This window comes from Strongylocentrotus purpuratus, unplaced genomic scaffold (genome assembly GCF_000002235.5).
Source record: "Strongylocentrotus purpuratus isolate Spur 01 unplaced genomic scaffold, Spur_5.0 spur5_scaffold_1, whole genome shotgun sequence".
Classification (NCBI taxonomy): Eukaryota; Metazoa; Echinodermata; class Echinoidea; order Camarodonta; family Strongylocentrotidae; genus Strongylocentrotus; species Strongylocentrotus purpuratus.
In genome coordinates this window covers 36374593-36510070 of record NW_022145594.1, presented here as the reverse complement: position 1 = coordinate 36510070, position 135478 = coordinate 36374593, and the positions used below count along the sequence as shown (strand labels likewise).

The following is a 135478-nucleotide window of genomic DNA, read 5'->3' as shown; positions in this document are numbered from 1 at the left end:
CAGAACTAACCAAAACCACGTATATCTTCATTTTAGTATATGAAGAGCATATATATTTATAATCCTTGTTGTACTTTTCCTTCAAGTCTATTACCAAACAAAAACAAAGGAGCGATGGAAATAGAGCCTATGGAAAATTTAGAATTGAAGGGGGTCCTGGATTGAAAATGTTAATGTCTGGTGGGAGGGCGGGGGAGGCAAATGCTAACAAAATCAGTGGCGTCAAATGCAAAAATGAAAAGAACAAGGCAACATTGAAAATTCATTGAAGAGGGGCACAATATGAAAGATCATTGGAGACGAGGCGAAAATTATTAATAATTTGAGCACTAAAAATATGAAAATATCACTTGTTAAGTGGGTTAAATGATCTCTGCAATTTGATTAATAACCATTGATAAACGAAAAAATATAACATGCACAAAACAAGAGGTCAAAATAGATTAAGATAGACGGTGAAATGGGGGTCACTATTTTTTCCTTCATATACTGAACTGAAATTTGTTAATGTATTTTCCATCCTGGTGACAGTTTCTATCCCCCAAGTTTACCCTTTTAAAGTTTATTTACCCCCCCCCCCCAGAATACATGACCAGTCATGTATTCAGAAAACTCATGAATATTCATTGAAGGGATATAATTCCTGTTATGTTGATCTCTCATGATCTTTCTTTCCTCATCCGGAAGAGGTCACCTCAGATGATTTAGAGGTTAACAGAGTCTACACAAGTTCCAGAGAACTATTAAAAAGGTATATGACAACCAAAGAGAGAGAGAGAGAGAGATTGAGAGAGGGGGGGTGGAGAGAGAAAGTGAGGGTGAGAGAGTGGGATATAGAGAGAGGGTCAGAGAGAGAAAGAGAGAGAGAGAGAGAAAGAATAAGGAAATATGGCCTGACAATGTCTACGTAATCATAACAAATTAATTATAGATTGGAATAAGAAAGAGAAGAAATGGTAGAGGTAACATAATTTTCATATATATGTTAATGTATACTGCTGTTGTTTGCTTTGTGAAGAGATATTTTGTAATACTTGGTGCTTTTAAATGTAAATGAAAAGGATAATTTTCTGTCTCTTAAAACCACCTTATCTTTCACTATACCCTCTCTTATTCATCACTATAGTCTGTTGAGAGCCAGAAGTGTGTTAACTCTGTGTTGAATAATTACGAGTTAACGTCCTTCTGGCTCCAAACAGAATTACCGTACGTACTCTTTCTCTAGTTATTTACCTTTGTTGTTCTCTCTCTCTCTCTCTCTCTCTCAGTCTCTGCTCTATATTACCCATCCCGTCACTCGCTCTCTCTCTCTCTCTCTGCTCTATACCCTTCCTGTCACTCACTCTCACGCTCTCTGCTCTATATTACCCATTTCCGTCACTCTCTCTCTCTCTCTGCTCTATAGAGCCCTTCTTGTCACTCACTCGCTCACTTTTTCTCACTCTCTCTCCCACTCCTCCACTCTCTCAGTCTCTGCTCTATATTACCCATCCCGTCACTCGCTCTCTCTCTCTCTATCTCTCTCCTCTATACCCTTCCCGTCACTCTCTCTCTCTCTCTCTGCTCTATAGAGCCCTTCTTGTCACTCACTCACTCACTTTTTCTCACTCTCTCTCCCACTCTTCCACTCTCTCAGTCTCTGCTCTATATTACCCATCCCGTCACTCGCTCTCTCTCTCTCTCTCTATCTCTCTCCTCTATACCCTTCCCGTCACTCTCACTCTCGCTCTGCTCTATATTATACCTTTCCTGTCATTCACTCACTCTCTCTCTCTCTTTCTCTGCTCTATACCCTTCCCGTCACTCTCTCTCTTTCTTGCTAGTCTCTAACCTCTCTCTCTCTCTCTCCCTTTCTCTGCTCTCTATTACCCTTCCTGTCACTCACTCATTCTCACTCTCTCTTTCTCTGCTTTATACCCTTCCCGTCACTCTCTCTTACTCTCTCTCTCTCTATCCCGCCCCTCTCTCTGATACCTTAATTAGGGACGATAAGAAATGCACCAGCTACACGTTGTCTCCTGGGTATCGACTGCACAGTTTTTCATGTGGTTTATTACTAAAGCAGTCACAAGGTGGCGCTAGAACAACGCATCCCTTCATAATGAAAGAGCCATCAATTGTTTGGACGTCTGTGATCACATTAATGTTTGCTTTTACCACAATTTCTGGAATCAAGATCCAGATTGATCAGTTGCCACAACCTGATAACTCAATGTTTATATATCTTATTGTACAGATATCATACATACATGTAAGTTTTAACTGTCGTAGACTTGTAATAAAACCAATGATTACTATATGCATTGTATCTTTATGTTTTTGCTATGTTTGTTTTCTATTTCCCTTTTTTTAAAACACATACACATTTGTATTCATAACAATTTTTCCTTTAAACCACCACTATTAGAGAAACATTAGTTTCCAGCCTCACCTTATTGTATTCCTTTTTGTTGTATTTTTGTTACGCCGCAGAAAAATAAACTACTCATCATATTTAAATCATTAAATGAGTAAGATGTGTACTGTATCTGTGTGAATAACAAAAGAAGCATTCTACTTCATCTATAGGGCAATACCCATACATGATACAAGTGCCATCATAAATATATTATAGAAACAACTCGTATACACTCCTAAATCATATCAATAAAGAATGAAATAATGAAAAGTAATAATGTTACTTGAGTTTCGTATGCAGCTGTAAAGATTCACATACTGGAATTATCACTTACAAAATCAATCACTATTATACACAATTCCTTAATCTTCCAACACATATATGCATCTTTTGTATGAACTTCGTGAATTCTTTCGTCACACAAACCTATTTACAATAAATAGTGCTATTCTAGTAGCAATCCAAGGTGAAGTTGTCGAAATAATGAATGATATAATGTGTGTATGTATATACATATAATACATATGAAGTACATATAATACAAAGTTGGTTCATAATAAAGATATGTACATTTTTACAACAAGTACATTAATTAGATACATGCATTCCATGGGACTCATTGGGTATAATGTCTCAAATTTAAATGGTGATGTGAAGTACTGACATAAATTGCATTATTTTGTTATAAATGCTCCGAAAATATAATGAACTAGATTTGTAATACTTGTTTGGAACAAGTATAGGTGGGCTGGTCCAACTAAATTTTAGACAGAATGAAGGGCACATTTGAGATAGCTAATTGTCTCAGCTACATCATACTCAAAGTTCAGCGTAAACGAAGCTAAAACGACGGAGATATTGCTCGCGAAAGACGGGAAGGTAGAATCCAGTTTTGAGAAAAAGTCATGTCCCATAGAGAATACACGCAAAAAGTGAAAAATTGACATGCCTCCTTTAATCGCAAAAATACGCCATAATTCCTTTGTCAAAATGAAAAATGTTGTTAATTTTATTTGTAATGAATTGTCTCAGCTAGAACATATCGAAATTTGTAAGAAAATCGATCAATATTTACAGAGATACAATCAATTTTCCAAAAATATGCTGACGTCAAAATATGCAAATTGAAATTTTGAGTTCAGAGGCCATTATGATGTCGTTATGAGTTAATTGAGGGTCAAATGAGACATGAAATCATATCTTCGATTCATACTCTATCAACATATGAAAAAAATAGGGGTCACCTTACATCCTAAAGAGCTACAATGGATTTTGTATGGGCATGTTTTTTCTTATATATGCTATGCATTACAAGAGCTCGCACGCACGGACATGTATTTTAAACGGACGCTCACTCCGTTATTGATGGTCAGAAAAAAGTGAACAAGGTATCAAAAGGCTTGGAAAAATGTGAAAAATATGATGACAAAGAAAATTTGGCGATTCTATGTTGAAAAATGTCAGAAGGCGCGAAAACGCGCGCGCATGCGCGTGTGCGAAATTTTTGTAATAAAATGCTTTAAATGGCCTTAAACGTATGGAAAATAAATTTGAGACGTTTTTGAGCATTTTGAAATTTTGCGCGCGTACTGACGCGCGGACGTACGCGTACGTGCGCATTTTTGGATCTCAAATTTACCAGACAGATATTGACCTTAATCATGATAAATATGAATGAGAAAAAACCTTTGGTTATGAAGATATGATCATGAGTTGATTTTCCAAAAATTTTACAAAATGGCGCCTAGATGACGTCATCAGTAAAGGTCAATGTTGAAAACCCTTTTGTGCTTTGTACATATGCCTATACATATGTGTGTCAAATTTAAAGGCATTTGATTGAGCCATTTTCAAGTAATCGTGCTTACAAAATAGTGGTTCGAAATAAGTAAAATAAACTAGATTTTTAATACTTGTTTGGAACAAGTATAGGTGGGCTGATCCAACAAAAAATCGAGACAAAATAAAAGGCACATTTGAGATTTCTTATTGTCTCAGCTACAACATACTTAAAGTTCAGCGTAAACGAAGCTAAAACGACGTAGATATTGCTCGCGAAAGACGGGAATGTAGAATCGAGTTTTGAGAAAAAATCATGTCCATTGAGAATACACGCAAAAAGTGAAAAATTGACATGCCTCCTTTAATCGCAAAAATACGCCATGATTCCTTTGTCAAAATGAAAAATGTTGTCATTGAAAATTTTGAGTTCGCAGGCCATTATGATGACGTCATAAGTTAATTGAGGGTCAAAAGAGACATGAAACAATATTTCCGAATCACACTCTATTAAAATATGAAAACAAATTGGGGTCACCTTGCATCCTAAAGAGCTACAATGGATTTTGTATGGGCATGTTTTTGCCCATATATGCTATGTATTACAAGAGCTCGCGCGCACTGAAATTTATGCTAAACGGTCGATCATTCCGTTATTAATAGTCATAAAGAGACAAACATGGTATCCATTTGTTTGTAAAAATAGTGGAAAATAAATGGCGATTCTATGTTGTGTAATAGTTTAACGCGCTAAAACGCGCGCGCATGCGCGTGTGCGCGATTTTTTATAAAATGCTTAGAATGGCCTAAAACGTATGTAAAATGATTTTGAGACGATTTTGAGCATTTAAAAAAATTGCGCGCGCATTGACGCGCGGATGTACGCGCACGCGCGCCTTATTTGACCTGAAATTGACCGGACGGATATTGACCTTAATAATGATAAATATGAATGAGAAATAACCTTTGGTTATGAAGATATGATCATGAGTTGATTTTCGTAAAATTTTACAAAATGGCGCCTAGATGACGTCATCAGTAAAGGTCAATGTTGAAAACGTTATTGTGCTTTGTAAATATGCCTATACATATGTGTGCCAAATTTGAAGGCATTTGATTGAGCCATTTTTAAGTCTTCGTGCTTACAAAAAAGTGGTTAGAAATAAGCAAAATAAATAAATAAATAATAAAGGTAATTCTAACGAAATTATAAGGTGGTCTGTACGTTATACAGCCCACCTGATTATCTGGAGTGTTATGTACCGGGCACGGACGAATCTAATCTGATCATTTGAAGTGTCACCAACTGAAGTATTGAAATACGGACCCGTGTGTTTATCACCAGCGAGGAATGTTTGTATCAAAACGAAACGAAGTAATACCCAAATTTGGACATGCTTACACTTCAAATAGTTTTTTTTATTGTAGTTTTACTCAAAAGGATCTATTTGACAAACATGTTTTTGAGCTTCTAAGCACCCAAGTTCCTAAGGTCACAATCAGTGATCATAAATTTTTTTTCACTATAAAACCTACTAGCGTGAACACAATTACAAAGGATTTGAATCACGGTACGTTTCCTTTCAGAACGTTCCTTTATTTGTTATTTTTTATTTTACCGTTGTTACAAGCCCTGCCGTATAAAATAATGTATTCACCTACGATACTGTGATATGCAGAGTGTGCCAGTCCGTATATCATGGTATGACTAATGGGGATCGGATATAGATTTGTGTGGTTTCAATGCAAGGTCACTCTTTTGTCTCTCTCTTTCTCTCTTTGTGTTAAAAAAGTCAGGGTCTATGAGTAAACCCATATCGTTTACATACTATAAACTAAGAAGAGGAATACAAATACACTACATACACAACCAGTAACACAATGTTTTTGATTTAGAGAAGTAAATTCGTTAGGCTGCGAGCATGTTACTTGTAGAAGTAGAATCATCAAATGCATGTCATGGGGTATGTTGAATCGTGTTATTTTGTGGCATTCTGGCATCTGAAATGAAATTATTGGAATAACACCAAATACTTATAATATACTTATTACATGTACATCGAGACATGTATTGCTGTCAACCATCATTTCTTCCTTTTTAACTTTAATGTTTTAAAAAGTACACAATTATTCACACAGGGGTAAGATGAGCCACACACTAAAGCCAGGGCTCAACTTACCCCAACGGAAAGTCCCATCTAAAATTGAGTGACGGGCCGGGGGTGGGGTACCCATTCCATCCAATACGTTGCCGACCCGTTACTCAGGGTAGCGATTAAAAAAAAATGTATTTATTTCTCTCTCTTTCTTTTTTTCTTTCTTTCTCTCTTTTACGTTCTTTTCTCTTTCTTTTTCCGTTTTTTCTTCCGCCGCTCTCTCTCCCTCTTCCCCTAATTTTAGGCCGCCAAAAAGGGTTGGCCAATGCCGATTCGCCCCCACACCCTGAATCCGCCACCACTGACATGACAACAATTTATTATTGGAGACCCTGAAAACTTTCTTACTACTAATGTCAATCTATGTAGTACTAAATTCGTTCACCAGCCGCGCGCAGAGAATATCTTTCTGAAACGGCTAGGCTGTTGTGTAAAAAATTGTATTGTATCAACCAAAAATTCAACCTATACATTTGAATCCAACCTGCATTATAGTAAAAGGGACGAAAGCATAATTATTCACCGACTGATAGTCGGTAGATGAATGCGTTTTGAACAAAACTCTTTTCAAAAGCAAACATCAAAACGGTTTTCTTTATATTGTAACATAATAGAAAATGTACAGCATTATATTATTGACTGTCAACCGTTAGACATTTTTTTTTTTGCTCCCGAAAATTTGAAAATCGCGCAGGCCGAAAAGTCGCTCAGTTGGGGGGGGGGGGGGGCGACAATTTGAAAACCGCGCCGGCTGAAAAGTCTCTCAGGGGGGGGGGGAGGAGGGGGGTGGTAATGAGCAATTTTTTTTGGGCCCTCCAAAATTTGAAAATTTGCACCCCCCCCCCCTTGATCGCCAGGGGAGGGGGCCATTCCCCGAAAAAGCTAAAAATCAGGGTTTTTTTCCAGGGGGGGGGGGGGGGGCGGGCCCCCGGCTCCCCCTTGGGTCCGCCACTGATGTACGTATTACGTTTAATGTTACTATAAGGAATTCGTAACGTTAGTCACTGTCTATCCGTCTATATGTTCAGTGCATGCTTCTGTCCAATATAATTTGTTCAGTGTTAATTGTGTAAAACAGTTTCTTTGGATCATCTACATGTCATGTAATATATGTCGATGTGGTCACTTTCCTTCATCCAGACTGCTGCATTTATCTTTGACCCTACCCCAAAGGGTTCATGATATGAGTAATACAAATACCAAAATGAAATTAATGCATGACATAGAATCTGCAAGTCCCACTGGCAAGAAATTATTTCATAAACTGATCAAAGAACACAAGTTTTCATCAGGCTCTCTATCTTCAGTTTAATCAATTACTTTAGGGTCAATCTTACAGTGGTCATCTTGATCACAAAGGATGGGAAACCTACTGCTGGGAACTTTCAACGTCTAAAATTGGTCCTTCAGATTCAGTTAGGATGGACAGAGAGGTGGCTGACAATGACAATTCTACAGAGCACTCAAACATCACTTTGTCTTCAAAAGATATGACCCAATCCTTATCACATCTGAAACCAGGGAAAGCAAGCGGCGATGATAATATGTGCGTTAATAACTTAAAAGCATAATTAATGTACAAAAAGACAGCCTGATAGAGTACAGGAGAGTAGAGGAGCACCATATCATCCTTATTAGTCTACAAGTGTGTAGTTAAATATGTTACATAGCTTGAATGTCGTTGGTATCTTTTTTTAGAGTATGCAAAAGCCTAAATAAATTTCATAGAATTTATTAATAAGTACACATATCTGGAATGTTATGTATCGGGGACGGACGAATCTAATCTGATCATTTGAAGTGTCAACAACTGAAGTATTGAAATACGGACCCGTGTGTTATTCACCAGCGAGGAATGTTTGTATCAAAGCGAAACGAAGTAATACCCAAATTTGGACATGCTTACACTTCAAATAGTTTTCCATTGTAGTTTTACTCTAAAGAATCTATTCGATATTCATGTTTTTGAGCTTCTAAGCACCCACGCTCCTAACGTCACAATCAGTCATCATAATTTTTTTTTCTCAATATAAAATCTACCAGCGTGAACACCATTACAAAGGATTTGAATCACGGTACGTTGACTTTCAGAACGTTCCTTTTATTTGTTTTCTTTTACCATGGTTACAAGCCCTGCCGTATAAAATATTTTATTCACCTACGATACTGTGATATGCAGAGTGTGCCAGTCCGTATATTATGGTATAACTAATGGCAGTGGCGTAATGAGCAAAAACGTTTGGGGGGGCTGACAAAAAAATCCGCAGCACCCCACTCTAACATGCAGGCCCCGCTCAACGTTTCACAAAGTGGGGTCTGGGTCTGCCCATACCCCAAAGCTCAAGGGGTATGGGCATCAGTGGCGGATCCAGGATTTTCTTACCGGGGGGGGGGGGGGGCACAAAATGGCATGGGGTTTATTATATGTAAAACAATGAAGCGACAGAACGAGGCTTTAGCGGCGAGGGAGTGGAGCGACCAAGCGGGGGTGGGCCAGAGTAAGAAGCATTTGCAATTTTAGAACCAAATTAGACGCATTTTCAGGCACTTCCTGGAGTAATATGACGTAAATTTGCTTTCTCCTACCCCTTCCAAGAGTAGGGATCTTTTGCATTTTGAGAACCACATTTGGCGCATTAATGTCCATCGGCACTTCCTGGAAAAAAAACGAGGTGTTCTGATTGGTTAGAAGTTAGAGAAAAGTGATCTGTCACGTCTTGAGACGTTGCATATGCTTTGATGCCGCACAATGCACAAAAATGGTGGTCCGGTACTCGAGTGTATAAACTGTGTCGTTATCTTTGTCATTGGGGGAGTGGGGAGGATGTAGAGGCCACCGATAACCGACAAAACGAGCAACAAATATATTAATGCCAATGTCCAAATGTCTACAAATTTAACCCTATAAACCCGGGGCCAGGACCTAAGTTATTTTTCAGTCTCCCCCCTCCCGCGCAAAGCGCGGAAACTTTGAAACTTCATTGAATTATTATAGAAAGAAGACGCTCCGTTGAAACTCTGACGTTTCATTAAACTATTACTCTTAATCATTGTCTGAATTCATATTCGCCCATCCCACGCGAAACGCGGAAGCTTTCATTTATCATTTTATTATCAGAGAAAGAAGACGATTCGTTGTATCGTGTTCTTGTCTGAATTCAGTTCCCCCTCCCGCGCAAAGCGCGCAAGCTTTGACACTTCATTAAATTATTAAAGAAGGAAGACGATACGTTGTACCGTTCTCGACTCATAATCCTAGTCTGAATTCAGTTGCCCCCCCCCCCGAAGCCTTGCCGTTTCAATGAATAATAGAGAAAGAAGACGATTCGTTGTACCGTTCACTACTCTTAATCTTGTCTGAATTCAATTTCCCTACTAGGCCCCTTAACGGTACATGTGCAGTAATACATGATGTAAGTATGAAACGCCCGGCAGTGCTTGTCACCAGGGGCGTACGCAGGATTTTTTCAAGGGGGGGGGGGGGGTTTAAAATCTGGCCCCAAAATATTTTGCTCCCGAAAATTTGAAAATCGCGCCGACCGAAAAGTCGCTCAGTGGGGGAGGGGGGGGGGGGGGAGGCTAAGCGGACACTTTTTTTTTTTTTGGTCTCGAAATTTGAAAATTTGACATTTTTTTTCTTGGGGGGGGGGGGTAAGGTCACTTTATGTTAGCCGTGGGCATAATTTAGGGGCAATAACAAAGGGGGGGGGTTTAGTTTTTTTTAGGGGGGTTTACACACATAAAAATACCAAAGGGGGGGGGTTGAACCCCCCAAACCCCCCCCCCCCCTGCGTACGCCCCTGCTTGGCACAGTTGCTTCTGGAAAGGATTTTTTTTACTAGTGTTACTGTTAGTGGCCATGGCCTCTTAGTGACTACAAAAAAAAAACATATGCTCTTCCTGGCCATATGGGAATGGGTCAGTTTTCATCAGAAATGGAGAAACGCACATTTTGTTGAAAATCATGTGATATCACGAACATTTATACATCACTTGTATATAAAATTGAAAATAAGTCATGATTCAATTTTATTTGGGGGGGGGGAAGGGGGGCTGGCGCCCCCCCTCCCCCCAAGCCCCCCCCCCCCACCAGTACGCCAGTGACTAATGGGGATCGGACCTAGATTTGTGTTTTTTTCCATGCAAAGTCACTCTTTTGTCTCTCTCTTTCTCTCTTTGTGTTAAAACAGTCAGGGTCTATGAGTAACCCCATATCGTTTACATACTATAAACTAAGAAGAAGAATACAAATACACTACATACACAACCAGAAACACAATGTTTTTGATTTAGAGAAGTAAATTCGTTAGGCTGTGAGCAAGGTTACTTGTAGAATCATCAAATGCATGTCATTGGATATGTTGATCCGTGTTATTTCGTGGCATTCTGGCATCTGAAATGAAATTATTGGAATAACACCAAATACTTATACTTATACTTATTACATGTACATCGAGACATGTATTGCTGTCAACCATCATTTCTTCCTTTTTAACTTTAATGTTTTAAAAAGTACACAATTATTCCCACAGGGGTAAGATGAGCAACACACTGGTTAAGCCAGGCCTCAACTTGCCCCAACGGAAAGTCCCATCTTACCCCACACACGCCATTTTGCTAACTTGACAAAGCATTTTTTGTTTACAGTTCAATGAGACTCCAAGGTTTTTACACAAAAATCCGCTTTAATCTAAGCATATATTTACAACAAGCAATTTAGATAGATCGTATTGGGTAAATTGTGTAAACCCCCCAAATAACGACAAATTTCTTATCATTCTGCCCCCATGTGACAAAGGTAGTTCCAGCGATGTAAATTGATGTCCTTAATGTCCCGAGGGCGCAAACCAGTTTTCACTTCGTACAGTTTCCTAGTAACAAGGGGTGGCTCAACTTAACCAGAATGGCTCATCTTACCTGCGTGCAGAGAATATCTTTCTGAAACGGCTAGGCTGTTGTGTAAAAATTGTATTATATCAACCAAAAATTCAACCTATACATTTGAATCCAACCTGCATTATAGTAAAAGGGACGAAAGCATAATTATTCACCGACTGATAGTCGGTAGATGAATGCGTTTTGAACAAAACTCTTTTCAAAAGCAAACATCAAAAACGGTTTTCTTTATATTGTAACATAATAGAAAATGTACAGCATTATATTATTAACTGTCAACAGACAGTTTTTTTTTTGCTCCCGAAAGTTTGAAAATCGCGCCGGCCGAAAAGTCGCTCAGTGGGGGGGGGGGGGGGGGGGTGGGGGGGGGGTCGACAATTTGAAAGCCGCGCCGGCCGAAAAGTCTCTCGGGGGGGGGGGGGAGGAGGGGGGTGGTAATGACCAAAAATGTTTGGGCCCCCCCCCCTTGATCGCTAGGGGAGGGGGCCATTCCCCGAAAAAGCTAAAAATCAGGGTTTTTTTCCAGGGGGGGGGGCGGGCCCCCCGGCTCCCCTTGGGTCCGCCACTGATGTACGTATTACGTTTAATGTTACTATAAGGAATTCGTAACGTTAGTCACTGTCTATCCGTTTATATGTTCAGTGCATGCTTCTGTCCAATATGATTTGTTCAGTGTAAATTGTGTAAACAGTTTCTTTTGATCATCTCCATGTCATGTAATATATGTCGATGTGGTCACTTTCCTTCATCCAGACTGCTGCATTTATCTTTGACCCTACCCCCAAAGGGTTCATGATATGAGTAATACAAATACCAAAATGAAATTAATGCATGACATAGAATCTGCAAGTCCCACTGACAAGAAATTATTTCATAAACTCATCCAAGAACAAAAGTTTTCATCAGGCTCTCTATCTTCAGTTTAATCAATTACTTTAGGGTCAATCTTACAGTGGTCATCTTGATCACAAAGGATGGGAAACCTACTGCTGGGAACTTTCAACGTCTAAAATTGGTCCTTCAGATTCAGTTAGGATGGACAGAGAGGTGGCTGACAATGACAATTCTACAGAGCACTCAAACATCACTTTGTCTTCAAAAGATATGACCCAAGCCTTATCACATCTGAAACCAGGGAAAGCAAGCGGCGAAGATAATATGTGCGTTAATAACTTAAAAGCATAATTAATGTACAAAAGACAGCCTGACAGAGTACAGTAGAGTAGAGGAGCACGCATCCTTATTTGTCTACATGTGTTGTATAATGTTTTGCTTGAAATATTTCAATCAATAATCCCTGAATTCCCCAGGTACGCAAACTTGAACCAAGCCTTTACTCATTTATTTATTTATCTAGTCATCTTGGTATAATTTGATTTGTCAAAATAAACACATTTTCTTGATTTCTACACCAACCTATACCAAATTCGTAACATCATCGGCTTAGCAGTACAAAATCGGCCTATATGTTAGGGTATAAATATGTTACATAGCTTGAATGTCGTTGATATCTTATTTTAAAGTATGCAAAAGCCTAAATGAATTTCATAGAATGTATTAATAAGTACACATATCTGGAATGTTATGTATCGGGGACGGACGAATCTAATCTGATCATTTGAAGTGTCAACAACTGAAGTATTGAAATACGGACCCGTGTGTTATTCACCAGCGAGGAATGTTTGTATCAAAGCGAAACTAAGTAATACCCAAATTTGGACATGTTTACACTTTAAATAGTTTTCCATTGTATTTTTACTATAAAGAATCTATTCGACAAACATGTTTTTGAGCTTCTAAGCACCCACGCTCCTAACGTCACAATCAGTGATCATAATTTTTTTTCTCAATATAAAATCTACCAGCGTGAACACCATTACAAAGGATTTGAATCACGGTACGTTGACTTTCAGAACGTTCCTTTTATTTTTTTTTATTTTACCATGGTTACAAGCCCTGCCGTATAAAATATTGTATTCACCTACGATACTGTGATATGCAGAGTGTGCCAGTCCGTATATTATGGTATGACTAATGGCAGTGGCGTAATGAGCAAAAACGTTTGGGGGGGGGGGCTGACAAAAAAATCCGCAGCACCCCACTATAACATGCAGGCCCCGCTGAACGTTTCGCAAAGTGGGGTCTGGGGCAAAGCCCCGGCGGGGATCAAGGGGCGGAGCCCCGAAGCTCAGGGGGTATGGGCATCAGTGGCGGATCCAGGAATTTCTTACCGGGGGGGGGGGCACAAAATGGCATGGGGTTTATTATATGTAAAACAATGAAGCGACAGAACGAGGCTCTAGCGGCGAGGGCGCGGAGCGCCCAAGCGGGGGTGGGTCTGGGAGGGGGTTGTGGCCCCCTACCAGAGTAAAAAGCATTTGTAATTTTAGAACCAAATTAGACGCATTTTCAGGCACTTCCTGGAGTAATATCACGTAAATTTGCTTTCTCCTACCATTTCCAAGAGTAGGGATCTTTTGCATTTTGAGAACCATATTTGGCGCATTAATGTCCATCGGCACTTCCTGGAAAAAAAAACGAGGTCTTCTGATTGTTTTCTACACCAACCTATACCAAATTCGTAACATCATCGGCTTAGCAGTACAAAATCGGCCTATAGGTTAGGGTATAAATATGTTACATAGCTTGAATGTCGTTGATATCTAATTACATTTCATAGAATTTATTAATAAGTACACAGATCGGGAATGTTATGTACCGGGGACGGACGAATCTAATCTGATCATTTGAAGTGTCAACAACTGAAGTATTGAAATACGGACCCGTGTGTTTTTCACCAGCGAGGAATGTTTGTATCAAAGCGAAACGAAGTAATACCCAAATTTGGACATGCTTACACTTCAAATAGTTTTCCATTGTAGTTTTACTCTAAAGAATCTATTCGACAAACATGTTTTTGAGCTTCTAAGCACTCACGCTCCTCAGGTCACAATCAGTGATCATAAAAGGATTTCAATCAAGGTACGTTTCCATTCAGAACGTTCCTTTCAAATGTGTTTTTCATTTTTTTTCTTTTACCCTTGTTACAAGGCCAGCCGTATGAAATATCTTATTCACTATAATATGGTATGACTAATGGGGATCGGACCTAGATTTTTGTGGTTTCCAGACAAAGTCACTCTTTTGTCTCTCTCTCTCTCTCTCTCTCTCTTTGTGTTAAAGGTAAAGACCAGTTATGGTCATGCGATTGCATTACATACATACATACATATTGGTATTTATTGAGCGCCTTTACATGAACATGCTCAAGGCGCTTTACATTTTAAAATACAAACATAATAGTTATATACTCTCCAAATGCATTACACTCTAAAAAAATGACAATTACAAAGAAAACAAATGAGTTTTTAAATGTTTCTTAAATAATGCGACTGAGGTGCAAGAACGAATGCTTAAAGGGAGACTATTCCAAATAGTGGGACCAGAAAAAAAATTATATTTTGTTGACCCTTCTTCGAATTGATGCGGGGGATTTGCAGAAGAAGGGGGTCTGACCTTGAACGTAATGGATATCTTGATTGCTGGATGGGACAAAACAGACTAGAAATATAGGATGGGATAAGGTTATACATGGATTTATAAACAAATAGTGAAACTTTATACATTATTGCATTGTGAAAGAAACGTTGTGGAATCGATCAGAAAAGGTTGATCATCTATCATCTAGCATCTGCAAGGTTCTGGAATTATCAAAATGATAAGAAATTTGGCCCATTCTTCGTAAAGTTACAAGCACTATACACAGAAAGATCTATATGGGACTACCCTATATCTCTCACAGTTCATGAGAGAAAAAAATTTACCAAATATATGAATTAGTAGGCGGTTTCCCGGCAAATTTTGTATCATCATGTATTAATCAAAACATATTCTTTAACATGATTGGTAATGAGAGTTTCCATTTCATTTTTTGAAATTGGGGCGTTTCCAATACTGGTCTTTACCTTTAAAAATCCCGGGTCCTTTACATGTGTAAACCCATATCGTTTACATAATATAAACAAAAAAGAACAACAAAACCCTACACACACATATAAGTTTCATAACACAATCTTTTGAATCAAGAGAACTTTTAGAGAAGAACATTTGTTAGGTTGCGATCAAGTTTACTTGTAGAATTGTCCAATGTCGGGTGATGATTTTGTCTTCAACTTAAACGGAGTGTAGCATGACGAGACTATGTTTCTTTCCGTAGCCCTACTCGGGGCCAATCGGGTATATTACGACTGCGGACGACGCGACCACAGCAATCACGTTCGTGCAACATACGCGAAACCGAAGCGTGAGGAGAACTTCGGTCTGTTTCGCGAACGCTAGCGCGCGTTGACCAAGTAGAGATTACGTCGCTGACTACCGTTAGTCAAGTCCATTCGTTTACGTGCAGTTGCTAAAAAGAAGACGTAGATGGCGTTAACCAGTATTTGCCATGCTACACTCCCTTTAACATAGAGAGCCTCCTCCCTACATGATGTAATAATGACATAACCGCTATCGTTACAGAAAATCCTTTGTACCGAATGTTATTCAAATGTTTAATGCTAATGTTAGACGATAAACTTGACCCTGTTGATGACGAATCGACCCTTTGACAGTCTCTTAATTGCCAGCTGTTTTATATAATTGCCTTGTAATCCATCCTGCTGAATCTTGCCTTTGTTCTGTTACGCATAATCAGGATCATAAAGCCGTTTTTTTTTTAATGTGGCACATAATGGACAAGTTTCGTAATGTGTTCGGGTTGGGTGTGTGGGTCTTGTCGGGGTGCCTGGATGCGGGTGGCTCCATTCACCTGTTGTTGGGAGTGGTTGTGTTTCGGTGGGTGGGGTGTGGGTTGCGTGAATTAGTTGTTGCTAGGTTGGGCATGCTCTTATGTATTGCCAGCCTGGTAGCGGCTTTCATGTGCAATTCGCATTCTGTTTGTTGGGATACAATTGTTCTAGCTGGCGGGTGGATGGAGTCAGTCGTGTCCGGGCGTTTCTCGGAGACCTGTGCATCCGACGTGAACACGTTGCGAGACTGGTCTATCACTTTTCTAATACACAGTAAACATTTTATCTACATGTGTCGTTTACAACTTGTCTCCCTTCCTTTTCCTATTATTTCCCCTTCCCTCCATTTCCATCCTCTCCTCTCCTTTCCTTCCTCCACCGTGTCCACCTTTCGTTCCTTTCTCTCTCTCTCTCTCTCCCTTTCTCTCTCTCTTTCTCTCCTTACTATTTTGCTCTTCAATCTAGTCTCCTTTCGACCCCTTTCTCTCTTCTCTATCTTTAAATGTCGACTCTTTTCTTAAGTTGTTCATATTATTACGTAATACATGTACTGTATATTTTATGCTTTTGTTTTCAAATATCATGACTCGTGTGAATTTATGTACATTTATGTGACGTATACACCTATGTGTTTATCAATTATCTTGTAACTACATTGGATTTTTTTTATGTGCTGCCAGTGGATGCCAATTTTCTATGTTTTGAATAAGGATCAATGAAGAATCTATCTATCTATCTAATAATTTAATACAATGTATAACTACTATGATGAAACGAAACTCGAATGTAAAAAAATCAAATCATAATTAAATAGTGACTGGGAAACCAAAGCCTGGCATACCCTTAAACACCCCCCCCCCCCCCAAAAAAAAAAAAAAAAAAAAAAAGAAAATCGTCATTTCTGTTTGGGATCAGACTAAAGTTTCCACTTCCCAGGCCACTTTATCACATGGTATTATTTGCATCACAATGCCCATCAGTACCCGCTCACTGAGCGAGAGATAAATGTATTTTTTTGTTCGATTGGCTACCCATAGGAAAGTGAAAAGTATGCCGCAGACCTGCCGCAGAAAGAAATTTAGCTGCAGACTTGCCGCATACCAGTATGCCACAGGAACAGTCTGCGGCAGATGTGCGACGTGATGAAACTTTGCTCCAGACTTGCCGCATACTAGTATGCCACAGGAATAGTCTGTGGCAGGTCTGCGACGTGATGAAACTTTGCTCCAGACTTGCCGCATACTAGTATGCCACAGGAATAGTCTGTGGCAGGTCTGCGGTAGGGTGAAACTTTGCTCCAGACTTGCAGCATATCAGTATGCCGCAGGAACAGTCTGCGGCAGATCTGCGGCAGGATGAAACTTTGCTCCAGATTTGCTGCATATCAGTATGCCGCAGGAACAGTCTGCGGCAGATCTGCGGCAGTATGAAACTTTGCTCCAGACTTGCCGCATACCAGTATGCCACAGGAAAAGTCTGCGGCAGGTCTGCCACAGAAAAGTGGGAAATTATACAGTCTACAGCAAGGCTATAGGCGGCCATTTTGGAGGACCATGCAGGGCCATGAGGTTGCAGGCTGAGCCCATGATCTTGTAAATTCCTGTGTTAGAACTGTTAATTGTCTTTTTAGCTTCTGTCAAACCAAACAATTTGCTTCAAGTTCTAACTGGTACCATAAGAGGAATAAGTTACATAAGAGGAGACTGAGGAATTAACGGGCTGTTTCAAACTTTTTTGTTGTGCCATATGTGGGTCAACCACACTATCGCGATTAAGAAGCTTATTGATCTTGGTGCCCGCCATTCGATTCTTCCTTGGATCTGCAATTTTCTGACCGACCGCCAAGCTTTGTTCGTTACCATGGTTCACTTTCGCCCTGGAAGAAGATTCATGCTGGCGTCCCACAAGGCACACGCCTAGGTCCTGTTGTATTCTTGGCCCTTATTGATGATGTAATGCGTGATTCTTCATCAGCGAGTCATTGGAAGTACGTCGACGACATGTCCATTGCCGCCTCGCACGATGCACGCTACAAGCCACGTGATATCTCCCGTTCACTATCCACTCTAGAAGATTGGTGCCAGAACAATTACGTTATAAAACTCAACACCAAGAAGTGTTCAATCATGCGATTGTCCTTCAGTAAAGTCCAACTACCCCCACTAGGAGTACTTATTGATAATGTCCCCCTGAACGAGGTTAGCAGTGTGAAAATCATTGGAGTAACCATTGAAGACACCTTGAAGTGGAATGTACAGGTTTCGGATACGGTTTCTCGTGCTAACCGTCGCATTTTCATGTTAAGATCCCTGAAAGCCTTCTATCCCCCCACCAATGACCTTGTTACAGTTTACATAGGATTTGTAAGACCACTCCTCGAATATGCCTGCCCTGCCTGGAACGTAGCATTGACTATCGCCCAGTCCAACAAGATCGAAAATGTTCAAAAACTAGGTAGATATTACATATCCTATTCAAATGCCCTATCAATGACCAAGCTTCAAACTCTCCATGCTCGCCGAGAAGAGCTATGTCTCAAGTTTGCCCTGAAAACACTAAAATCCGACCAATCAGACTGGTTTAAACTAAACGCCAGCACAAGAAACACTGTAAGAAATATCTGTATAGAGCCTAAGTCCAAAACAGAACGTTACAGGAAAAGCCCAGTCCCATATCTCACCAGGTTACTCAACAACGCAAAAATTCCCCTGATTCCTGCCCGATTCCACACCTCTTATTTAAATAGTTTGCCTTTTGTTGCTTTTAATACAGCTCAACTTTATACCCATCAACTCATAAAGATTAGTGCATGTAATCCACATTGTAATGAATGGATACACTTGTGTTTTTAACTGTCAAACTGATTAATTAGTGAATATCTCTCTTATAGGTACGCACGTTCCCATGTACATTCTATGTCTTTACATATTTAAAGTTTTTACGCATATATTCTGCTATTATCTTAGTAATGCATATTTGGTAAATTGTACTGTTTTTCTCTGTAAGGGAAACTTTGTAATTTACTTTGTAATTTCTTTCTAATCGCCTTTTCCTTGTCGTCTTACTTTCATCATCATTCCGCTTTTCCATGTCTTCACAGTTCCAACTGTGCCATTCTTCTCATTCCACTCCCTCCCTATCTCTCTCTCCCTCTCCCATCTTCCGCATGTCTTCCTGTTTTTCTTTCTAACTTAACTCTCTCTCTCTACATCGTTCTCTCTCTAACCTTTTCTCTCCCTTTCGGTAATTCTTTAATCATGTTTCTATGATAAATCCTTATATATTGTGTAGCTTTATAGACATTCAATGTGCATTACGGTTCGAAATTAAACAAATCTTTAGTACTTACTTGTTTTAACTCCATTAATCAGCCTCAATTTATATTTAAAATATGAATATTCCTCACTTAACAATGATTACAGAAAAGAAAAAAAACGCCGAATCTATTTTATTTGTTTCATCAATTTGTTTGCAAGTAGGGAATATGTAATTAGTTATGATCTATCCGACTGTGTATTATGTGTACTTGTCCATATCTAAGTTTGTTGAAATGATTTTTAATACATGTAAAACTTGCAATGTAATTTAGCTTTCGGGCTACCATTTTGAAGTTGTCTAATAAAAAAAACCATTCTACTACTCTACTACTACTTATCTTCAGCCCCACTAACTCACTTTTTTTGTTGTAACTAGCACATGGATCTGTGACTCTACTCTGGACTATGTGTATTCAGTTATTGTATTCCTATTCCTCTACCTCTACTTCTGCTTTGTGTTAAACCAATATTTGTAGAATTGTTGAAGCAATTACGCCTGTTTTAGCTGTTTCTACTAATTCAAGGTGCTAGAATGTAATGATCGCAATGCATGCTCTCCAGCATAGCCTTCCTGGAAGACTGCATACTTAATTGCCACGTATATGGATATGAAAGAGTATGCGGCAGGTCTGCAGCAGGTCTATATGAGATATGAATATTCATGATGAAGAGTCTGCGGCAGGTCTGCAGCAGACTCTTTGTTATAGCCTTTTCTATGAATATCCATGATAAAGAGTATGCGGCAGACCTGCCGCAGACTCTTCATCATACTGAAAGAGTATGCGGCAAGTCTGCGGCAAGTCTGCGGCAAAACTAATTTGCATGTGAAAAAGATGACTGTCTGCGGCAGGTCTGCTGCAGATCTGCGGCAAGTCTGCCGCAGGAGTATGCGGCAGGCTCTAGTTATTCGTATTTTCCTCTGACTGGTTTCTTTTTTAGACCTCGTGATCAAACCGACTTGCATTGGGTACCTGCTCTATATGCCACGTCGACAGACAGTGAAATACAGACTCGCGCGTCCTATATCTTTCATTTCATACGGGTTATATGTCACTATTACATGACAATCTGATGGAACGAAGCACATTTGTGCGAAGGGAATCTGCATTAGATTGATTTCTAGATCATTTTCTTCGATACACTGCATGTTTTGGCATCTGTCAACCAGATTCATGACCCAGAGACAAACTCTATCTCCTCTTATCTTGCGAAAGAGACATTGTAAACGCCTTTATGATAAACACGTTCTAGAAAAGACCTCTCATGTCAATTGTTGCCAGTTACTTTTATTTGAACTGTGTAAGATTGTGTGTTAATCCTTTTAGCTCGGCTGTAATTGGATAAATATTTCTAAGGAGAGGACTCGACGCCTCATTCCACGATTCATTTTGCATTTAACAGGATCTAGACAAACAGTGAGTATAATATCATTTTTAACTTTAAATTGTGTTGATCCAAGCCCTAGCCACTATATAAGCTTATCGGAATAGAATCACATACAATCCATGTTTATATTGCATAAACCCTAATCCTTAGTAAATATCATAAACAATTTGACTAAATGTTATTAGTATACCCACATTAGCATGTCTTAAAGGTATAGACCAGTTTTGGAAACGCCCCCTCTCAAAAATGAAATGGAAGCTCTTATTACCAATCATGTGAAAGAAAATGTTTTGACTAATACGTGATGATACAAATTTTGCCGGGAAACCGCCTACTAATTGATATATTTGGTAAATTATCATATCGATCCGGACTTGATAGATATCGCGATTGCGTATATAGTCCCATATATACATCTTTCTGTGTACAGTGCTTGTAACTTTACCAAGACTGGGCCAAATTTCTGATCATTTTGATGATTCCAAAACCTTGCAGTACACACCAATACTTATATGCTAGATGATCAACCTTTTCTGATCGATTCCACGTTTCTTTCAAAATGCTATCGCATGATCAGAACTGGTCTATATTAAGTTTAAGTTTAAGTCTATACCTGAGCAAGGATAAGGCATTGTGGCTCTGGTAACGTATGGAACATCATCTTGTTCGAAGCGGTTCCCCCCCCCCCCCCGAAATCTCCGGTAGGATAAAATTTGTTGTTGCTGTTGTTGATGATCATGGTGATCTCTCGACGTTAGAGAACAGTTTCAACATCCGGGCAATGTTGGGCAATTTGCATAAGTTGCATAAACTTTTGAGCCAAATGTTCCATGATGATGCATGATAGCTGTATTTCCAGCCTCTGAAGGGAGTAGGATTCACTTCTGATGTTTATCTGGTTCTTTAATGTCATGTCTATAAGTTCTATAGGTCAAGTAAAGATTGGAATAGTTATCTTGGAATATTGACAATGGATACTATATTAGGCCTAAATAGAAATCTTTATTCGTTAATTCGTTTATTTATCATGTGTTCCATATAGAGGGTGGTCTCTTCAGTACATACAAACTGTTCTGCAAGAGAGCCCTGTATAACTTAATACAATTACAATGCAATGTAAAACAAGAAAAAATCAACAAAAAACAAATTGTTTGAATAGTACGTAACAAAACAAAACAAGAACAAAATAAAGATTAACATTTGAAACTCTTTTTGAATTTTTTTTAAATCAAATTTAAAATAAATAATTCTGTAGGAATGTACATTTATTGAAAGCAATAAAACACCACAGAGAGTTAAAGTGAAAAATCAGAATCTTGAATTGTTCCCCAAAAGTGTGAAAATCACTTATCAAGATAAAAAAAAAAGTGTGAAAATAACGACCATTAGTTGTCAAATCGATTTATTGCAATCACCTACTAATAGTCTGATTTTCAGACACTTTTACCGAATAGTCATATGTTTTGTGCTGCACTAAGATTTGATCAGTTTCATTTTTGCCATTACAAGTAGTGGGTTATTGATGTAAACTAATGCGCATGTACCTGTAACACAGCTCATTTTATGTATGTTATTACCAAAGAAAAAAAGATGTCAGTCAGTCACTCAATAGTGTCTGACAGTGAAGTCTTTAAGTTTAATGGGTTTCCTTGCAAAATTTGAATACTAGGACACTTCTAATGTTTCAATTTCACAGATAGGATATACATGACATATTCGTAATTCCTGCAAAGTTCTACAGAATTTGATGTTGGCTGCAAAAGGGACATAGTATCTTTAACAGTGGTTAACTTCTTCAAATTACCGTTTTAAATCAACTGTCCGGATGTAATGTGCACATTGCTTCTATGTTAATTATTGTTTTGTCTTTCTTTTTCTAAGAAAGATAGTGTAATATTTCAACAGTTTCTTGCACTTAATGTAAAGATGAGTTATTTTTCCCCCTTCGTATAAAATTTGATTATAATATTCAATACGGAATAAGGTATGGCAACACCCCAGGCATTAAGCTTATAAATATTGCCATACATCTGTGTATTCAGTGGCGGATCCAGGGGGCCCGTGCCCCCCCCCCCCCCCTGGCAAAAAAAGAGAAGGGAAACAAAAGAAGGGGAAAAAAAAAGGGGGGAAAGATATTAAAGCAGGCGCGTAGCCAGGGGTGGTGGGGGAGGTCACCCCCCCCCCCCACCCCCCAAAAACGCCGGCCAAAAAAAAAAGAGAGAAAGAAGAAAGGGAGAGGACGTAGGAAGAAAAAGGATTAAGAGCATATGGAAACGTTTGTTTGTATTTGTCTCATAAAAGAAATTGATCACAAACTGACTCCCACACGATGTTGAGTGCTTCGGGGTCACAGGCCACTGGCTTCATCGGGCAGGTAGTTCCATTATGTGAATGGGTAATTTAACTATTACAAAATGAGGGGACACATTACATTGTACAATAGGGACACACAGTGTTTTTATTGTGCAGAACATACTCTTTTATTGACTTACTTATTGCATGAAACTATAAAACCAAAATGCATTTTGTATTCTAACAATTGGAGTACAAAGAATAATAACAGGTGAATGAAATGCATAAACACCACAAACACCTGGGGAGGAAGCATTCATAAATTTGAATACATATAGTTGATAAACGACTCCGATGAAACTATAAAACCAAAATGAAAATAGCGTTCTGGCAGTTGGAGTACAAAGAATGATAGCAGTTGAATGAAATGCTTCAACAGCAACACAAACACCTGGGAAGCTAGGAACCATCCATAAATTTGAATAGTTTAGTAACTGCATGTGGACGTTTGTTGGAGCAGAAAGCAGTGGATTCTTAACAACACGAACCCATTTAACAGAATGTCGGAACGTAAATTAAATTTGGCGCGGTTGGAAAATGCATCTTTCTACCCCACGACTTGAATGGTACAATCCAGTAAATTAAAACAGTGAAATGGCTCTTATTTCAAAATTACTCATAAAATAACACCCAAAACTTCAGTGATATCAGAAAAAATATGTTAAATCTTACTAATAGTTTAAAAAAAGATGTATAAAGATGTATAAACGATAAAAGACGCCGATTTTAGCGAAGATGACGTCATTAGTGCGCTTGCATCAGGGAATTCAAGGTCGAAAGGTCAATTCAGACACTAATAAGTTTTTGGTCGAGCCATTTTGTTTCCTTTATTCCGACAAAATTATACAATCAATCAAAACAAGTTTAATACCAGAAGAAAGCTGACGATTAGAATTTTCATTAACCGCTTGCCCCAAAGTCGCTTGACCACAGTGAAACGAGTGAGAGCTTGCGAGAGCGGCCAAAGTGTGATTGAAACTCGCTATTTGCTCTTCTCCAACACAAAAAGAGACGACATTGTGCTGGATAAATGTATTTTTTCCGACAAAAGTACAAAAAAAATTGCATATGGTCTTTTTATATTATACTTTATGAAATAGTACCCGAGTGACTTCCGGGCGCCCCAATGCTGGAAAGAAACGCACATTTGAGAAAACTTCACTTTTTCATGGAAAAATACTTATTTGTTTCATGCACGCAAGTCAGATTGAGCGGATGATACAACGTTTCCATATGCGAGAACGGTACAACGAATCGTTTTCTTTCTCTAATGATTTAATGAAACGCCAAAGCTTCCGCGCGGGAGGGGGGGGGGACCTGCCCCCCCCCCCCCACTTTGGGGTCGGAATGACCGCATGCGTGTTACCAAAATGTCCGGTAAAGGGGTACTTTTCACGCACCAAAGTCCGGCTCGTAGTACACAAAAGTGACTTTACACACCGGACTTAGGGGGTGTTTTCAAAAGGAGAGAACACGCATATGCGTACCCTTAATTACACTGAGTGGGGGGGGGGGGGGCGGGGAGGGGAAAAACCAAATTCAAACACGGATTAAGAGTCTAGAATGGTACAACAAATCGGCTTCTTTCTTCAATAATCTAATGAAGCGTCAGAGCTTCCGCGCTACTCCCGTAGGAAGAGGAACTTGATTCACACAAGGATAAAAGGAAAAAGGATTAAGAGTCGAGAACGGTACAACGAATCGTTTTCTTTCTCTAATGATTTAATGAAACGCCAAAGCTTCCGCGCGGGAGGGGGGGGGGGACCTGCCCCCCTCCCCCCCCCCCCCCCACACTTTGGGGTCGGAATGACCGCATGCGTGTTACCAAAATGTCCGGTAAAGGGGTACTATTCACGCACCAAAGTCCGGCTCGTAGTACACAAAAGTGACTTTACACACCGGACTTAGGGGGTGTTTTTAAAAGGAGAGAACACGCATATGCGTACCCTTAATTACACTGAGTGGGGGGGGGGGGGCGGGGAGGGGGGAAACCGAATTCAAACACGGATTAAGAGTCTAGAATGGTACAACAAATCGGCTTCTTTCTTCAATAATCTAATGAAGCGTCAGAGCTTCCGCGCTACGCCCGCAGGAAGAGGAACTTGATTCACACAAGGATAAAGAGTCGAGAACGGTACAACGAATCGTCTTCTTTCTCTAATTATTTAATGAAACGTCAAAAGAAACTGAATTTAGACAAGGATTAAGAGTCTAAAATTCCTACGAATCGTCTTCTTTCTCTAATAATTTAATGAAACGTCAAAGCTTCCGCGCTAAGCAAATAGAGGGGGAAAATCCCCCTCCCTGCACCCACTCCCTAGGGAGCGCGCTTCGCCCCCCCCCCCCCCTACTCCGGGGTCGGAATGACCGCATGCGTGTTACCAAAATGTCCGGTAAAGGGGTACTTTTCAAGCACCAAAGTCCGGCTCGTAGTACACAAAATTTACTTTACACACCGGACTTAGGGGGTGTTTTCGAAAAGAGGGAACACGCATATGCGTACCCTCAATAACACTGAGGGGGGGGGGGGTGGCGGGGAGGGGGGAAACCGAATTCAGACACGGATTAAGAGTCTAGAATGGTACAACGAATCAGCTTCTTTCTTTAATAATCTAATGAAACGTCAGAGCTTCCGCGCGGAGGAAGGGGAACTTGATTCAAAGAAGGATTAAGAGTTGAGGAGAGTACAACGAATCGTCTTCTTTCTCTAATAATTTAATGAAGCGTCAAAAGAAACTGAATTTAGACAAGGACTAAGAGTCTAGAACGGTCCTACGAATCGTCTCCTTTCTCTAATAATTTAATGAAACGTCAAAGCTTCCACGCTTCGCAAAAAGAGGGGGAAAATCCCCCTCCCTGCACGCATGCTCCTAGGGAGCGCGCTTCGCTCGCTCTTTAAGAGTTTCGCACGCTTTGCGTGCTTACTACCGCCCCCCTAAAATGAAATCCTGGCTACGCGCTTGTATCAAATTTGTCAAAATATGCTAATCTGACGGTAATTTAATGCCTAAAACCCCTTGACTTCCGGAGTCTCGGCCCCAAATTTGTCAAAATATGCTAATCTGACGTAATCTATTGCCTCACACCCCTGAGTCTCCGGGGGCTTCGCCTCCTGGACCCCACGCCAATTTGTGACCTGCCAGTGTCACAAGGGTATCAAAATATGTGCATCTGACCGTAATTTATTGCCCAAAGCTCCTAGGCTTCCGGGGCTCCGCCCCCTGGACAACCATCCCAATTCATGACCTGCCAGTGTCACAAATAAGGTAATAAATTATGCTCATCTGACGATAAATTGATGTATAAACCTCTGAGCTTTTGAGGGCACCGCCCCCTGGACCCAACACCAATATGTGTCCTGCCAGTGTCACAAATAATGTATCAAAATATGCTTATCTGACAGTAATTTATTACCCCAAACCCCTGAGATTCCGGGGGTTCCGCCCCCTGGACCCCACGCCAATTCGTGACCTGCCAGTGTCACAAATAAGATATAAAATATGCTCATCTGACGATAATAAAACCCCTGAGCTTCTGGGAGCTCCGCCCCTTGGACCCAACACCAATTTGTGTCCTGCCAGTGTCACAAATAAGGTATACAAATATGCTCATCTGATCGTTATTTATTGCCCAAAACTCCTGAGCTTCCGGGGGCTCTGCCCCTTGGACCCCACGCCAATTCGTGATCTGCCAGTGTCACAAATAAGGTATGAAAGTATGCTCATCCGACGACAATTTGATGTATAAAACCCCCTCAGCTTCTGAAGGCTCCGCCCCTGGGAAAAAAAAAACGTGTAAAAACACGTTAATTTTACCTTTTTTGGAGACCCCCCCCCCCCCTGGCGCTCAAGGAGGGGGGGAGGGTGCGATTTTTCAAATATTCGAGGGCCAAAAAAGAGCTCACTACCATGATGTAATTATTAAGAAAAGGGAAGGACGAAAACGAAAAATGCATATACAGTGTAGGGCTTTATCAACATAGGGGCTCACAATATAGCTATATTTTTTTTTCTCCTTTAAATATTGTCAAACTATACATCAATGTAAAGCTCTTGATGAGAGAAATTCAATGGTGAAATGATAATTGAAATATGAAATTGCATTATTATTAAAGTTATGGCTTTTCAAAGTACTCATCTCTTAATTGCAAATCTTACGCCCCACTTCTTGGATGATCAGTAACTATGATCTGCTCGTTAACTTTAATATTTATCATCAGGCTATTAAAAGTATACTTCTTCAAACAAAATACAGCTTTTGATACGAGGAATGCAGTGATGAAGGTATCGCAGTAGGAAGTAGAGGCTAGAGTCGGTCGGTCACACCGAATCCCGACCGTCGCCATCGGGTCCCGGTTTAGCTTTTTGGAAGCCGATGCTCCGATAAAAATAATGAAATATATAAGATATTGCAGTATTGCACACCACAAAAATTAATCCACCTTAAAACTCTTAAGTATTTATTTTTTACCAATATGTTTTTCATACTCTAGCTCATCCTGAATCAATCCGAACTGGCAATATAAATATGGGTTGCAAAGCAGTTCACTGTTCGCGGCATGCATGGGGTTGTTACCAGCTGCGCAGCTAGCAAGCAAGCTAGCTACTGGTCGGGTCTCGACAGGATAAATAATTTAGGTTTAAAAAACATTAATGTTGGAATTATAAAACGGCTTTCTAAAAAATTCTTCTTTACAACATACGGATCGCATTTATTTTTAACACAAAATAAATATTTCCCTCCTATTTTAAACACTGCATGTTTTTTTAATAGCTGATAATTACTTAATAATCATAACAAGTTTCGATACTGATAGCTGTTGCAAGGCAAGCTCGGACTAGTCACGGAAGGAATGTGCAATACACTTCATCACCTGTAATGCGTCACGGTTACCGTCACCGTCACTCACTTTCCTTAGTCCAGACTGCTGCTTCTATCTTATGCATGCTCCACCGAGATCTCTGCATACGATGCAGTACATGATACCCCTTATTTCGCGCTGTGAAAGAAACCCGGCCGCCCCGATTGACAACTACCAAAAAAAATCAGAAAAATCATTGTTATCTGCCCAAATACTGTATTTCTCGAATTTGAACCCTGCGAGGCACAGCTTCTTGGCTGGTCCCAGCAATTCTTCCTAAGTGCGGGTTTCAGGACAGGCGCGGATCCAGGATTTCTTAGGGGAGGGGGCCCAACTTTTTTTTTTTTTGCTCCCGAAAATTTGAAAATCGCGCCGGCCGAAAAGTCGCTCAGTGGGGGGGGGGGGGGGGGGGGGGGGGGGGGGGGTTGGTGTCATACAGAGCACAATTTTTTTTTTTTTTTTTTGCTCCCGAAAATTTGAAAAACGCGCCGGCCAAAAATTCGCTCAGTGGGGGGGGGGGGGGGGGGGGGGGGGGGGGGGGGGGGGGGGGGGGGGGGGGGGGGGGGTAGTGAGCACATTTTTTTTTTTTTGATCCTCAAAAAAATTTCAATTTGCACCCCCCCCCCCCTTGAGCGCCAGGGGGGGGGGGGGGGCCCAACCCCAAAAAAAGGTAAAAATCACGTGATTTTACATGATTTTTTTCTCAAGGGGGGGGGGGGGGGCCCGGGCCCCCCGGGCCCCCCCCCCCCCTGGATCCGCCACTGTTTCAGGAGGCGGGGGCAACACAATTTATGGCGTCGAAAACCCCCCAAATTGTTCACCATTATTAGATAGATATATAGAGAGAATTGAAACCCTAAAAGGATCTTTATTCCATCTGCTTTATGTACGTAATGTAGATATTTCTGAATAATATTTTCAGGCATTGTTGCCCACGATGTCGTCACCATTTCCCAGAGGGCTACATTTCTGTCCAGTGAGAAGGACATCTTACACCATGGGTGGATTCTGCCTTCTCTACCTGTTCCTGATCCTCTTGATGAGATCTGGTGACGTTGAAACTAATCCAGGTCCTAACACTGCAGAAAGGTATGCATATACTGGCTTACTTCGAGTCATTGGGTCATCGCGTCCGGTCGGGTGGTTGCGTTACACGACCTTGCATGAAACAAAAGATCATGTGAAGATGCACGTTCAGGATGCGATCTTAAGTAGATTTACTGAAAGGTTTTCACAAAGTGTCAGGTAATTTGGACCAGACCATTTGAAGATGAGAAGGATTTATTTCACAAACATATCCCCTGACATTTCATGAATAAAGGGCATGATAATTTTCACAAAAGGCCGGGTAACGCTACAACCTGACCCGACATGATGACCCGATGATTCAAAGTAAGCTAGCCTTTATACTAGTAACCTTTGGGGGTTAAAAATAGAATTTAGGTTTGGTCACGCAATAGCATTGCAAAAGAAACACCATGTTTCAGCAGTGATTCAAAAGGTTGATCATGCATGTAGCGCAACAGTATAATTGGTGTATACTTGGTTTGGTTTTGGAGTCGTCAAAATTATTATTTTGCCCAGTCTTGCTAAAAGTCACATGTACTGCACACATAAATGTGTGTTATTGGACTAATGGCACAAACATGCAGCAAGAAAGTGTGGTCCACAACAAATTATTTGTTGTATTTTTAATATAAGGGCATTTGAAGAGCCATCTTTTTCAAGGAATGTTGTTTTTATGATACAGGTACTCTTCCACACAAACATACACAGAATGAAAAGGCTCACAAATTATTTTCACCCTTCCCAGAACCATGTTACACTTTAATAAGTTATTATGTGAATAAAAAATATGCATAAAGACTATGCAGCTACCAATGATAATCATGATGATGAGTAGTAGTAGTAGTAGAAGCCTGAGTATATTAGTAGAAGTGATAATAGTAATAATAATGATAAAAATGGTAATCATCATCATCATCACCATCAGTTCTAGTAATAATAATGTTAACTTCATTATCACTATTATTATTAGAAGTAGTAGTAATCTTTTTCTTATTGTTATTATTATTGCTATCATCATCATCATTATTGTATTTACTGCCAGACTCTGCTTTTGGAGGAACAATTACCTTTGCCAGAACAATACTGCCCTCACCTGCAATTTAGAGCAGTATGTTTCAAATGTTATTATCACAGGCAATATATTCTGATATCCCCAGGTTGTTATATTGCCCACTCGAGCACGCACATGTACATAATACTCAATGTTGAGAGTTACCTGATAGCTTCTCATCCAATAGGATGCTCGCTAACTAATATCCTATCATAACCAATTAATGTATTATTAATATTACAGTACTGTCAGTGAAATGGAGTTCCTGAAGCTGGCCCAGGATATCCCTCCATCTTACTACAATGCCGTAGGGATATCTCTAGGGATACCCCATGCTCAACTACAGGCAATCCTGATTGAGAATTTGAAGAACTACACCAATGCGTTACTGGATGTGTTTATGAAATGGAATGTCATGCAGCAACCTCCACACTCAAACAAACGACAGCTTTTGGCAGACAAACTTCGAAAGATCAACTTGGGTGGCCTATCAGACGAATTACTCAATGAACCTCCAATTCCAAACAGCACAGGTAAACAGATACTAATTATTGCTACACCAGAAGACATAGAAAAACATTTATAAAAGTGAAGTCAGTTTTTACCATATAGATAGTGAGTGCTCTGTGTTCTATACATTTGCTATAACTTAAAGAAGTGAAAAAATGTTATCATGTTTGTATATTTTACTAATTTAACTTTGTTAATCCTAGATATTTTCTGGACACCAATATATAGAACAAGTACTTTGAGTCATATATTGAATGACAGCAGAATTCAATATTCAATATACAGCTGACAGCTGTATGTCAGCTTTCTTTATGTACACATGCGTCATTCCATTATGTTAACTGTAATTATGCATCCGGCTACTGGAGATGGTGCCGGAGAAAATATGTTTTGGAGTAGTTTGCCCATCCATCCTGCTTTTTTGCTATTGCAATATCTCAAGAACGTGGTGATATTATGCATCACCAAAGTGAGATGAAGTGATTAGATATTGGGATAAGTAGGTCAAAGATCAAGGGCCATCAGGGTCAAATTAAATTAACTTGTAGGATTTTAGCCCCATTATTGCAATGTCTCAAGAATGGTTTGAGCCATCAATTTCAAATTTAGTGTTAGTATGCATCACCATATTGAGACAAACCGATTATATTTTGGGTTAAGAAGGTCAAAGGTCAGCAAAATGAAACAATTGTCACCATATCAATAACTACTTTAAGCTATTTAAGCTGAATTAAAAAATCAAAGCTACATATGGTATGTGTCACAATAGGGAGACAAGTAATCAGATGTTGGATTGTCAGGTCAAAGGTCGTAAATGCATGTTCAGAAAAATGTGGGCTTTCCAGGAAACACAAAGACTTAACTCCACCAACATCCTATTGAAGTCAATGGCTAGTGAAACATAGACTTAACTCCTTATGGCTCTTGCTGCTCAGTGACACATAAACCACTTTTTCTCAAAATGGTCAAAGTGGAGTTACGTCTTTGTGTCACTGACCCCTCAATATATATATTGGCTTTGCCGCTTTTTGTTGTCATGATATTTAAAGATTGATTCAAGCCCTGATCTTAATTAAATTTAGGCAGAGGCATATGGAGAAGCAGTCACATTTGTCTTGTTTTTTTCAAAATAAGATGTGTGATTGTCAGGGAAACCCTGCATTGCTGAAATGTCCTATGAAAAATTATTTTGTGATATTCACCTACAAGTTTCATGTATACACAAATTACTCATAATTTAAATGTCCCTAAGATTGAAACATTTAGGACCTAGTCGTATGTCACACTAATAGCCTCAGGCCTTTACAATCCTTCAGATGTATCAAAATATGTTTACGTGTTATCATTTGAATATGGATTATCTATGTATTTTTAGGAGGGCCATCAAGACTGCTCGAATCACAGACCAAACCTCTTTCAGCTGAATCTCAGACCAAACCACTTTCTCCTGAACTGGTTGAGCGGTGTGCAAATGATTTCAAGTTCAAGTACAGGTCAACTCTCTGTAAGATCAGAGCTGATCCTCTCAATCCTGCTTCCACTGTGCAGTTTGATGACATGTATACTAATCTCTTCTTACAAGAAGAACATGGGACAGAGAAGCGAATGCTAGATTACAATGATATCCTTGATCTCAAAGTCAATGGAGAGTTCCCCAAGCGGATCATGGTTCAGGGAGAGGCAGGGGCTGGAAAGAGTACATTTTGTGCTAAGATTGCTTGGGACTGGAATGAAGGGAGGCATTTCAGTCACTTCGTGTGGGTCTTGATTGTTCCTCTACGTGAATTTAAGCAACACACTATTGGCGAAATCGCAAAGTCTTATCTGGCCAAGAACAATCCAGCAACCGTTTCTCAGATTACTGAGTATATCCGGTCAAATCCTGACAAGGTATTCATCGCATTTGATGGGCTAGACGAAGTTAGTGGCAAAATCATGAAGACAAAATCTTGCGAATCACAGCCTACTGATCAAATGCAACTTCAGCCATCACAGCCAAGTGTCACCTCCTCAGAGGCATGTGGAAGCTCATCTGAGACTGGTGATATTGGACTTGTAGATATTCTTTGTTCAGATCAACTTGCCTCTTGCCCAGTCTTGGTGACCACTCGCCCATGGAGAGCAGTAGAGATTAGATCGGATGGCGATCTAATGAAGCTCTACACCTTCATTCATGTTGAGGGTTTTAGAAGAAAGGATTTGTCAGTTTACATTCACAAATACTTTCCGAAGAATGATGATAAAGCAAATCAGCTTATCGAGTTCACCAGTGAGAATGATGTCATATCTGAAAACATGGCCCCCTATCCTATATATGTAGCCATGTTGTGTCTTATGTGGAAAGAACTTGACGAGCAAAAACTAAAAGAAATGAAATCATTGAAAACGTTTTCTCAGATATTCAAAACAATGATCGCCTTTCTCAAAGAACATTATGCTCAGAAAGAGGTTAAGAAAGTAGGCAGCCCTTCACTTCATGCCTATTTGAAAAAAATTGATGAGCTCCTCGGACCGATTGCAAAACAGGCCTTCAATGGTCTGCTAGAAAATACATTGGTTTTTGGTGAAGATGATTTCCAAATATGCCCAGAATCCAAGGACGCTGCCTGTCGTGTCGGGATTTTGTCTCAGGAGGACAGAATTACCTCTAGCATGGACATACATGAGGGGAATTCTTATGTGCAATTGCCAGTCTTCTTCCCTCACAAACTGTTCCAGGAGTACATGGCTGGAGTCCATCTTGTTTTCCTGTATGAATCAGATTGTGATGAATTCAAAAGGCTGATTGATCAAGTAGTGCTGCCAAAGAAGGAGGAGTTTAGGTATCTCCTGTACTTCACTGTGTCACAGAACAAAAGTATTGCAACCTATGTAATGAACTCTATGCTTCAAGGACTAAGGGCTTCACAGAAACAGCTAGATTTCATTGTTGATGTAGCCTTTGAGAGTCAGGACCCAGATGTTGCAGCCTTGGTGAAGGACAGGGTTTCATCACTGAATATTGAGGTGGCCATATCCTCATTCACGACAGCACACACTGTAGCTGGTTATGCTTTCATTGGACCACATGTGGTAAGTTTAATCATAGTTTGATAAACAAAATTAGTTCATCCATTTTGGTACAAGTTCTTACTTTTATACCTTTTGCACTTTTCTTACAGTACAACGGTATACTTATGGAAGGGTGCATCTCGACTAGCACATGTGCTTTTATCTTCCCCTTTTTACCAACCAATAGTTTCTGTTCCTATATATAAATATCATTGTATGAAATGTATTACTGTATTGCTGTTGGAAAAGAAGTCTAATCAAAGAGGTTTGAACAGTAATAATTTGGAAACTAGAACTGCAATCGTAGAATGAAATGCATGCATTGATGCCCATATTTCTATTTTTTAAGCAGATGAATGATCCTATGTACACACGCTCGGCAAGGCACATGTCATTACGCACGTTTGGTTTTCCATATACTTTGGCCTATACGACCTTGTATGCTAACATACTAATACGTGACGCATATAGTGCAGGGTATGAAATGGCATCTAAAACGTCCTGCTTGACAGATTTTCGAAATGAGACAATGAGATGCCCTGAGTTTGGCCTCCAAAATATACTTGCAAAATTCCAAGATAAAAAATAAATAAACTGGGGACAAAATCAATCTGAAAATTGACGTTATAGCCAATGTTACAGTTGGGCAGAAACCCTGCGTAATCCGATTTGTACATGTATACTGTTTATGGTATCATTTGAAGCCGCATTTCTTTACAGTAATTTTGACCCCATTGTCATCCATGCTATCAGCGTGGATGACAATTAAATGTACTAGAAGCATGTCACACATTGTAATGTTATGCACGGCAAATTGAGCATTGTTTTACAATAACCTTGTGATGATCAACGTCAAGAAATGTTACCAAACTTGGCAGGCAGTTGTGAAGTAGGTTGATATACATGTCTGCAAGTTTCATAGACCTAGGTATAAAGTTCGTAAATTGAGCACATGTTGAAGTTATTTCAGGATTTTTCCTGAAAAGTACGGTTTTTGAGAGCAATTTTTCGCGAAGTCGGTCAGTAGTGAGGTGCATCTGTTTTCTTTCTTTCTTTTTTTAAACTGAAAAAGGGATATATTGAAGTATCTAAACCCGAATATGACATAGCTATTGCCACATAAACACATCCATTTTCAAAACTTTAGAGGGTGCTATTCATATCATAAGTAACCATTGATGTGTGAAATTCGGCAGAAACGTGGGCATTGCAAAGATAAAGATGCTGTAAAATGGACCGAATGGAATTGATATGTCAAAGTTATGGCAATTTGTCTGTTTCATTGGTCAATATTTAAAGAATTTTATCAATTCTTGAAAGAGTTGGTTTTGGAGTTAAATTTAGAGTATGAAGATGGCATTTTGAAGAGCCTTTTGTATGACAAAGATAACAACAACAAAAACTTTTGCACTATCTAGAGTAACTTGTTAGAAGTCTGTAGCATCTAGGATAGTGGAGGTAGGTAGGCCGAAAGAAAGGTATATGAGAACAGAGATGGGTAAAGGCTGCCCTCTTACTCTCTGTAGTACGTTCTAGCAGTGCATCTTGGGCAACCTCTCATGTAAGTTACACATCTCTGCCTAACATCCAACATCTATATTCTGCATTACATCAGTAATCACTTTGTCATTTTATCCAGGTTGAACTCCGTAGAGCGAGAGATTGTGGACCTACCATGTCACTTGATGTGGCAGAGATAATATCATGCTCCATGCAATCCTTGAAGGACGCTTCTCTATCATGTGCATTCCATCAGTGTTTTTTTGAAACACTTGCAAAGAAAGAAAAAGAATCAAAGGTGAGCAGTTCATCCACAATTGTGATGCATGTATGAGTGATTGATTTAATTTCATCCCATTACCACCTCTTCCCTTTTCTTATCTACATTTTACTTTTCTTTAATTCTTTTAAATGTCTCATATATGCTGGTTCTTTTGACAGAAGGATCAATGGTCTTTTCACACTTTTCACAGGCTGCAGCAGTGTTAACAAAAGCATTTAAGTGTGAATACTAACCGTGGAAACCTTGACGGTGGGCAGGGAGCACCATGTAAACAGTCGTATGCATGTACAACCTGAATGCTCTAAAAGAAACTCACATGTAGGAAGATCGCAACATACTTAAAAGGGAAGTCAACCCTGATATTAAGTTTGTTTTAATAAAAGCAGAAAAATAAGAGAAACAAAAATAATTGAAAGTTTGAGCAATATCCGATTTACGATACAAAAATTGTTGCAAGGAAGTTTTGAAACAAGAATTAAAGAATTTTTTTATCGAATGACTATGTCTAGAAGTGGAGTGGACTAAGTGCCCTTATAAAAAAAAAGTACCATGGCAACTATGGTTCTTTGTCCAAATTACCATCCACCATTCAAACCATGGTATCAAACAATGAAATTACCATGGTTCGGATGGTGGATGGTAATTTGGACAAATAACCATGGTTATCATGGTATTACCATGGTACTTTTTTTCAAAGGGTGGAACTTTATGAATGACACCAAAAAAAAGCCAATGTATTAAAACATTGGATAGATAACAATTACATACTAATTTTTAAGATAAATACAAAATCTCATTAAAGGTTACATCCAATGGGAGCAAATAAAAAGGGAGAGTGATGCTTGCCTTTATTTTGGACTGTGATGGTTTTTAGTGTCGGTCACATTCGTATTAATTTGCAAAGAGAGAATTTGCATAATCCTTACAACCTGGGATTAAGGATTGTATACTATGTTTTGGCATGTTTACTAAAAGACGGATATATATGTATTTCTTAATCCTAGAAATGTTATAATGGTGAAAGTTAAACATTTATTATCATCATTATCATTATAATCATTATTGTATCCCCCGGCAGTATGACGGTGGGGTACTTTGGATTCAGCAGCGTTACGCCGCCACTTCATAATATTTAATTCTTATGTGCGCTCTCACTGCCACATTTCTTGACAGATTTCTCTCAAATTTCGTATGGAGGTGTATCTTGGTATAATCTACACACTTATAACTTTTAGTGATGCTGCCCCAGTGTTCCGTCTTCTATAGGGTAAAAGGCCAAATTGTATTCTTGTGTGCGCTCTAACTGCCACATTTCTTGACAGATTTCTTTCAAATTTTGTATGGAGGTGTATCTTGGTATAATCTACACACCTATAACTTTTGGTGATGCTGCCCCCAGTGTTCCGTCTGCTATAGGGTAAAAGGCCATATTTGTATCCCCCGGCAGTATGCCGGTGGGGAACTTTGGATTCAGCAGCGTTACGCCGCCGCGTCATAATCTTGTGTGCGCTCTAACTGCCACATTCCTTGACGGATTTCTTTCAAATTTTGTATGGAGGTGTATCGTGGTTTAATCTCAACACTTATAACTTTTGGTGATGCTGCCCTCAGTGTTCCGTCTTATATAGGTTAAAAGACCATATTTTTGGGGGATGGTTTGTGTGTGCTCTATAGGCCACATTTTTCAAGGGATTTCGTTCAAATTTATAACAAAGGTGTATCTTGGTATAATTTACAAGCCTACAGATATTTGTGATGCTGCCTCCAGTGTTCCTTCTTTTATTGGGTCAAAGGTCATATTTTGATAGATGTCTATGTGGCACTCTAGTTTGCGGTCTAACTGCATTATTCCTTAATGGATTTCTTTCAAATTTTGTATGGAGGTGTATTTTGGTATAATCTACACACCTACAACTTTTGGTGGTGCTGCCCCCAGTGTTCCGTCTTCTATAGGGTCAAAAGTTCATATTTTAGTAGGTGTCTAGTGTGCGCTCTGTTAGGTCATACATGTATTTCATGACGGATTTCTTTCAACTTTTGTATAGAGAATAAGAAATGTATCTAGATACAATCTAAACTTTTGGGCTTTGCTGCCCTCATTGTTCCGTCTTTTATATGGTTAAAGTTCATATATGTCTTTTATGTGCTCTAACTGCCATATTTCTTGAAGGATTTCTTTCAAATTTTGTATGGAGGTGTGTCTTAGTACAATCTACACATCTTCAGTGTTTGGTGATGCTGCCACCTGTGTTCCGTCAGTTATAGGGTCAAAGGTCATATTTTGGTGGCTGTCTTTTGTGCGCTCTATCTGCCACATTTCTTGACAGATTTCTTTCAAATTTTCTACAGAGATGCATTATACTCTAATCTACACACAGATTGTTTTGGTGATGCTGCTCCTAGTCTTGACAATAGTCAGTGAGCCACTAGTGGCGATCTCTATGTCATCCTCTTGTTTCAGGGAGGGGAGAGGGGATCTTTGTCCCTCCTTCGAACATAAGGATGACACAAAATTGCTGCCACTGCTGGGGGATCATTCGCATTGCGCGGCAATACAGATTACGATATTTTTAGTTTTTGTTACTATTATCATTTGTATGCCTCCTTTCAGCGAAGGCGGCGTCGGAGGCATTATGTTATGGGGCTGTCTGTCCGTCTGTCTGTCCCACTTTCTAGCGATAAAACGCGATATCTCAAGGACCACTTGAGATATCAACGTTAAACTTGATGATAGTATATATCACCATAGGAAGACAATCTGAGTAGATTTGGTAGTAACCAGGTCAAAGGTCAAGGTCACAGAGGTCAAATTATGAAATTTGAGGTATTCGCCTCGTTATTGCGATATCTCAAGAACCACTATAGGTTCGAGGCTCAAACTTGGTGGTAGTATGTATCACCATAAGAAAATGATCTTATCAGATTTGGGTTTAAAGGTCAACTGTGACAATACTGAAATTATATCCCATACTAAATTAAGGCGGAGGCATTTAGGAGATGCAGTCGCATTTGTCTTGTTATTATTTTTATTATTATCATTCTTCCTATTATCAGGTGGGCTGTATATCATACAGACCACCTTATATTTTTGTTAAATTTGCCTTTATTATTTATTATTTATTATTTATTTATTTATTTATTTTTCTTAATTCTTACCACTTTTTTGTTCACAAGATAACTTGAAAATTAATAAATCAAATAACTTGAAATTTGGCACACATATGTATAGGCATATAGAGAAATCAAAATAACGTTTTCAACCTTGACCTTGACTGATGACGTCATCTAGGCGCCATTTTGTGAAAATAAACTCGTGATCATATCTTCATAACCAAAATTCATTTCTCCTTAATATTTAATACGATCAAGGTCAATATCAGTCCGATTAATTTCAGATAAAAAAAAGCGTCAGTGCGCGCGCAAAATTGTATAATGTTCAAAATCATCTCAAATTTATTTTGCATACGTTTTAGGCCATTTTAAACATTTTATAAAAAATCGCGCACACACGCGTGCGCGCGCGTTTTTCGCGCGTAACAACATTACAAAACATATAATCGCCATTTTTTTTTCTTTCATGACATTTCCCATATTTTTTCAAACAATTTGATACCATGTTTATCTCTTTATGACCATTAATAACAAGATGAGCGTTCATTCAAGATAAATCTCTGTGCGCGCGAACTCTTTTTATACATAGCATATATGGGCAAAAACATGCCTATACAAAATCCATTATAGCTCTTTGGGATACACCGGGAGTCCGGTACCCTCAAGTTTTTTTTCATATTTTGATAGAGAATGAGTCGGAAATATGATTGAATGTCTCATTTGGCTATTACAAATATTCTGACATCATCATAATGGCCTTCGAACTAAAAATACGAATTTGCTTATAATGAAGTCAGCATATTTATGGAAAATTGATTGTATCTCTGTAAATATTGATCAATTTTCTTCCAAATTTCGATATGTTGTAGCTAAGACAATTCTCTACAAGCTCAGTTGCCACCATTTTTCATTTTGATCACTTCATCATAGTGGAAATTACGATTAAAGGGAACATATCAGAAATGTCTTAAGTTGCGTGTTATGCCTATGGAAGTTGAATCATTAATCTACATGAAATTGTTTTTTAGCAGTTTTTCGCTTATTTTTGCTCTATTTTGTGTCAAATTTTAGTTGACCAGCCCACCTATACTTGTTCCAAACAAGTATTATATGTCTAGTTATGTTTGTTATTGTGATTATTATCCTCATCATGATTATTATCGTTAATATAAATTATTATTGTAATTATTATAATCATTATTATTGTTATCATTGTGATGAATATGAACATGATCATTTTGATGACGATTAGTATAAGTATATAGTATTATTATAATTGTTATCATATCATTATTATCATCTGTATTATCATAATCTACAATGGCAGTAGTGTAGTATAGTACATGTAGAAGTAGGCCGAATAGTAGAGGTATCATTCTGATCATTATTATTCTGATTATCTTTTGCAATACGTCTAGACGTTAATGCCCTTGTAACTTCCCACCTTGATTACTGTAATGGACTATTAATCAATCTCCCTAGCTCTCATTTAGCCCCTCTTCAACATATTCAGAACACAGCAGCACGCCTCATCACACGTACAAGAAAACATGAACACATCACACCGATCATTCGTTCACTACACTGGCTCCCCCTCCAACAACGTATCAAATTCAAGATTCTCATGCTGACATACAAGGCCTTTCACAAACTTGCTCCCTCATATCTCTCGGCACTCATCACTCCTAAAACTCGTACTTCATCTATGCGTCTCAGATCGTCATCCACAGCACATCTTCATCTTGCCCCAGGCCCTCGCACCCACACCCGCTATGGAAATCGTGCCTTTTCTGTCTGTGCCCCCCAACTTTGGAACAATCTTCCCCATGAAATACGCGAGTCCCCAACCTTAGAGACATTCAAAAGTAAACTTAAGACTTATCTGTTTAATATGTAATGTAATGTAATCATATTTTGTTTGTTTAACTATAAAGCTTTATGTAAATATTAACTATTATTATTGTATTATTGTTATTAAGAATTTGTTATTATAATTATGTATCATGTATTATATTCTTGTAATTTGTAAGTTAACATTACTTTAATTTTATTTTCTGTTAAGCGCTTAGAAACTTTGTATTAAGCGCTATATAAATGTAATTTATTATTATTATATTATTAAACAAATGACAATTGACAATTGTCATGAATCATTGTCTTTAAGCTTACCATTAAATGCATCTGGTTCGAATTTTGCTTAGGTATTTGGTACGTGATGATTTAAATGGTAGAAATGAACTTGTGTCCTATTCATTCTAGACTTATTCATTTACATTATGTTTTATTCATTCAAGTTCTAATGTTTCTGACTCTTTTCAAGACAATGTCTTTTTTGTCGATCATAGTTCTATGTAGCTTGATATCTCACGGTAATTTTGAGAGAAAAGCAATGCAAGCAATGATTTCTGAATTGTAGCGACAATCGCGTTCGTCTTTGCTGTTCTTCGATAATATTTGACAAGCAGTATTAATTAATTTGTCATGGACTCATGATAAATTCGTTTAACAGCTGATTACCCTCGGTTGATTCTTTTGTTCGGATTATTTGGCGGGGAAAAAAGAAGTGAATGTATTATTATTCTTATTTGTTCATCGTCTCTACGATGCTCTTGGAATAAAAAACAGCTTTTAGTGTTAGGCTTCCTGAAAGAAATTTCAATTGTTGTTAAGAAATTTTTGGTTGCACTCTGTAGATTATGATGATGTGTTTGATCTTTTTTGTGTTCCAAACAAGTATTACAAATCTAGTTTATTTATTTATTCTTTATTTTTTCTTATTTCTAACCACTTTTTTGTAAGCACGATTACTTGAAAATTGCTCAATCAAATGCCTTGAAATTTGGCACACATAATAGGCATATGTACAAAGCACAATACGTTTTCAACATTGACCTTCACTGATGACGTCTTCTAGGCGCCATTTTGTAAAATTTTACGAAAATCAACTCATGATCATATCTTCATAACCAAAAGGTATTTCTCATTTATATTTATCAATTTCAGGTCAAATAAACCGCGCGTGTGCGTACGTCCGCGCGTCAATGCGCGCACAAAATTTTAAAGTGCTCAAAATAATTTTGCATACGTTTAAGGCCATTCTAAGCATTTTATATAAAATCGCGCACACACGCATGCGCGCGCGTTTTTCGCGTGTAAAACTATTACACAACATAGAATCGCCATTTTTTTTTCTTTCATAATATTTCACATATTTCTACAAACAAATTGATACCATGTTTGTCTCTTTATGACAATTAATAACGGAATGATCGACCGTTTAACAAAAATTTCCGTGCGCGCGAGCTTTTGTAATACATAGCATATATGGGCAAAAACATGCCTTTACAAAATCCATTGTAGCTCTTTAGGCTGCAAAATGACCCCAATTTTGTTTTCATATATTGATAGAAAATAAATTGGAGATATGATTTCATGTTTCATTTGACCCTCAATTAACTCATGACGTCATCATAATGGCCTCCGAACTCAAAATTTCAGTTTGCATATTATGATGTCAGCATATTTTTTGAAAATTGATTGTATCTCTAAAAATATTTATCAATTTTCTTCCAAATTTTGATATGTTCTACCTGAGACAATTTTCTACAAATGTGGCTGCCACATTTTTTCATTTTGACAAAGGCATCATGGCGTATTTGTGCGATTAAAGGAGGCATGTCAAATTGTATTCTCTATGGGACATGACTTTTTCTCAAAACTGGATTCTACATTCCTGTCTTTCGCGAGCAATATCTCCGTCGTTTTAGCTTCGTTTACGCTGAACTTTGAGTATGATGTAGCTGAGACAATTAGCTATCTCAAATGTGCCCTTGATTTTGTCTCAAATTTTAGTTGGATCAGCCCACCTATACTTGTTCCAAACAAGTATTACAAATCTAGTTATTATTATAATTATTAGTTTCATTATTATCAAAATATGTAAATAGACTCAAATATTTTCCGGCCTAAGTAATGTAAATATATTTTAATTGATTGATTTATTCACCAGCAACAATAACAATTTTTTTTCCTCAAAATATTTCTTTGCTATATATAAACAAATGTAAACAAAACATTTGCTAAAATCCAGTAAATGGGACAAGAAAAGAGCACATGTGCTAGTTGAGGCTGGCCCGTTAATTATTAGTTGTTAAATTTAACATCGCTTAACACAAAATACAACAATTAAAAGATATACAATCATTAGATAAATACAGAGCAGTATATGATTAGTGTCCCTGGGTAGCAGGATTTGCGCGATTCAAATAATTTCCATAGACTATGTGGACAACTACATTGTACAACTTGGACAGTTTACCCCCCTCCCCCTCCCACTGGCAACTACCCAAGGACAATTGGTTTGTTGTCGAAATGTGAGAGGTTAAAATATCAGAGGTAAATGCCAGAAGTGAAAATCCTATACATCAATCAATTTCGATAGACGTGTTTCTATTTTGCTTTCATCTATCCTTTCTCTTTAGGTCAATTATAAAACAAACAATTAATTATACTAACCCAACAAAGATCACTGCACTAGATGTCAACATTTCCATGTCGCCCCCCCCCCTTCCCCCTTCAAATTTTTCATCCTAATTACACTACTGGCTGTTGTTTGATCATAATGATCATTTTGTAAATGTTGCTTCATTTCAAAGAACGTTACTATGCCCTGTGGGGTGCTATGTGACACATTAGGATTCTGTCACAAAATCACTCCAGGTAATTGATTTTGTCACAAATGCATTCTCCCATTGTAATTTTTTCACAAAATCAATCTCACATAGTGATTTTGTCATGAAATCAATGTCACGTACATAGAGATTTTGTCCTCGGAATCGCACATGTGAGACGTTCTGTTGGTTCCGTTCGCGGAATCACACCCACTAGTGAGTCTGTCCACGGAATCACTACTGACATTGATTTTGTCAAACCATGAAGTCATTTTGTGAATTCTCGTATCAGAATTAAACAAGGCACTCCCAGATTAAGGATGTTTATGATCAGTGAGACATAACATATTTGAAATGCTTGAATTAATCTAGAAGATAGGTAGAAGATTTCCTGATGCTAAATTGATTTCATTGATATTAACAAAAACTTCAAACTATAGAATATATTATAGAAATAATGACTGCTATGAGAGGCATAGTTGTTTTTATTGCTCAAGGGGAGGTTACATCGTGCCATCACCCCGAGGCGTTTCGAGGGGTGATAGCACGATGTAACCTCCCCGAGAGCCAATAAATCAACTATATGCCTCGAATATTACAACTTTTATATACTGAAAACATGGTCATAGAATACAATTTTGGGCGACTTAGTACTGGTCAATCATGGTAATCAAGTTTGTTTACGCTATCAAGGTTCTATGTTGATAAACTTGCAGTGGGTAGGCCTAGCTTAGTTGGCCATTGAGATTGTACGCATATCCCTATGGAGTCTACATGCATTGCGCGATCATGCCAAATTGGTCAATGAAATAATTTTTCAAATCGAGATTCAAACCTTTATTGTTTGTGATCCTGAAGGTGATACTCAAAAAATGAGTTGTCATATGAAAGAGCAGGCTTATCCCTATATTTCCAAAGGAGCGTCATCTCGTCATTACATGTAGATCTAGGCCTAGCTACAATCGAGATCACCGGTCTGCGCTGTGCTATGCAATTAAAAAAACCTAAAATGTAGCGACTAAATCATCGCACAAATGTAAGGTGTCCGCGCTCGCACAAATACAATTTTTACACGTAAACCAATGGGGATCGCAGGAGGATGAGGATGAGGGTAAAAACTTTTAACTATTCCCTGTGGGCTATTGCTATTTCCTGTGAGTGGGGCATTACTTGAAATTCCGACTCCAGTTTCGACCAATTAGATGGCTAGATTTCTAAAGTGATGTATATAATAACAAATAATCCATCCCTGGCTCTGTGTATACTTACTCATTGATTTCCACATAAAGGTAAAAAATACTCTTTTAAATTTTGTTGTGATAACCATCGGTTTTATTGTTACTTCTCTTGCTTGCCCTATGTAATGATTTGTCAAGTATTCCTGTTTAATTTTTTTAAAATTTTCTTCTACCCCCTTCTCTCTCTCTCTCTCATGATGTTATTTCGATACTTGATTATTATTTGGATGAGACCATGAATTCACTCTCTCTTTGTCTTCTACTTGATTTTGTTTTAAAGAGAAGGTTCATTGAAATTTGAAAAATAGGCAAATTATACCTCTCTTTTGTTCTGTCCATATTAATTCTATACAGCCTATATCCTATTTCATATTATATATTTCTGCATGGCATTCACCAACAACAAAAATAAAAAAAATACAACATAATTATAACTGTATTGCTAAATTGATTTGAGCAGAAATTTTATTTGAATAATCATATAGAAATACATCAACAAATTACGGACCACCCTTTAACCCTTACTGTACTAGGCTACTTTGGGCACCTCCCTGACTCGATGGGGGGGGGGGGGGGGCCTTTGATCTCGGCCGTCGAATGTCCGATGAACACAACAATTCCCATGTTTGTAGATATCCATGTAAGGAACAAAAGTTGTATAATTAGTTTTTTTCCTAATATGCAAATTTTTGTCGTTATAGCCTTATTAATTATGCAAAATGCTAATTTTTATGCATTTTACAGAAAAAAAACTTACATATTTGTCTCTAGACTAACTCTTGAAAATGAATTGAACGAATGTTTCCTTCATTTTGAATTCATTGAAGTTTCATTATTTTTATATTTGAATATGCATAGGTTAATTTGCATAAATTATGAATACGCAAATAACGCATACATAAATTTCAAATCTGCAAATATTCAAGGAACTAGAATCATTTTGTCAGACTTTTTGGAATGTTGAAGCTCATGATTCATATGTAAAAAAAAATTCTAGCACAAAATAGTTATTTTGATGTTCAAATATTTGGCCTTATTTCAGCTTATTTAGTGATTTTTTTTTTTTGCACTGTGAGCAAAGCCAAAAACAATCATGTCACACATTCTCGCTGTAGAATAATATTTCTCCACTACCCATCTGCATAACATTTCTGATATACATTAAAAACCTGGGCAACACAGACTGGCTTTATTTGTAACTGCCATTCGCACGCATACACTCTTGCATCACATTCAGTTTTTGTCACACACATAAAGCTTATTGAATAATAATACACTAAGAAAGGATATCAGACGGCCTTTTTTTTACATCTTTTGCAATGGAGATATCAAAGGAGATATTGTGCCCGATATTTGCTTTTGCAAATTCCAAAATAAAATTATTCTGTGGAAATAATAACTGCACGATTTTTGGTTTTGTCCTGTATGGAGAAAACATTCAAGAATTCCGGAGTAACCAAAACCCTTGAATCTTCGCGGTAAGAATGTGGTTTTGATTGATTCCGTAATGATTTTCTAGTTTAAATTTTTACCTCTTCGATGGAAAAGAAAAATGTCGTTATTTATCGTACGCTTGGCAAGGAAGGGTTGGTAGAAAATTATGCTATAAAAGAGGAGTTCCGTGTTCGTCTACGAACTTAGCAAAGTCTACGTTTTAGTTAGGCAAATTTTATGAACTCAATTGACTTTAATGCACATAAAATGTGTTTTTTAGAGTGAAAGTGAAGCGAATATAAGTAAGATATGTTCTTAGGACTAATTATCAGTTGATATTAAAGTTAGCGCTTATATCTGATATTTTTTAGAGTGTCGGATCCATATTTATTTGATTCACATCACGCCGTGTTTCGTTCTCGGCATTCCGGAGCATGCAGGGTTTGACTTCAAGTTTTTACATGTTTATAACTTCAGGTATTTCTGCATACATCCTTTTTCTTGTCATTCAGGTGAATGACTGGGTAGTGTGAGTGAAAACTATAGCCCTGGGACAGGGGAGCGGAATGGGTGTTGTTTTTTATATTTATGGATAAAGTGGACTATTTCTAACGAATGGGGTTCATTTGAGAGCTCCGACAAGGGATTTTCTTACTTTTTAGGTGCGACAAAAACTTAGAAAAGCCAAATCTTTCCCTCTGGGTCATATGCTTGATTATTATTTATTTTTTATTTTTTTTGCTGTGGGATATGGAGCTTTGTATTTCTCTTATTTTTCCTTTGGGGTGTGAGGAGTCGTTTTGTGTTGTTCGTTGTTTGTGTATTTTGTCAGTGTGTTGTAAAAAAAAATCTAGAGGTTCAATGAATGTACAAGTAAGATTTCACGTATGAAAGGTGTGTACGTGTGTAGAAACTGCACAGGTGTTGCCTATTTGTATCTCATTTGTTTTTCCACTAGACTATGTACTAGTGGGGATTATTTGCATATTACTAATGCCGCAGGTTTTCTTGGGGTTTCTGCTCCACTGTATAATGAACGTTTTACATGCCTTGGGCTTGAATAATTTGCATACTTTTTATGTAGTAAACAACCTTTGTAAATCTAGTTTCCTCTGTATTGTTAAGATCCAGGTGTATTGGTTACGGTAAATATGGGGTCACGGCTCTCGAGAATACATGTATATGTACTAGCTTGTTTTTGTAGTGTTTATTGTGGGGCATATGAGAATACCTCTTTAGTCAGTATGTAATAATAATAATAATAATAATAGTAGTGCCTACTTGTATAGCGCACAGGTCCACCTTTCGATGCACATGGCGCTTAGAGAAAAGTACATGTAACAGACATAAGAAAGAAAAAACAATAAACCGAAAAAAAAAAAATCGAAATTCTCATAGTAAATTAGAATATTGAAACAACATGTTAAGGCGTCAGTGGACGAGAAAAATAGAAAAAGTCGCTGTATAATTTCCCGAATAATATATGTGGAAAAATATTTTATCTATGATGACTGATCAACAATTTAAATTATCCATTGCGTCAATGAATTGCCATGGCTTAGCTACGCTTGATAAGCGTAGGGATGTTTTGCATTATCTCAGAAATAAAAAATATTCAATTTACTGTCTCCAAGATGTTCACTTTTCAAAAGAAGTTGAAACTAATGTGGGAGCAGAATGGGGGTTGGAATGTTACTCTAATTCATGTAAAACCAATTGAAGAGGGGTTGCGATTTTGTTTACTAACAATTTTACTTTTAAAGTGCATGGTTGTAAAATGGACGAATTAGGAAATAGGCTTGCTTTGGATATTGAAATTGACGATATTAGAATTACCCTTATTAATATTAATGGTCCTAATAATGACTCCCCAAGTTTTTATGATGATCTCAAGGATGTTATCAAAAAAAAGCCTCTCACTATTATATGTGGTGACTGGAATTTGATTTCAGAGAACAAGTTGGACTGTGTGAATTATGTTAAGGTAAATACTCCTAATCCTCGTAAAAATTGATTAAGGTGTGTAAAGAGTTAGATCTTGTTGATGTAAGGCGCATTCATAATACTGGTGCCGTAGATATACATGGAGACAGCATGATACACTCAAACAGTCTAGATTTTATTTATTTCTGATCTCATCTGAACTGAATGCCAACTTGTATAGCTGTGACATCAAACCAGGGTACCGCTCCGATTACTCCTTTGTTGATATTTCATTTGATTTCACACATATGGCAAAGGTTTTTGAAAATTTAACAATGCCCTTTTAAAAGATAAAAAGTATGCGAATTTGGTGAAAGACACTATAGGGACAGTGATCGATCAATACAACTTCAGGTCACTTCAGGTCACTTCAGGTCAGTACCAAATCCTCTCACACCCTAACGATTTGCGGTTTACTATCAACGATCAATTTTTGTTTGAGATGATTTTAATGAAAATCAGGGCCACAACGATCTCATACGCCTCGTATAAAAAGCAGGAGGATAAAGTTGAACTTGACCTGGAGAAGGAGATCAGGGTCCTGACAGATTTGATCGCCAAGGGTGACAATTCTATTGCCGATTTACTCCTCACAAAAAAGAGGACGAGTTAGTCAATATCCGAAAAAAAACAAATGGAAGGTGTGCTCGTGAGGTCTAGAACTCGTTGGATGGAGGAAGGGGAAAAGCCTTCTAAGTATTTTTTTAATATGGGGAAGAGAAATATGGTTAATAAAACAATTGGTAGTATTGTAAAGGAAAGTGACAATGCAAGTTTAACAAGTTCAATGAAAAATCTTGAGGAAACTCGAAATTATTATAGAAATCTGTAAAGAGAGATAGAGGAAAATGTAGATATTAAAGCCATGAAAGAAATCAGGCACACCCACTTTGTTATAGATTAAGATGGGTTTACTTATGAATGTTATAGTTTTTTATTTTCAGATTTTACTACGGTCATTGAATCATTCATATGAATGTGGACAGTTATCTGTTACTCAAGGGTGGGTGTCATCACTCTCTTGCCTAAAGAAGATTAGCCCAGGGACTTTTTGAAATTGGGGACCCATATCGCTCTTGAAGGTTTCAAATAACTTGTCTCGGCTTGTATTGTGGAAATAATTAAATCATGTTTACCCAGTATTATTTAAGAACAACAGAACGATTTTGTGTCAGTACGGTTCATAGGTGAAAACATTAGATTTATGTATGATTTATTTCAAACTGCCAAGCATGACAATGAAGGGGATCTCACTGAGGAGTTCTACTCTACATTGAAAGCAAAGGCACCATTCATACAAGTATATGTGTCCTTATGTCAATGTCATGGAGAGGGCCATTGATAGACAGAAAGAGCAGTAATGGTTATATGGTGCATATGTATATCAGTTTTTTCTCCAAACACCCTGTTTTAAAGGTCATTCACTTGGTACATTGAAATAGTCATGAAATATGAAAGGAAAGTACACGTACTGATTCAGTTGAAATTCAAGTGTGTATAACATCGATTTTGTTTTGACCAATAATCAACAACAAACATTTACCGAGTTTAATTGATATGAAAAATATTTCATATAATTTTTTAAGAGCAAATTTTAATGAAGATTTGAATTTACCAAACTGAATCATAGCAACATACCTCCTGACTTAGGGGTCTTCTGCACATGATATCGAGAGTTATGAATACCTTTAATACATTAATAGCAAGTGCATCTTTCTGGGTATTATTAATTCCAGTGTTAGTAGGAATATGACTTATGAAGAATACATATAGAATTAAAAAAAATCACTGGTAGTAAATTATCCTCTCGATAGACACCTTAATGTGTTCTTTTTTCTGAATAGACGAGAATTGAATTTGCAAATAAAAACTATTTCATTATTTGTTTAGAATATTATCTTGAATGCAAGTATGTAATTAATGGAATTTGTGTAAAATGTAAGAATACAGTGAGAAATGAGTAAATAAGATATATCTATTCAAGACGTACTGCTTAACTATATCCACCATGAATGCAGGTCCAGATTCTCGACCTGACTAATCACGAGTGTCCCACACCAGCCTCATCACATCACCTATCAGAGGCACTGTGTTCTATGCCAAACTTGACTAACTTGACACTCGATGGAGGAGATTTACGGGAGGAGTTCTACTCTACATTGAAAGCAAAGGAATCATTAATACAGGTTTGTGTGTACTAATGTAACTTCATGGTGACGGTCATTGGAAGACAGAAAGAGCAGCAATGCTTATATGCCATGGTGCACAGGTATATAAGTTGCATTTTCCTAATACTCTTTTTAAAGGCCATGTACTTGGTAAATTGGAATAGCCATGAATAATGAAATGAAAGCAGACTACACATGTATTGATTACGTTGAAATATAAGTGTGAATAAGTTTGACATCTTTTTCGACCAATAAACAATATCCAACCTTTTCCTAGTTTGATTGATATGAAAAATATTTCGTGGATTGTTTTGAGGAGCCAATTTCAATGTAGGCTTGAACTTACCAAACTGTACCATACGAACAAACCTCCTGATTTAGGGGGTCTTGTGCAGATGAAATCGAGAGTTATAAGTACCTTTAATGCATTAAGAGCAAATGCATATTTCTGGGTATTATTAATTTCAGTGTAAGTAGGAATATGACTTATGAATGCAAACAGATTGCAATCCCTCTAAAGAATACATATATAATTTAAAACAATCGTTCTTTATTATCCTGTCGATAGACACTTTAATGTGTTCTTTTTTCTGAATAGACAAGAATTGAATTTGAAAATAAACACTATTTCATCATTTGTTTAAAATGTTATCTTGAATGCAAATATGTAATTAATGGAATTTGTGTAAAATGTAAAAATATAGAGAGAAATTAGTAAATAAGATATATCTATTTAAGACGTACTGGTTAACTATATCCACCATGAATGCAGGTCGAGACTCTCAACCTGACTAATCACCAGTGTCCCACACCAGCCTCGTCACAACACCTATCAGAGGCACTGTGTTCTATGCCAAATTTGACTTACTTGAGATTCGATGGAGGAGATTTACGTGAGGAGTTCTACTCTACATTGAAAGCAAAGGCATCATCAATAAAGGTATGGCGTGTACTAATGTAACTGCATGGAGACGGTCATTGGAAGACAGAAAGAGCAGTAATGGTTATATGCCATGGTGCACATGTACATAAGTTGCATTTTCCAAACAATCTTTTTTTTAAAGGCCATTAACTTGTTATATTGGAATAGCCATGAATAATGAAATGAAAGCAGACTACACATGTACTGATTACGTTGCAATTTAAGTGTGTATAAGTTTGACATCTTTTTCGAACAATAAACAATATCCAACCTTTTCCTAGTTTGATTGATATGAAAAATATTTCGTGGAATGTTTTGAGGAGCCAATTTCAATGTAGGCTTGAACTTACCAAACTGTACCAAAGCAACAAACCTCTTGATTTAGGGGGTCTTGTGCAGATGAAATCGAGAGTTATGAGTACCTTTAATGCATTAATAGCAAATGCATATTTCTGGGTATTGTTTATTTCAGTTTCAGTAGGATTATGACTTATAAATGCAAACAGAATGCAATCCCTCTAAAGAATACATATAGAATTTGAAACAATCACTCTTAGTATTTAGGGCGTCTTGTGCATATAAAATCGAGAGTTATGAGAACCTTTAATGCATTAAGAGCAAATGCATATTTCTGGGTATTGTTAATTTCAGTGTAAGTAGTAATATGACTTATAAATGCAAACAGATTGCAATCCCTCTAAAGAATACATATATCATTTCAAACAATCGTTCTTTATAATTCTGTCGATAGACACCTTAATGTGTTCTTTTTCTGAATAGACAAGAATTGAATTTGAAAATAAACACTATTTCATCATTTGTTTAGAATGTTATCTTGAATGCAAATATGTAATTAATGGAATTTGTGTAAAATGTAAGAATACAGAGAGAAATTAGTAAATAAGATATATCTATTCAAGACGTACTGGTTAACTATATCCACCATGAATGCAGGTCGAGACCCTCAAGCTTAAGGATCACAAGTGTCCCACACCAGCCTCGTCACATCACCTATCAGAGGCACTGTGTTCTATGCCACTCTTGACTGACTTGACACTCTATGGAGGGGATTTACGTGAGGAGTTCTACTCTACATGGAAAGCAAAGACATCATCAATAAAGGTATGTGTGTACTAATGTAACTGCATGGAGACGGTCATTGGAAGACAGAAAGAGCAGTAATGCTTATATGCCATGGTGCACATGTAAATAAGTTGCATTTTCCAAACACTCTTTTTAAAGGCCATTTACTTGGTATATTGGAATTCCCATGGATAATGAAATGAAAGTAGACTACACATGTACTGATTACGTTGCAATTTAAGTGTGTATAAGTTTGACATCTTTTTCGAACAATAAACAATATCCAACCTTTTCCTAGTTTGATTGATATGAAAAATATTTCGTAGATTGTTTTGAGGAACCAATTTCAATGTAGGCTTGAACTTACCAAACTGTACCAAAGCAACAAACCTCCTGAGTTATGGGGTCTTATGCAGATGAAATCGAGAGTTATGAGTACCTTTAATGAATTAATAGCAAATGCATATCTCTGGGTATTGTTAATTTCAGTGTAAGTAGGATTATGACTTATAAATGCAAACAGAATGCAATCCCTCTAAAGAATACAAATACAATTTGAAACAATCACTCTTAGTATTTAGGGCGTCTTGTGCATATAAAATCGAGAGTTATAAGAACCTTTAATGCATTAATAGCAAACGCATATTTTGGGGTACTTAAATTTTAGTGTAAGTAGGAATATAACTTATGAATGCAAACAGATTGCAATCCCTCTAAAGAATATATATTGAATTTAAAATAATCACTCTTAGTATTTAGGGGGTCTTGTGTACATAAAATCGAGAGTTATAAGAACCTTAAATGCATTAATAGCAAATGCATATTTCTGGGTATTGTTAATTTCAGTGTAAGTAGGAATATGACTTAAAAATGCAAACAGATTAAAAACCCTCTAAAGAGTACATATATGATTTAAAACAACCGTTCTTTATTATCCTGTCGATAGACACTTTAACGTGTTCTTTTTTTTTTAATAGACAAGAATTGAATTTGAAAATAAAAACTTTTTCATCATTAGTTCAGAATGTTATCTTGAATGCAAGTATGTAATTAATAGAATTTGTGTAAAATGTACGAAGACAGTAAGAAATTAGTAAATGAGATATATCTATTCAAGACGTACTGGTTAACTATATCCACCATGAATGCAGGTCCAGACTCTCGACCTGACTAATCACCAGTGTTCCACACCAGCCTCGTCACAACACCTATCAGAGGCACTATGTTCTATGCCACACTTGACTGACTTGACACTCGATGGAGGGGATTTACGTGAGGAGTTCTACTCTACATTGAAAGCAAAGGCATCATCAATAAAGGTATGGCGTGTACTAATGTAACTGCATGGAGACGGTCATTGGAAGACAGAAAGAGCAGTAATGGTTATATGCCATGGTGCACATGTACATAAGTTGCATTTTCCAAACAATCTTTTTTTTAAAGGCCATTATTCTTGTTATATTGGAATAGCCATGAATAATGAAATGAAAGCAGACTACACATGTACTAATTACGTTGCAATTTAAGTGTGTATAAGTTTGACATCTTTTTCGAACAATAAACAATATCCAACCTTTTCCTAGTTTGATTGATATGAAAAATATCTCGTGGAATGTTTTGAGGAGCCAATTTCAATGTAGGCTTGAACTTACCAAACTGTACCAAAGCAACAAACCTCTTGATTTAGGGGGTCTTGTGCAGATGAAATCGAGAGTTATGAGTACCTTTAATGCATTAATAGCAAATGCATATTTCTGGGTATTGTTAATTTCAGTTTCAGTAGGATTATGACTTATAAATGCAAACAGAATGCAATTCCTGTAAAGAATACATATAGAATTTGAAACAATCACTCTTAGTATTTAGGGCGTCTTGTGCATATAAAATCGAGAGTTATGAGAACCTTTAATGCATTAAGAGCAAATGCATATTTCTGGGTATTGTTAATTTCAGTGTAAGTAGGAATATGACTTATAAATGCAAACAGATTAAAAACCCTCTAAAGGGTACATATATGATTTAAAACAACCGTTCTTTATTATCCTGTCGATAGACTTTTTAACGTGTTCTTTTTTTTTTAATAGACAAGAATTGAATTTGAAAATAAAAACTTTTTCATCATTAGTTCAGAATGTTATCTTGAATGCAAGTATGTAATTAATGGAATTTGTGTAAAATGTACGAAGACAGTAAGAAATTAGTAAATGAGAAATATCTATTCAAGACGTACTGGTTAACTATATCCACCATGAATGCAGGTCGAGACCCTCAAGCTTGATGATCACAAGTGTCCCACACCCGCCTCGTCACATCACCTATCAGAGGCACTATGTTCTATGCCACACTTGACTGACTTGACACTCGATGGAGGGGATTTACGTGAGGAGTTCTACTCTACATGGAAAGCAAAGGCATCATCAATAAAGGTATGTGTGTAATAATGTAACTGCATGGAGACGGTCATTGGAAGACAGAAAGAGCAGTAATGCTTATATGCCATGGTGCACATGTACATAAGTTGCATTTTCCAAACAATCTTTTTTTTTAAAGGCCATTAACTTGTTATATTGGAATAGCCATGAATAATGAAATGAAAGCAGACTACACATGTACTGATTACGTTGCAATTTAAGTGTGTATAAGTTTGACATCTTTTTCGAACAATAAACAATATCCAACCTTTTCCTAGTTTGATTGATATGAAAAATATTTCGTGGAATGTTTTGAGGAGCCAATTTCAATGTAGGCTTGAACTTACCAAACTGTACCAAAGCAACAAACCTCTTGATTTAGGGGGTCTTGTGCAGATGAAATCGAGAGTTATGAGTACCTTTAATGCATTAATAGCAAACGCATATTTTGGGGTACTTAAATTTTAGTGTAAGTAGGAATATAACTTATAAATGCAAACAGATTGCAATCCCTCTAAAGAATATATATTGAATTTAAAATAATCACTCCTAGTATTTAGGGGGTCTTGTGTACATAAAATCGAGAGTTATAAGAACCTTAAATGCATTAATAGCAAATGCATATTTCTGGGTATTGTTAATTTCAGTGTAAGTAGGAATATGACTTAAAAATGCAAACAGATTAAAAACCCTCTAAAGAGTACATATATGATTTAAAACAACCGTTCTTTATTATCCTGTCGATAGACACTTTAACGTGTTCTTTTTTTTTTAATAGACAAGAATTGAATTTGAAAATAAAAACTTTTTCATCATTAGTTCAGAATGTTATCTTGAATGCAAGTATGTAATTAATAGAATTTGTGTAAAATGTACGAAGACAGTAAGAAATTAGTAAATGAGATATATCTATTCAAGACGTACTGGTTAACTATATCCACCATGAATGCAGGTCCAGACTCTCAAACTGACTAATCACAAGTGTCCCACACCAGCCTCGTCACATCACCTATCAGAGGCACTGTGTTCTATGCCACACTTGACTGACTTGACACTCTATGGAGGGGATTTACGTGAGGAGTTCTACTCTACATGGAAAGCAAAGGCATCATCAATAAAGGTATGTGTGTACTAATGTAACTGCATGGAGACGGTCATTGGAAGACAGAAAGAGCAGTAATGGTTATATGCCATGGTGCACATGTACATAAGTTGCATTTTCCAAACAATCTTTTTTTTAAAGGCCATTATTCTTGTTATATTGGAATAGCCATGAATAATGAAATGAAAGCAGACTACACATGTACTAATTACGTTGCAATTTAAGTGTGTATAAGTTTGACATCTTTTTCGAACAATAAACAATATCCAACCTTTTCCTAGTTTGATTGATATGAAAAATATCTCGTGGAATGTTTTGAGGAGCCAATTTCAATGTAGGCTTGAACTTACCAAACTGTACCAAAGCAACAAACCTCTTGATTTAGGGGGTCTTGTGCAGATGAAATCGAGAGTTATGAGTACCTTTAATGCATTAATAGCAAATGCATATTTCTGGGTATTGTTAATTTCAGTTTCAGTAGGATTATGACTTATAAATGCAAACAGAATGCAATTCCTGTAAAGAATACATATAGAATTTGAAACAATCACTCTTAGTATTTAGGGCGTCTTGTGTACATAAAATCGAGAGTTATGAGAACCTTTAATGCATTAAGAGCAAATGCATATTTCTGGGTATTGTTAATTTCAGTGTAAGTAGGAATATGACTTATAAATGCAAACAGATTGCAATCCCTCTAAAGAGTACATTTATAATTTAAAACAATCGTTCTTTATTATCCTTTCGATAGAAACTTAAATGTGTACTTTTTTCTGAATAGACAAGAATTGAATTAAAAAAAAAAAACACTATTTCATCATTTGTTTAGAATGTTATCTTCAATGCAAATATGCAATTAATGGAATTTGTGTAAAATGTAAGAATACAGTGAGAAATTAGTAAATGAGATATATCTATTCAAGACGTACTGGTTAACTATATCCACCATGAATGCAGGTCGAGACCCTCAAGCTTGATGATCACAAGTGTCCCACACCCGCCTCGTCACATCACCTATCAGAGGCACTGTGTTCTATGCCACACTTGACTTACTTGAGACTCTATGGAGGGAATTTACGTGAGGAGTTCTACTCTACATGGAAAGCAAAGGCATCATCAATAAAGGTATGTGTGTAATAACGTAACTGCATGGAGACGGTCATTGGAAGACAGAAAGAGCAGTAATGCTGATATACCATGGTGCACATGTAAATAAGTTGCATTTTCCAAACACTCTTTTTAAAGGCCATTTACTTGGTATATTGGAATTACCATGAATAATGAAATGAAAGTAGACTACACATGTACTGATTACGTTGCAATTTAAGTGTGTATAAGTTTGACATCTTTTTCGAACAATAAACAATATCCAACCTTTTCCTAGTTTGATTGATATGAAAAAAAATTCGTAGATTGTTTTGAGGAACCAATTTCAATGTAGGCTTAAACTTACCAAACTGTACCGAAGCAACAAACCTCCTGAGTTAGGGGGTCTTGTGCAGATGAAATCGAGAGTTATGAGTACCTTTAATGCATTAAGAGCAAATGCATATTTCTGGATATTGTTAATTTCAGTATAAGTAGGATTATGACTTATGAATGCAAACAGAATGCAATCCCTCTAAAGAATACATATAGAATTTAAAACAATCACTCTTACTTTTTAGGGCGTCTTGTGCATATAAAATCGAGAGTTATGAGAACCTTTAATGCATTAAGAGCAAATGCATATTTCTGGGTATTGTTAATTTCAGTGTAAGTAGGAATATGACTTATAAATGCAAACAGATTGCAATCCCTCTAAAGAGTACATATATAATTTAAAACAATCGTTCTTAATTATCCTGTCGATAGACACCTTAATGTGTTCTTTTTTCTGAATAGACAAGAATTGAATTTGAAAATAAACACTATTTCATCATTTGTTTAGAATGTTATCTTGAATGCAAATATGTAATTAATGGAATTTGTGTAAAATGTAAGAATACAGAGAAAAATTAGTAAATAAGATATATCTATTTAAGACGTACTGGTTAACTATATCCACCATGAATGCAGGTCGAGACTCTCAACCTGACTAATCACCAGTGTCGCACACCAGCGTCGTCACATCACCTATCAGAGGCACTGTGTTCTATGCCACACTTGACTGACTTGACACTCGATGGAGGGGATTTACGTGAGGAGTTCTACTCTACATTGAAAGCAAAGGCATCATCAATAAAGGTATGGCGTGTACTAATGTAACTGCATGGAGACGGTCATTGGAAGACAGAAAGAGCAGTAATGGTTATATGCCATGGTGCACATGTACATAAGTTGCATTTTCCAAACAATCTTTTTTTCAAAGGCCATTAACTTGTTATATTGGAATAGCCATGAATAATGAAATGAAAGCAGACTACACATGTACTGATTACGTTGCAATTTAAGTGTGTATAAGTTTGACATCTTTTTCGAACAATAAACAATATCCAACCTTTTCCTAGTTTGATTGATATGAAAAATATTTCGTGGAATGTTTTGAGGAGCCAACTTCAATGTAGGCTTGAACTTACCAAACTGTACCAAAGCAACAAACCTCTTGATTTAGGGGGTCTTGTGCAGATGAAATCGAGAGTTATGAGTACCTTTAATGCATTAATAGCAAATGCATATTTCTGGGTATTGTTAATGTCAGTTTCAGTAGGATTATGACTTATAAATGCAAACAGAATGCAATCCCTCTAAAGAATACATATAGAATTTGAAACAATCACTCTTAGTATTTAGGGCGTCTTGTGCATATAAAATCGAGAGTTATGAGAACCTTTAATGCATTAAGAGCAAATGCATATTTCTGGGTATTGTTAATTTCAGTGTAAGTAGGAATATGACTTATAAATGCAAACAGATTGCAATCCCTCTAAAGAGTACATTTATAATTTAAAACAATCGTTCTTTATTATCCTTTCGATAGAAACTTAAATGTGTACTTTTTTCTGAATAGACAAGAATTGAATTTAAAAAAAAAAACACTATTTCATCATTTGTTTAGAATGTTATCTTGAATGCAAATATGCAATTAATGGAATTTGTGTAAAATGTAAGAATACAGTGAGAAATTAGTAAATGAGATATATCTATTCAAGACGTACTGGTTAACTATATCCACCATGAATGCAGGTCGAGACCCTCAAGCTTGATGATCACAAGTGTCCCACACCCGCCTCGTCACATCACCTATCAGAGGCACTATGTTCTATGCCACACTTGACTTACTTGAGACTCTATGGAGGGAATTTACGTGAGGAGTTCTACTCTACATGGAAAGCAAAGGCATCATCAATAAAGGTATGTGTGTAATAACGTAACTGCATGGAGACGGTCATTGGAAGACAGAAAGAGCAGTAATGCTGATATACCATGGTGCACATGTAAATAAGTTGCATTTTCCAAACACTCTTTTTAAAGGCCATTTACTTGGTATATTGGAATTCCCATGAATAATGAAATGAAAGTAGACTACACATGTACTGATTACGTTGCAATTTAAGTGTGTATAAGTTTGACATCTTTTTCGACCAATAAACAATATCCAACCTTTTCCTAGTTTGATTGATATGAAAAATATTTCGTGGAATGTTTTGAGGAGCCAATTTCAATGTAGGCTTGAACTTACCAAACTGTACCAAAGCAACAAACCTCTTGATTTAGGGGGTCTTGTGCAGATGAAATCGAGAGTTATGAGTACCTTTAATGCATTAATAGCAAATGCATATTTCTGGGTATTGTTAATGTCAGTTTCAGTAGGATTATGACTTATAAATGCAAACAGAATGCAATCCCTCTAAAGAATACATATAGAATTTGAAACAATCACTCTTAGTATTTAGGGCGTCTTGTGCATATAAAATCGAGAGTTATGAGAACCTTTAATGCATTAAGAGCAAATGCATATTTCTGGGTATTGTTAATTTCAGTGTAAATAGGAATATGACTTATAAATGCAAACAGATTGCTATCCCTCTAAAGAGTACATATAGAATTTAAAACAATCGTTCTTTATTATCCTTTCGATAGAAACTTAAATGTGTACTTTTTTCTGAATAGACAAGAATTGAATTTGAAAAAAAAACACTATTTCATCATTTGTTTAGAATGTTATCTTGAATGCAAATATGCAATTAATGGAATTTGTGTAAAATGTAAGAATACATTGAGAAATTAGTAAATGAGATATATCTATTCAAGACGTACTGGTTAACTATATCCACCATGAATGCAGGTCGATACCCTCAAGCTTGAGGATCACAAGTGTCCCACACCAGCCTCGTCACATCACCTATCAGAGGCACTGTGTTCTATGCCACACTTGACTGACTTGACACTCTATGGAGGGGATTTACGTGAGGAGTTCTACTCTACATGGAAAGCAAAGGCATCATCAATAAAGGTATGTGTGTACTAATGTAACTGCATGGAGACGGTCATTGGAAGACAGAAAGAGCAGTAATGGTTATATGCCATGGTGCACATGTACATAAGTTGCATTTTCCAAACAATCTTTTTTTTAAAGGCCATTATTCTTGTTATATTGGAATAGCCATGAATAATGAAATGAAAGCAGACTACACATGTACTAATTACGTTGCAATTTAAGTGTGTATAAGTTTGACATCTTTTTCGAACAATAAACAATATCCAACCTTTTCCTAGTTTGATTGATATGAAAAATATCTCGTGGAATGTTTTGAGGAGCCAATTTCAATGTAGGCTTGAACTTACCAAACTGTACCAAAGCAACAAACCTCTTGATTTAGGGGGTCTTGTGCAGATGAAATCGAGAGTTATGAGTACCTTTAATGCATTAATAGCAAATGCATATTTCTGGGTATTGTTAATTTCAGTTTCAGTAGGATTATGACTTATAAATGCAAACAGAATGCAATTCCTGTAAAGAATACATATAGAATTTGAAACAATCACTCTTAGTATTTAGGGCGTCTTGTGTACATAAAATCGAGAGTTATGAGAACCTTTAATGCATTAAGAGCAAATGCATATTTCTGGGTATTGTTAATTTCAGTGTAAGTAGGAATATGACTTATAAATGCAAACAGATTGCAATCCCTCTAAAGAGTACATTTATAATTTAAAACAATCGTTCTTTATTATCCTTTCGATATAAACTTAAATGTGTACTTTTTTCTGAATAGACAAGAATTGAATTTAAAAAAAAAAACACTATTTCATCATTTGTTTAGAATGTTATCTTGAATGCAAATATGCAATTAATGGAATTTGTGTAAAATGTAAGAATACAGTGAGAAATTAGTAAATGAGATATATCTATTCAAGACGTACTGGTTAACTATATCCACCATGAATGCAGGTCGAGACCCTCAAGCTTGATGATCACAAGTGTCCCACACCCGCCTCGTCACATCACCTATCAGAGGCACTATGTTCTATGCCACACTTGACTTACTTGAGACTCTATGGAGGGAATTTACGTGAGGAGTTCTACTCTACATGGAAAGCAAAGGCATCATCAATAAAGGTATGTGTGTAATAACGTAACTGCATGGAGACGGTCATTGGAAGACAGAAAGAGCAGTAATGCTGATATACCATGGTGCACATGTAAATAAGTTGCATTTTCCAAACACTCTTTTTAAAGGCCATTTACTTGGTATATTGGAATTCCCATGAATAATGAAATGAAAGTAGACTACACATGTACTGATTACGTTGCAATTTAAGTGTGTATAAGTTTGACATCTTTTTCGAACAATAAACAATATCCAACCTTTTCCTAGTTTGATTGATATGAAAAATATTTCCTGGATTATTTTGAGGAACCAATTTCAATGTAGGCTTAAACTTACCAAACTGTACCAAAGCAACAAACCTCCTGAGTTATGGGGTCTTGTGCAGATGAAATCGAGAGTTATGAGTACCTTTAATGAATTAATAGCAAATGCATATCTCTGGGTATTGTTAATTTCAGTGTAAGTAGGATTATGACTTATAAATGCAAACAGAATGCAATCCCTCTAAAGAATACAAATACAATTTGAAACAATCACTCTTAGTATTTAGGGCGTCTTGTGCATATAAAATCGAGAGTTATAAGAACCTTTAATGCATTAATAGCAAACGCATATTTTGGGGTACTTAAATTTTAGTGTAAGTAGGAATATAACTTATAAATGCAAACAGATTGCAATCCCTCTAAAGAATATATATTGAATTTAAAATAATCACTCCTAGTATTTAGGGGGTCTTGTGTACATAAAATCGAGAGTTATAAGAACCTTAAATGCATTAATAGCAAATGCATATTTCTGGGTATTGTTAATTTCAGTGTAAGTAGGAATATGACTTAAAAATGCAAACAGATTAAAAACCCTCTAAAGAGTACATATATGATTTAAAACAACCGTTCTTTATTATCCTGTCGATAGACACTTTAACGTGTTCTTTTTTTTTAATAGACAAGAATTGAATTTGAAAATAAAAACTTTTTCATCATTAGTTCAGAATGTTATCTTGAATGCAAGTATGTAATTAATAGAATTTGTGTAAAATGTACGAAGACAGTAAGAAATTAGTAAATGAGATATATCTATTCAAGACGTACTGGTTAACTATATCCACCATGAATGCAGGTCCAGACTCTCGACCTGACTAATCACCAGTGTTCCACACCAGCCTCGTCACAACACCTATCAGAGGCACTATGTTCTATGCCACACTTGACTGACTTGACACTCGATGGAGGGGATTTACGTGAGGAGTTCTACTCTACATTGAAAGCAAAGGCATCATCAATAAAGGTATGGCGTGTACTAATGTAACTGCATGGAGACGGTCATTGGAAGACAGAAAGAGCAGTAATGGTTATATGCCATGGTGCACATGTACATAAGTTGCATTTTCCAAACAATCTTTTTTTTAAAGGCCATTATTCTTGTTATATTGGAATAGCCATGAATAATGAAATGAAAGCAGACTACACATGTACTAATTACGTTGCAATTTAAGTGTGTATAAGTTTGACATCTTTTTCGAACAATAAACAATATCCAACCTTTTCCTAGTTTGATTGATATGAAAAATATCTCGTGGAATGTTTTGAGGAGCCAATTTCAATGTAGGCTTGAACTTACCAAACTGTACCAAAGCAACAAACCTCTTGATTTAGGGGGTCTTGTGCAGATGAAATCGAGAGTTATGAGTACCTTTAATGCATTAATAGCAAATGCATATTTCTGGGTATTGTTAATTTCAGTTTCAGTAGGATTATGACTTATAAATGCAAACAGAATGCAATTCCTGTAAAGAATACATATAGAATTTGAAACAATCACTCTTAGTATTTAGGGCGTCTTGTGCATATAAAATCGAGAGTTATGAGAACCTTTAATGCATTAAGAGCAAATGCATATTTCTGGGTATTGTTAATTTCAGTGTAAGTAGGAATATGACTTATAAATGCAAGCAGATTGCAATCCCTCTGAAGAATATATATATAGAATTTAAAACAATCACTCTTAGTATTTAGGGTGTCTTGTGCATATAAAATCGAGAGTTATGAGAACCTTTAATGCATTAAGAGCAAATGCATATTTCTGGGTATTGTTAATTTCAGTGTAAGTAGGAATATGACTTATAAATGCAAACAGATTGCAATCCCTCTAAAGAGTACATATATAATTTAAAACAATCGTTCTTTATTATCCTGTCGATAGACACTTTAATGTGTTCTTTTTTCATAAACACTATTTCATCATTTGTTTAGAATGTTATCTTGAATGCAAATATGGAATTTGTGTAAAATGTAAGAATACAGTGAGATATTAGTAAATAAGATATATCTATTCAAGACGTACTGGTTAACTATATCCACCATGAATGCAGGTCGAGACCCTCAAGCTTAAGGATTACAAGTGTCCCACACCAGCCTCGTCACAACACCTATCAGAGGCACTGTGTTCTATGCCACACTTGACTGACTTGACACTCGATGGAGGGGATTTACGTGAGGAGTTCTACTCTACATTGAAAGCAAAGGCATCATCAATAAAGGTATGGCGTGTACTAATGTAACTGCATGGAGACGGTCATTGGAAGACAGAAAGAGCAGTAATGGTTATATGCCATGGTGCACATGTACATAAGTTGCATTTTCCAAACAATCTTTTTTTTAAAGGCCATTAACTTGTTATATTGGAATAGCCATGAATAATGAAATGAAAGCAGACTACACATGTACTGATTACGTTGCAATTTAAGTGTGTATAAGTTTGACATCTTTTTCGAACAATAAACAATATCCAACCTTTTCCTAGTTTGATTGATATGAAAAATATTTCGTGGAATGTTATGAGGAACCAATTTCAATGTAGGCTTGAACTTACCAAACTGTACCAAAGCAACAAACCTCTTGATTTAGGGGGTCTTGTGCAGATGAAATCGAGAGTTATGAGTACCTTTAATGCATTAATAGCAAATGCATATTTCTGGATATTGTTAATTTCAGTGTAAGTAGGAATATGACTTATAAATGCAAACAGATTGCAATCCCTCTAAAGAGTACATATATAATTTAAAACAATCGTTCTTTATTATCCTGTCCATAGACACTTTAATGTGTACTTTTTTTCTGAATAGACAAGAATTGAATTTGGAAAAAAAAAACACTATTTCATCATTTGTTTAGAATGTTATCTTGAATGCAAATATGCAATTAATGGAATGTGTGTAAAATGTAAGAATACAGTGAGAAATTAGTAAATGAGATATATCTATTCAAGACGTACTGGTTAACTATATCCACCATGAATGCAGGTCGAGACCCTCAAGCTTGATGATCACAAGTGTCCCACACCCGCCTCGTCACATCACCTATCAGAGGCACTATGTTCTATGCCACACTTGACTGACTTGACACTCGATGGAGGGGATTTACGTGAGGAGTTCTACTCTACATGGAAAGCAAAGGCATCATCAATAAAGGTATGTGTGTAATAATGTTACTGCATGGAGATGGTCATTGGAAGACAGAAAGAGCAGTAATGCTTATATGCCATGGTGCACATATAAATAAGTTGCATTTTCCAAACACTCTTTTTAAAGGCCATTTACTTGGTATATTGGAATTCCCATGAATAATGAAATGAAAGTAGACTACACATGTACTGATTACGTTGCAATTTAAGTGTGTATAAGTTTGACATCTTTTTCGAACAATAAACAATATCCAACCTTTTCCTAGTTTGATTGAGATGAAAAATATTTCCTGGATTGTTTTGAGGAACCAATTTCAATGTAGGCTTAAACTTACCAAACTGTACCATAGCAACAAACCTCCTGATATAGGGGTCTTGCGCTCATTAAATCGAGATTGACGCGTACCTTTAATGCATTAATAGTAAATGCATATTTCTGGGTATTTTTAATTTCAGTGTAAGTAGGAATATGACTTATGAATGCAAACAGATTGCAATCCCTCTAAAGAATACATAACGAATTTAGAAAATTCACTCTTAGTAAATTATCCTGTCGATAGACACTTTAATGTGTTTTTTTTTCTGATTAGACGACAATCGAATTTGAAAATAAAAATTATTTCATCATTTGTTTAGAATTTTTTCTTGAATGCAGGTATATAATTAAAGGAATTTGTGTAAAATGTAAGAATACAGTTTGAGATAAGTAAATAAGATATATCTATTCAAGACGTACTGGTTAACTATATTCACCAATAATGCAGGTCCAGACTCTCGACCTGACTAATCACAAGTGTCTCACACCAGCCTCGTCACATCACCTATCAGAGGCACTGTGTTCTATGCCAAACTTGACTTACTTGATACTCTATGGAGGGGATTTACGTGAGGAGTTCTACTCTACATTGAAAGCAAACGCATCATCAATAAAGGTATGTGTGTACTACTGTAACTGCATGGTGACGGTCATTGGAAGACAGAAAGAGCAGTAATGGTTATGTGCCATAGTGCACATGTAATCTAAGTTGCATTTTCCAAACACTCTTTTTAAAGGCCATTTACTTGATATATTGGAATAGCCATGAATAATGAAATAAAAGCAAACTACACATGTACTAATTACGTTGAAATTTAAGTGTGTATAAGTTTGACATTTTTTCGAACAATAAACAATATCCAACCTTTTCCTAGTTTGATTGATATGAATAACATTTCATAGAGTTTTTTGAAGAGCCAATTTTAATGTAGGCTTGAAATTTCCAAACTGTACCATACGAACAAACCTCCTGATTTAGGGGGCCTTTTGCAGGTGAAATCGAGAGTTATTAGTACCTCTAATGCATAAATAGCAAATGCATATTTCTGGGTATTATTAATTTCAGTGTAAGTAGGAATATGACTTATAAATGCAACAGATTGCAATCCCTCTAAAAAATACATAGTGAATTTTTCTCTTGATCTTGTCGAGAGACACTTTAATGTGTTTTTTCCTGAATAGACGAAAATTGAATTTGAAAATAAAAATGATTTCATCATTTGTTTAGAATGTTATCATGAATTCAAGTGTGTAATTAATAGAATTTGTGTAAGATGTACGAACACAGTGAGAAATTAGTAAATGAGATATATCTATTCAAGAGGTACTGGTTAACTATATTCACCATGAATGCAGGTCCAGACTCTCAACCTGACTAATCACCAATGTCGCACACCAGCGTCGTCACATCACCTATCAGAGGCACTGTGTTCTATGCCACACTTGACCAACTTGACACTCGATGGACGGGATTTACGTGAGGAGTTCTACTCTACATGGAAAGCAAACGCTTCATCCATCAAGGTATGTGTGTACTAATGTAACTGCATGGTGACGGTCATTGGAAGACAGAAAGATCAGTAATGGTTATATGCCATGGTTCACATGTATATAAGTTGCATTTTCCAAACAATCTTTTTTTAAAGGCCATTAACTTGTTATATTGGATTAGCCATGAATAATGAAATGAAAGTAGACTACACATGTACTGATTACGTTGCAATTTAAGTATGTATAAGTTTGACGTCTTTTTCGAACAATAAACAATATCCAACCTTTTCCTAGTTTGATTGATATGAAAAATATTTCATAGATTGTTTTGAAGAACCAATTTTAATTTGGCTTGAACTTACCAAACTGTACTATAGCAACAAACCTCCTGTTTTAGGGGGTCTTGTGCACATGAAATCGAGAGTTATGAGAACCTTTAATGCATTAATAGCAAATGCATATTTCTGGGTATTATTAATTTCAGTGTAAGTAGGAATATGACTTATAAATGCAAACAGATTGCAATCCCTCTAAAGAATATATATAGAATTTAAAACAATCACTCTTAGTATTTAGGGTGTCTTGTGTACATGAAATCGAGAGGTATAAGAACCTTTAATGCATTAATAGCAAATTCATATTTCTGGGTATTATTAATTTTAGTGTAAGTAGGAATATGACTTAAAAATGCAAACAGATTAAAATCCCTCCAAAAAATATATATATAATGTAAAACAATCACTCTTAGTATTTAGGGCATCTTGTGTACATAAAATCGAGAGTTATATGAACCTTTAATGCATTAATAGCAAACGCATATTTTGGGGTACTATTAACGCTATTGTAAGTAGGAATATGACTTAAAAATGCAAACAGATTAAAATCCCTCCAAAAAATATATATATAATGTAAAACAATCACTCTTAGTATTTAGGGCATCTTGTGTACATAAAATCGAGAGTTATATGAACCTTTAATGCATTAATAGCAAATGCATATTTCTGGGTATTGTTAATTTCAGTGTAAGTAGGAATATGACTTAAAAATGCAAACAGATTGAAATCCCTCTAAAGAGTACAATTTAAAACAACCGTTCTTTATTATCTTGTCGATAGACACTTTAATGTGGTTTTTTTTCTGAATAGACAAGAATTGAATTTGAATATAAAAACTATTTCATCATTTGTTTAGAATGTTATCTTAAATGCAAGTATGTAATTAATGGAATTTGTGTAAAATGTAAGAAGACAGTGAGAAATTAGTAAATAAGATATATCTATTCAAGACGTACTGGTTAACTATATTCACCATGAATGCAGGTCCAGACTCTCAACCTGACTAATCACCAATGTCGCACACCAGCGTCGTCACATCACCTATCAGAGGCACTGTGTTCTATGCCACACTTGACCAACTTGACACTCGATGGACGGGATTTACGTGAGGAGTTCTACTCTACATGGAAAGCAAACGCTTCATCCATCAAGGTATGTGTGTACTAATGTAACTGCATGGTGACGGTCATTGGAAGACAGAAAGATCAGTAATGGTTATATGCCATGGTTCACATGTATATAAGTTGCATTTTCCAAACAATCTTTTTTTAAAGGCCATTAACTTGTTATATTGGATTAGCCATGAATAATGAAATGAAAGTAGACTACACATGTACTGATTACGTTGCAATTTAAGTATGTATAAGTTTGACGTCTTTTTCGAACAATAAACAATATCCAACCTTTTCCTAGTTTGATTGATATGAAAAATATTTCATAGATTGTTTTGAAGAACCAATTTTAATTTGGCTTGAACTTACCAAACTGTACTATAGCAACAAACCTCCTGTTTTAGGGGGTCTTGTGCACATGAAATCGAGAGTTATGAGAACCTTTAATGCATTAATAGCAAATGCATATTTCTGGGTATTATTAATTTCAGTGTAAGTAGGAATATGACTTATAAATGCAAACAGATTGCAATCCCTCTAAAGAATATATATAGAATTTAAAACAATCACTCTTAGTATTTAGGGTGTCTTGTGTACATGAAATCGAGAGGTATAAGAACCTTTAATGCATTAATAGCAAATTCATATTTCTGGGTATTATTAATTTTAGTGTAAGTAGGAATATGACTTAAAAATGCAAACAGATTAAAATCCCTCCAAAAAATATATATATAATGTAAAACAATCACTCTTAGTATTTAGGGCACCTTGTGTACATAAAATCGAGAGTTATATGAACCTTTAATGCATTAATAGCAAACGCATATTTTGGGGTACTATTAACGCTATTGTAAGTAGGAATATGACTTAAAAATGCAAACAGATTAAAATCCCTCCAAAAAATATATATATAATGTAAAACAATCACTCTTAGTATTTAGGGCATCTTGTGTACATAAAATCGAGAGTTATATGAACCTTTAATGCATTAATAGCAAATGCATATTTCTGGGTATTGTTAATTTCAGTGTAAGTAGGAATATGACTTAAAAATGCAAACAGATTGAAATCCCTCTAAAGAGTACAATTTAAAACAACCGTTCTTTATTATCCTGTCGATAGACACTTTAATGTGGTTTTTTTTCTGAATAGACAAGAATTGAATTTGAATATAAAAACTATTTCATCATTTGTTTAGAATGTTATCTTAAATGCAAGTATGTAATTAATGGAATTTGTGTAAAATGTAAGAAGACAGTGAGAAATTAGTAAATAAGATATATCTATTCAAGACGTACTGGTTAACTATATTCACCATGAATGCAGGTCCAGACTCTCAAGCTGACTAATCACCAATGTCGCACACCAGCGTCGTCACATCACCTATCAGAGGCACTGTGTTCTATGCCAAACCTGACTGACTTGAGACTTGATGGAGGAGATTTATGTGAGGAGTTCTACTCTACATTGAAAGCAAAGGCATCATCCATAAAGGTATATGTGTACTAATGTAACTGCATGGAGACGGTCATTGGTAGACAGAAAGAGCAGTAATGCTTATATGCCATGGTGCACATGTACATAAGTTGCATTTTCCAAACACTCTTTTTAAAGGCCATTTACTTGGTATATTGGAATAACCATGAATAATGAAATAAAAGCAAACTACACATGTACTGATTACGTTGCGCTTTAAGTGTGTATAAGTTTAACATATTTTCGACCAAAAAACAATATCCAACCTTTTCCTAGTTTGATTGATATGAAAAATATTTCGTGGATTGTTTTGAGGAGCCAATTTCAATGTAGGCTTAAACTTACCAAACTGTACCAAAGCAACAAACCGCCTGAGTTAGGGGGTCTTGTGCAGATGAAATCGAGAGTTATGAATACCTTTAATGCATTAAGAGCAAATGCATATTTCTGGATATTGTTAATTTCAGAGTAAGTAGGATTATGACTTATAAATGCAAACAGAATGCAATCCCTCTAAAGAATACATATAGAATTTAAAACAATCACTCTTAGTTTTTAGGGCGTTTTGTGCATATAAAATCGAGAGTTATTAGTACCTTTAATGCATAAATAGCAAATGCATATTTCTGGGTATTATTAATTTCAGTGTAAGTAGGAATATGACTTATAAATGCAAACAGATTGCAATCCCTCTAAAGAGTACATATATAATTTAAAACAATCGTTCTTTATTATCCTTTCGATAGACACTTAAATGTGTACTTTTTTCTGAATTGACAAGAATTGAATTTAAAAAAAAAAATATTTCATCATTTGTTTAGAATGTTATCTTGAATGCAAATATGCAATTAATGGAATTTGTTTAAAATGTAAGAATACAGTGAGAAATTAGTAAATGAGATATATCTATTCAAGACGTACTGGTTAACTATATCCACCATGAATGCAGGTCGAGACCCTCAAGCTTGATGATCACAAGTGTCCCACACCAGCCTCATCACATCACCTATCAGAGACACTATGTTCTATGCCACACTTGACTTACTTGAGACTCTATGGAGGGAATTTACGTGAGGAGTTCTACTCTACATGGAAAGCAAAGGCATCATCAATAAAGGTATGTGTGTACTAATGTAACTGCATGAAGACGGTCATTGGAAGACAGAAAGAGCAGTAATGCTTATATGCCATGGTGCACATGTAAATAAGTTTCACTTTTTCAAACACTCTTTTTAAAGGCCATTTACTTGGTATATTGGAATTCCCATGGATAATGAAATGAAAGTAGACTACACATGTACTGATTACGTTGCAATTTAAGTGTGTATAAGTTTGACATCTTTTTCGAACAATAAACAATATCCAACCTTTTCCTAGTTTGATTGATATGAAAAATATTTCGTGGATTGTTTTGAGGAACCAATTTCAATGTAGGCTTAAACTTACCAAACTGTACCAAAGCAACAAACCTCCTGAGTTAGGGGGTCTTGTGCAGATGAAATCGAGAGTTATGAGTACCTTTAATGCATTAATAGCAAATGCATATTTCTGGGTATTGTTAATTTCAGTGTAAGTAGGAATAAGACTTATAAATGCAAACAGATTGCAATCCCTATAAAGAGTACATATATAATTTAAAACAATCGTTCTTTTTCATCCTGTCGAAAGACACTTTAATGTGCACTTTTTTCTGAATAGACAAGAATTGAATTTGAAAAAAAAACACTATTTCATCATTTGTTTAGAATGTTATCTTGAATGCAAATATGCAATTAATTGAATTTGTGTAAAATGTAAGAATACAGTGAGAAATTAGTAAATGAGATATATCTATTCAAGACGTACTGGTTAACTATATCCACCATGAATGCAGGTCGAGACCCTCAAGCTTGATGATCACAAGTGTCCCACACCAGCCTCGTCACAACACCTATCAGAGGCACTGTGTTCTATGCCACACTTGACTGACTTGACACTCGATGGAAGGGATTTACGTGAGGAGTTCTACTCTACATGGAAAGCAAAGGCATCATCAATAAAGGTATGTGTGTAATAATGTAACTGCATGGAGACGGTCATTGGAAGACAGAAAGAGCAGTAATGCTTATATGCCATGGTGCACATGTAAATAAGTTGCATTTTCCAAACACTCTTTTTAAAGGCCATTACTTGGTATATTGGAATTCCCAAGAATAATGAAATGAAAGTAGACTACACATGTACTGATTACGTTGCAATTTAAGTGTGTATAAGTTTGACATCTTTTTCGAACAATAAACAATATCCAACCTTTTCCTAGTTTGATTGATATGAACAATATTTCGTGGATTGTTTTGAGGAACCAATTTCAATGTAGGCTTAAACTTACCAAACTGTACCAAAGCAACAAACCTCCTGAGTTAGGGGGTCTTGTGCAGATGAAATCGAGAGTTATGAGTACCTTTAATGCATTAAGAGCAAATGCATATTTCTGGATATTGTTAATTTCAGTATAAGTAGGATTATGACTTATGAATGCAAACAGAATGCAATCCCTCTAAAGAATACATATAGAATTTAAAACAATCTCTCTTAGTTTTTAGGGCGTTTTGTGCATATAAAATCGAGAGTTATGAGAACTTTTAATGCATTAAGAGCAAATGCATATTTCTGGGTATTTTTAATTTTTAGTGTAAGTAGGAATATGACTTATAAATGCAAAAAGATTGCAATCCCTCTAAAGAGTACATATATAATTTAAAACAATCGTTCTTTATTATCCTGGCGATAGACACTTTAATGTGTACTTTTTTTCTGAATAGACAAGAATTGAATTTGAAAAAAAAAACACTATTTCATCATTTGTTTAGAATGTTACCTTGAATGCAAATATGCAATTAATGGAATTTGTGTAAAATGTACGAATACAGTGAGAAATTAGTAAATGAGATATATCTATTCAAGACGTACTGGTTAACTATATCCGCCATGAATGCAGGTCGAGACACTCAAGCTTGAGGATCACAAGTGTCCCACACCAGCCTCATCACATCACCTATCAAAGGCACTGTGTTCTATGCCAAACCTGACTGACTTGAGACTTGATGGAGGAGATTTATGTGAGGAGTTCTACTCTACATTGAAAGCAAAGGCATCATCCATAAAGGTATGTGTGTACTAATGTAACTGCATGGAGACGGTCATTGGTAGACAGAAAGAGCAGTAATGGTTATATGACTTATGGTGCACATGTTTATAAGTTGTATTTTTATAACACGCTTTTTAAAGGCCATTACTTGGTAAATTGGAGAAGGCATTAAAAACGAAATGAAAGAAAAATACACATGTACTGATTACGTTGAAGTTTAAGTGTGTATAAGTTTGAAATTATTTAGACCAATAAACAAAATACAAGCTTTTCCTAGTTTGATTGATGTGAAAAAAAAATCATAGAGTGTTTTGAGGAGCCAATTTTAATGTAGGCTTGAACTTACCAAACTGTACCATAGCAAGAAACCTCCTGATTTAGGGGGTCTTGTGCACATGAAATCGAGAGTTATGAGTACCTTTAATGCATTAATAGTAAATGCATATTTCTCGGTATTTTTAATTTCAGTGTAAGTAGGAATATAACTTATACATGCAAACAGATTGCAATCCCTCTAAAGAATATATATAGAATTTAAAACAATCACTCTTAGTATTTAGGGCGTCTTGTGTACATAAAATCGAGAGTTATAAGAACCTTTAATGCATTAATAGCAAATGCATATTTCTGGTTATTGTTAATTTCAGTGTAAGTAGGAATATGACTTATAAATGCAAACAGATTGCAATCCCTATAAAGAGTACATATATGATTTAAAACAACCGTTCTTTATTATCCTGTCGATAGACACTTTAATGTGTTCTTTTTTTCTGAAAAGACAAGAATTGAATTTGAAAATAAAAACTAATTCATCATTTGTTTAGAATGTTATCTTGAATGCAAGTATGTAATTAATGGAATTTGTGTAAAATGTAAGAAGACATTGAGAAATTAGTCAATGAGATATATCTATTTAAGACGTACTGGTTAACTATATTCACCATGAATGCAGGTCCAGACTCTCAACCTGACTAATCACCAGTGTCCCACACCCCTCGTCACATCACCTATCTGAGGCACTGTGTTCTATGCCACACTTGACTGACTTGACACTCGATGGAGGGGATTTACGTGAGGAGTTCTACTCTACATGGAAAGCTAACGCATCATCCATAAAGGTATGTGTGTACTTATGTAACTGCATGGAGACGGTCATTGGTAGACAGAAAGATCAGTAATGGTTATATGCCATGGTGACCTGTATAGAAGTTGCATTTTCCAAACAATCTTTTTTTAAAGGCCATTATTGTTATATTGGAATAGCCATGAATAATGAAATGAAAGAAAAATACACATGTACTGATTACGTTGAAGTTTAAGTGTGTATAAGTTTGAAATTATTTTGACCAATAAACAAAATACAAGCTTTTCCTAGTTTGATTGATGTGAAAAAAAAATCATAGAGTGTTTTGAGGAGCCAATTTTAATGTAGGCTTGAACTTACCAAACTGTACCATAGCAAGAAACCTCCTGATTTAGGGGGTCTTGTGCACATGAAATCGAGAGTTATGAGTACCTTTAATGCATTAATAGTAAATGCATATTTCTCGGTATTTTTAATTTCAGTGTAAGTAGGAATATAACTTATACATGCAAACAGATTGCAATCCCTCTAAAGAATATATATGGAATTTAAAACAATCACTCTTAGTATTTAGGGCGTCTTGTGTACATGAAATCGAGAGTTATAAGAACCTTTAATGCATTAATAGCAAATGCATATTTCTGGGTATTGTTAATTTCAGTGTAAGTAGGAATATGACTTAAAAATGCAAACAGATTGAAATCCCTCTAAAGAGTACATATATGATTTAAAACAACCGTTCTTTATTATCCTGTCGATAGACACTTTAATGTGTTTTTTTTTTCTGAAAAGACAAGAATTGAATTTGAAAATAAAAACTAATTCATCATTTGTTTAGAATGTTATCTTGAATGCAAGTATGTAATTAATGGAATTTGTGTAAAATGTAAGAAGACATTGAGAAATTAGTCAATGAGATATATCTATTTAAGACGTACTGGTTAACTATATTCACCATGAATGCAGGTCCAGACTCTCAAGCTGACTAATCACCAGTGTCCCACACCAGCCTCATCACGTCACCTATCAGAGGCACTGTATTCTATGCCACACTTGACTGACTTGACACTCGATGAAGGGGATTTACGTGAGGAGTTCTACTCTACATGGAAAGCAAACGCATCATCCATGAAGGTATGTGTGTACTAATGTAACTGCATGGTTACGGTCATTGGAAGACAGAAAGATCAGTAATGGTTATATGCCATGGTTCACATATATATATAAGTTGCATTTTCCAAGCACTCTTTTTAAAGGCCATTTACTTGGTATATTGGAATAGCCATGAATAATGAAATGAAAGCAGACTACACATGTACTGATTACTTTGAAATTTAAGTGTGTATGAATTTGACATTTTTTTCGAACAATAAACAATATCCAATTTTCTCCTAGTTTGGTTGACATAAAAACATTTCATAGAGTGTTTTAAAGAACCACTTTTAATGTAGGCTTGAACTTACCAAACTGTACCATAGCAACAAACCTCCTGATTTAGGGCGTCTTGTGCATATGAAATCGAGAGTTATGAGTACCTTTAATGCATTAAGAGCAAATGCATATTTCTGGGTATTATTTATTTCAGTGTTAGTAGGAATATGACTTGTAAATGCAAACAGGTTGCAACCCTCTAAAGAATACATAAAGAATCAAAAGAAATAACTCTTAGTAAATTATCCTTTTGAGGGTCACTTTAATGTTCTTTTTTTTCTTCTGAATAGACGAGAATTGAATTTGGAAATAAAAATCATTTCATCATTTGTTTAGAATGTTATCTTGAAAGCAAGTATGTAAATAATGTAATTTGTGTAAATTGTAAGAATACAATGAGAAATGAGTAAATAAAATATATCTATTCATGTCGTGCTGATTAACTATATTCACCATGAATGCAGGTCCAGACTCTCAAGCTGACTAATCACAAGTTTCGCACACCCTCGTCACATCACCTATTAGAGGCACTGTGTTCTATGCCAAACTTGACTAACTTGAGACTCGATGGAGGAGATTTACGTGAGGAGTTTTACTCTACATTGAAAGCAAAGGCATCATCCATAAAGGTATGTATGTACTAATCTAACTGCATGGAGACGGTCATTGGTAGACAAGAAAGAGCAGTTATGGTTAAATGCCATGGTGCAAATGTATATAAGTTGTATATTCCAAACAACCTTTTTTAAAGGCCTTTTACTTGGTATATTGGAATAGCCATGAATAAGGAAATGAAAGCAAACTACGCATGTACTGATTACGTTGAAATTTAAGTGTGTATAAGTTTGACATCTTTTTCGAACAATAAACAATATCCAACCTTTCCCTAGTTTGATTGATATGAAAAATATTTCTTGGATTGTTTTGAGGAGCCAATTTTAATGTAGGCTTGAACTTACCAAACTGTACCATACCAACAAACCTCCTGATTTAGGGGGTCTTATGCAGATGAAATCGAGAGTTATGAGTACCTTTAATGCATTAATAGCAAATGCATATTTCTGGGTATTGTAAATTTCAGTGTAAGTAGGAATATGACTTATAAATGCAAACAGATTGCAATCCCTATAAAGAGTACATATAGAATTTAAAACAATCACTCTTAATATTTAGGGCGTCTTGTGCACATAAAATCAAGAGTTATAAAAACCGTTAATGCATTAATAGCAAATGCATATTTCTGGGTATTGTAAATTTCAGTGTAAGTAGGAATATGACTTATAAATGCAAACAGATTGCAATCCCTATAAAGAGTACATATAGAATTTAAAACAATCGTTCTTTATTATCCTGTCGATAGACAATTTAATGTGTTCTTTTTTTCTGAATAGACAAGAATTGAATTTGAAAATAAAAACTATTTCATCTTTTGTTTAGAATGTTATCTCGAATATAAGTATGTAATTATTGGAATTCGTGTAAAATGTAAGAAGACAGTGAGAAATTAGTAAATAAGATATATCTACTCAAGACGTACTGGTTAACTATATTCACCATAAATGCAGGTCCAGACTCTCAACCTGACTAATCACCAGTGTCCCACACCCTCCTCGTCACATCACCTATCTGAGGCACTGTGTTCTATGCCACACTTGACTGACTTGACACTCGATGGAGGGGATTTACGTGAGGAGTTCTACTCTACATGGAAAGCTAACGCATCATCCATAAAGGTATGTGTGTACTTATGTAACTGCATGGAGACGGTCATTGGTAGACAGAAAGATCAGTAATGGTTATATGCCATGGTGACCTGTATAGAAGTTGCATTTTCCAAACAATCTTTTTTTAAAGGCCATTATTGTTATATTGGAATAGCCATGAATAATGAAATGAAAGAAAAATACACATGTACTGATTACGTTGAAGTTTAAGTGTGTATAAGTTTGAAATTATTTTGACCAATAAACAAAATACAAGCTTTTCCTAGTTTGATTGATGTGAAAAAAAAATCATAGAGTGTTTTAAGGAGCCAATTTTAATGTAGACTTGAACTATATCTATTTAAGACGTACTGGTTAACTATATTCACCATGAATGCAGGTCCAGACTCTCAAGCTGACTAATCACCAATGTCGCACACCAGCGTCGTCATATCACCTATCAGAGGCACTGTATTCTATGCCACACTTGACTGACTTGACACTCGATGGAGGGGATTTACGTGAGGAGTTCTACTCTACATGGAAAGCAAACGCATCATCCATGAAGGTATGTGTGTACTAATGTAACTGCATGGTTACGGTCATTAGAAGACAGAAAGATCAGTAATGGTTATATGCCATGGTTCACATATATATATAAGTTGCATTTTCCAAGCACTCTTTTTAAAGGCCATTTACTTGGTATATTGGAATAGCCATGAATAATGAAATGAAAGCAGACTACACATGTACTGATTACTTTGAAATTTAAGTGTGTATGAATTTGACATTTTTTTCGAACAATAAACAATATCCAATTTTCTCCTAGTTTGGTTGACATAAAAACATTTCATAGAGTGTTTTAAAGAACCACTTTTAATGTAGGCTTGAACTTACCAAACTGTACCATAGCAACAAACCTCCTGATTTAGGGCGTCTTGTGCATATGAAATCGAGAGTTATGAGTACCTTTAATGCATTAAGAGCAAATGCATATTTCTGGGTATTATTTATTTCAGTGTTAGTAGGAATATGACTTGTAAATGCAAACAGGTTGCAACCCTCTAAAGAATACATAAAGAATCAAAAGAAATAACTCTTAGTAAATTATCCTTTTGAGGGTCACTTTAATGTTCTTTTTTTTCTTCTGAATAGACGAGAATTGAATTTGGAAATAAAAATCATTTCATCATTTGTTTAGAATGTTATCTTGAAAGCAAGTATGTAAATAATGTAATTTGTGTAAATTGTAAGAATACAATGAGAAATGAGTAAATAAAATATATCTATTCATGTCGTGCTGATTAACTATATTCACCATGAATGCAGGTCCAGACTCTCAAGCTGACTAATCACAAGTTTCGCACACCCTCGTCACATCACCTATTAGAGGCACTGTGTTCTATGCCAAACTTGACTAACTTGAGACTCGATGGAGGAGATTTACGTGAGGAGTTTTACTCTACATTGAAAGCAAAGGCATCATCCATAAAGGTATGTGTGTACTAATCTAACTGCATGGAGACGGTCATTGGTAGACAGAAAGAGCAGTTATGGTTAAATGCCATGGTGCAAATGTATATAATTTGTATATTCCAAACAACCTTTTTTAAAGGCCATTTACTTGGTATATTGGAATAGCCATGAATAAGGAAATGAAAGCAAACTGTGCATGTACTGATTACGTTGAAATTTAAGTGTGTATAAGTTTGACATCTTTTTCGAACAATTAACAATATCCAACCTTTCCCTAGTGTGATTGATATAAAAAATATTTCTTGGATTGTTTTGAGGAGCCAATTTCAATGTAGGCTTGAACTTACCAAACTGTACCATACCAACAAACCTCCTAATTTAGGGGGTCTTATGCAGATGAAATCGAGAGTTATGAGTACCTTTAATGCATTAATAGCAAATGCATATTTCTGGGTATTGTAAATTTCAGTGTAAGTAGGAATATGACTTATAAATGCAAACAGATTGCAATCCCTATAAAGAGTACATATAGAATTTAAAACAATCACTCTTAATATTTAGGGCGTCTTGTGCACATAAAATCAAGAGTTATAAAAACCGTTAATGCATTAATAGCAAATGCATATTTCTGGGTATTGTAAATTTCAGTGTAAGTAGGAATATGACTTATAAATGCAAACAGATTGCAATCCCTATAAAGAGTACATATAGAATTTAAAACAATCGTTCTTTATTATCCTGTCGATAGACAATTTAATGTGTTCTTTTTTTCTGAATAGACAAGAATTGAATTTGAAAATAAAAACTATTTCATCTTTTGTTTAGAATGTTATCTTGAATATAAGTATGTAATTATTGGAATTCGTGTAAAATGTAAGAAGACAGTGAGAAATTAGTAAATAAGATATATCTACTCAAGACGTACTGGTTAACTATATTCACCATAAATGCAGGTCCAGACTCTCAAGCTGACTAATCACAAGTTTCGCACACCCTCGTCACATCACCTATTAGAGGCACTGTGTTCTATGCCAAACTTGACTAACTTGAGACTCGATGGAGGAGATTTACGTGAGGAGTTTTACTCTACATTGAAAGCAAAGGCATCATCCATAAAGGTATGTGTGTACTAATCTAACTGCATGGAGACGGTCATTGGTAGACAGAAAGAGCAGTTATGGTTAAATGCCATGGTGCAAATGTATATAATTTGTATATTCCAAACAACCTTTTTTAAAGGCCATTTACTTGGTATATTGGAATAGCCATGAATAAGGAAATGAAAGCAAACTGTGCATGTACTGATTACGTTGAAATTTAAGTGTGTATAAGTTTGACATCTTTTTCGAACAATTAACAATATCCAACCTTTCCCTAGTGTGATTGATATAAAAAATATTTCTTGGATTGTTTTGAGGAGCCAATTTCAATGTAGGCTTGAACTTACCAAACTGTACCATACCAACAAACCTCCTAATTTAGGGGGTCTTATGCAGATGAAATCGAGAGTTATGAGTACCTTTAATGCATTAATAGCAAATGCATATTTCTGGGTATTGTAAATTTCAGTGTAAGTAGGAATATGACTTATAAATGCAAACAGATTGCAATCCCTATAAAGAGTACATATAGAATTTAAAACAATCACTCTTAATATTTAGGGCGTCTTGTGCACATAAAATCAAGAGTTATAAAAACCGTTAATGTATTAATAGCAAATGCATATTTCTGGGTATTGTAAATTTCAGTGTAAGTAGGAATATGACTTATAAATGCAAACAGATTGCAATCCCTATAAAGAGTACATATAGAATTTAAAACAATCGTTCTTTATTATCCTGTCGATAGACAATTTAATGTGTTCTTTTTTTCTGAATAGACAAGAATTGAATTTGAAAATAAAAACTATTTCATCTTTTGTTTAGAATGTTATCTTGAATATAAGTATGTAATTATTGGAATTCGTGTAAAATGTAAGAAGACAGTGAGAAATTAGTAAATAAGATATATCTACTCAAGACGTACTGGTTAACTATATTCACCATAAATGCAGGTCCAGACTCTCAACCTGACTAATCACCAGTGTCCCACACCCTCCTCGTCACATCACCTATCTGAGGCACTGTGTTCTATGCCACACTTGACTGACTTGACACTCGATGGAGGGGATTTACGTGAGGAGTTCTACTCTACATGGAAAGCTAACGCATCATCCATAAAGGTATGTGTGTACTTATGTAACTGCATGGAGACGGTCATTGGTAGACAGAAAGATCAGTAATGGTTATATGCCATGGTGACCTGTATAGAAGTTGCATTTTCCAAACAATCTTTTTTTAAAGGCCATTATTGTTATATTGGAATAGCCATGAATAATGAAATGAAAGCAGACTACACATGTACTGATTACTTCGAAATTTAAGTGTGTATGAATTTGACATTTTTTTCGAACAATAAACAATATCCAATTTTCTCCTAGTTTGGTTGACATAAAAACATTTCATAGAGTGTTTTAAAGAACCACTTTTAATGTAGGCTTCAACTTACCAAACTGTACCATAGCAACAAACCTCCTGATTTAGGGCGTCTTGTGCATATGAAATCGAGAGTTATGAGTACCTTTAATGCATTAAGAGCAAATGCATATTTCTGGGTATTATTTATTTCAGTGTTAGTAGGAATATGACTTGTAAATGCAAACAGGTTGCAACCCTCTAAAGAATACATAAAGAATCAAAAGAAATAACTCTTAGTAAATTATCCTTTTGAGGGTCACTTTAATGTTCTTTTTTTTCTTCTGAATAGACGAGAATTCAATTTGGAAATAAAAATCATTTCATCATTTGTTGAGAATGTTATCTTGAAAGCAAATATGTAAATAATGGAATTTGTGTAAATTGTAAGAATACAATGAGAAATGAGTAAATAAAATATATCTATTCATGTCGTGCTGATTAACTATATTCACCATGAATGCAGGTCCAGACTCTCAAGCTGACTAATCACAAGTTTCGCACACCCTCGTCACATCACCTATTAGAGGCACTGTGTTCTATGCCAAACTTGACTAACTTGACACTCGATGGAGGAGATTTACGTGAGGAGTTTTACTCTACATTGAAAGCAAAGGCATCATCCGTAAAGGTATGTGTGTACTAATGTAACTACATGGAGACGGTCATTGGTAGACAGAAAAAGCAGTAATGGTTAAATGCCATGGGGCAAATGTATACAAGTTGTATATTCCAAACACCCTTTGTTAAAGGCCATTTACTTGGTATATTGGAATAGCCATGAATAAGGAAATGAAAGCAAAATACGCATGTACTGATAACGTTGAAATTTAAGTGTGTATAACTTTGACATCTTTTTTGAACAATAAACAATATCCAACCTTTCCCTAGTTTGATTGATATGAAAAATATTTCTTGGATTGTTTTGGGGAGCCAATTTCAATGTAGGCTTGAACTTACCAAACTGTACCATAGCAACAAACCTCCTGATTTAGGGGGTCTTGTGCAGATGAAATCGAGAGTTATGAGTACCTTTAATGCATTAAGAGCAAATGCATATTTCTGGGTATTATTAATTTCAGTGTAAGTAAGAATATAACTTATCAATGCAAACAGATTGCAATCCCTCTAAAGAATACATATAGAATTTAAAACAATCACTCTTAGTATTTAAGGCGTCTTGTGCAGATGAAATCGAGAGGTTTGAGTACCTTTAATGCATTAATAGCAAATGCATATTTCTGGGTATTGTAAATTTCAGTGTAAGTAGGAATATGACTTATAAATGCAAACAGATTGCAATCCCTCTAAAAAGTACATATAGAATTTAAAACAATCGTTATTTATTATCCTGTCGATAGATAATAAAATGTGTTCTTTTTTCTGAATAGACAAGAATTGAATTTGAAAACAAAAACTATTTCATCATTTGTTTAGAATGTTATCTTGAATGCAAGTATGTAATTAATGGAATTGGTGTAAAATGTAAGAAGACAGTGAGAAATTAGTAAATAAGATATATCTATTCAAGACGTACTGTTTAACTATATTTACCATGAATGCAGGTCCAGACTCTCGACCTGACTAATCACCAGTGTCGCACACCAGCCTCGTCAAATCAACTTTCAGAGGCACTGTGTTCTATGCCACACTTGACTGACTTGACACTCGATGGAGGGGATTTACGTGAGGAGTTCTACTCTACATGGAAAGCAAACGCACCATCCATAAAGGTATGTGTGTACTAATGTAACTACATGGAGACGGTCATTGGTAGACAGAAAGATCAGTTATGGTTATATGCCATGGTGCACATGTATATAAGTTGCATTTTTCAAACAATCTTTTTTTAAAGGCCATCAACTTGTTATATTGGAATAGCCATGAATAATGAAATGAAAGCAGACTACACATGTACTGATTACTTTGAAATTTAAGTGTGTATAAATTTGACATTTTTTTGACCAATAAACTATATCCAATTTTGTCCTAGTTTGGTTGACATAAAAAATATTACATGGAGTGTTTTAAAGAACCACTTTTAATGTAGGCTTCAACTTACCAAACTGTACCATGGGCAACAAACCTCCTGATTTAGGGCGTCTTGTGCATATGAAATCGAGAGTTATGAGTACCTTTAATGCATTAAGAGCAAATGCATATTTCTGGGTATTATTTATTTTAGTGTTAGTAGGAATATGACTTGTAAATGCAAACAGGTTGCAACCCTCTAAAGAATACATAAAAATTAAAAGAAATAACTCTTAGTAAATTATCCTCTTGAGCGACACTTTAATGTTCTTTTTTTTCTTCTGAATAGACGAGAATTGAATTTGAAAATAAAAATCATTTCATCATTTGTTTAGAATGTTATTTTGAAAGCAAGTATGTAATTAATGGAATTTGCGGAAATTGTAAGAAAACAGTGAGAAATTAGTAAAAAAAAAAATATATCTCTATTCATGTCGTGCTGATTAACTATATTCACCATGAATGCAGGTCCAGACTCTCAAGCTGACTAATCACCAGTGTCGCACACCAGCCTCGTCACATCACCTATCAGAGGCACTGTGTTCTATGCCACACTTGACTGACTTGACACTCGATGGAGGGGATTTACGTGAGGAGTTCTACTCTACATGGAAAGCAAACGCACCATCCATAAAGGTATGTGTGTACTGATGTAACTGCATGGAGACGGTCATTGGTAGCCAGAAAGATCAGTAATGGTTATTTGCCATGGTGCACATGTATATGAGTTGCATTTTCCAAAAAATCTTTTTTTTAAAGGCCATTAACTTGGTATATTGGAATAGCCATGAATAAGTAAATGAAAGCAAACTACGCATGTACTGATAACGTTGAAATTTAAGTGTGTATAAGTTTGACATCTTTTTCGAACAATAAACAATATCCAACCTTTTCCTAATTTGATTGATATGAAAAATATTTCTTTGATTGTTTTGAGGAGCCAATTTTAATGAAGGCTTGAACTTACCAAACTGTACCATAGCAACATACCTCCTGTGCAGATGAAATCGAGAGTTATGAGTACCTTTAATGCATTAATAGCAAATGCATATTTCTGGGTGACTATTAATTTCAGTGTAAATAGGAATATGACTTATCAATGCAAACAGATTGCAATCTCTCTCAAGAATACATATAGAATTTGAAACAATCGTTCTTTATTATCCTGTCGAAAGACACTTTAATGTGTTCTTATTTCTGAATAGACAAGAATTGAATTTGAAAATAAAAACTATTTCATCATTTGTTTAGAATGTTATCTTGAATGCAAGAATGTTATTAATGGAATTTGTGTAAAATGTAAGAAGACAGTGAGAAATTAGTAAATAAGGTATATCTATTCAAGACGTACTGGTTAACTATATTCACCATGAATGCAGGTCCAGAATCTCCAGCTTCAACACATCGAGTGTCCCACACCCGCCTCATCACATCACCTAGCAGAAGCACTGTGTTCTATGCCAAACCTGACTGACCTGGCAATCAGTGGACAGAATCTCACTGAGGATTTCTACTCTACATTGAAAGCAAAGGCATCATCCATACAGGTATGTGTGTATTAATGGCATAGACAGGGTCATTGAAAGAAAAGAAAACATCAGCGATGATTATTTGGACCACATGTACATGTTTTTTTTTTTGTCCAAACACCCTTCGTTAAAGGCTATTCATTTGGAATATTGGAATAGTCATGAAATATGAAATTCAAGCAAACTATACATGTACTGATTCGTTTGAAATTCAAGTGTGTATAAGATTCACTACTTAAAATTGTTTTAAACAGATACATAACTTGGACGAAGCATTCAATAGTTGTCCAAGAAATCCCACAGAAAAAAATGATATTTGAGGAATTAGGTCTATGTTGATCAGAATGGGCTTGCTATGAGGTTCTTACACATGTACTGTTCATGTTGATAACAACGCTTAACTCAACTCTACTGCCCTCAGCGGTAAAAAGCAGTATTATTACAAAGTAAATATCAACTTTTCAAAAAGCGTGCAGTGTTTAGAGTAAGAAAAGAAAAATTGTTTAAAAAAAAATATTTGAGCGGTATGTTGTGTAGAAGAATTTTTAGAAAGCCATTTTGTTATTCCAACATTGTTTTTTAGCATGATTCTTTCATCCTGCATGAATCAAAATGGTGGGTCCCATATGCTATTTCTACTTTCACCACATATTTTGACACTTAAAGGCAAGATATTGGTACTAAACATTGTCAAACATGGATATAATGAATATAATGTCAAATCCGATAATATACCAATCTGTGGCGAGATGCTCATGTGTTGATTGTTTTCATTGTTAAGAAACGTTACTTATGAGGTGCTTATTGTTTTCATCATCATACAATTTGGGAAACAGGAACCTAATTTTTATGACCCGGGAGGGAGTCATATCGGAGACGCAGTCACATTTATCCTCTTAAATCTGCATTGTGTATATTACATATGGGTAAATGTCTATTTTGGCTGTGCACTGTACTATCATTCTTGACGCTGCACAGTAACCCATGGTTAAATTCTATAAATTTATTATCAAAGATGCACAAGGTTGTTAAGTCAGGACAGATCTTGGAAAATAAATATTCTCAAACATATTGCTTAGAGGAGAGGAGCCAGCTTCCATCCGACCCATGCCTTTTAGCAGAGCTGACAACCATTACGTTTATCCCGGAATTATTCTGTTTTTTCCTCCAAATTACTTAATACCAACAACAACAAAAAACACAAAAACTATAGGACCAAAATATGGAAATAACAGCATGAAGAATGGACATTTCTGCATTGAAAGTTTGTCGCGTGTGGTTGTAAGTTTCGTTTTAATGAATTCCTTTTTTTGTTGCTTAAAATTCCTTTTTTTGTTGCCATCATGGTTCCTTTTTGGGGGGGTTGCACAAGGTTGGTAGCTCTGCCTTTAGGTGTAGTTATGGGTCAAGAGCTGAAGTTGGGAATTCAATAAATGTTATGAGATAATTAGGGTTTAATTGTAAAAGTAATGCTCTCCTGTTCTTTGATCCCCTAATACTATGAGAAAAACTATTAAAACAAATTCTAACAGGTATTTTTTTTTAAAACTTGATGTCGATATCATATATCAACTACTACTGCTATAGGTAGTGGATACTACTACCAGTACTACTACAGTAAAACTACCATTAGTATTAGTATTACAGTTTGTATGCAATTGCAATATGTATTGGATCAATTTCTTTTTGAATTTTTCGTAAATCTACTGCGCAAAATTTTTCTTACTCTTCCTTTTTTTCGAAATTCTCCATACTTCTTTTTTTCTTCTTATTTTCATTTTGTTTAAGTGATGTAACTTTAGATCTTGAGTGTATATATTCCCAAAGAAAATAGATTATTTGCAAGAATGAAATAGATCTACTTACTTGTTACTGATACAGAGTTAACAAGCAGTATTGCTGTTCTATGTTACAGGATTATTTTCCTCAGATCAGGAAGGGAAACTTCAGGTTCAATGGAGTTGCTCACGATGAATTGGACTCATTTTTTCACGCCCTTACATGTTTGCAAAGGTCAGTACAGTAAATGTATTTTTTTTAAATCGATAACAGCATGTATACTTTTCATGTGCCTTTATAGAGCCTCTAATATTATAATAAGAAAATATATAATGATGATATATACCACAGCAGGGAGCATGCGATAAAGTGATACTGTGTACCTTAAACAATTACAAATTTCTGGTCTGACAAAACTAAATATTCAGTAACAGCTTTATTGAAGAACAAATCCTACTGTAATGTGCTATCAACCTTAAATTTGTAGATTTGTTGGCATTCCTGGTTTTTCTTTGTGTGTGTTCTTGATATTTTTGTTGCACTGTAGTCTCTTCCTTTTTTTCTTCTTCTTCATTCACTGATCAAAATATTTATTGAGACAGGTAATTTCAATAATACCAATAGTAGTTGATTTTTTATCTCTCATCTTTCAAACAGATAATAAGAAAAAAATCTATTTCCTTTACAGCTTAAATGACTCAGATGGCTGGGACAGCTCAAGTGACTCAAATGATTCGGGCAACTCAAATGACTCAGATGACTCGGGCAACTCAAATGACTCAGATGACTCGGGCAACTCAAATGACTCAGACAACTCGGCTGATTTGGGCAACTCAATTGACTCAGATGACTTGGTTGACTTGGGCAACCCAAACGTTACTCAGTTTCCCAGCATTCCTTACATTCCTTATCAGCCTACATTTACGTCACCTGACCAACCATTAGAAAGCAGTTACCATGGCAACACATACAACACAATAAATGTCTCTTTAGAGCAATCAAGAGCAATGTACCAAGAAACCATGGCAAGCACTAGTCGTGTGAACCCGGTACATGCCAACATCCATCTTACCCCAGACACCCTACCACGGGGGTTACGTGCTAATATTCCTGTCTTGCAAGAGTCTCAGGACAATGTAATTGTGAGGCAACCTTTACAACAGCCATGTACATTGAGGACTCAGTCTGGTATTTGGCCAGTCTATTTGGAGAATAATGCACTACCGTGGAATTCTGGGCCTAGTCAGCCCCAATTTATGCCTTCCAATCTCCAATCAGGCATGTCTGTTGGGTACCACACCCCTGCTTCAAATCAGCCATTCAGTGGTTATAATTGCAGTCCTGAGTATAGAGAGGCTTACTTCAATCCTACCTACCATGCCGTTATGTCAAGTTCTGCTCCATCTCCTAACCCTCCAGTCTCAAGACATGATCAACCTACCATGTCCGCAGGGTATCTTTCACCAACACTGGTTCTTGAGAGCACAGGTGCTACACGTACCATGCCTTGGTCAAGTCAGGATCACTACACTCAATCCTACAATGCCTCTACACCCAGCTCTGCTCCGTTGTGTAACCCTCCAGTCTCTGGATATCATCAGCCTACCATGTCGAGACGGTACATTTCAGATACACCATATCAACCAATGACTGTAGAGCAGGCAGGATCTAGCAGACCACAGTCTAGTCAGGATCACTCCACTACAGGATTCCATTCAGCTACCCAGGATTGTCCAATTGTACAGAAAAGAACCAGTTCTTCACGTAGGCCAGATTCTTCCAGTCAGATATCACATTTAACCAACTTTTCATCTCTGATCCAAAGTACAAGCAGTACCGGTAGTGGTCAAGACTTTCATGTTGGCAATACATCGAACACTATATATCAATTGTCCCAGACAGACAGAAAAGGTAGCAGCAGTCTGAGCAGGCCATACAAGAGGCAAGCTCCTTGTACTCGTTCAAGAGTTCCACAGGAAGGTCCTGAAATTCCAGAGAAGCAATCAAAGTATGAAATCTAGTTTTTATGGTATCGTAGATTAAGACATTATTCCTCTTTTAACACTTCATCTAGAATGTGTGTACGTATTATACAGGGCTCCACACTAACTATTTTGGGGGAAAAGAGGTCCAGATTTAACTTTTACAGTCTGTATGCGTGAGCCCTAAGTAAAAACTTCCTAATTCGGAGGGTCCAGACCTAGATTTTTTTGCCTGTCAATGTGTCCCGGCTAGTTGCTGGTTTTTGGTCCTGGACTCATAGCTATAAATTTGGGGTAAAAGGGGGTCATTTTCGGCAATGTTTGCAAACGTTTGAATATTTGTAAAAAGGAAGTTTTCATCTTTTTCACCTAAATGATGAGTACAGTCCACTATTTGGTGTTAGTATATACATTTCACGAGAAAGGGATCATAATAATGTCACAATGCTCGAAAGCATGTGAATGGCCTATGTAGAAGATGATGCAAAAAATAAGATACGTTTTGTGAATGTGGACTCATATGTGTATGTAGTGAGTACCAAGTATAAGTGTATTGTTGGCTTTTACCATTTTGTTTTAGGAGATTTGCATGCAAGGTATGAAATATCACTCAACTTTCACAAAGTGAGCTATTGTAATGTATCTAATTATCTTATCAAAATGTCACTATATTTGTCAATCTCATTGCACATGTTCAATACAAATATGATTTGAAAATTTGTTACCAGAAATGACCCGGATGTTTAAAGCCATATTGCTCTAGGTATCATGGCAGCGAACTTCAAATAATTCAATATGTTAGTTAAGAACTAACTTTGTCATTGTTATTGCTTGTACATGTGTAAATACATTCACCAGTTCTATATAATAAATCCATTTCGAGAAATATTTTCTAGCATTTTCTTTACATCACTCCAGTGTATATGTAAATATGCTGCTATCATTTTAAGATACATGTCTCTTTTGTCAATGTAACATGCCTGAGGTTTTAATGTAATATTTCATTTGAAATAGATTATTGTTTCTACATAATTAACTACATTCATCAGTACTATGTTATAAATTCAGTTGAGGAACTGTTTTCCAGGATTTTCTGTACATCATTATAGTGTACATGTAAATATGCTGCTATAATTGTACGATGCATGTTTATTCTTTTTGTATTGAGTACTGGATTTCAATAATGTTGATGATACATATACTCCAGGCCTTTCTTTGCATCATTATGATTGTGCAATGGTATGATACATGTATATTTTGAACTTGTGTATGTTTGCCATACTTGCCTTTTATATACGTTTTATATTGTAGTAAGTTTGCATTCCTGATTGGCTTATAAGATGCAACGTAGACAGTACTCTTATGAGCATTCCGTTACCTTGCCTTTTGATCACCATCCTCTTCTGATTAAGTGATGTCACTTTTATAATCCACTCTGATTTTCATAAAAAGCAATGCAGATCGAACTAAACAGGTCTTTCTATGTATAATGGATGATCATGGATTACTGAAATGACGTTTGCAATGCCTTAGATATTTCAACATTTTGATGAACAAAGGAGGCAAAAGATTGTGCTATAGTTGTAGTTTGATGGTGGTGTATTTGTGAGTATCATAATAGCTGAAATGGTGTCATGTGACACTCAACATTTATATTATATTGACTGGGCTTGAAATATTGACCAAGCTAAGATCATATTGCCCCAAGTTCAGTAGGAGGGCAAAATAGTCACAGCGTGGTCAATATTTCTGATGTACCCCGAAAGAAGCCCTGTCAATGTGATTATTATTGCCTATACAAGGCATTTTTTTTACAAATGATATACAACTTTGGTATCAAGCATGATTTTTACTCGCGTCTGTTTGCCGGTCCCTCTGATTTCAGGTTATTCAGGCAGGTATGTAATTGTGACATCAATTGTTACCGCTCAAACACTTTAAATCCTACACAATACTGTGCGTATGCACTTTAATAAAAGCGCACTGACAAGAATGGAATATGTCAGAATATTGCCCTTTAATTTAGTATAGTGGTCTACGGAGAAAACCCGGAAGACATAGATTTCATACATGTATCTAAATTATCAATCAATTAAGCCACAAAATATGTACTGGATTGTCTAAACACAATATGATCTAGCCACACTATATCAATAGCACTGAATGTAATATAAAACAATGTTGTTAGATAAGTAATAACATGCATCAATAACTAGGTTAGTAACTACTATAAATAATTATACCAAAGATGATAATAATGATAATACATGTAGTAATGATAAAGCTCATGTTGTTGATAACCTTTCTAATGGAATTGATTGTAAGGATGAAATACACGGTAACTCAAGTACTTTGTATATTATGTATGTATTTTGTTTCATCATGTGTATGTTTATATTGTATTACTTGTACCAACCAGTGGAAATCAAATTTCCTGATATGGACAGTAAATTATATACTTATACTTGTATTTATGTCATAAGAAGTCATGATTCTAAGTTGAATAGAAAAAGAAAGATTTATATATACCTTCTGTATCTCTTTGTCCCATGTGAAATCTAGGAGAGACATGGGAAAACGAAGAGAGAGAGAGTAGGGTGGAGAGAGAAAAGGGGACTAGGGAGGAAGAGAGAGGGAGAGAGATAGGAGAAACAGATACACATTTAAACGTTAAAATGGAGTGAGCTAGAGAAACAATAGAGAGGAGCAAAAAGGGGAGATGCTAATAAAAATAAAATAACAATTTAATAAGTTGAGTGAGAGAGGAGATATTTTTTAAAGGGTGGATTGAGTAGAAAATAGCCAGGCACAGAGCATGGGAAACGGTGATAGCTCGATGACTTTGGAGAAAACACGAAAGAGAGAGAGAGAGAGAGAGAGAGAGGAGAGAAAGGGGAGGGAGACTGAGACAGATTGATGATAGAGATATGAAGACGGATGATGAAGGAAGAGGAGGTGGGGGGGGGGCAAAACAGAGATAGATACCGGGATAAATGAATGGTACGGGGGGGGGGGGTGAGAGAACGAGCACGAGAAAAGGTAATATGGTGATAAAAAGAGATAGAAACATTTATGATTGTAGAGATCGCGAGACTGAGAGAGAAAGGAAGAAGAGAATTAAGAAGATATACCGGGACAAAAATAAACAGAAATATGGAGGAATGGGACATGACCAAGAGAAAGATCGTTCTCGTCAAACTCTCCAGCCATTATCGATTGATATTATGTACCGTACCGCAGTGGCGGATCCAGGGGGGGGGGGCGGGCCCCTCCCCTGGCAAAAATCAGGTTGAAAACCCTTTTTTGGAAAAAAAAAGAAGAAAAGAAGATGGGTCCCCTTCCCTGGCGCTCAATGGGGGGGGGGGGGGGGTGGGGTGGATGTTGAGTTAAACAAAGTAGCTCTGTCCTCCAAATTGAGTAAAAAAACAAAAAAAAAACAAAGACAATTAGTGCTCAATACCCCCCCCCCCCCTCCCCGAGCTAAAAATCTGCCTGCAAGATTTTGAAATTTTCGGGGCAAAAAAAAAATGTTGATGATGAGAGGAATGTGGACGATGTTTATGATGAGAGAGATGGAGATGATGTTGAGAGATGCAGATGATGAGAGGGATGTTGATGAAGAGGCGTGATAGCTCAGTCGGTAGAGCAGTGGTCTCGTAATCCGGTGACCCGGGTTCAAAACCAAGGTGATGCACTAGCGCCCTTTGGTTAGGCATTAATCCTCATTACCAGGTCCCTCGGAGAGGACCTAAAGCCGTGAGGTAAAATAACCACATTCATTCACATTCATTCATTAATATGCAGATGATGAGAGGGATGTTGATGATGTAAGGGATGGAAATAATGAGAGGGATGTTGATGATGCAGATGATGAGAGGAATGGAGACGATGTTAATGAGAGATGCAGATGATGAGAGGGTTGTTGATGATGGGCTTGGGATGGGGGGGGGGGGTATTAGTGGGATTCACACACAGAGAAATTAGTGACTTCTATTTCTGCGATCAGAATCTTACCTTTTATTTTCTGTTTGTGGACAGGACAGAATGTAAATACACAGACCCTGTTTGGGCAGTAAAACTTGTTTTAAAGGCACTTTGGTTTTTTTTTTCAGGGTAGTTTTATACCTCCTTCCTGATATACAATGTTTATAAATTGTATATTTAACAACCAAAGTTCTTCCGGCTTCTGACAAAATTTAGGGCCTAAGGGGGGAATGTTACCGCAATTCTTAGGGGGCATCTGACACCCCATCCCGACGGAAATTGTAAGTTGTGTGTGTTGTGTAATATCCAGTCATAATATATTACTCCCTACTAAATCAATATTGCCAGGGCAGAGGTTCAGGTCATCAGCAAACAGCAGCTACTGCCGCTGAAGACATTAACATCAGCAAAGGTGGAACCAAACTGCTACAGGTGGAAAGGTTTACCTGGGAAGTATCATCACTCAATCAGGAAAATGTATAGAGGACATACAGAATTGAATTGGAAAAGCCCTGGGTAATGTTCAAAATTGTCACAGCATTTGACAGCCAAAGACATTAGATGGGTTACAACGCTTGAGCTATCATCCTGTCCATCCTTATGTACGGGATCAGAAACGTGTACACTGAAAAGGAAAGATGAGAACAGTTCCTTACCTTTGAAATTATTTGCCTTCGATTTTTTTTGGGGTGTAACCAGACAACATGAAATACGAAATACAACAATTCGGGAGACCCTAGGACTGGATAAAACCATTCTGGGACAGAATAGCACCAACAACAACAAACGGCTGCGATTCTTTGGCCACGTTACCAATGATGAGACCATCACGCTACCCAAAGATACTCCTGACTTCTAATATTCATGGTGATAGACCCCGGGGCAGATCAGCCTATAAATGGTTAGATTGTGTAAAGGCTGATTGTGCTACCATATATGTCTATGATCCCTTACAAAAGCGACATACAGCCTTTTCAAACCCGGGTAAAATTCTTTGAAGCTGATTAGTTTAAAGCGCTTTAAACTAATCAGCTTTACATACGCCAGAACATCACAAGATAGGAAGATCTGACTAGAGGTCATGAAGCAGAAGCCATCACACATCCCTCAGATGGTGTGGAAGGCTTAGGTCAAGGTAGGTCAATTGAATTGAATTGAATTGAACTGAATTGGTTTATTAGAAAACAACAAAGTGACATGCAGCTCGAGGCTGATTTTGTCTGTTTTTACAAAGTAATCAGATATTTATATCATAAATCAGGACCAGGATGTAAACCAGTCCTTGTTATCCTGATGAAATATGTTCAAATAAATAAATAAATAAATAAATAAATAATAAATAATAAAAACATCAAATTACAAAAGAAATATGACAAAAACAACAATGGTAACATTACACAGCAATATTATAAAAGATTCAGAAAAAAAATCATTAAAAACAGTCCTCTGGGCCCAGTTTTCATTAAACTTGTTATCAATGACAGGCGCCAAATGGTTAGAATTTTTTTTTTCACAGGCAATCATATGCAAGGATTTCAGTATTATTTCAGATATTCTACCTTGTCACTCATAATACGTGTTATAAACCAGGGTCCGAATGTAAGCCTGCTTTTATTCACATTCATATCATTTTATTCATGAAGTGCACCGGTGCCTATCAATTGTCATATTTGTTTCTCTTCTTCCTAGCTATACTTTTGTATTGTATGCATGTTGCTATGGCAATTACAAATATACAAACAGACGCCATCTTGATTGCATCTGACGCACACATTACGGTTAGATATTGATGGATTGTTCTTCTTCGTACACCGTTTTAATTATCGAAGGAGTGTCTACGTGGTGTGTGAACGTACATTACAAAGGTTAGAATAGCAGCTTATACGTGAATATTGGGTGATATATACTGTGTGTTGCTTTGATGGAATATGAATAATGAGGAATTTTAAACTAGGAAGTAGGATAAGAATGTAAGAGGAGAAACGATTGTATATTGCTAGACTATGTAGTACGGGATATATTTTCATGTAAGTGAGAGGACGTGCAAGAGGCAAATAGCAGAAAATTCATTTTAAGGAAAGAATGTCGAAAACAATCATAATTGTTAGAACAAAAAGTAATTTCTATCCAGAACGAAACAGAAATACAACGCCAGAGAAATATATTGATTTTTTAAATACTGCTAGTGAGAATTTTAATATGAACCAACATAGAAATTGCTTGTCTAATGAAGAATCGTCTGCGCTGAAAGGTTTGAAGAAACCTAACCCCGAGAAATAAGTTTACTTGTTCTGAGAGATTTATTATATTCTTGTCCATTAATCTACAAGATTCCCCACCTAGGTGAGGTAAATGGGTACCTGGCAGGAATTAATTCCTTGAAATGCTAGAGCGCCGTAATGGCAGCCATGCTAAAGCCGGGGTAATAATTTCCAAAGCGTTTTGGAAGCGCATAGAGAGGTTATAATGTGATATGCGCTACGTGTATATACAAGAACCGAATATTATTATTATGAAGCGAGAATAATATATACAGCTTCTCAGCACGACATGAGCATCGCCATTTTCTTGATAATGTGACGTACTATGTGAAGTCGTATATTAAGTAAATGTATTCAAATATATTAATGCTTCCTCCCTGGGTGTGTCCGTGTGTGGTGGTGAAGCATTTCATTCACCTGCTAATATCCTTTGTACTACAATCGCCAGAACACAAATTGCATGAATTAGTGGGTGCTCTTCAGTGTGTGCGGGCACTGCACTGAATCCAATGACCGGGGTAATAGGATATTTGTAGAGCGCTTAGAGACTGTATGAAGCGCTATATAAAAGCTAAATATTATTATTATTGTCGTGAATGAAATAGATATTTCAACTGCTATATTTTAGTATTTTTAAATGATATAGTTACAATTGTTCCCCTGTTATATATTTTTTCCCCAAATATAATTTCTATCTTGTCAGCTATATGATCTTTTCTCATTGAAAATCAAAGTTTTGTTATCGATTTGAAAAGTCTTTCCAACTATAAAGCTTGGTGCATTATACAATTACAACTTCACCCGGAAATTACTTATAAGTCACATTTCAAGAAAATGGCTACGCCTATGTCATGCTCATGCCAAGAATATCTTCATTTATCTTGTACATTTTCGTAAGGAATGTTTTACATCAAGGGGCAAGTAAACATCTCATTTTTCAGAATACCTACATGCACTTATTCTATGGGGTGAGATTTCCTCTAAAGTAATTTGCGATATTTTGCAAATCTACATACTGATATTTCATTTAAAATGGATGTGTCGGGCGAGACGATACCGTTCCTGGATATAAATGTAATGAACATTAATGGAAGATTGGAAACGGATATACAAGTAACTGACACTCATCGGTATTTGCACTTTGACTCCTGTTATCCACGCCATATACGTACAAAAATGAATATACCATCTGGTCTGGCAAGAAGAATTTGTGCAATTTATACACTGTTGGTCATAATGGTGGAATAATTATTTTTACCCCAATTTATTGAATGATTTTGACGATGATTTATTCCTAATAGATCTAGATAATAGTATACGTTTTCAGATTTTATTGAATGACAATTGGGGAGTGTTTGTTTTGTGTGACTGTTAAAGCATGTGTGTGCTACTATGCTAATCAACTAGGGGACCTACGTCCTTAAGTCATAACTGACAGTATTGGGGATTAATGCCTTATAAAAGGGCACTAATATAGCACATCGACACGGTTTTGATCCTGGGGGCTCACAGTAACGAGGCCATTTCTTAGCCAATGAATCATGACTGTACGCAGCGGGCGCTAGGGTACTATCATATAATAGGAATATATCATATTGAGATTTTGACTGTACTTCTACCACCCACTTAGCTGATAGGCCATGCTATTCTTTAAATGATGATGACCTTTTTGATTTATTTAACCCTTCATTAACATATCACTCGAATGATTATTCTTAAACTAATGTAGCGTATAACCATTTTGTAACAAATAATATTAACTTATCAACAGAAATTTTACATTTTTACCCTGAACATGACCAAATTCAAAGCCCTTCATCTGAACATGTAACCGAGTCCAAATTTAAAAACCTCGTTAAGAAATTTGCTAATGACAAATTTTCTCTATTGCACTTAAACATTAGAAGCTTAAATAAACATTTTGAAGAACTTTTATTATTATTAGATAGCCCATCCAAACAGTCATTTTCCATAATAGGATGGAAACTTGGTTATCCAGTGAATCAAACCTACCATTTGCATTAGATGGTTATAATCTTGTTGTCAATAATATAAAAAAACAGACCCGGCGGAGGTGTTGCATTTTTCGTTTGACATAAGTACGACTATTCAAATCATAATGAAATTAATGCGATGAACGAAACTGAGTCTCTTTTTATCGAAATCGATGTTCCGGATACTAAAAATATAATCATGGACATTGTGTATATACCTCCAAGTTCTAATTCAAATGATTTCGTAGTTTACTTTACAGATTTACTAATGAATCCACTTTTTTGTAAACAAAGACCTTTTCATAATGGGTGATTTTAATATTGATATTTTAAAGCATAATAACAACAATATATCCCATGAATTTCTTGAAATATTTTTTGACTGCCTCATCCTTGCCTTTGATATCGAAACCAACTCACATGGCAAATCATTCCGCTACCCTTATTGATAATGATTTTTGCAATACTCTTCCAACCCCAGACTCTTCTGTAATTTTATCCAATATAACTGATCTTTTTACGATTATGTCACATTTAGCCCTCAGGCACTTATTAAATAATCTTCACAGACCATCACGACGGAGACCTACCCATGAAAACATTGCCATTCTTGGCGTTTCTTTATACTCTGCTGACTGGTCGTGTGTTTACGACATTTATGACGTAAATTTATCTTTTAACAATTTCCTTAACATATTCCATAATCAATTAGATAAATCACATTCCTAAAGTTAAAGACAAAGGAACTACCTACGAAAAATCACCGAGATTTCCATGGATTTCTAAATCACTTTACGTTCAAATAACAGAAAAACAACCTTTAATATCGATTTAAAATAGGCACTGAACAAGCAAAGGCTAGATACACCAGATATAAAATATTTTAGCTAAAGCTCTTCACCAAGCGGAGGAATTCAATAATGATAATAATTTTGCGTGGTGAAAGAAACTCGGGCGCGTTGATTGACAACTACAAAAAACAAAATCACAAAATCATTGTTTTATGTCCAAAACCTTAAGCTATTTCAGCCTGGTTTGAGATATAGTGAATTGAAACTCTCAAGGATCTTTATTCCACCCACTTTATGTACTTAATTTAAATATTTCTGAAAATTGTTTTCAGGTAATTTTGCCTATGTCTTCACCATTTTTCGGAGAACTACACTTCTGTAAAAGAAGGACATCTTACACCATGGATGGATTCTGCCTTCTCTATCTGCTCCTGATCCTCTTGATGAGATGTGGTGACGTCGAAACCAATCCAGGTCCTAACACTGCAGAAAGGTATGCATATTCGGTTTCGAATAAACGGTCGGGTCATCACGTTCGGTCGGATGGTTGCGTTACATGACCTTTCGTGAAACAAAACATGTAGAGATGCACGTTCAGGAGGCGATCTTTCACAGATTCGCCGTAGGGTTTTCACAAAGTGTCGGTTAAATTGGATCGAACGTTCGTAGATAAGAGGGGTTTATTTCACAAACATTAGCCTCCGACATGTTTGTGAATAAAAGGGGCATGTTTTCACAAAAGGTCTGGTAACTCCACCACCGAACCCGACGCGATGACCCGAACATTTAAAGTAAGCCGATTACATAGACTGTGATTGATACATATACTAATTATGATGATGATGATGATGATGATGATAATCATAATTATCATCACCATAAATTCTAGTAATAATAAAAATGTAAACATTATCATTATTATTATTTAAAAAGGTAGTAATTCCTTTTCTTCTTTAATATATTATATTATTATTATCACCATCATTATTGTATAACTAATATCCTTTCGTTCCCACTTAATTTATTATTCATTTTACAGTACTGTCACTGAAATGGAGTTCCTGAAGCTGGCCCGGGATATCCCTTCATCTTACTACGAGGATGTAGGGATATCTCTAGGGATCCCCTATGCTCAGCTACAGACAATCCTAAGTGAAAAGTTGAAGAACTTCAAAAGTGCTTTAATGGATGTCTTTATGAAATGGAATGTCAGGCAGCAACCTACATACTCAAACAAACGACAGCTTTTGGCAGACAAATTCCGAGAGATGGGCTTGGGTGGCCTATCAGACAGATTACTCAATGAACCTCCAATTTCAAACAGCACAGGTAAACAAATACTAATTCTTGCTACACCAGAAGACATGAACAAATGTATACTATAGAGATAGTGAGTGCTCTATGTTCTATACATTTGCCCCAATTTACAAAAGTGTCAAATTTGATCAGGTCCGTGCATGTTTTTTTTATAATTTACTAATTAAACTTTGTTAATCCTAGGTATTTTCTGGACACCAATAACAAGTACTTTGAGCAACGGCATTCAATGTATGTCAGCTTTCTTTACATGCACATGTTCTACGAAAAATTAAATCCTTTGCGTCTATGCATCCGCCCACCAGAGGTGGTGCTGCAGAAAATAGATATGTTTTAGGGTTGTAACTTGTATATCAATTCGTCCTGCTTTTTTCTATTGCGATATCTCAAGAACCACTTGAGGTATGAACTTCATACTTGGTGATAGTATGAATCACCATAGGAAGATAATTTTGATTGGGTGTAAGTGCAGTGGGTCATATAGGTAAATTTGTGAAATTACAGGTTTTAGCCACATGAAATGCCAAGAACCACTTGAGCTATGAACTTCAAACTTGATATTATCATGCATCACCAAAGTGATATGAAGTGATTAGATTTTGGGATAAGTAGGTCAAAAGCCAAGTGCCATGAGGGTCAAAATAATTAATATTTAGGGTTTTAGCCCCATTATTGAAATGTCTCAAAAACGGTTTGAACCATGAATTTCAAACTTCTTGTTGATATGTATCCCCATATTGAGACAATCTAATGATGTTTTGGGTTAAGAGGTTCAAAGGTCAGCAAAATGAAACAATTATACCTTAAAGGTATAGACCAGTTTTGGTAAAACTGTGGTTCAAGAGTTTTGGGTGCAAAATATCCATTCAATATTGTTTAAATATTGCCTTCAGAGGTTTAGATGGCAATACTTCAACCTTAATTCGCAAAAAAGCAGAAATATATGCCCAAATGTTCAATGTTGAAGTGCATTCGCGATATCTATCCATGCCGGATCGATTGATAACTTACCAAATATATTAATTATAGGCGGTTTCCCGGCAAAATTTGTATCATCACGTATTAGTCAAAACATTCTTTCACATGATTTGTAATAAGAGCTTCCATTTCATGTTTTGAGAGGGGGGGGGCGTTTCCAAAACTGGTCTATATTTTTAAGCTATTTTAGCTGAATATATATATTTTTTTTAATACATATGGTATGGTCACCATAGGGATACAAGTGATCAGATGTTGGATTGTAAGGTCAAAGGTCAGAGGTTGTAAAGATCAATCAACATGTATATATCTGTCTATAGTTCTCATTGTGATATTTAAAGATTGATTCAAGTTATTATATTAATTGAATTGAGGCAGAGGCATAATGCAGTCATATCTGTCTCCTACTATTTATGCCATCGCCACAAAGTAGCCAGAGGCATTATGTTTTCTGGTTGTCCGTCCGTACGTCCTGTTCTCGTGACCGCGTTATCTCAAGAACCGATTGATGGATTACCGCCAAACTTGGTTCATGTATGTATCGTGCAGAGCCAATGAATTGAATATGAAATATAGCTTGTAATCATGATATTCTGAGAACCTGTAAATGGATTACAATCAAACTTGAATTTTAAAAATTGCTTCTGTTTTGGTTTGTAAAACCGCTCTATGGTGAAGGCATCATTATCGACTGCGTGCAGTCAAAAATCCATCTAATTCTCAAAATATAATGTGTGATTGTCAGGGAAACTTGTAGAGGTGTCGTGTTCGAGTGGATACGTCGCCGGACTGTCGATCGCAAGGTCCGCGGTTCGAGTCCCGCCGCGGCACTAATGTCCTTTGGCAAGACATTGATCTACATTTGCCACACTCAACCCAGGTGATGTAAATGGGTACCTGGCAGGAATTAATTCCTTGAAATGCTGGAGCGCTGTATAAACGGCTGCTAGGCTAAAGCCAGGGTAATAATAAATGTGCCTCAGAATATAATTATCTAGATAGATGGCCATATCGAAATGCCTACTATTATTATTATTAAACTCTGCAGTGCTGAAATGTCCTTGGAAAAAATGATTCCAGTGATATTCCTCTACAAATACATGTACATGTATACACAAATTACTTAGATTTTAAATGCCCTTAAAATTGAATGAAGTCATATAAATTCAGACAACATGTAGGACTTTGTGTCTTTGAGTACATGTACCTAGCTGTATGTCACACTATTTGTAACATCAGGCCTTTATAATCCTTTCAGATGTATCAAAATATGTTTACGTGTAATCATGTGAATATGTATTATCTATGCATTTTTAGAAGGGCCATCAAGACTGCTCGAATCACAGACCAAACCTACAGCTGAATCTCAGACTAAACCACTTTCTCCTGAACTGGTTGAGCGGTGTGCAAATGAATTCAAGTTCAAGTACAGGTCAACTCTCTGTAAGATCAGAGCTGATCCTCTCAATCCTGCTTCCGCTGTGCAGTTTGACGACATGTATACTAATCTGTTCTTACAAGAAGAACATGGGACAGCGAAGCGAATGCTAGATTACAATGATATCCTTGATCTCAAAGTCAATGGAGAGTTCCCCAAGCGGATCATGGTTCAGGGAGAGGCAGGGGCTGGAAAAACTACATTTTGTGCTAAGATTGCCTGGGACTGGATTGAAGGGAGGCAATTCAGTCACTTTGTGTGGGTATTGATTGTTCCTCTACGTGAATTTAAGCAACACACTATTGGCGAGATTGCAAAGTGTTATCTGACCAAAAACAATCCAGCAACGGTTTCACAGATTACTGAGTATATCCGGTCAAATCCTGACAAGGTATTCATCGCATTCGATGGGCTAGACGAAGTCAGTGGTAACATCTCAGAGCCAAGTTTCACCTCATCAGAGGCATGTGGAAGCTCATCTGAGACTGGTGATATTGGACTTGGAGATATTATTCGTTCAGATCAACTTGCCTCTTGCCCAGTCTTGATGACCACTCGCCCATGGAGAGCAGTAGAGATTAGATCAGATGGTGATCTAATGAAATTCTACACATTCATTCATGTTGAGGGTTTCAGCAGAGAGAATTTGTCAGTTTACATTCACAAATACTTTCCAGAGAATGATGATAAAGCAAATCAGCTTATCCAGCTCACCAGTGAGAATAATGTCATATCTGAAAGCATGGCCCACTATCCTATATATGTAGCCATGTTGTGCCTTATGTGGAAAGAACTTGACGATCAAAAACTAAAAGAAATGAAATCATTGAAAACGTTTTCTCAAATATTCAAAACAATGATTGCCTTTCTCAAAGAACATTATGCTCAGAAAGCGGTAAAGAACGTAGGCAGCCCTTCACTTCATGCCTATTTGAACAAAATTGATGAGCTCCTCGGACCGATTGCCAAACTGGCCTTCAATGGTCTGCTAGAAAATACATTGGTTTTTGGTGAAGATGATTTCCAAATATGCACAGAATCCAAAGACACTGCATGTAGGGTCGGGATTTTGTCTCAGGAGGACAGAATTACCTCTAGCATGGACATACATACGGGGAATTCTCATGTGCAATTGCCAGTCTTCTTCCCACACAAACTGTTCCAGGAGTACATGGCTGGATTCCATCTTGCTTCCCTATATGAATCAGATCGTAATGAATTCAACAGGCTGATTGAGGAAGTAGTGCTGTCAAGGAAAAAGGAGTTTAGGTTTCTCTTGTACTTCACTGTGTCACAGAACAAAAGTATTGCAACCCATGTAATGAAGTCTATGCTACAGGATGAATACATGCACAGAGGGGCTTCAAAGAGACAGATAGATTTCATTGTTGATGTAGCCTTTGAGAGTCAGGACCCAGATGTAGCAGCCTTGGTGAAGGACGGGGTTTCAGAGAAGCTGGTCATATACTGGTTCATGAAAGCACACACTGTAGCTGGTTATGCATTCATTGAACCACATGTGGTAAGTTTAATCATAGTGATAAACAAAAATTATGACTCCATTTTTGTACAAGTTCTTATTTTTTTATATTGTTTGCGATTGTTTTTACAGTACAACAGTATAATTATGGAAGGGTGCATCTCGTCTAGCACATGTGCTACTATATATCAGTGGTGGATCCAGGGGTGGGGCAAAACGGCCGCCCCCCCCCCCCCCCCTATTGGCGGCGCCAAAAAATTGAGAAGGAAAAAAAAAGGAAGAAAAGCAGAGAAAAAAGAAGAAAAAAGGAAAAGGGAAAAGGAAGAAGAAGAAAAAAAGAAAGGAGAAGAATAAAGGAAAAAAAAGAGAGATAAGAAAAAAGAAAAAAGTAAGAGAGAGAAAAGCCGGGGAGAAAGAAAGCCAACGAAATGGCACTAAGTGACAGTAACGACAAATAAGGGAAAAACTAGGGGGGGGGTGCGCGTGTGTGAAATGCGGGTGCATTGAGGAGGGAGGGGTGACTGACCGTATTCTAATTTTTAGGTTATGTAAAGATAAGTCGGAATTATGCTTATTTTCATGCTTGTTTATGTTAAGCTATAGTGCATGAAAAGGTTAGTGTAGAGACAATTCGCCGCCCGGCCCCTCCAAAGAGCGGCATAATGGTAATCTAGAAATTGTGGGGTCATTCTCGAAGGCTTGGGAGTCGTTATTGAAGACGGGGCCGGCCATACTCAAATGGCAGTGGCGGGAAAGATGGATAAGGGAATAAGGAGGAAGGGGTGCACATGACATTGTGAACTGCAAGCGTATTGTATGTGCCCTTTTTTAGGTACGAGAAGTGCCTCTTGTCACTTAGATTAGTGCCCCCTTCACCTCTGATAATTGCCCTATTCAAATCGGCGAAGTGCCTCTTCCCTTTGTAATAAGTGCCTCTTCCCCTATTCATAACTACCCCTTTTTAACTCGGATAAGCGCACCTTATATTTTCACATGTGCCCCACTTCCTTTCTAATAAGTGCCCCCTTTCCCAATGATAAATTCCCCATTAAAAAAGAGCCCCTTCCCCTTCTTATAAGTGCCCCTTCTCTGGTAAATGATCCTTCTCAGGTACGAGAAGTTACTTCTTTTCACTTCAGACAAGTGCCCCCTTAACCTCCGATAAATGCCCCTTTACAATCTGAACGGTGCCCATTATCTTTCAAGGTATGCAGTTTACGTTTATACTGCAATTAATGTTTATATTGTTCCGTTCCCAATGTAACAATCATTTTCAGAATGTTATTATGTTTGTGAAGATGTACATTCGATATTATTGTATTATGTATTTCTTCTTGTATTATGTATATGTATGTACAAGGACTGTAAAAACCAGTCAAAAAAGAATTTCCTAAAAAAAAGGGACAATAAATTTCAATTCAATTCAACTAACGGACATTTTCCTTTATTATAAGTGGCCCTTTCATTCACATAAGTGCCCCTTTAATTTCATATTTGGTCATTGCCCCTTTTCAGATGCTATAAGTGGCTCTTTCCACCCTGATAATTTCCCTTATAACAATGACACGTGCCCCTTTTCCTTTCTAATAATGGCCCTATCACTCTTTATAAGATGTAATTTTTCGCACTGCGATCTCACAAATATTAACATTTTCTTCACTCGCTCGCAATTTTTGTCCAGACCATCACACCCAACTGCAAAGCATGATGCTTAAGCAATATCTTGCACGGTGTATTAAGAGAAACAAATATTGAAATCATCCCTGATAATGTAAATCACAATGTAGGGGTATATACCAATGTCTAAAAGATTTTATATTTTTGCTTTGAGATTCCTCTTTGTAGGTGCCCTTTTTTTCTGCAGAAAGTGCCCTTTTTTCTTGGTGCCCCCCCCCCCTTGAAAGTCGCTCGGCTGCCCCTCCATTCATGAATATAAACATGAAATGATATAAGGAAATTGTTTGACAAATTTTGACAGTCATAAAAAACATACATAGTTCCACAGGAGGTTAATTGTTCTTCAATTCCCCCCAAATTGAGGTTTTCATTGCAATTATGGTTGTAGCAAATACCTCAGCACGTTGGTACTTTTTAAGCGAACGAGAGTGATAAAGTCATTCATGAATATAGATATGTAAAGCTAATTATAAAGAAAGTGTTTAATATATTTTGACAGCCAGGGAACACATAATAGTATCACATGAGTTTAATTGTTCTGGAATTCAAAATAGTTTTCATTGCAATCATGGCTGTAGCACGAGCTGTTTCTACATTTACACTACAAGGATTCAAATTTCATTTCATAACACCTGCAATAAATGCTGAATGGGGTTGGAGCCTTTCTTTCCTTGAAAATTTAAAAATGACCAATATTCGGGCATCTCGATGCCCGAATATTTTGATAAATAACACTTTCACAACATACTTATGCTCAAATTTTTGCTCGCTCGCTCGCTAAATTGTGAAACCAGAAAATTGGTATTCGGGCAAGAGGGCAAGAGGCTTCACTCCCCTGATGATAACGTCAACAATTTTGCTCGCGCGCGAGCATAACTTACAAACGGAATATGTTGATATCGGACAAGAGACGCGACGTGAGCATGCCTCCCCCCCCCCCCCCCCTCCAAAATTGTGCCCACTTGTAGGTAACGATACGGTGCTTCTAATATGACTTTGTCGGTATTGGTATGTTCACATTTTATTCATATTCGATTCGATTCATATTTATTTTATTCCCAAAAGAAAGCAACAACAACAAAAATGTTCCTTTCCCCCCCCCAGCCAATTTCCGGGGCCAAAAAAAAAAGATTTGCTCATCTGGATTTCACCTAGGGCCCAAAATCAGGCACCTGGATACTCATCTGACGGTAATTTAAAGCCTAAAACCCCTGAGCTCCTGGGGGCGGCTCACAACAATTAGCGACCTACCAGTGCCACAAATAAGGTATAAAAATATGCTCATCTGACGACAATTTAATGTATAAAACTCCTGAGCTTCTGGGGGCTCCGCCCCCTGGAACCAACAACAATTTGTGTGCTGCCAGTGTCACAAATAAGGTATAAAAATATGCTCATCTGACCGTAATGTATTGCCCAAAAACCCCGAGCTTCTGGGGGCTATGCCCCCCTGGACTTCACCCAGGGCACAAAGTCAGGCACCTGGATGCTCATGACGGTAGTTTAATGCCTGAAACCCCTGAGATTCCGGGGGCTTTGCCCCTTGGATTTCACCTATGACCCATGGTCAGGCCTGATTTTCATCGGATGCATCCGGACGCATTCGATGAAACTGCCAGTATGAATGCTACAGAGGAGAAAAAGGCGATTAAATAGCCGATGAAAAGAGGAGAAATAGGCGATTAAATTCTCATTCTATTGGTGTGACACCGATGAAACAGCCACCGTGAAAGCGTTCGGGAGAAAACAGCCAGTACGCGCGCTTTATCGTAACCAGCTGTGTTTGTTGACTTATGGCTGAACATGCTGCATGCTAGCTAGATGGAGCGCGGGCTTAATAATTACACAATAATTCTTCACTTCCGGCAAGGGCTCGCCACAGCCAGTGAATTTCAACGGCAGTATGAAAGCGACAGGGAGAAAACAGCGGTTTCACCTTTGTTTACATAAGGAAAATTCAATCGGTATTTTCATCGGTGTGACTCCGATAGAAGCCAGTTTGAAAGCAGTATAGAAAATTGAGCACATGTTAAAGTTGTTTAGGAATTTTGTTGAAATGTATTGTTATCGAGAGCAATTTTTCGCAAAGTCGGTTAGTGGTAGGATGCATTTTTTTTTAATGTTTGTTGATGCTGAAGAGGGTAAATCTTGAAGTATCTAAATCCAGAAAAGGATTACGCCAGGCATGATGGTGCTATGGCCACATAAACACATCTATTTTCAGAACTTTAGAGGGCAGGCGCGGATCCAGGATTTCTTAGGGGGGGGGGGGCAAATGTGAAAGTATGCGAGCCCAATATTGGTACGTAATGGTGATGAGCACAGACGTAATGGGGGGGGGGGGAGGTGGGTGCAGGGAGTGGCGAGTTTCCCCCCTCCCTCCTTCCGCGAAGTTCGGAAGCTTTGACGTTTCATCAAATTATTAGGGAAAGAAGACGATTCGTATTACTATTCTCGACTCTTATTCCTTGTCTGAATTCAGTCCCCCCCCCCCCTCCTGCGCGAAGCGCGGAAGCTTTTAAGTTTCATTAAATCATTAGAGAAAGAAGGCGATTCGTTGTACCGTTCTCGACTCTTAATCCTTGTCTAAATTTAGTTTCCCCACTCCCGCGCGAAGCGCCGAAGCTTTTACATTTCATTGAATCATTAGAAAAAAGAAGACGATTCCGGCGTTGTATCGTTCTCGACTCTTAATCCTCTTCTGATTCAGTTCCCCTCCCCACCCCCCTCCCGCACGAAGCGCGGAAGCTTTGGCGTTTTATAAAATTATTAGAGAAAGAAGACGATTCGCTGTACCGTTATCGACTCTAAATTCTTTGTTCGAATTTCAAAAATGTTCTTTGTTTGCTCCTTTTTTCTTCCTACGTTCTCCTCCTTTTCTTCCCTCTCTTTTTCGGGCCGGTATTTTGTGTGGGACCGCCCCCCCTCCCCCCCCCCCTGGCTACGCGCCTGCGGTCAGATGAACATATTTTGATGCCTTGCCCGCCCCCGAAAGTTCAGGGATTTTAGGCATTTATTTACGGAAATATGAGTATCAAGGGGCAATCTTAGGGCCCTTCGTTGGGTCCCGGGGGCAGAGCTCCCGGAAGCTCAGGGGTTTTAAGCGTTCAATTACGGCCAGATGAGCATTTTTTGATACCTCATTATTTTGTGACACTGCCAGGACACTATTTTGCGTGGGTTCCAGGGGGCGGAGCCCGCAGAACTCAGGGGTTTTAGGCATTAAACTACCGTCAGATGAGCATTTAATGGCCCGCCTTAGGGCCCTAGGTGGAATCCATGGGGGCAGAGACCCCGGAAGCTTAGGGGTTTTAGGATTTAATCACGGTCAGATGGGCATATTTTTATTCCTCATTAGTTTGTGACACACTGTCAGTTATTAAACTATCCTTGCTCTCTTTCTTTCTATTCCTATTTAAAATACTTTTTCAAAAAAAAGTGTGTGGGGGGTGTTATTTAGGGTACGCATAGGCGTGTTCCCGGCATCCCCCCCCCCCCCCTTTCAGCGATAGGCCGGTGTGTAAAGTCAATACGGGTAGATCTTTTTTCTTTGTTATACGAGCCTTTTCAGCACCCCACTCTCCTTTCAGCAAAAGTCCGGTGTGTAAAGTCAATACGGGCAGATCTTTTTCTTTGAGATTTTGGGAACACGTATGCGGTCCCTCCGTTCCCGGAGAGGGAGTTGGAGATAGATGGGCTGAAAGGATGGCTGACAGAAAGTAGGCATGAAAACGGACCCGAAACAGTCGAAATGGCGCCTGGACTGTCTGTTCAGTGCACACGATGGGATGGTAAAGAATATGCATACAAACTCTGAATAGAATTGGGATAGAGAAAGCGACCTGATTAGGCATGTCGAGCACTGCGTGCAAAACGAATCTGCATATATACATATTGCATCTAGATACTTTTCAGATAAGATAAATTTGGGGAATATCTCTTGCCTAATTGAAATCCAAATGTTTGGTTTATAAATGTTCAACAGGGTATAAAGGAATTTGTATGTTATTCTTGGCCCTGTGCGAAATTGGTGTTATTGATGAGTTATTTCTGTTGTTGCAAAGGTGAGGATATGTTACGAAATGTTGTGGCAATAGTTCTTCAGCCTGTAACCTCAAAGTCTCCTTTCCCCTCTTTACTCTTTGTAGTTCTAACAGCACATCTAGGGCGAACGTTCCCATCTGTAATCACTTTGTCATTTTTTTCAGGTTGAACTCGATATTAGGAAAGATTGTGGACCTTCTATGTCACTTGATGTAGCAGAGATAATATGCTCCACGCCATCATTGAGGGAAGTTTCTCTTCATCAACGTGCACACCATCATCGCTTGTTTGCATCACTGGCAAGGAAAGGAGAAAAATCAAAGGTGAGCAGTTTATCGGCAATTGTGATATACATGTATGTGTAAGTGTTTAATTTAATTCCATTCCAATACCATCTCTACCTCTTTCCTTTTCTTTTATATATTTACTTTTCTGTAATTCCTTTAAATGTCTCATACCGTGCGTCCCAAAAAAATACTATACACTTCTGAAATGGCATCCGAATAAGAAATATATGATTCTGGGGGAAAAGTTTTATATGTATGGAAAGCTCATAAACTCAACTTTCATATAACACCAAAAGTCTGAAAATAATTCATGCTTGGGTGAGCACAGCTCACTTTTGTAAAGGGTATACAAATTAGGTTGCGCAGGAATTAGCCTTCCAAATTGTGAGAGGTAAATCCATTAGAGCTTACAAAATTGAGGGTGATATGATACATTCATGATTTGCTGAGTGAATTTCATGTGTTTTTTTAAACCAAACTTTTATGCATGAGTGAACAGGAATTGCAGTTTTTATTGTAACTTTCCCTGGTAGACTCAGTGGTGTGTTCATGTGAGTCAGGATGGGGGTGATGATACATGTTGTAATTTCCATGTTACAAACTGTTATTTTTTACATCTTTGACTTTGAATAAAAACCTTCACCCCACATTTCAAAAAAAAAAAAAAAAGAATGTCCAAGATGTCGGCTACTTATGGTAAATGGTAACTGAAATGTGGGGTGAAGGTTTTTATTCATGTTACATATGTAAAAAAAAAAAATAACAGTTTGTAACATGGAAATTACAACATGTACCATCACCCCATCTTGACCTCACGGTATATGCTGGTTCTTTTGACAAAAGAATGTATCAATGGTCTTTTCGCTAAGGCTTACCACATGGTTCTACCAAAAGCTTTCAAGTGTGAATACTTACCGTGGAAACATTGTGGTATGCTTATACGACTTTAATGCTATGATACAATCCCCGGCACCTTGATCGACGACTACAGAAAATCACAAAATCTTTGTTTCTGCCCAAAGAAAGCACTTCTCATAATATAAACTCTGGGAGGCACAAGTTTATGGCTATACTGGGTTTCAAGAGGCAGCGGCAAAACAAATTATGGCGTCAATAGCCCCAAAAACCTTGAACACGGTCTTATAGTCCCTGTGTAGGATGCTCAATTTCCATTGCGTGTCATGTGTTTTAATGCCAGTATGTTCACAGCACCAGGGGATTAGCTGTAACCTCAATCGATTAAAGAGAGGACATATAGGAAGATCACAACATACTTAATGAAAGGGTTCGAGATATTTGGAGTCAGAACTAAGATTTGTGTCTTCACATAATTGATCTCCCATCATAAACAGCCTCGACCAATACTAGTCATAGTGCTAACCAAGAGGTATACATTGGTGCTACAATCTGCCACTCGTAAAAGTTGAACACAGGGAACTCTGGGATGATTAGATTGCAGCCTTTAAGCAAAGTCTGCACAAGTTTCATCTACTAGTACACAAATTTACATGTACATGTACTTGCGACTTGAAGGCTCCCTGCTATCCAAATACAAGTTTATTCGTGTCGGTGTGTAGTCCTGGCTGCATTTCATATTTTGATATGTAAACTTCTGAATGTGTTTCATAGATTTTTGTAATCCTTTTTGATATATTTAGTTTTCAAACTTGTTAAGCTCCACCCTAAAACCCCTCCAGATCTCATTCCCCTTGTGACATCATCTGTCAGTCATCAATGAGCTAGCTTGAGAAAGTGGGTTGTAACTTTGCCAAAGTTGACCACCTGTTACATACAACAAAGAATAGCAATATATAACTTGCTTTGTCAGACATGTCACACTAAACATTCGGCTAAACTAATATTCTACCATAGACAATGGTATGTAATTTCCCCCAGCTCAGCACAACGCTCGTAATAAAATTGCCTGCTTTGATAAATGTACACTACACCATCATTGCCTGTAGATGCTACAGCATGTCTGACATAGCAACTTTTATGCTGCTATTGTATTAAGTATTGTAACAGGTGGTCAACTTTGGCAAAGTTACATGCCACTTTCTCAAGTTAGCATAGAATGACTTGCCTGCCTGCTAAAGCATTCACCAATGCCAGCACTAACACAAAAGAAATGCACTCATGCAAAGAGTTCAATGGGAATCCCTACAGGGGTACTCAAAATGATTCCCCCCAAAAGGAGGGAAACAATTTGTCATTGACTGGAGAAGCCATGGGGTACTTTTGCACCACATGATTCTTACCTAATTTACAAGGTAAAGTCCAATTCATAACATTAATATCAGAGATATGACGTTCGAGTTATTTCATGGAAGTTTTTTTTAATTAAGGAAATTATTTATCTTATGATCATGTTTAGAAAGGAAGCTTTATGAATGAAAAAAACACATGTAGTTAAGTATTGGTTAAATAACAGTATTATACTCATATTTTGGATTAATATAAAATATTATCTTAGGCTTCATCCAATGAAAAAAGAATAAGGAGGGAGAGTGATTCTTGCCTTGATTGTGGACTCTCTGATGCCCTTTCGTGTTAGTCACATTCGCATTTGCATAACCCATACGACTTGGGATTACATATTATATAAACATTTTTGGCATGCACTGAAAGTCAGATACATGTATTTATTAATCCTAAAATTATTATGTAGGTGAAAGTTAAGCATTTGTTATTATTGTTATTATTATAATTATTATTATTAAACCATGTAAATAGACTAAAATATGTTTCCCTACATGTAAGTGATACACTCTATAATTGTATATAAATGGCGTCGATGTCGAGTGTCACATGCTCTTCACAAAAGTCAAATAAAACGATAGAGACAGTGTTCTCCAATTTGGATTATATTTATTATTATAATTGGCATTGCTATGATATATAAAGGGTAGTCATATAGATATGTAAACATTCCTTTCATGACACAGGATTAGCATTACATGAATTAAAACATGAGGACCTCATGTCCATAAAAGGTTGTGGTCAAGAGTTATTTCCAATTAGAAAGTGGGATGGCAGCATCTAAAATATTATTCTACATTGGCATTCATGTACCACCCAATATTTAGCATTTTGTTGAGAGTAGTGTTATAAAGGGTTTCTATATTAAAAGGATTATAATATTGGGTCTTCCTTATAAAATAAAATTTTTAATTCACCCCCACACCTAACCTAGGAGTATATATATATATATATATATATATCGATTGATTTATGTATATACCTCCAACAATAACAACATGTGTTTCAAATGTGTCTTTGCAATATCTAAACAAATGTTACAGAATAAAAACAGTTGCTAAATGTTGGGACCAGAAAATAGTACATGTCCTGGTCGATTCTGTAGAATTTACAAAATAGAAGATGTTGAATTTTACATCACACAACAAAATATACAAAAATTAAAATATATATAATAATTACTGATCCTGGGTAGCAGGGTTTGCGCAATTTAAATCACTTCCATAGACCCTACCTGGAAAATTACCCCTTCCTGGTAACTTCCCCAAGGACAATTGGTTCGGTGAAAAAAATGTGAGAGGTAAAAATATCAGAGATAAAAATGCCAGGGGTAGAAAAGCCGCCAGAAGTAACGATCCTCCACATCGATTACGATACACTTGTTTCAATTTTGTTTTCACCTTTCCTTTTCCTAGGTCTATTAAAAAAGAAACAATCAAGCAAACTATCACAACCCAAGATCGCTGCACTAGATGTCAACATTTCCATGTCCCCTCCTACCCCCCCCCCCCTTCCCCTTCAAGTTTTGCTGTAGTAAATGAAAAATATGTATAGATGAGCTGCTTAACTATGCAAGTCCAGAATCTCGAGCTTTCTTTTGTGAAATGTTTCACACCACCCGCACCGCATCACCCTACAGAACCACCATGTTCTATGCCAAACCTGACTGAATTTATATTGTTTTTTGTTAATATAAATCCCTTTCACTTGAGACATCGCAATAGCAAATGTCTATTTATGGGTACTATTAATTTCAGTATTAGAAGAAGTAGGTCATATCAATACAAACAGGTTGGACGCCATATAAAGAATACATAAAGAATCTTTTTTAAATCACTCATACTAAAATCATCCTTTCCATAGAAACTTTAGTGTATTCTTTTTCATAAAATTAAATCTATTCAATCTTTTTTGTTGAGAATGTTATTATGAATACAACTATATAATTAATCTATTGTCAGAAAAAAGATTTGTTTCTTCAAACGGGGAATATCTAATAACGATGTATGCCCAAAATGTAATATAAAAGAGGATATAAATCACGCGTTTATCGAATGCAAACTAAATGAGCTCTTCACCTGAAAGATATATTACAAGATATATACCAAGTAAAGATATTGACGTTTAGTATCTAACACTTGCTCAAAATAAATTGTGAGAATCATTGTACTTTATTCCTTACTATAGCTTTTTGGACCATTTACAAATTGATTGTCGATCGGGTTATCACATGAATAGACAAAAGAAACGTTGCCTCCAAAATGAATTTTCAAAGAGAAATTTTATAAAGATATGAAAGTCAGTCAAATGTTGATACGACCAGAAAGCACATGTTTTTTTTACCAAAAAAGTTGTTACGTGTTATCTATACCAAAAAAAGGGGTGGGAATTATCAGTATAATTAGATACATACATATGATATTTATATAGTGCCTTTACATAGACATGCTCAAAGAGCTTTACATTAGTGAATATAAACAGAATAATTATCTTGCTCTCCAAGTGCATTACACTGTAAAAATAACAATTACAAAGAATAGAAATAAGTTTTGAGAATTCTCTAAAGGGATAGTTGAGTTCTGTTTTCAGACCGCAAATGCCTTCAAAGTGCATGGTCATTTTTCCTATTCTTATCTATGACATTTCTAGTGCCCTTTTAGAACCTAAAATTGCTATGAAGGTAATTTTAGACCCCAAAATGTGTGAAATTTAGCCAATACGATGATACCAATTCAGCTCCACTTTAAAAAAAGTACGGTGACCGTTAATTAATTATTTATTTAAAAATAACAATGCATGGGCCGGCTGCTGCGTAATATAACCAACACGAAAACGACGATAAAGGCGCTATTTCTTTTTTTTCAACGGCTTTTTCAAATTATCTCATATTTGTGGTGGTACACAAGTATTAGAAATCGTTATATTTATGGATATTTCAGCCGTCTCTGAACAGATTTTGATCAAACAAAGATGATTTTTTTTCGTTAATTAAAATTGTATGTTCTTTCAATTTTGACACTTAGTATTTCATTATCTCACAAACAAAATATTTTGTGTGGCGACCTGTGCAACAAATCTCAACTATCCCTTTAAATGATCCGACTGAGGTGCAGGAACGAATTCTTATGTTAATGATAATTAAAATGCTTTCCAATGATTAAATTTTAATTCTTCTTTATGCCAATTATGATGCGTTTTTGATTATGTAAGTTTGATATGTATCATTGTATCTTTGAATGTAAACCATGTATACCTAATAAATCTTCTGATGAGACAAATCAGAAAAAAAAACGATGTAATTATTCGAATTTGTGTGACATGTAAGAATACAGTCAGTGATTAGTAAATAAAAACATATGCAAGTATAGACGTGCTGCTTAAATATATTCACAAACAATGCAGGTCCAGACGCTCAAGCTTGACGATCTCCGGTGTCCCACATCAGCCTCGTCACATCACCTAGCAGAAGCACTGTGTTCTATGCCCAACCTGACTTACCTGAAACTCTTCAGAGGGGATCTCCATGAGGAGTTCTACTCTACATTGAAAGCAAAGGCATCATCCATACATGTAAGTTTGTCTTAATGTAAATGTCATGGAGGATCAGCAATAGACAGAAAGAGCAGAAATTATTTTATGATGCACATGTTTATAAGCATTTTTTTCCCAAACACCCTTATTAAAGGTCATTCACTTGGTAAATTGGAACAGCCATGAAACATGAAATGAAAGCAAAATACATGAAGCTGATTCAGTCGAAATTCATGTCTTAATAAGATTGTTTTGATCAATATCCTTTTCCAAATTTGTCTGATTTTTTTTTAGATTTTCAGATAGTTTTTTAAGAGCCATTTTCAACAAAGGCTCGAATTTACCCAACTGAACCATATAAACAAACTCCTGAATTGGGGATCTTGCACAGATGAAATCAAGAGTTATGAATACCTTTAAGCTGTAATACTTTAATAGCAAATGCAAATTTTGGGGAATTATTGATTTTAGAGTTAGTAGGATTAGAAGTTTTCTATGCAAACAGGTTGGAAGCCCTAGAAAGAATGCATATAGATTTTTTTTTTTAATCAATCTTACTAAATAATTATCTCCATAGAAACTATGGTATGTTTCTTTCTCAATAGACAAGAATTGAATTTGAAAGAAAATCTATTCTTAAATTTTTGCTGAAAATGTTATTATGAATACAGTTATGTAATCAATGGAATTTGTGTGAAATGTAAGAATAAAATCAGAAATTAGTATATAAAACATATGCATGTATAGAAGTGCTGCTTAAATATATTCACAACCAATGCAGGTCCAGACGCTCAAGCTTGATGATCACGGAAACGCGCACGCATGCGCGTGTGCGCGTTTTTTTTTGCAAAATGCTTTAAATGGCCCGAAACGTATGCAAAAAAATTTTAAGACGATTTAAAGCATTTTAAATTTTTGCGCGCGCATTAATGCGCGCACGAACGCGCTCGCGCGCGTTCTCGCACGTTTATTGACCTTAAATTGACCGGACGGATATTAATCTTAATCATAATAAATATGAATGAAAAATTCCTATCCGTTATGAAGATATGATCATTAGTTGATTTTCACAAAATGGCGCCTGGATGACGTCACGATGACTTCGAGTCTTTGAAAAGTCACGCAGTTCTAAGTAAGACTGAGATCTATCATCATTGAAAGATTCATAACAATGGCTTCATTCAGTCTTGAGATATCCTGCGAACAAATTCGAGGAAGAATAATAATAAACTAGATTTGTAATACTTGTTTGGAACAAGTATAGGTGGGCTGATCCAACAAAAAATTGAGACAAAATAAAGGGTACATTTGAAATAGCTTTTTGTCTCAGCTACAACATATTCGGAGTTCAGCGTAAATGAAGCTAAAACGACGTAGATATTGCTCGCGAAAGACGGGAATGTAGAATCAAGTTTTGAGAAAAAGTCATTTCCCATAGAGAATACACGCAAAATGTGAAAAAATTAGCTTGCCTCCTTTAATCGCAAAAATACGCCATGATGCCTTTGTCAAAATGAAAAATTGTGACAACTGGATTTGTAGAGAATTGTCTCAGCTAGAACATATCAAAATTTTAAAGAAAATTAATCAATTTTTAGAAAGATACAATCAATTTTCCAAAAAAATGCTGACGTCATAATAGGCAAATTGAAATTTTGAGTTCGGAGGCCATTATGATGACGTCATGAGTTAATTGAGGGTCAAATGAGACATGAAATCATATCTCTGATTCATACTCGCTCAAAATATGAAAAAAAAATTGGGGTCACCTTGCATCCTAAAGAGCTATAATGGATTTTGCATAGGCATGTTTTTGCCCATATATGCTATGTATTACAAGAGCTCGCCCGCATTGAAATTTATGTTAAACGGTCGATTATTCAATTATTTATAGTCATAAAGAGACAAACATGGTATCAATTTGTTTGTAAGAATATGTGGAATATTATGAAAGAAAAAAAATGGCGATTCTATGGTGTCTAATAGTTTTACGCGCGAAAACGCGCGCGCATGCGCGTGTGCGCGATTTTTAAAAAATGCTTAGAATGGCCTAAAACGTATGCAAAATGATTTTGAGACGATTTTGAGCATTTCAAAATTTTGCGCGCGCATTGACGCGCGGACGTACGCGCACGCGCGCGTTATTTGACCTGAAATTGACCGGACGGATATTGACCCTGATCATGATAAATATGAATCAGAAATACCTTTTGGTTATGAAGATATGATCAGGAGTTGATTTTCGTAAAATTTTACAAAATGGCGCCTAGATGACGTCATCAGTGAAGGTCAATGTTGAAAACGTTATTGTGCTTTGTACATATGCCTATACATATGTGTGCCAAATTTCAAATTATTTGATTGAGCCATTTCCAAGTTATCTTGCCAACAAAAAAGTGGTTAGAAATAAGAAAAATATATATTAAATAATAAATAAATAAAGGCAATTCTAACGAAATTATAAGGTGGTCTGTACGTTATACAGCCCACCTGATAAATAATAAATAATAAAGAAAGAAAATTCTGACGAAAACAATAGGTGATCTGTTTTCAACAGACCACCTAATAATAATAAAGAAAAATCTTGACGAAATCAAAAGGTGATACGTCTACGTACGTATCACCTAATTAATGGAATTTGTGTGAAATGTAAAAATAAAGTCAGGAATAAGTAAATAAAACATATGTATGTATAGAAGTGCTGCTTAAATATATTCACAAACAATGCAGGTCCAGACGCTCAAGCTTGATGATCCCCGGTGTCCCACATCAACATCGTCACATCACCTAGCAGAAGCACTGTGTTCTATGCCAAACCTGACTGACCTGAAACTCACTGGCGGTGATCTCAATGAGGAGTTCTACTCTGCATTGAAAGCAAAGGCACTATCCATACAGGTACGTGTTTCCTACTGTAAGTGTCATGTAGTGCCATTGGTAGAAAGAACAGCAGTAATAGTTGCATGTGCACACGTATATATATGTTATTTTTTCTTCAAACACCCTTATTAAAGGCCATTCACTTGGTAAATTTAAACAGTCAAGTAAAATGGAATATAAGCAAACTACGTATGTACTGATTCAGTTCAAATTCAAGTGTGTATATTAAAGATTGACATTGTTTTGATCAATAGTTAATATTCAACGCCCACGAATACAAATATGAATTTAAAAAAAAATACTTTTACTAATCATCCTCTCCATAAACTCTTGAGTGTGTTATTTTATTCAACAGACAGGAATTTAATTTAATGAGAAAAAATATATTCTCTCACTTTTGTTGAGAATGTTTATAATGAATACAACTATGTAATTAATGGAATTTGTGTGAAATGTAAGAATAAAGTCAGAATTAAGTAAATAAAACATGTGCATGTATAGAAGTGCTGCTTAAATATATTCACAAACAATGCAGGTCCAGACGCTCAAGCTTGATGATCCCCAGTGTCCCACACTAGCCTCATCAAATCACCTAGCAGAAGCACTGTGTTCTATGCCAAACCTGACTGACCTGAAACTCACTGGCGGTGATCTCAATGAGGAGTTCTACTCTACATTAAAAGCAAAGGCATTATTCATACAGGTAAGCGTTTCCTAATATATGTGTCATGGGAGGGGGGGGGTCAATAGGGCGCTTTAGCAACGCGACGGAAGGCAAAGAGGACGGGAGAATTCACTCAACCGAGATCAAATAATGTATGCAGTTCGGATTCTGTCTAATTGAAATACTATTATTCTTATCAGTTAAATAAAATAATTTGTATTGAGGCACTTCACAAAGACGTATGCATTAAATTTGGTCACATTACGAAAATGGTCTATTGTACGGCGATACAACTCTTCCGTCGAGTTTAGGGAACGAACGCTATTATGGCTGAGAACGGTCGTGAAAATTTTGATTGATTATTTTGCTCGGTTACCCTCGTCTTTGCCTTCCGTCGTGTTTGCGAAAGCTCTCTTTATACAGGTTACAAATGAATACGGGAGCATAGTACAGGACGATCTCGGTTGAGTGAATTCTCCCTTCCTATTTGCCTTCAGTCGCGTTGCTAAAGCGCCCTATTGGTAGAAAAACAGCATTAATATTTGTATAGTGCACACGTATATATTTGGGTTATTTTCAAACAACCATTTTTAAAGGCCATTCACTTGGTAAATTGGAACAGTCGTGAAACATGGAATATAAGCAAACTACGTATGTACTTATTCAGTTGAAATTTTGTTTTGATCAATATTCAACCTTTTTCAAGTTTGATTGATATACAAAATATGTCACATAGATATTTAATTTGCTGATGACTTGAAAAATTTCTTTCAAATAAAAATCCGCAAATCCTTCTGAATACAATAAACCACGAACTAAACACTGTCATAAACCGGATCCACTCAAACAAGTTGTCACTGCATATTAACAAGACCAACTTCATTTTAATCAGTAATGCAATAGGCCATTTTCGTAATGTAAAACAAATTTAATGCATACGTCTAGTGAAGGGCCTCAATACAAATTATTTCATTCACCTGATAAGAATAATAGTATTTCAATAGACAGAACTCGAACTGCATACATTAGTTGTTGCCAGGTAGGACACACATTATGGCTTGACCTACCTAGCAACACTTAATATATGCAGTTTGCAATCTGACTATTGAAATACTATTATTCTTATCAGGTGAATGAAATAATTTGTATTGAGGCACTTCACAAAGACTTATGCATTCAATTTGGTTACATTACGAAAATAGCCTATTGACCATTTACCGCGACCAATATTACTTAAAAACTTAATTCTCGCTCAAGTCGAAACAACTTAAAGGAAACTTAACCCCACAGAATAAATGTAGGTATTCTGAAAAATGAGATGTATTCCTGTCCTTTGATGTACAATATTCCTTACGAAAATGTACATGAGATAGATAAATGAAGATATTCCTGGCATGCATGATGTGATGCCTTTTAGCATGACATGGCCGCAGCCATTTTCCTGAAGATGTGACGTACCAGTTGAAGTTGTACATGTATCATGCACCCAGCTTTAGTTAGAGATAATTTTTAAATCAATAATGAAAAAATTATACTTTTCATTAAGGAGAAATCATAAGTGAGAAGATAGGAATTATATTTGGTGAAACATAAATAACAGGGGAATAAATGTAACTTAATTCATTAATAAATACTACACTATAGTACTAGTAGTTGAAAAATCTATTTCATTTATGAGAAACCTTCACCCCAGGAGAGCAACAACTTATTTATGCAATTTGCGTTCTGGCAGTTGTAGTACAAAGGATAATAGCAGGTGAATGAAATGCTTCATCACCACAAAAGTCTGGGAAGGAAGCATCCATTAATTTGAATACATTTACTTGATAAACGACTTCGCATAGTACGTCACGTTATCAAGAAAATGGCGATGCCCATGTCGTGCTCAGAAACTACATAATTCTTGCTTTATACCTCATACATTTTGGTGGGGAATCTTGTAGACTAATGGGCAATAATATAATAGATCTCTCAGAATGAGTAAAGTCATTTCTTGGGTTTGGTTTCCTTTAATTCCTAGCAATATACATCGACAAGATCGACAAGGGGGGGGGGGGGGTAAGAGGACACATTAAAAAAAAAAAAAATTGGTCTCGAAATTTGAAAAATTGACATTTTGTTCCGTTGGGGGGGGGGGGTAGGGTCACCTTTTTTTCGGTCAGCCATTGGCATAATTTTTTTTCTTTCTTATTTATGTATTTTTTTTAATAAAACAAAAATTGAAAAACTCAAAAGGGTTTTTTTTTCCACAAAAAAACACACACACACACACAAAAAACTCAAGGGGGGGGGGGTTTAACCTCAGATATCGGGTGAAATTCAGAGAAAGTAAGATGAATAGTGTTATAAGACCGTGTCTAAACTTCCACGTTGTTATAATAACCACACAGAAGGCATGACTCGAATAGCTTCCTTTTAATAGTTGTGGCGCTGTAAAGCACATTCAACAATCGTGTGAATCCTGTAAAGAAACAAAGATAAACAAAGAATGACTATTGATTAAAAATACCCAAATTGTTCCTTTTTCCTTAGATTACATTCTTTGTATGCAAACTAGAGTAAATACATGACGTTCAAGGGTGTATTTAAGTTTAAGACTATAGAGTAAAGCAACTAGAAGAAAGATTCATATTCGAACTCTTATCAAATAACTATTCATTTCACTTCCATACTCTAATAAATAGTGTCTACTTTAAGCAAAATAAAATGTGTTGTTTTGTCTCGTCTCTGAATTACATAAAAACTCCATTCAGCATACTATAATCACATTACAAAAAAACCCTTTTCAAGTGTTAAAACGAATAACGCTATATTACCTAGGGCGACATAAACAAGACTAACCGTAAGGCGAATCATTAAACCTGGCGTCTAAAAATATCCCTCCGCTATATAATCTGTACGTATAAGTACTACAATTCACTGAAGTCCTAAAATAGCGTAAGAAAAATAGGTCTCACGTGTCATCCCGAATTTATGAAATATGACACCAAAAACAATAATGAACGTCTCCAGATAACTTATAAACTATCATGAGACATTTCAGCATCTCTTACACTTCCTTGAAGTATATAACCAAGAATTATTTTACAAATTATCAATCACTTTCACAAGTACGGTAAGCACAGTCAATACCATTACGGACTTTTACCACTATCCACACTTCAAAAGAGGCCCAAATTTGTCCTACAAACCTCAAAAACATTAAAGATACGCGTACAATCCTAGCATAACATACACTCATAAGAATAATAGCACGGAATTAAACATACCTTCAGTTTTTGCGTATAAATGAAGGTAAAACTAGGATCAACCGACATGGTTGATGTACCTTCGTACGGTCTTGTTTTGCGCTGTAGCGAAAGTGCTGATAGTCTCAGTTCAGGTAAAAAGGGTAATTGTTCTGCCGCGTAACAAATACGGGAAAAAATAATGTCATGCCTTGACATCCCGACCCCCTAAGCGTGACGGAATGTCACAAAAACACAATCTTACATGATTTAAGACTAAATGGAACACTTATAAGATCAAAGAGAAATACAACGAAATCACTATCCTCTATAAATTGCCCATTAATAGCAATTTTCTTCAAGCTGTTCAAATGTCCAGTAATCAACAGTTCTTGAACCTTTAAATGTCTGAACGTTCATCTCGCTTCATCAGGGATACAAGTTTTGTAATTCTCGCTACCCTAAATAGGTACGAAAATCTCGAAATTCGCGAGACGAGGTAATTTTCACTCTCTCGGGTCGTCACTACAACTTCCGGTATAGAGTCCCATCCCACTGGCGATAGCGCCTGTGTTCGCTGTGCAGAGTTTTCACGCACGCTAAAATCGATGCCAATCAGTGTAATTTGTACAAATTATAATATGCAATGGAAAGCTTCGGGCAGAATTAGTGACTTTAGCACAAAAGGCCGTTAAACTCTACCGTGAAAGAGAGGGTTGTGATCACGAACGCCTGCACAGGAAGCTGTAATGTCGAAAAGCTATCCCATAATGCAATGCGCGTTTTCAGGATTTTCCCCGGATCTCGGCAGAATCGCTATTTGGGGTAGCGAGAATTGGCCTGGTGGCACGCGTCCCATCTGCGTATTTCACTTCGACGACTCTAACAAGGCCATCCTGTCCAGACTGAGTCCTGACTACCTCGGCCATCTTCCACGACCCGCGTTTTCTGTCATCACCGATGACGAGGACGATATCGTTCTCTTCCACGTTGTCTGAAGATCGTTGCCACTTCTGACGTGGTGCCAACTTGTGGGTGTACTCCATCCATCTACGCCAAAAACCCTCCACCATTGTATTACACAGTTCACGACGTTTCCGTAGATCTCCCTTGTAGTCCTCACAAGGAATATCAGGGCAGTTCAGATCTCCTCTCCCAATGAGAAAGTGATTGGGAGTCAGCGGTGGATGATCGAGAGGCGACGATGACATCGCAGTCAGGGGACGGCTGTTGATGAGCCCTGAAATCTTGCAGAAAACAGTCTCCTATTCTACGAAGGTAAGACGGTCAGCCTTCACAAGGTGCCTCATAGCTTTCTTTACTTCTTGGACCATGCGCTTTACTGCCCCTTGGTGATGGGGTCCTCCCGGTGGTCCGAACTTCCACTCAACCTTATAACGTTGACAGTGCTCCCGGACCTGCGTTTGGTTCAGCTTAAGGTTCAGCTCATTGATCGTGTTGTCAGCCCCTCGGAAACAAGTAGCATTGTCACTAACCATCATGGCTGGTGCTCCTCTAATACTGACAAACCTTTCTAAGGCTTGAAGGAATGCCTGAGTTGATAGGTCTTGGACTACTGTCAGGTGGACAGCCCTGGTAACCGCACCATTGAATAAGGCACCATATCCCTTGGTCGTGGTATTACGATTCAGCTTCACCATTACTGGGCCTAGGTAGTCCACCAAGGTAGTCTTGAAGGGTGACGAACATGGGCTGACCCGAAACTCTGGTAAATCAGCCATCCTCTGGTGCGTCGGTTTGCCTCTATGCCGTCTGCAAGTGATGCAACAGCGTACAACACGTCGTGCAATGTTCATGTCCCCCACTATCTAGTACTTCTTCCGAACCTCATTTGCTGTCCGCAAATGACCACTATGAAGGGCATGTAGATGTCTATCGCATACCAGGAGGAAGCTGATATGACTCTTCTTCGGAATAAGATATGGGTAGCGAATGTCATACGACAGCGGTGATCTACCTAGACGTCCACCAACACGGTTCACTTCACTGTCCTCATCGAAGAATGGGTCCAGCTTCTGTATATTGGAATCTTGGAAGTTTATCTCCTTCTGAGCTTGTCTGACCCAATACAGTTCTGCCTCTTTGATCATTCTTTGGGATGGCCATTCAGAGATCTGCTGGAGGAATTGCTTCGGCCATTGATTCCGGGGAAGCTCCTTGAGGGATATCACCCTCGCCGTGACCATCTGTAGCTTTGACCAGCTGGAGAACTTGGTAACATCAACAATCGGGGAATTCTTGGACACAGCATTCATAGTTACTGAGAGGATCTTGGTGTTTCGGGAGTGAAACTTCTTCCATTCAGGATCTCCCGGTTTGACAGGAACATTTTCTGGTGTCCTCGGCCAAGAATGAGGAGGTAGTCTCAAGTACTTTGGGCCCTTGATGACCTCCTGCATGTCTGTAACAACGCCTTCTCTGGAAATGAGATCAACAGCATTTTGATCCGAGGGAACGTAGACGATATCCCTGTAGGGGTCAAATTCAGATGTGATCTCACCGACTCTATGTGCGACGTAAGATCGGAAGGTCTTAGACTGCCCTCTAAGCCAACTAATCGCTGTCATGCTGTCTGTCCACATCTTTCATCCGACTATGCTGAAGCGTAGAGCATCTCTGATGGTGATCATCAGTCTGGATAGAAGGAGAAGAGCTTGTAGCTCCTGCCGAGGCATGCTTGTCTGTTTCAGAGGTGTCACCCTAGATCTGGCACAGACGAAGGATAGATGAGCTTCTTGGCTGTCAGCATGTGACCATCTCAGCCACACTGCAAAACCCATGGCGTCCTCTGAAGCATCACTGACACCATGCATGGACACTATGGGTAGGGGTCTCGTTCCCCTATAAGGCTCTGGTATCAGACATCTTGGGATCTCAATGCCGCCTATCTCATTTAGGTATCTGTTGATCTTACTCATCATGGAGTAGAGCTCACTGCCTTGGTCAAGAGGGGAGTCCCAGTCAAGGTCCAGCTGCCACAACCTTTGAAGAAGAATCTTGGGGCGTACCAACAGTCCGGAAAGCATTCCAAAACCATCATAATAGGATGCCGTTTGAACAAGAATCTTCCGCTTGGTGAGGGTAGTATCCTCGGAGGGTTTGACCTTCTTCACTCTCAGTGTGTCCTTAGATAGATCCCAGCTGGTACCTAGGACAGTAGCAGTGTCTGTGTTTTCTGTCTCATCACATACCTTCTTGACATTAGACTGCCACTTCCTTAAGTTGAAGTTTCCTTTCTTCAATGTCTCTGTCAGCTTGGACTTCAACTCCAGAGCTTCCTCAGCATTACTAACTGACTCGTTCAGGTCGTCCATATAGAATTGCTTGATGATTACTTTCTGTATCTTGTCATCATCTGGTGCATGCTCACGAGCCACAGGTCTGAGGGTGATGATTGCTGCGGTTGGAGAGGGTTTATCCCCGAAAGTGACTGTTGTAAGCTCAAAGACTTGTATGGGATGGTTTGGATTCTCTCTAAAAACGAACCTGTGGAACCGAGCATCATCTGGTGAAATCTTAATAGCCTGGAACATCTTGGATATGTCTGCGATCATGCCCACTTCATTTTCACGGAACCGGAGGGCCACCTCGAGAAGATTCGAGTTAACATTCTCTCCTTTGATGAGACAGTCATTCAGGGAACGCCCTTGGAACTTCGCCTTACCATCGTAAACTACCCGGACTGGAGTTGTTTTTGAGTTTTTAACAACCCCAAAGTGTGGAAGAAACCACATCCTTCTGCCTACATCCCTGTCTTGTTTGCAACTCGTCCTGTGAATCCTGCCGGGAGACACCCCTTTCCAATTGGTCTCTCATTTGCCGGCAATAGACTTCCCACTCATTAGGCCGGTCTCGGAACTGGTTCTCCAGGCTCTTCTGCCTTTTAACTGCGTAGTCATAGTTGTCTGGTAGTTCTTCCGGAGATCGCTTCCAGGGTAAGCGAAACTCATAAGAGCCATCTGGTAGTTGAGTAACACTCTTCCGCATGGATTCAGTTCCTTTCTCGTCATCAGAGAAGCATTTACATTTCCTGGGCTCCAAACCAGCTGTCTCGAGTCCAATGAACTCTTCCAGGGATCCTGAAGCAGCTACACTGACGTAGTTGAGGAGTGGTGCTGCATTAGCTGCTGGGCCTCCTTGAACAAACCAACCTAGAGGACATTTAACCGCAACTGGCTCATCTGGTCTGCTTCCCCTGATGTACTGTTCCCATACCATAAGGTGAGTATTGTCCACTCCAAGCAGCAGATCAATGACTGGTGATGGGGCCACATCTATCTCTACACCTGTCAAGTGGTCATAGGACTGTAGATGCTCAGGGAAAATGACAGGTGTATTCCCGCATGGCTTATCTATCTCAGTAGCTGTCAACGGATAAGACCAACTCCTTTGTAAATCCTCAATCTCACAATCAAGGACTCTCAACTTCCGCTTGATATTACTGCCGCCAACAATGCTAAGGTCATGATCCTGGAAAAGATCACCCTCCATTCTGGGAAAGATTCCTGTTCTCACGAGTGTGGCCTGACTGACTCCATCCAACAGAATGCGTACTAGGTGTCGTTTGCTGCCACATCGTAGATATCCCATCACGGTAGGTAAGGTAGCTTGCAGTTTCCCTACATGGTTGATTGCAGAAGTCTGTATGAAGCTGTTAGACTGAGCGGGCCTCACAGAGTCTGCCTGGTTAGCATAGCCACTTCTCTGATCCTTATCTCTGGCATCACCATGGGCTCACAGATGGCAGGAAAGTGCTCGTCACTACCACATGTCTGGACTCGACATGGTGCCCTGAACTGGCACTTGCTGCGGTCATGAGGTGGTTTCCCTGCAATACAGTTGTTATGACCACAACGGAAACATACACCATTTGCTTTCATGACTTCATACTTCTCCTTGAGTGTTAGGGCTTTGAACTTGTTGCAGTTCTTCAGGAAATAAGAGGAGTTCTTAGGATGTAGAGCACATTTCGGGATATCACGAGCATATGAAGGAGCCTCCCTGGAGTCCCAAGACATGGCTGCAGTCAAGGACTTTGAAACTCTCTTTGGCTCCATACTATCTGCGATGCTGGATTTGGATTTCTCCATAAGAATTTGCTGTCGGAACAGCCATTTGCTTAAACCTGAAATGGAGTCGTCAGCATTCTCATCCCGAACACTTTTGTAGTAGTCCATTCTGTGATCTTCTGGGAGTTTCTGTTTTATTTGGGTAAGCATGATTCTGCTGTTGAGCTCCCCAGCCAGGCCGATGGTCTCTGCCTGGCACTCAAAGTTCTGAAGTACCTGGATGAATCGCGCCATTGCTGGAAGATTCACCTTTTCTTTATACTCGTATGGCTTGAGACCATCCAAATCTTTTGGCAAACTGTCCACCACTCGGTCCTTGTCATCAAAACGTTCATCCAGCATCTCCCATGCCCTTGCTACGCTTGAACAGCTTTTGACCAAGTTTCTCTCCCTTTGAGACACCATTGACTCCGCTAACTGGAAAAAAACACTCAATTTCTGACAATTCCCTTGTGCAGTGTTGGAACATTTCCTTGTATCTCCGGTAATCTTTGATGTCACCATTAAATGATGGTAGTTTCAGTCTCACCATCCTAGGGGCACAGGCACCTGCAGATTGATTCTGAAAGGAGGTGCGGAGAGGAGAGCTTGGGAGTGTCACGTTCTGCTGTTGCTCGGATGTCTGCTGTACTGGTGGTGGCGACAACTGCTTGCTGAGAACTCTCCTACCAGCAGTTAACTTCTGGACAAAGTCTGTCTCGCAGTTGGTCATCCAGTCTTCCTCAGCCTCAAATTCCTCGTCATTCTCTATGAACTGTACAAGCTCTGCATGCTTCCCTTCCACCTTTACAAATTGTTCTTCAGCCTTGCTGATGTACTGCTTTAGAAGACTAAGGTCTGCAGATTCATCGGAGAGATTGACAATGGATGTTAATGTCCTCGTCAATTGTCCCTTCAGATTTCTCCTCACCAGCCTTAGAGTCTTCATGTCAGTCATCTTTAGTTGATAGTTATAGCCTGATTGTTGAAGAATGTTATAAGACCGTGTCTAAACTTCCACGTTGTTATAATAACCACACAGGAGGCGTGACTTGAATAGCTTCTCTTTAATAGTTGTGGCGCTGTAAAGCACATTCAACAATCGTGTGAATCCTGTAAAGAAACAAAGATAAACAAAGAATGACTATTGATTAAAAATACCCAAATTGTTCCTTTTCCCTTAGATTACATTATTTGTATGCAAACTAGAGTAAATACGTGACCTTCAAGGGTGTATTTAAGTTTAAGACTATAGAGTAAAGCAACTAGAAGAAAGATTCGTATTCGAACTCTTATCAAGTAACTATTCATTTCACTTCTATACTCTAATAAATAGTGTCTACTTTAAACAAAATAAAATGTGTTGTTTTGTCTCGTCTCTGAATTACATAAAAACTCCATTCAGCATACTATAATCACATTACAAAAAAAACCCTTTTCAAGTATTAAAACGAATAACGCGATATTACCTAGGGCGACATAAACAAGACTAACCGTAAGGCGAATCACTAAACCTGGCGTCTGAAAATATCCCTCCGCTATATAATCTGTACGTATAAGTACTACAATTCACTGAAGTCCTAAAATAGCGTAAGAAAAATAGGTCTCACGTGTCATCCCGAATTTATGAAATATGACACCAAAAACAATAATGAACGTCTCCAGGTAACTTATAAACTATCATGAGACATTTCAGCATCTCTTACACTTCCTTGAAGTACATAACCAAGAATATTTTACAAATTATCAATCACTTTCACAAGTACCGTAAGCACAGTCAATACCATTACGGACTTTTACCACTATCCACACTTCAAAAGAGGCCCAAATTTGTCCTACAAACCTCAAAAACATTAAAGATACGCGTACAATCCTAGCATAACATACACTCATGAGAATAATAGCACGGAATTAAACATACCTTCAGTTTTTGCATATAAATGAAGGAAAAACTAGGATCAACCGACATGGTTGATGTACCTTCGTACGGTCTTGTTTTGCGCTGTAGCGAAAGTGCTGATAGTCTCAGTTCAGGTAAAAAGGGTAATTATTCTGCCGCGTAACAAATACGGGAAAAAATAATGTCATGCCTTGACAAATAGTCTCTTGTTGCATAGCCTCATATACAGTTTGACGACCGTCTATTAACTCATCAGCTATTGTTAGGATCTTGTTCTGAAAGAAAGATTCGAAATCGTTGGCCAACTGTAATTTATCAGATTCATGGCTCGGCAGACTTCGTTGATATGATGGGGGAGATGTTAAATTTTGCATCCACTGAAAGAGTCCCTTGTCAAGTTTCTCAATCTCCTCCCGCAGGTAACTGGACTTAGAGTCGGAAAGAATAGCATTATATAAACGACACTTTTCACGATAGATTTTCCTGTTGATTGAGTTCTCGTTTCTTGACAAACGACGCTCAGTTCGACGTTTTTCGTGTTTCGCCGCCCGGACATCTTCGTTGTACCATGGGGCGTTGGGTCGAACAGAAATGAGTACAGTCTTTTCCGGGGCGTGGTTGTCCAAAAGATCTTTCATAACGTGACTGAACTGCTAAGCAAGATCAGATGGACAAGTAACATCAGGAAGTTCACTAAGGGAACGTCTTACACGGGCAATGAGGTGTTCTACATCTATGTCCTTCGGCTTGCGACACTTTATCGATTTCTTGGTTGAAGGGACGGGTAAAGTTCAGAGTGCAGACTATTGCATTGTGATCTGACGGTAGTCCTGAAATGCAGGATGTGTCAAGAATTGGATGTTTATTCTTACGTATAATGACAAGGTCCAGCGTATGACCTGCCCGATGCGTAGGTGCAGTGACATGTTGAGCAAGTCCTACCGAGTATAATACATCAGAAAAGACCTTTGCATCTTTATTCTCAGCATTGTCAACTTGGATGTTAAAATCTCCGATCAATAAAAGATGATAGCGGTCGACTGTCACTGATTCAAGCAACGAACGAAAGTCACGGACAAACCCTTCAAAGGTATTTTTTAATTTTTTTTTTGAAGACGGGGGTGGTCGATAGATAGCACACATTCTGAATACTACTGATGGAGAGGTTCGAATGGAGAGGTCCATGAGTTCAAATGTTACGAAATCATGAGAATCATTCGTAGTGATCTTCAGACTTGCGCGGTAAATGACATACCACCATGTAGGACTTGGTAGTTTGGTAATGTGATGGATATATCAGCTATGATATGATTGTCGCGGAAATCTCCTCTGAGCCATGACTCGGTCACAATCAACATATCTAGGGCACTATCGAGAATAAGGTCACAAATCGCAATCGTTTTATAGTTCATCGATCGTGCATTCCAATGGCCTATCTTAACATGCGGATATCGACCCTGGTTCCTTGCTGGAACTTTGGGATGCACGTTGATATGATTTGGTAGAACTTTAAGCTGGAAACTTTATAAGCTTACCTCTGCAAGCCGGGCGATGATGTACAGACTTTCTGGTCTGAAAGATGATGGCAGGGATATGATGGTAGACGGTGGACCTTCTGCCACCTCTTTTCCCACGTTTTCTCCACCGCTTCCAATTCCCGTACTTCCAATGGCGGGAACATAGCTGTTGCTGTGAGGCCTGCATATATAAATGTACAGAACAAGGTTTGAGACACAGACCGAGTGACTGAATTCTGAGACAGACTTCAGTTTCGAGTTCACATTCATCTGCACAGTAGTATGGGCACAAGCCGTGTAGAAAAAACAGCGGAATACTGAATGACTTTCAACCCCAAAGTCATAGTATTGTGATTTGAGAGATAGGGTTTTAGCTCAAACACAATAGCATGCCCCTTCTCAGTTCCAGAGAGAGCATTGCTTGACCGCACAGAGTGAAAGGTCCTCTTAGCTAGTGGACAGGCTGGATAGCTATGTGTAATATCCACATAAGAAGCTGCAGAAGAAAATCATCCAAGAAATGGAGACAAATTTTGAATTCTCCATATTTCTCATGTGCACAGTGTTGGTCCATGAAACATTACGAATCCATAGGTATAAAACTTATGCAACAAAATTAACAATTTCAAGCGAAATAGGAGAACATATGAGAGCCTGTGAGAGCAACCGCAGGGCACGGCACAGCAGGCCTACTTTCATCTTTCGTATATCGAGAAGTACAGGTGTCATCGTCAAACTTAGAATCCCATTTCCGACCCATGTCTTGCTTACGTTATACTCTACACTTCTATATTACTAATACGCAAAATCGCCGCGGGGGGTCCAACACGGGCAAAAACGGTTCCTCAAAAACGTCTTTCCCCGACCCCGCCCGCCTCCGCCGTGGCGCGGGGAGGGCGGCACAATTCCACGAGGTCTGTCTCACGTAACCCGCGTGCCACGTCGACCCCGCGATCGACGTCCATGCCGTTAAACGCGGTTTCGGGGTGCCGGGGAGGACGGGCGGACGAGAGCACGGCGGGCGTGGCTTACCCCGAGTTTAGGCCTCTTGATATAGGATACGCTTTGTAGCATGTAAGAGAAATACACATTAACAGACGACTCACCCGGGTGATGGGATGTAGAAAAATGCACGCTCTCACGTACGAGTTGGGCTTACCCGTGTTATGCGTCTTTCTATAGGATATGCTTTGTAGGCCAGGCGGACCTGCTGCGTGTACGAACGTACGTGTATTATGTTTGCGATGATTCTACGCTCACCGACACACGCACAGCTCAGTCGGTTCGACTCTGATTCTATGAAGATTGCCGTGATTTGTATATAGATTACGTGAATAGAGGTATGCAAGCAGGGTTACTTTGGTATTAATCTGTCCATGTTTACTGAATTTTGATAATCATTCTTCAAAGTAAAGTTTTCACGTGACTGAAAGTTCAGTTGCAAACTGCATTGAATCCACACACGTTTTGCCACTGCAGCTGAGCGCTGCTGTCGCCGGTGCTGTGGCCGGGGCTGTGGCCAGTGCCGTGACTGAGTGTGTGAGCATGGAGTAGCTAGGCCTGTCCATGGTGAGGAGAGTCGAAGCTAAACAACACTTTGAAATTGCTATTATTGCCCCGATTTTAATATACTTTCGTGAAAATAGACTCATAGAGGTATGCAACCTGAGCTTAGATTGTGATTATTCTGGCCATGTATAGTTGTATACTGAATTTCGATAATCAATTTTCAGAGTAAAGTTTTCACAAGAAAATCATGCAGTCGGTCGTTTAAAAAAATGATACTGATAGACAATAATACTTTTACTATGATACAGTTCTTGCATCAAATCAATGCATATAAACGTTTTTCAAAGTGTGTGTGTGTGGGGGGGGGGGGGGGGGATCAGGTAGCTCAAAGCGAGTTGAGTGCAGGTGTTGTGTCCACAGGTTTCAACGGGCTGAACCCCCGAAAGCTCAGGGGTTTAAGGCATTTAATCACGGTCTCTCGGTCTGATGAGCATATTTTAATACCTTTTTTGTGACACTGCCAGGGTGGCAGGTCACTTATTGGCGCGTGGGGTCCATAGTAGAGTTGCGTACCAACTACGCTGAGAGTACGCTGTTCTACGTTACTAAACCCTGAGGGACGCAAACAATTTAATATGTTTAAACATTTCGCGTACTTTCGGCGTAGAAACTTGACGCAGAAAGTACGCCTTCTTTACGTAACACTACGCTACTAAACTAAACAAACTGTATCCTTAAATGGATTAATGAAAAATTAGCCCAAGAAAGAAGAGCCCCCGAAAATTGAAAAAGTAGCCCCCGAAAATTTGATATAGATCGAGCCCCCGAAAAAAAAAAAATTCACTGGATTCTACGCTCACAGTCACACACACATTCGAGTCAATTTGTGCACTGCATGCAACTGGCTGCTACATATTGGCACAAACCGTCCGATTTTTCGCGTAAAATCTTTACTTAAAAATTATTATACAAATTTTGTGAACAATGCCAACATAATCATAATCCAAGCTTCTGCTTTTGTACTCTTTTCATAAAAACTACATTGAAATCACAACAATAATAATGCAAATAAATCGTACTTTTCGAGATCCTACCTGACATAGTTTTTGTTACGATGCGCCATTCATGGTCAAAACAGCATAATTATATTATACAAATTGTCTATATAAATAAATCTAATTTTATTTTCGATAGCACATAGGCCTCTATCTATTTAACCCCCACCCCCGGCCCTCCCCTAGAATCCCGTGGATTTTCCACGGGTCCTGCTAGTATCTTATATTATCCGAACTACGGAATACTTGCGGGGGAACAGTTCAAAATTCCTCATCAATCATTTGTTCTTATAATAATAATAACAATAGCTAGTTCTTATATAGCGCTTTTCAGAACCGAAGGCCCTCTCAAAGCGCTTTACAGATATATATATTATTACCCCGGTCATCGGATACAAAAACGAGCTATCAGAATAATTAACAATACAAGCTATTGAACCAATGCATCCCCACTCTTGTACCCATGTAAACTCCTGAAGATACACGAACTCGATTCGTTCAACTTGGGAACATTTATGTATCCACTCACAAAACCTGAGCTACCCGACCCCGTGTCTTCTTTGTTTGTAATGAACTATTTAGTTCATTCCTATCCATCTTGGCAACGCGGCACATCCATTCTTATCACCTTCCTCGTATTCAAACAGCTTTCGCACACAATACAATTATGGTCACCGGAACACTATTGCGTAATGAACTCCCATCAGATGTTATAAATACAGGCTCGCTGTATACTTTAAAGAGAAGGTTCTTGATTTTAACAACTAACTTTGTTGTCATTATTGCAAAGGTGAAACTTTGATTGGACAAGGTTATCAAAATTCAATGTTTGGAAACATTCGAAGTAATGATTATCAACAATTACAAAACGCTAAGATACAGCCCTGGCATAGCACCTCAAAAAGCTCTCCGAACGCTGCTGAGATATGTGACGTCACATGTTGAACATGATTTGCACAAGCAGACGATGTCCCATGGCATCTCACACAATTTTAGTGCCTGTTTTGTCATCTTTTCTCCAGTTATTTCTCTTACATCACTTCCCTCAGGCGAAATGTTTAATCTATTGCCTCACTCTAAACCCTGTGCATGGTATTATGTTGATGAAAAATGCAAGGATAAGAAAGGGAAAGAAAAGGAATCTGTCGCTTGTAAACAAAATAAGACGCCATTGTATTTTCAGCTGTATACACCACGCTATGTTCAACCTATGACCAACCTGTTTTATATGCCTATTGTACACTGTGGACCAATTACAAATATGTTGTTAAGTTTCATTGTTTTACTATGTACAATGCAATCCCATGTACTTTATTTATTTTGTTGGAAATGGAAATAAACGAAATGAAATGAAATGAAATGTTCGGCGTTTCAAGAAGGAACAAATGCCGTTCATCCTATCATTCCGGAGCTTTTTCAATTTGAAATTGTGGTTTATTCGATTGTTCATTAACCCCCATCCTGTATATTTACAAACAAAAGAATTTAGTTATCAGAATGGGGGTCATATCCCTTTTTGAAAGGTGTAAAATTCCATCACATTTATATACACTAACCTCATTTTAATTGAGAAAAAATAGCATCGCAATTATGCTCATTCTTTATGGGATGTCGTCTGCTTGGGCAGGGTTGGTTCATATTGTGACGTCATTAAAACATCGTTATTTTTCAGGCGAATCTCTCGCATATCCCAGATGCTATGGAGGTTGTTGTATTTCTATTTTTCTAAATCACCCGATATGTAGTTGACCTAACATTTATATAATGGCCATCTGTTAGCTTACCAGTTTCTAGTGATTTGTTAATTGCCATGTTTGTGATTTCCTTTGAACAGGCACTTTAAACGCAAATTCAGAATATTTCTCTTAAACACTGACGTAATTCATCCCAGGGCTGCCTGATATACGAGGCTCTTTTTCTTGTCCTTAGTTTTATTTTCGGCTCCTGTGTGTGTTTTCCCTCTTCCTTTTTTCCTTTTTATTTTGATTATTTTGAACATAATATTATGCTCAAAAGACTATTCTTACTTATAAAGGAAAATTTACATTGTACAAGCTTAGCTGTTTACTAGATTCCCCCATACTTCACCACAAATATATTTGTATAATTTCAGTTAAAATACCATGAAATTATATTCCCATCTCTGTATGTTAATTCAACTGTATTTTTTTTAACTTTCATTGCTTGACATTATTGTATATCTTGTTTACACCTATTGAAGACGATTCTTTTCATTGTTATTGTTACTTGCTTTTGATTTATGTAATGAATGTGAATGTTAAATATGAACTAAAACTAAACTGAAAACTAAAACTGAAGAGCCAGTTTTAATAAAGGTTTAAATTTACCAAATTGAACCGTAAAGACAAAGTTCCTGGATTAGGGGTCTCGTGCACGTGAAATCCAAGGTTATGAATACCATTTATACAATAATAGCAAATGCATATTAACAGGGACTATTAATTTAACTGTTTGTAGGAGTAGAACTTATCGATGAAAACAGGTTAGAAATCCTTTTTAAATATTTTACTAATCATCCTCTTCATAGAATCTTTAGTATGTTGTTTCGTTCAACAGACAAGAATTGAATTTAAAGAAAATAATCTATTTAATTGTTTTTGCTGAGAATGTTATTATGAATACAACTATGTAATTAATGGAATTGGTGTGAAATGTAGGAATACAATGAGAAATTACTAAATAAAAACTATGTGTGTATAGATGAACTGCTTAGCTATATTCACAAACAATGCAGGTCCAAACTCTCAAGCTTGACGATCTCCAGTATCCCACACCAGCCTCATCACATCACCTCGTAGAAGCACTGTGTTCTATGCCTTACCTGACTGGCCTGGAAATCAATGAGGAGCATGTATGTTGAGTTTCATTGATAGAAAGAAAGAGCAGTACTAGTTATATGAGGCACACGTATATGTGGCTTTTTTTCTTCTTCCAAACACCCTTTATTAAAGGCACATTCACTTGGTATATCGGAACAGTCATGACACATAAAATAAAAGAAAACTACACATGTACTGATTCAGTTGAAATCCTAGTGGGTATAAAATTGACATTGTTTTGATCAATAAGCAATATCCAACCGTTTCCAAGTTTGAATGATATGAACATTTTTGTCATATCGTTTTTTTAAGAGCCAGTTTTAATTAAGGCTTCAATTTACAATACTGATCCATAGCAACGAAGCTCCTGACTTAGGGATCTTGTGCACATACAATCCAAAGTTATGAACACCTTTTATACCAAAATAGCAAATGCATGTTATTTTACGGATACTATTAATCTTAGTGTAAGTAAGAGTAGGACTTATCACTGCAATCAGGTTGGAAGCCCTTAAAGGAATACATAATAATATTAACACCCTTACTAATCATCCTCTCCATAAATTTCTTTGTGCGTTCTTCTTTTCAACAGACAAGAATTGAATTTGATATTAAAATCTATTCAATCATTTTTGTTGAGAATGTTATTAAGAATACAACTTCCGACCACTAAAATTTGTGTTAAATGTAGGAATACGATGAAAAAATGGTAAATAAAACATATGCATGTATAGATGAGTTGCTTAAATATATTCACAACCAATGCAGGGCCAGACGCTCAAGCTTGACGATCTCCAGTATCCCACACCAGCCTCATCACCTCACCTCGTAGAAGCACTGTGTTCTATGCGTAACCTGACTGATCTGGCAATCTT

At 37.1% G+C, this 135478-nt stretch overlaps 1 protein-coding gene across 1 annotated transcript; it reads left to right on the top strand.

Moving 5' to 3' along the window:
• Positions 1 to 17974: 17974 nt before the first annotated feature.
• Positions 17975 to 107975, top strand: LOC105440344. Its single transcript, XM_030978744.1, has 42 exons — positions 17975 to 18628; positions 28858 to 29024; positions 30298 to 30587; positions 31940 to 33636; positions 35255 to 35443; positions 50775 to 50942; positions 51879 to 52046; positions 54266 to 54433; positions 55371 to 55538; positions 56478 to 56645; positions 57579 to 57746; positions 58686 to 58853; positions 59788 to 59955; positions 60895 to 61062; positions 62174 to 62341; positions 63426 to 63593; positions 64356 to 64523; positions 65281 to 65448; positions 66189 to 66356; positions 67643 to 67810; positions 69097 to 69264; positions 70196 to 70363; positions 71120 to 71287; positions 72842 to 72846; positions 73356 to 73491; positions 74424 to 74591; positions 75353 to 75517; positions 76454 to 76621; positions 76992 to 77159; positions 77921 to 78085; positions 79021 to 79185; positions 80121 to 80288; positions 82146 to 82319; positions 83080 to 83247; positions 83991 to 84158; positions 86056 to 86153; positions 86608 to 87658; positions 97264 to 97424; positions 97971 to 98260; positions 100544 to 101440; positions 101873 to 102186; positions 107970 to 107975. The coding sequence occupies exons 1-42, from the start codon at positions 17975 to 17977 to the stop codon at positions 107973 to 107975; spliced, it is 10656 nt and encodes a 3551-aa protein (XP_030834604.1).
• The last annotated feature ends 27503 nt before the right edge of the window (positions 107976 to 135478 follow it).

What these genes read in the sequence shown, in the direction of transcription:
- LOC105440344 (XM_030978744.1), top strand. Translation starts at nt 17,975, where the DNA reads ATGCGTGATTCTTCATCAGCGAGTCATTGGAAGTACGTCGACGACATG. An exon ending in CATCCACAATTGTGATGCAT is followed by an intron (nt 35,444 to 50,774) that starts GTATGAGTGATT and finishes CCATGAATGCAG; the next exon opens with GTCGAGACTCTCAACCTGAC. An exon ending in CAAAGGCATCATCAATAAAG is followed by an intron (nt 54,434 to 55,370) that starts GTATGTGTGTAA and finishes CCATGAATGCAG; the next exon opens with GTCCAGACTCTCAAACTGAC.